At 43.4% G+C, this 144,179-nt stretch overlaps 1 pseudogene; it reads left to right on the top strand.

The window, feature by feature from the left end:
* The first annotated feature begins 40,303 nt into the window (after positions 1–40,303).
* On the top strand, positions 40,304–40,663 carry LOC123810477 (annotated as a pseudogene).
* Positions 40,664–144,179: the final 103,516 nt, after the last annotated feature.

Here is a 144,179-nt window from a genome sequence, read left to right as displayed (position 1 = left end):
GAAGAGAGGGAGAGAAACATCAATTGCTTTCCTCTCACACGAGGCCCCGCAACCAGACATAAACCCCAACCAGGGATCGAACCAGCAACCGTTCGCTTTGCAAGATGACATTCAACCAACTGAGCTATGCTGGCCAGAGCTGAGGGGTTTCCCCCCTTATTTTGTATATTTAGAAATATAATTTTAGATTTCAAAATGTTAATACATATGTAACTCTGAGTTTACATAAAGAAATAAAAGAGATATGGTTTTGTTTGTTAAAAAACAATAGAAAGACATTAAGTATCAAACCTTTCCCTGTGTAATTAAAAGTTTAATGTACTCATAATTTATATACATATAATATTTAGCCCCATACTTATCCAGTAACTTAAGATACATCTTTACTAGATAAAATTTTATACAATGACAATCAATTACCATAAGATAAGTGAAGCTTCTTGTAAATTGGGCATTTAAACCCCTGATTTTCTTACTTGCCAGGAACATACATTTTCCAAATTTACCTTTCTACTATGGAAGAATAAAAACATAGGAGATTGAACTGTTCTAAGTTTCAGCGAGAAGAAATGGCTTTGACTCTATTGCCCTACCAAGCCAATGGGTGTAGAGAAACAATTACCTACTTATAAAAATGATACAGATGTTAAAAATATTTATTTACATTTTTCCAAAGCAGACCATCAGTGTGGTGTAAATTACTATCACAAATAGGTGAGACAGTTGAAGGCCCACAACTGCAACAGCAGCAGCGACAGTAACAACCAGCTCGTGCCAGGACAACAGCCTGCTGTTCCACGGGCGGACGGCTTCGTGCCCCTCTCTCTCCCTCAGGGCTTCTCCTCTCAGGACAACGGCTAGGTGCACAACGTCACTTACTTTTGGCGTTACAAGGTGAGAAAGTTTGGGATTATATAATTTTATTAGAGCACTTTGTCAGGAGACGTTATGAAGCTAAGGGGATAACCCGTGATCTGGAAACAATTTCCTGTCCACTTTCACCAGCTCCACTCAACCTGAACACCAACAAGTTAAAAGTCTACATACAGTCTCCACAAAAACTAGGATTTCATGAAGTTTGCTGTACTCCCTGGGCCTTAAACAGTGCTTGGTTCTTAAAAGACTCCTTAATATTGTTGAATGAATGAACCATCATCGTAACATCTACGATTTCTATATACCCAAGACGTATTTGGTGTTGTGATTTACCATACCGATTCTAGTAATTAGTATTACCTGTATTGTCTCACTGAGGAAACAGGCTCAGAAATGTTAAGTAAGGTGTCAGTTTCACACAGTGATGGGACTAGGATTCAAAGCCACATATGTCTGAGGCCAATGCTTCAGTATTTTTCTCCTATAGAAAGAAAAGAGTTATACGACTTTAAAAAGTGCTTCATATGTGAAAAAGGAAAACTCCAACAGTACAGATTCAGATTCTCATTTTAGAGAAAATATCTTTATTTTTATTACAGTTTACATTCAATATTATTTTGTATTAGTTTCAGGTGTACAGCACAGTGATCAGACAACCATACACTTCACAGAGTGTTTCTTGTACCCACCTGGCACCACACCAGTAGTCTCTGCCTTCTTTCTTGTTCCCGGCTGCCTCTATCCAGCTCAGCTTTGCGGCTTCTGGGTGGGGTGAAACTGCAGTGGGTCCCTTGTTCAGTGCCCTGGAAGACTGGGGAAGATGGTGGGTCACCCCTCTCTCCCTTTCCCAGCAAGAAGTACTCTTTCACCTGCAGCGTTTCCTCTTGACACTGAGCAGCATCGGCCTGGGGGACAAGCAGGGAAGATGAAGCTGTCCTTCCTTCCCCTTCTGAAGGGTCTCCAGAACTTCCCAGAGCCTTTTTTGTTCCTGGACAGCTGTCTAACTATTGATCTTTGTGAAGGGACAGAGGCTAGGGTCTCCTAGTCTGCCACCTCGGTGACATCACCTACTTAACACAGGCTTTTTTTAGGAAGGGATCATGTATTACCCAAGCCACTATTACCTGACCACTGTTAATAGATGGTCAGTAAATTAACAAACCAGAAATGAGGAAGTCAATCAATGAACACAGAAGTTCCTACAACAGTTTTTTAAGGTGCAAAAAAAAGCAAAGAAATCACAAAGAAAAACTTGTCTCACCAATCTTGCCTCTACTATTGATCGAAATCCTTCATTTTTCAGCTGGTTGCTCTGGCAAAACTGACAGTTTGCACCCTCCTCATTGCTTCAACAATGTTCCCTGGGACTTAGTGGCTTGCAAACCTCTTTACTAACAAATTAGTTCCCTGGTGCCTATAGAGAAGCCCCAGTGGTCTGATTGGCAAGTGGATGGTTTTTCCAATTTGACAGTCGGATCAAGCTCACACACCACTGCTTGGACCAGGCATCTGTTGCATCAAAGGCCCAGGAGAAGCTTCAGCCCTTCTCCTCTTGCCTGATCACCTATGTTCAGCACCTTGACTATATATCAAAAGCCAGACTGAATCTTCTGTTGCACAGAGTTCTAGATTTGGCGGATTTATGCTCAACATGTCGAGATCCAGAAACTCATTATGACCCAGAAGGTTGTTTGTTCAGTAAAACCACAAAAGCATAAGTGAAAAGAGAAACCAAATGAGCCACAGGGCAACAAAGTACATAAAGCAGCAGGAGCCATACACACTCCAGTCCCATTAGGAAAATAGAAGGTGATTAAAGGGAAAAAACAAATGGCTTTAATGCTCTCACATTGTAACAGCTGCAGTCTTAACCCTGAGTCTGCGTTCACCAAAATAAATTTACTTCTCTCCTGCAAACTATGCTAAAAATACATGTATAAAAGTCCCGCACTCTTGCTCAGTTGTTTAGGCTACTGTGTTGACTAAGCACAGGTCCCCAGTTCAGTCCTCGTGTAGCCTGGGCAGTCTCACCAGGGATGACTCAAGGCACAGCCCCAGATCGCTCTGCTGCCCAAGGTGAGCCCTCCCTCCAGGCCAGCACTGGCCACAGGTGTCATTGGTGGACAAGCAACCACTCCTCAGTTTGGAAGAGCAACACAAACCCTTTATTTTGAAAATATGCTGGGGTATCACACTCATCAGCACCACTTTTATATATATTCCATGGTATGTACTGTCTCAAAATTCATGTTAAAGCCCTAATACCTAGTACCCTGCAATGTAACTTCATTTGGAGACATGGTCTTCAAAGAGCTAAGTTAAAAATGGGGTCTCCGGTGGGGGGGATTTTTACAATATGATTGGTGTCCCTTTGAAAAAAGGAAATTTGGACACAGACAGAGGGAAGACCCTGTGAGGACACAGGGAAAAGGTGGCCATTTACAAGCCAAGGAAAGAGGCCTCAGAAGGAACCAACCCTGACCATCATGTCAGACTTCTCGCACACAGGACTGAGCAGCCATACAGTTTTGTTGTCTGAGCCACTCAGGAGCGTGTTTGCGCAGCCCTAGCAAACTAACACATGTCACATTCCCTTTAACTAACTTGACAACCCCAGTGGAATGGGAGCTCCAGGAGAGCAGGGACTTTTGTAGGTTTGGATCACCGCTGTATTCTCAGTGTTAAGATAATGCCTGGTACAAAATTGGCACTCAGTAAACATTTACAGAAGAAAAAAATTAAGACTTCCATGATACCAGTCTAAAATATCATTTCTGAACTCTTTTCCCTTTCCCCTCATACTCCACTCAAGTCAAATCCTGGTTATACGGAGGTTGGCAAAAGTAGGTTCATAGTCGTTCTTCTGGAAAACAATGTAATAATTAATAATAATATAAGAATAAACTCTGTTTCACATACTCACAACTACAAACCTACTTTTGCCCACCCTGCATTATTTTAAAAAAATGATTCAGAGAATCTAAACCACCAGTACCTACAACACACCATATCCACTTTTGCCAGTAAATGATGCAGTCCGATCAGATGCATGTGCATTCATGAGCCTGCATTCTCCTGCATACACAACTGCTGGCGATGGGTTCTGACCTGCCGGACACAGGGGAAGCCATTCTCCTTATTCAGTTTCACTGCAGCAAATCCGTAGGATAAAGAGCCACCTCCAACCTCACAGATGAGTGACTGCCCAGGGGCTGATGAGTCCTGTCTGAAACTCACCCAACATGCCAGCCTGTCCATCAGTCAAGGGAGCTTTCATCATGGGTTTCCTCCATCATGTCCTCAAACCTAGAGTATCCACCAATTTAACTTAACAAGTATTTACTGAGCACCAACTCAGTGTTTAGCATTATAGAAAGCAAAAGGAAGTGGAAGAAAGGGATGTAGAAAGCAACGGCCCAGCCCTCAAGCTTTATGGCAGGAAGCCAAGGCTGAGATGCAAAAAGAAATCAAGGAAGCACGTGGCCTGGGGACAGACGACAGCCTGGGCTGGAGGCTGGAGGCTGGCTGACTGTGGGCACATTCACTCCCCTCCGCCACCCCAGGTCTCTCATGCAAAAGTGGAAGGGCAAGCAAGGCTCTGCCAAGACTATCAGGCTCTAGTGACTGTTGCCTTGTTTAGTTACAAGGACGAGAGACACAAGCAAGTTACTTCCAGGAAGGGGGGTGGGTGAAGAAAGTTACTGCCAGATACACAGGGGCTGGACACGAACCTGGAAACCCCAGGAAAAAGCAGTTCTGGGGTCAGGCCTCTCTGTCCTTCCCCCTCCCCTCCAGGGACGTCTGATGGTCTCTGTGATCTGCAGTTCTTTTCTCTCTGCCAACATATGCACATTTGCTCCTCCCTCATGATCTCATTGGACATGTGGCTTCAGCCGTGACTCTGTCCTGACTCTCAGCCTCAGTGGATCATGGGTAAATCACTCCTGATGTTTAGCAATTCATATTTCTCAGAAAGAACATCTAATTTCTCTTGCTCATCTTTTTATACCAGATTATAATGATAATCCACTGAGGCCTGGTGATGCCTGTGTCCGGCCCCACCCCCAGACTACCTACCAGTAAGATGGGGCTGAGGCACAGGGCACCCCTGGCACCCCTTCAGCGAAAGCAGCAGAGGTGATGGCTAGGCAGCTTCCCCTAGAAGGGGGCATGGGTGGGTTAAGGATGTGGAGGTCAAAGGTCATAGTAGATGGAACAATAAACAAGGGCCTACCTAACAAAACTATGTGATCCAGATGCAAGTCGGCTTGTCCCTTAAATGATGGCACTTTATCTCCTATGCCCTCCCTCCCTTCATCCATAATTAGACTGTACCAGCAGGTGTGTGGGTCTTTACTCTCTGACTTAAACCTTCCAGAGAAGGGAACAGAAACAGTCAGTCCCATAGTCATAAATAACCCTGGGGCTATCCTACTGATGGGTCATGCTTCTCCTCACAGAGGACTGGGACTAAGCAAAAGACCCCTAGATCCCAAATGACAGTCCTGGGTCATTTGTGTGACCTTGAGAAAAATTACTTAGCCTGCTGGACCTTGATTTCTCACTTGTAAAGTGAGAATATCCTTTATAGAATTATAATGAGAAACAAAGGGGAAAACATTAAAATTGCTCTTAAAAGCACAAAGTCCTAAGTACTTTAAAAATTAATAATAGCTTTAATGAAATCAGAAAATACAGTCCACAGTTAGGCATAGAAAATAAAAAGACTAGAAGGAAATACATCAAAAGATTGATTATCACTGGTAGATAATAGCAATTATCACTAGATGGCAAAATACGTGATTTTCATTTCTTCATTCTTTAATCCTATTGTTTTTCAAATTTTCCGTAATACAAGTGTGATAAGCAGAAAATATTATCTTTTATAATATTTTTATTGATTGATTTGAGAGAGAGAGAAACATTGAAATGTTGCTCCACTTACTTAAGCACTTATTGGCTGATTCTCGGATGTGCCCTGACTCAAGACTGAACGGCAACCTGGACCTATCAGAACAACACTCTGAACAACTGAGCTACTCAGCCAGGGAAGCAGAAAAATAGTCTTAGAAAAACATGTGCATCAGTTACAGATACTGTTTTCTTCTGTGGTTGTGTTAGTTGGGGACATTTTATTGTTCTGTTTCTAAGTGTTTCACTTAGAGGCTGTGTGGAGGAAATGAAAGAAGGTCAGCTTCCAGCCAGTCGATTTCTGCTGCCTGTTAGCGCTCCTTTGAACCAGTTCAATGGGAAGAGAAGGCTGAAGCCTCGTAGCTGAGACGGGGCTTGGACAGCATGTTTGCATTTCAATTATTTGGGCTGCCCTTGCTCCCTGCTACTAAGATTTAACACTGCCATGCTCTTTCATCTCATTGGGAAATCCAAATGATGTTCTAGTGAAAACTACTTAAAAGGAAAAAAATGTCCTCAGATCCTCAAATAAAGAGGTATAATGTAAAAGGTTAGTGCACAGGCCATTTATAAAGGGGTATGCACACCTGGACCCAACATATCATCGATGGCCCCCTGACTGTGCTGGTAACAAAAAACACACGCTTCCTCACTGAACGAAATGCATCTGGGCTGAAGAGACTAAAATGGTGACAAAGACAAACCCAGTCCCCCAGCACCTAACACATCGCCTGGACATACAGGAGACCCCGGCCCACAGTTATTGAATGAATATATGTGCATCTTCTGCCCCAAGGGCTGTCCTCTCACCCGCAAATGTGGGCAGGGCTGTCCCTGAAGAGACTCAGGACGCAGGGTCACACTGAGGAAAGGGAGTAGGTGACCAGCGGTGAGCCAACAGTGTGCTCCTTTGCCAACTCCACTACCTCAACAATGGGGGGGGGGCATTATTTATCCCTTTAAAATTAAATTAAAACCAAAGGTAAAGAAGAGAAAGAAATGTCTCAAAAAGCTAAAATGAGCATCGAAGATAGGACATTAGATGATACTAAGGGATCACTATTAAATTGGTTTTGGTATAATAACGTTTTGGGCTTATTTTTTAAAGTTCTTGACATACATTGAAGTCTTTAAGTAACATAAATCTGGTATTCACTTTAAAATAATTGGCAGGAGGGGGCAATGGAAAATTAGGGAACTAGGACACAAGAGCTATAGGATCAGCAAGATTGGCCACCTGTTGATTATCATAGAAGGCAGATGACAGGTGGTTCCCAGACTTGTCTATCCATGGGAACAAGCCAGGGAGCTTCAAAAATACTGATGCTTGGGTCCTAGTCCCAGAGACTGAGTTTAAATGGTCTGGAAGGATACTGCAGCAGTGGGATTTTTAAAAAATCCCCAAGTGATTCTAATATGCAGGAACCACTGAGTTATGCTATTCTCTATACTTCTGAGTATGTTTGATAATTTTCAGAACAAAAAAAAATGCCTTTTTTTAGAGAGAAGAGAAGAGAGGAGGAGAGAAACATCAATGTGGGAAACACTGACTGGTTGGTTGCTTCCACACACCAAGACAGGGTGGGGTAGGGGGTGGCGACAAAAGGCAGGGAAGCGCGTGAGGAGTAGCAGGGGCAGCCCTGCTCCCCCTCGTCTGAGGATAAAGGACTCACTGGTCCCCTAGGTTCCCTTCAATCCTTTAGTTTCAGGCCCCTCTGCCAGCAGCTGTCTCCTTGTCTCTAAGTTCCTGAAGCAGGATGGGAGCCATGTGAGATGGTGTGACCACATCAACCCACTGCCACCTACAAACAGCTCCACCCTCACGCCCCTAAAAGAAACTTGAGTGTGGCCGTTGGACTTTGGAAGTCTGGATCTCACAATGCAGCCTCCTCGTGCCTCCCTCTTCCACTCTGCCACCCCCATACCATTCTTCCTTACTCCTTCTTTTGTGACATGAATTATCCACTTTTGCCTCCTGCCAGGACAGGGAGGCCAGGGCTCCCTAACAGCTCCATGATTGAGATTAATCATCCTCAGATGGACAGAGGTTTTTGCCTACTCATTTCCAGCAGGACCTGAAAAACCCTCTCTCCTGGTTTCGCAAAGATGCCCCCCGCCCCCTACCCACCCAGAAAGGCCCATCTTATAGAATGATGCTTTATTTCAGCAAGAATGTCTCAACAGTTGGCTTCATGTTTTCAGCTGTGCTCACAGTGGGGATGTGATTTTCCTTCATGAAAATGCAATTATTGTGGAACCCCAGGCTCACAGTCCTCCCAATAATAGCTCTCTATTATTTGTGGGGAAATGGTACTTTGGAGAGGCATTTGCATGTGGTTCTTTAAAATGAGCCAAGTGTGACTGACAATCAAAGGCCTGCATACAAACCATAACTTCAGCCAGCCTGCCAGACACTCACCAGGCTGCTGGCTATGACCAGACCTACAGTGTGATTGTGGGAAGGCATGCCCCCACCGCCATCACAAATGAAATAGAAAACCCAGTGGACTGAATCTTGACCTTATATCTATGGCTCCATCTAATGGGTGTTCTTTTTCCTTTGTTCTTCTTTAGTTAAGCCCTTCTTAGATGCTTGCCATCTCAGTCCTCAAGAAGGAAAAGAAATAGCTGGTATTAGTGCCCACTGTGTGTCATGGTTCTAGATACTTTATAGCAGAGGTTGCACACTCCAATATACATAGGGTCAGGAACAGAAAGGGGACAAGGGAGCCAAGTTGAGTTAGGCATGTAATAGGGTGTGGTGGGGACTGTGGCACACACTCTGTCTGTAAAAGGTAGCTACTGCTTAGTTTCAGATCCTTGTTTCCTGTACAAACACTGGCTTAGGGTAGCCAAACCTATATTTTTCTAGGGCCTGGAAACCTGGAATCCCAAGTAAAATCGCTCAATTATTTAAATTATGGCAAAGAATTCAATTTTTACAGAATAAAAACAATGGCAAACACTGCACATTCAAAACTACAAGTGTGTTTGGTCTTGACCCTCACACCCACCCGTTGGATTCAAATCTGCTACCCGTTTGATGTATCAACCTCTCTCTCTTCCTTACTCAAACATCCGTGAACTAGTCCCCTGGAAACGTATGTTAGCATGTTTGTCCTACTTCACTGAAAACATTAGTGGACACAACAGTCTCCCCACCTGTGAGGAACCATGCCTTACTGTCTTGGCACCCTCAGAATCCAGATTGTCACTGGCATCTTGAATGTATATTTGCTGAGTGAGTGAATGACTTACTCCACATTTCATTTACTCCACACCACAACCCATGATGCTGGTGTTCTTATTATACCCATTACACAGATGAGAAAACTGAGCCTTAGACAGGATAAGGGAGTTGTCCAAACCCCCAATTCCCATCCACATCTGTCTAACCCCAACCCTGTGCTCTCTGAGCTACACCACGCTACCTCTTTGCACAACACTGTACCTACTGAAAGCCTTGGTTCCTCGATTGAAATATAAACAAACAGCACATTAAAATTATGTCAAAAGTCCTACTTTTCATAATATTGGCTTGGTGGTGATGAGCTCCCTTACTTTTTCCTGTCTAGAAAGCTCTTTATCTATCCTTTGATTCTAAGCAACAGTTTTGCTGGTAGAGTAATCCTGGCTGTAGGTTCCTGCTTTTCACTACTTTGAATACTTTTTGCCAGTCCCTTCTAGCCTGCAAATTTCTGTTGAGAAATCAGCTGACAGTCTTATGGGAGCTCCCTTGTAAATAACTGTTTTTCTCTTGCTGCTTTTAAGATTTTCTCTTTGTTTTTAACCTTTGGCATTTTAACTATGATGTGTCTTGGTGTGAGCCTCTTTGGATTATCTTGTTTTGGACTCTATGTGCTTCCTGGATTTGTATGTCTATATTTTTCAACAAGTTAGGAAAGTTTTCTGTCATTTTTTCCAACAGGTTTTCAATTTCTTGCTCTCTCTCTTCTCCTTCTAGAACTCCCATGATGTGAATGTTGGCACACTTGAAGTTGTCCCAGAGGTTCCTTACACTATCTTCATTTTTTTATTCTTTTTTCTTTTTGCTGTTCCAATTGAGCATTTTTTGCTTCCTTATATTCCATATTGCTGATCTGATTCACAGCTTCACCTACTCCACTGTTGATTCCCTGTAAATCATTCCCTGTTGATTCCCTGTTGATCAATGTAAATCATTTCAGTTAGTGTATCCTTTATTTCTGACTGGTTATTTGTTACAGCTTCTATGTCTTTTTTTATTCTGTTAAGGTTCTTACTAAGTTCACTCTTCACAACCAGTGTTTTGAATTCTGCATCTGAGAGATGATGTGTCTCCATTTTGTTTAGTTCTTTTTCTGGAGTTTTGTTCTCTTCTTTCATTTTAGACGTTCGTTTCTTTGTCTCCTCCTTTTGGCAGTCTTCCTGTGTTCATTGCTACATATTAGGTAGAGCTGCTAGATCTCCTAGGCTTGTTAGAGTGACCTTATATAGTAGGTGTCCTGTAGGGCCCAGTGGCACAACGTCCCTATTCACCCACACTGGGTGCTCCAGGTGTGCCCTCCCACCACGTGGGTTATGTGTACCCTCCGGTTATGTGATATGTTAAAGGGTCTCTTTTAAGAAAAAGAAGAAAGAGGAGGAGGAGGAAGAAAGAGAAGGAGAAGGAGAAGAAGAAGAAATTAAAATTATGAACAATAAAATGGCAATAAATACATATCTATCAACAACTGAATCTAAAAAACAAAATAAACTAGCAGAACAGAAACAGACTCATAGATACAGAGGACACTTTGATGGTTACGAGACGGGAGGAGGGCTTGGGGGCATGGGTCAACAAAGTGAAGGGATTAAGAAACACAAATTGGTTGTTACAGAATAGTCATGGGGATGTTAAATACAGCAGAGGGGATATAGTCAATAATAGTCTAATAACTATGCATGGTGTCAGGTATGAGATTTATTGATATTATCACTTAGTAAGTTATGTAATGTCTAATTGCTTGGGTGTACACCTGAAGCTAATATAATATGTATGTAAACTGCAATTAAAAAATTAAAAAATGAGTTAAATTTTTTAAAAGTCTTCCACATTTCATCTAACACGTCATCAAACCACTCACCCACTCACTGAGCTATTTATTGTTGGGGAGTGTGTGACAATTTGCTGGGTCAAGGCCTGAGGAGGGTCAGCAAACCAGTATTTTTAAGATAGACATTAAATCTCCAACAGCTGGTGCATTTAACTGGAGCCATCATCCTCCTCCACCACCTAGGAGTTTTCAACAACATAGAACATCTCCTATTCTGCTTCAGACCTTTTAATTATTTGAAAAAAATATCACCAACACATTACCTTTCCCTCCAAATAAAACAGAACGTCTTGTGAAGGTTATTCCTCAACTCTTGTGCACACACTCTAAGTTAGGTCTTCCTTGGAGAGACGGTCTTGAGCCCCAGGGGAAGGTGGCTACATCCACGCCACTCATTATGGCAGAGAGGGTTAGGTTGCTCACCTTTCCCTGAGAACAAATGCACGCCCGCTCTTGGGAAACTTCAGTTCTAGCCTGGGCATCCACGGGAACCACATCCTCCAGGCACCCCCAAGCTACGGAAAGGCGACAGGTCCCTCACACCCCATTAGCGAAAGGCTTGGGAACTCCAGCCGGCGCCAGCGACAGCGCGAGACCTCTGCTGTCCAAATTCAAGTGCCTGGCCTGCCACCTTGTGGGCACTACGAGGAAAGCACCCTGTGTACTGGTTCCAAATGCCCTCTGCCCACGGATTATCAATTCACTCTGAGAGAGATGGCTGAGAGAGATGTGAATACAAATGAGAAGCGGATTAATTCCAAAACATTAAAGAGAATCCATGAGGAGGATTTGGGGATCATTTTTTCTCCATACAATTAAGGCTTTATATCAGGGATGACGCAAGTTTCAAATGCCCTAAATTCAAACCACAGATGCATCCTTAAGGAAGGTGTGGCCCAGTGATTCTAAATTCGGGAGTGACAGAATCTCTCCTGGGGATATTTTTAAATGTAAATTCCACACCATTTTTACTCAGAATTTAGGCCCAGCATCTTCATTTATTCTTTTTATTGTGATAAAAAAGACACAAATTTTACCACCTTAACCATTTTTAAGTATACAGTTCAGTAGTGTTAAATATATTCACCCTGCTATGAAACAGATCTCCAGAACTGTTTGTCTTGTAAAACTGAAACTACCCTCTAAACATAATCCCAGTCCCCTCCTACCCCCAGCCCCTGCAACTACTATTCTACTTTCTGTCTCCAGGAACTTGATTACTATAGATACCTCATAAAAGTAGAATCATGCAGTATTTATCCTTTGTGACTGGCTTATTTCACTTAGCATATGTCTTAAGTTTCATTTATACTGAGCATACGGCAGGATTTCCCTCCTTTTTAAGGCTGAATCCTAGTTCATTGTATGTATATACCACATTTTGTCTATCTATTCATCTGTCAATAGACATTAGATAGCTTCTACCTTTTGGCTATTGAAAATAATGCAGCTTGAACATGCAAAATATCTCTTTTGAGACCTGGTTTCAATTACTTTAGACATATACCCAACAGTGTATCTATCCAGACCATACAGCAATTGTATTTGGCCCCCTTAGCTTTCCGAGCCCCCTGGGTGATTTGCATATACAAGAGAACCACTAATGTGGCCCCACCCCTTCCACCACACAGGGTGGAAAACTGGGGGCAGGGGGCCGCAGAGGAGGGAACTCGAGGATTCCACTAGTGAGGTTTTGCTCTATCCTCTCCCATCTAAGGAATAAACGTTTGAGTGCTGTGTAGTTCCAATTACTCAGCCTGCTTATCAACTGGGAGAAATTGACAATAAATAAATAAACAAAGTAATTTCCAACAGAGATCAGTGTTATAAAGAAGACAAACCAGGTTTCACGACAGAGTGAAACCTGGTTTCACTCTGTCAGAGTGGGGGTTCCTATAACACCAGCACTAACACTTATGTGGCACTGACTCTGCCCCAGATACTGTCCCAAGTGCTTCACTTATGTTAACTTGTATAAACAGCACAACAACCTTATGGTGTAAGGATATCATGAGCCTCATTATGGCTCGGTAAAATGAGACACAGAGCAGTTTAGTGCTTGCTGCATATTACACAGCCAGCATACCGTAGAGCCAAGAATGGAAGCCAGGCAGTGGGGCTCTGGAGTCCCTACTCAGGGAAAGTAACATCTGAGCTGATAACTGAATGGCAAGGAGGAGTCAGCCAAACACTATTCTGGAAAAGAACATTCCCAGGCAGCAAATGCAAAGAGGCAAAAACCAGCTTCTGGTACTAAAAGAAGACCAAAGTGGCTGAAGCAGCAGGTAGAGTCAGAGGAGAAAAAGAAAAGCACATAAGAAGGTAGGGTGAGATTATAAAAGATCTTAATAGCCATAAAGAGGAGGTTGGATTTTATTCTACTGACTGGAATTCACTGGGGAGTTTTGAGTTGGGTAGAGACTTTAACGTTTGCTTTCCTCCCAGTGATGTATATTAAATATGGTTGCAACAAGAAACCAAAGCCTGGTAGGTACCCTGAGGGTCCAAGGCTTCAAGTTTCTGTATTCTTGAATGTGTTTCACTAATACTCAACCCATGGTTAGAATCTCTGAGATTAGAGCATCACATCCATTCCTCTACTCACAAGCATCTTCACACTGAGGCCAGCTCTCTCATCAGCCATTACTTAACTGCAGACTCTATAATTTGCTTCTACCTCACCACACTCCCATCCTGTCTCATGGCCTTGGAAACAGTATTTGATCTTTTTAGGGGTTCTGATTTCCCACCACAGGGGGACAAAATTATTTGCCCCCAATTAGAGAGATCTGCAAAGAACTGTGATTGCTGCAGATGGATTAATGAGCGTGAATTAGAAACTGTGGCCCAGTTAAGGAAAGATGAAGCAACCAAAGAAATAGATGGTTTCTACAAGAAATATCACTTACATCTATATAAAGTGGGAAACATTAAAAGAGCTTTTTTACCTGAAGCATTTGCCCTCCTCAGAGGCATTGCCATTATCATAAGCCTTTGTTCCCAAGGAGGGCAGACCTCTCAGGAAATATTCATCTCTGAAGCCTTCCTGGCAAAACAGTCTTTGCCTTATATCTTCAGTAGTTGACCTCCTCACACCAGGAATGTCTAGTCCTCTGTTACACTGATTATTTTTTTATTGGTTGGGCGATTGACGCAGTGCCCGTTCCTAAGAGCACTCTCGTTTCCTTCTAGGGACTTGCCCATGCTCACCACTGTATGCAGTCCCCGTTGGGCTATAAATCCAGGTGCCTGCTCATCCACAGCCATCTGGAGGGCTTCCAGAAGGCTCTTTCTGCTCTGTCCTTCCTCTTACCAACTTGGTAAAGGGTGGTCATGTGACCTTAGGGTAGAGCAGTCATGTGACCTTGGCCCAGCCAACTGAATACTTGCTTCCCTGAAGTGATGAGCTTTCCTGAGTGGCTCAAGGTCTGGCAAATTAGAGTGCACTGATGAGATCAACAAGCACAAGCTCTTTCCAAGACCTTCTGGGGCAATCTGGTGCCCATGTGTTCTAGGCCTTGTTCCACACTTCACTCTTGTGGGCAATCCCATAACCTTCTTAAAGGGCAATGAGTCCCTTTATGCTAAAATTAGACAAGGTGTCTGTTACTTAAATATAAAAACCCAACCAGATACAATGAACATTCAAAAATCACCATTAGGTATCAATAAGCAATTAATATCTGTAAGGAGTTACATGAATCTGCTATTCAAATCTACAATGGCAAAAAAAAAAAGAAGAAAAGTTCTTTTTCTCTTATATTGAAGAAGTCCAGAAGTAGGTACTCCAGGGCTAGTACGATGGCTTCATGACATTTAAAGCAATGCAGGCTCCTGGTATGTTTCTTCTATCTACAAGGTCTGCTATAATCACAGACTGTCACTATTGCGTAGTCATTCAACCATGTTCCAGGCAGGAAGGAGAGACTGGGAAAAGGTAAGGGTCTCCTGCCAACCCAGTGAGTCCCCATGACAGAAGTATGCTAGAAGTGTCTTCTATCCATAACCCATTCATTACCTCAACCTCAAGGAAAACTAGCCAGTGAAGTTTGTTGTTTTCTTTTTTCAGTTGGGCAAACTGTCAAATTCCAATAGGCAGGAGCCCTGTCATTAAAAAGGACAGAATGGATATCGGATAGGCAACAAACTGTCTCTTTCACACACTGCTTTCTTGACAAATACTGAACCTCCAAAAAGATATTGTGAGGAGCCTCACCCACCGTTCCTCAACTTTTCTTGGTCAAGCCTGTCTGAAAAGACCCCCTACTCTCTGGTTAGAAGGAAAACTACAGGAAACTTTCCCTTTCCAAAGACCTGACTTGAAATCACGGTTCCACCACATCTTTACTAAATGACTTTGAATGAAATGCTTCCTTCTTTAGAAATTTATTTGTCTCACATTAAAACCCAGCTCAGTCAAGGAGAACTGGCATGGACCAATAACAACCCATTGTCCCGTCCAATTCAAAGATGATGTGAAATTCACATTTCCAATACTTGGAGTGTCCAACAGTCCTGCAAAGAGCACCAAGGCAAAAGAGATAAAGCCAATAAGACTTCACAAATTCTTCTCAGACATTGGCACCAAGAAGACTTTAAATGTACCTTGAGCTAAGGCAGGAATTTGTCTGGATTTCCTTAGAAATTAGAGATGGAAATCTATTAGGATCTAAAGCTAGGGTGAACTCAAATGAGGCAGCTGGAAAGAAAGGGACGAATTTGCAACCATAGGGCAAAAATATGGCTTTGTCCCTGTTGGAAAACAAGTCTCCATGCATCTCTTCAGATTCTGCACGGATTGCAAGCAAAGGCACTGACTGTTTCTGTTCCAGGATATCTGTAAACAGAACAGTCATGGACAACAGAGAATATCTCTTTCCAGAGCAAAAGACAAGTTTAGTTACTGCCCATAAAATAAAGATATCCCCTTTAGAGATAAGGGCAGGCACACTTACTACCCATTATAAAAGATTCAGGTTCCCTAAGCTCAGGGTAACTCTCCTGTAACACAATGCTGTGCATGTGTAGGTGTCACCTGGCCTTCCTCATATCACCCTGTGGGAAAGGGGCTCAAGGGACTGGCAGAAATGCTGATGCTCTGGCTACTGCTATTGTGGGAAGTAATAAAGTTCTTTGTCTCTGAGTCAGGAGTCTACTGGCATCCAGGAAACTGTGGCTAACTGACTGGTTGACTTGCTAGTGGCAAGTACATTAAAATCCCAGACTCTTAACAGTCTTAACATCTCTTTCCTCTTCATCACTTCCTCCAACTGGTTCCCCAAGCTACCTCCCACATATAACACTGTGTCCTTAGCTCCCAATCATCTCCCAGAAAATAGAAATGTAACATTTTCTACTAAATTTTTTTAAATCTCAGAATAATTCTTTGCATAGTACTAAGAACTCTCTAGTTGCAGAATTAATTCCTCCAAGCACTTAGCCCCGTGGTGTGGCCACACCTTTGGCATGACATGCTTAAATAATATCTGCTTAAGGTGATGGATGCATCTTGTGGGAGTCAACCACATAAGCATAAAAAAGAGATTGCGTGTCAAACCCAAATGTCCCCAAACAGGACCCAAGAGCCATAGAGGATGTGTAGTTACCCCCAACATTATCAGGTTAAGCTGCTGATGCCTAGTTTTTTTTTAAAAAGAATTGGAAAGTTATGGGAATGGTATTGTAAAAACAGGTTAAGCTGATTGTGAGTGAAGCATGCTGTTTGACTTTTCAATATTAAAATCTTTGGTTGCCTTCAAATACACAGGATGAATGGTCAGATAAGAAACAACCCACTCTTGCTCATGCCCAACAATCTGTTGTCATCTGCTGGGACTACAGTAGAAGTCAAACACTGAACAGTAATGAAAAAGATAGCAATCAACTCTGCCAGTTCCATTTACTTTCAACCTGTCTCTACCCCAGGTACGTGGGAAATTCACCCCTCAGAGAGCAAGAGTGTGCATTTGCAGCTGTCAAACCCCAGCTTAAAATGCACAGAAAAATCATAAAAGACTATTTCCATAAGCACATCCACATTAGTGAACACCCTCCTGCTTTTCCTGTCAGAAGGGCTTTGCTATAGAATCATCACCCGTTAGAGCTAAATGGAGCCTTGGAAATCTCCTTGCTGGACCCCTCAGTTTCTTATGAAGAAATGAGGCTCAGAGGGGGCTAGATCACCCAGAGCATATAGCAGTGTCTGTGCCCCAGCCATTGCTCTTTCTAGAACACTCCACTGCCTCAGGGCCTTTGCACTTGCTGTTCCCTCTGCCTGGAATGTTCTTCTCAAGCCATATTTGCATAGTTTATTTTTTCACATCCTTCAAGTCTCGATTTAAATGTTTTACTGAACCTTTCCCTGCCTCTCCTATTTTTAAATTGCACCCACTCACTTGTTTTCCCCTTCTTTGTTGTATTTTCCTCATAGAACCATCACCCTCCAACATATTCTATAATGCATTTATGGCCATGCACCTCATAACAAGGTTTTGGTCAATGATAGACCATGTATACAACGGTGACCCCATAACACTGTAATGGAGCTAAAAAATCCCTATCACCTGATGACATAGAGCAAGGCATTATTTACATGTTTGTGGTGATGCTGGTATAAACAAACTTACTGTGCTGCCAGTTGTATAAAAGAACAGCACACAATTGTAGCAGTAGGTTAAACCATCTAGGATTCTGTAAGCACACTCTGTGATGTTTGCCCAATGACAAAATCACCTAACGACACCTCTCAGCACATGGGTCTGTTATCAAGTGGCACATGGCTGTATTTTTTACTGTTTGTCTCCTCCCACTAGAATGTAAACTCCTTGTGAGTTTGGCTAGCCATCACTGGTATTCCGTGTTTATTGAAAAAAGTAATAAAATGCTTCAATAAATCTTTATCTAGAGGTCACAAATTCAAAGTGCTACAGAGATCAGGTAGGAAATGTCAGTGGCGGGGTAGGGACTATAGCCAACCAGAGACCCCAGGCCACTATCCAGAGGGGGCAGCATTAGTTAGCACCAGCTGATCATTGCCATGTGACACTGTTGTTTTACTCTCTATTTTTAAAAGAAACTTGACATTAAAATTTGAAGGTAAGATGAAATCTACTGGGTATTATATATGAGGAAAAAATTTTAATTGGATAATGAGCATACTGTTCAAACTGTGCAAACTGCTCAGTTGGCAATGGCCTGTGACCTCTCCTTGACCAAGACTGGAAAATAGCTACAAAGGAGGGGATGAAGAGAAGGGGCACCAGAAGGGCTCCCTCTTCTTCTTCTGTGCGTCCCTGCAGAGCTCAGACAGACAAACAGGTTGCTTGGGTTTTACATAGCCTAAAAAGCCAAGAGCTTAATTGAAGAGCTGGTTCAGAGCAGGTCAGGATAGATTATTGCACATCAGAAGTTCCCCAAATATAATAGAAAGTCTCGCTCTCAAAAGGAAGAAACTCAAGAGGTTCCTCAATAGGCATTTTGTGAAAACCACTCAGTCCCCAAGCAGCTTTGGATGAGTCTTGATTAAATGTTAATGGTTTGCTTTGACAATTTCCTGAGAAAATCCAGAAGTTGAAAGCTCTGCCTACATGGACAAAGGGTGTTCTCAGTCTCCAAGGGAGAATCAAATGAATCACCCTGGAGCTCTCCCATGCTCCTCCAGGCCACATGGAAGCTTCTCAAATGGAGGATGGACCCAAGGGTCTCCCTGGGTCAGTCAGATCTATGTCAGGAAGCCACAGTCAGGGCCACCCAAGGCCAACAGAGACTTTGCTGGTACCTCATCCATTCCCTAATTCCCCATGTCATCCTCCACCCAGACTCCAGCAAAATGAATTTGCTAGCCCAGGAGGTTTCATGCAGGTAAGTGCACCTTGGGGGGCTTAGAAACTTCCATACAAGCTCTGCAGCAGTGCACACTTTAAGGAAATCAAGTTCCAGATTTCCCACTCCCCACCCCTCTTTCTAACCCTGACCTCTATGTGGCCACTTTCATAGTACAGGCTTCTTGCTAGTTGATCAGTCCCCCTCTGCCACCTCCCTGTTCATGGTCACCCATGGCTCACTAGGAATGCCAGCTCCCCCACCCAGCCTGACTCTTCCCACGGGACGGAGCCCAGGTGCTCATCGCCAGGCCCTAAGCAACAGGGGAGAGTGGATGTCGATGTCAGACAGGGCTCCTGACAGGGCTGGTGTCTTTCCTGGTGTTGCATTTGTTCTGTGAAAGGCCACCTGGGCATTAAAGAAAAGTTATGTGGGCCATGCTAGGAGAACATCTGACCATCTGCTTAATGTCCTCTCTTCTTTTCCTGACTTGAATCGAAGAAAGCAATGCTCCTGAAGCCGGGAGCAAAGCAAAGGATGCGGAACGGGCCTCATTCACCAGGCAGCAAGCTCCTCGTCCCATTCACCTCTTCCTGAGACTTAGAACCAGAGTGGGAGAGTTGTCACAGAGATGTCTGCTTGAGTTAGAGAATGAAGTCACATATTTTCTGGCAGGAAACAAGTAGATTTGGCTGATGAGCTTGATCATGGTGAACATTTTTCATAATTTAAAATCTGAAAATATACAGTTTTATATAAAGACATGTAAAGCATTTGCATTTGATAAAAAAATATTTCATTGGCAAGGTGTATTGAATTAATCAACATTTTTATTTTTTCATTTACAAGAAAAGATGATATCTTTAAGTGAAAAAATACATATAATTAATAATAACTTGGTAATGATTAATAATTACTTTTCAATATAACTCTAGAAATCAAGAGCGTGAATAAGTCTAACAGCTGGATAGCAAATCTTTTATAATTGAAGCCGTTTCTTATTCTTTACTTTAATAATATTGAAAGAGGGACCAACTGTGTTGTCAAATGATGTATTATTATTAAAATTATTAAAATAAATTTTGTGATATTTTGCTATGTGATTATTGTCATATAGTCATAAAGAACTCAAATTAATATTTTAAATTGCCTTCCATAATTATTTATTTATATTTCTGAATTTTTTATTTTCCTCTATAAAAAATTGAAATAGAGGGAGAGGGGCCAAGATGGAGGCATAGGCAGATATGCTTCGCTTCCTCACACAGCCAAAAGAGGGAAAACAACTAATTTAAAAACAAAGAACAACAAGAACTGCCAGAAAAAACATGTGCATAGAAGTCCAACCACCAAAGTAATGAAGAAACATTCAGCCAGAAGTAGGAGGGCCGAGACAGGCAGCAGGGCAGAGAGGATGCCCGCAGCAGGGCAGCGGCTGGCGGACAGCACAGGCAATCCCACATTGGTGCGCAGACAAGCCTGGGGGAAAGTGGGGTGCAAGACTGACCATGAAACCCAGGATTTCAGTATGGGAAACTGACTATTCAAAACCACAGTTTGAGGAAAAAATCTGTGGGGATTGTGGCGGTGGGAGTAACTCCCAGCCTCACAGGAGAGTAAATTGGAGAGATTAACAGGGCCTAGAATATACACAAACCCACCCACCTGCAAATCAGCACCTAAAGGGCCCAAGCACTTGTGGGAAGAGAGGGAAGTGACAGAAAGTGGGATGAGAACAGAGCAAGTGGCATTGTTCCTTCTCTGACCCCTCCCTCACAGTGCCACAATGCAGCAAAGAGGGTTGCCCAGCCCTGGCGAATACCTAAGATTCCACCCCTTATACATAGCAGGTGCCTGGAGACAAAGAAATACAGCCCAAATGGAAGAACAAAAGCTCCAGAAAAAGAACTAAGTAACAAGGAGATAGACAACCTATCTGATGCAGAGTTCAAAACACTGGTAATCAGGATGCTCACAGAATTGGTTGAGCTCAGTTGCAAAATGAAGAAAGAAATGAAGGCTATACAAAGTGAAATAAAGGAAAATATACAGGGAACCAACAGTGAAGGGAAGAAAACTGGAACTCAGAACAACCATTTGGAACAAAAGGAAAAAATAAGGAACCAACTGGATGAAGAAACAAGAATGCAAAAAAGTGAGGAGACTCTTATGAATCTCTGGGACAACTTTAAACATTCCAACATCCAAATCATGGGAGTGCCAGAAGAAGAAGAAAAAGAGCAAGATATTGAAAACTTATTTAAACAAATAATAAAGTAAAACTTCCCCAACCCAACAAAGGAAATAGACTTCTAGGAAGCCCAGGAAGCCCAGAGAGTCCAAAAGAATTTGGACCCAAAAAGGAGCATACCAAGGCACATCATAATTACATTACTCAAGATTAAAGATAAGGAGAGAATTTTAAAAGCAGCAAGAGGAAAGGAGACAATTATCTACAAAGGAGTACCCATATGGCTATCAGCTGATTTTTCAAAAGAGACCTTACAGGCAAGAAGGGGCTGGAAAGTGTTCCAAGTCATGAAAGGCAAGGACCTACATCTAAGATTACTCTATCTAGCAAAGCTTTCATTTAGAATGGAAGGGTAGATAAAGTGCTTCCCAGATAAAGTCAAATTAAAGGAGTTCATCATCACCAAGCCCTTCTATGAAATGTTAAAGGGACTTATCTAAGAAATTGAAGAAGATCAAAAACTATGAACAGTAAAATGACAACAAACTCATAACTATCAACAACTGAACCTAAAAAAAAAAACTAAGCAAACAACTAGAGCAGGAACAGAATCACAGAAATGGAGATCGCATGGAGGGTTATTAGCAGGGAGGAGGAGGGGGAAGAATGGGAGGAAAAGCTACAAGGAATAAGAAGCAGAATAGGTAGGCACAAAATAGTCAGGGGGAGGTTAAGAATAGTGTAGGAAATGGAGAAGCCAGAGAACTTATATATATGACTCATGGACATGAACTGTGGGGGAGGAGGAGTGCTGGAGGGGGAGGGGAGCAGTACAGAGAGGAGGGGGATAGAGGACAAAAAAATTGTCACAACTGTAATAGCATAAAGTATAATAAAATATACTTTAAAAATTGAAATAGAATTGATGCTGCACTCTGCCTCTTTGTAGTAATAAGTAATATTCACCCATGAATACACAAACTATTTGTTAAAGCCTCAATCATGTCATTTACAAAATAGATTTTCAAAATATTTTTCATTTTATGACTGTTACTAGAATTGTGATGTTATTATGATGCTATGGTCAGTAGCATACTAACAGTGTATTTGTGTGCAGATAATAATTATAACACCTCAATCAAGAAGAATTTTTTAATACATAGAGTTTTATGATTACAGGTTATAAAGGAAGAGTTCAATTTTAATCAGTGCATTTTTTGTTTTAGAAAGACATGCTAGGATGATCAATTAAAAACATTCAAGCATAAACAATTATATGTTAGAATAAAATTTTGTGGAGTAAACAGAATAAATCCAAGGAAGAAAAGGAAAGATGCAAAACATTCAAATGCTAAAGAAGAGCTTGATTATGTATTAAAAAATAGATGACCATGACTATCAAGTCTTATGATATTTAGATTCCACTGGATATATTTAAAAGAGTAACATAAGAGATTTACTTTTAAATGTGAATATTTAGAATATATCAGAAGTTACATACCTTGCATTATGTTAATTTTCCTAAGTGTAATAATTATATTTATTGTCTTATAATAGGAGAATGTCCTTATTCTCAGGAGATGTGCCAGCTATCATAATTTTCCTGCACGTTCATATATCAACTGGGCTATCATTAAAGTTTTTATTTAATTGACTCCTTTTCTTTTACTTAGCTGTTTTTTTTTAAAAATGTATCATTAGCACAAATAGAAAATGCACATCACTTGTCATAAACAGAAGATAAATATCAATCAATAAAATAAACAAGATGGAAGCCCTGGCTGGCATAGCTCAGTGGATTGAGCGCGGGCTGTGAACCAAAGCATCACAGATTCGATTCCCAGTCAGGGCACATGCCTGGGTTGCAGCCCACATCCCCAGTGGGGGCCACGTGAGAGGCAACCACACATGGATGTTTCTCTCTCTCTCTTTCTCCCTCCCTTCCCCGCTCTAAAAATAAATAAATAAAATATTTTTAAAATAAATAAATAAATAGATAAATAAATAAATAAACAAGATGGTGTTTTAAATTTCCAGCTCGATTCTGTCATTTACACAATGAATCTAAGCCTGAAACCTACTCTCTCTGATTTGAAAAAGGGTGGGGTAGTGCTGGAGAAAGCAGTCTAGGGAGTGGTAGAATCATTAAATGAACTCTAGACCCAAACTGACTTTTTTCTCTTTGGTGCAGATGAAAACAAAAGACAGTTAAAATGGACTGTTTTACATGCTAAATGGATGAGGTACAGGGCGTTAGGAGAACACAGAGAAGAAGTGAAGATTTCAAAAAGGCAGATGGAGGGGAACATCAAAACAAAGGTTGAAAATGAAAGAAAACAAAACATGTTTGAGTAAGGCTCAATAAGATGAGGGTTGACTATACCTCCTGGGTTTCTTGGGAGATACCTAGTTTTATTGTCACAGAGAAATTATTGACAGCACCCTCTTTCATTCTCAAGTATATTCTGGTGTGGACAATCAAATATAGGTACCCCTAAGTATGACCAAAACATGTAGAGTAAGAGGAGAAGAGGCAAGAAATGAGCTGAAGAGGGGACAGGGACAGCTGGGTCCCAAGGGCAGCAGGGAACCGAAAGCACTCCAGCAGGGAAGCTCCACAACGAGACTGCATTTGCGGAGGCCCAGTGTGGCAGAGGCTGAGAGAGTGGAAATCAAACGGAAGTGAGAATTACAACATCAATGAGAAGAAGAGAAATGATCTGATGCAAATGGCTTTTAGGAGGTAGATTCACAAGGGCTTGGTAATTGATTGTGGGTGTCAGGTTGAGGATAATGGAACAGGAGGAGTCAAGGGTGATAACCAGATTTTGGCTTCAGCAGCTGTTTGAATGATGGTGCCACTCGCTGAAACTGAAGATGAAAAAAGGAGCAAGTTTACAGGAAAGCTGAGTGTCACTTGGGTCAGATTGAGTGTGGGGTACCTAATGGGCATCCAGGAAACTATGTGTAGTAGCACCCGCATGTACAAGTGCTAGATTGGGATCTGTCAGCACTAAATACGAGCTCCTCAGCACACGCACACACCCACACACAACTGAGGAGCCACCACCCATAGAAGGCCCACTGTGACAGTGAATGTCAGTGACAGATGGTACATTCAGAGCCGCTGTAATTGCACATGTAGTCTGAAAAAGCCTCTCTCCTGGCAGGCAATTTCAACAGCCCTCCCTCTGTCTGAGGATCAGTGATGCCAAATGGGGTGGGGGCCAAGCCCACAGATAGAATTGTTCAGGAAAAACAGGGGCCTAGAGCAGAACTGGGAGAAGTTCCAGCGTGTAAAAGCAGAGCCGAAGCACGTCAGCCAGCAAAGGAGAGTGAGAAGAAGCATGCGAAGAGAAGAGGAAAGCCAAGAGAGTGTGGTGCTCCTCAGTTAAGAAAGAGAGCCAGCTTCAGGAACAAAGGGGTCAAATGGTCTCAACAATGACAGTGGCGCTGAGAAGTCACCGTAACAGTCAAGAGGTGTCCATCAGTCCTGACAACAGGAAGTCATTAAGGCCCTTGGCTGGGCATTGTCCAGAACGCTGAGGGGTAAAAGCCAGGTTTGGTGGATTGAGGAGTGGGTAGAGGTGAGAAGGAGGCCACTCTTCATCAAGACATTTGCCTCTGACCAAGACCAAAGAAAAAATGTGACTCCCAATCAGCCATGTGGATTTTTCTTAATTTTTTCAATTAGTACATTTTTTCAATTACAACTCACATTCATATTATTTTGTATATTTTCAGGTGTACAACATAGTGGTTAGACAATCATATACTTTACAAAGTATTCCCTCTGATATTCCCAGTACCCACTTGTCACCATACGTATTTATTACAATACTATGGACTCTGTTTCCTATGCTGTACTTTATATCCCCACGACTATTCTGTAAATGTCAATTTGTGCTTCTCAGTCCCTTTACCTTTTCATCCATCCCCACAACCCCCCTCTCATCTGGCAACTATCAGTCTGTTCTCTGTATGTAGGAGTCTGTTTCTGTTTTGCTTGTTTGTTTATATTGCTCTTTAGATTCCACATATAAGTGAAATTATATGGTATTTGTCTTTCAAGAGACTTATTTCACTTAGCATAATACCAAAAATGTGACCTGAGATCATGGAAAGGCCATGAGAATTGCAGGTCTCAACCCAGCAAATATCGGCCCACAGAAGCCATCACTGGGCTCCCTGGGCTGGTTGCCATGTGCAGCGCCACACCACCTCTGTGCCACATGCCCAGCCAGGCAAACGGTGTTCACACCTGAACATGGATCTTATCCCTCAGTACCCAGGAACACCTCCATACATGAGACAGAATTATAGAATTATATCTCCTGTACCTTCATAATCTCAACAGGGATCAACTATTACAACTAGACTGTAAGAAAGAGGTAGTGTACACTTTGACAACATTTTGTAACTTATTCTTTAAAACAACCCTATGCCATAAGCACAATTATTCACATCTCATTGAGGATCAAAGAGGTTAAAGCACTTACTTGCGCCAGGTCACACAACCACTGGGCAGCAGAGCCAGAATTCCAACCCGCACTTGCTTGACCCTGCTGCAATACCTCTGCTCCCAAGGTTTGCTGAACAAGAGCATCTTACTCAAAATCGCCCACAGCCTCATGATGCTAAAATAGGGCAAAGTGTGTATCTCACTACATCTTTGAGGGAGAGTTGTACAAAGTCTTGACCCCAGCCTGTGGTCAGAAGACCCCAGTTCAAGTTTTGACCATGGTAACCTGTTCACATAACCACCCTGGACCTTTGGCCTCATGCATAAAAGAGGGGTGGGTCTGGCTAGATCAGGGGTCTCCAACCTTAATCGTGTAACCCCTTAATTTAAAAATGTGAGCACATGTTGCCAATATATATGCATTTATGTATTCTTTCATTTATGTATAAGGTATAAATATGTGCTTTAGTGAAGAAATGGTACATATATTATTAAAAGGCATAAAAGCAAAATATTTAAAGGGATGATATAAAAATGAAATAAAGAATATTAAATATCCTATTGATTGTGATGGTTTGATCATCAGCTATTTCTTCAAGGCACAATATGTTTGGGGTAAGATTAACTTATTACAATAATAGTAGACAACATTTATAGATCAAACATCTTGATAATTTGCTATCAAGACACTTTTGGCTGACTTTTTACCAGGTTTGAGGGCAGTCTTCATGTTTCCCTCATGGTGGTGATTGATGGGGAAGGGGAGCACTGCCACGTCCAAGGGGTCCACTGGGCTTGCACAATCTTCAACTGGTGGTGTCTTTGAAGAATGTCCATTAAGTGAGGAATAGTTTCATTTAAACAGTGAGAGAGAACTCACAAACCTATCTAAGGAGGCACATGTGTTGTATTAGTTTCTTCTGGCTGCCATAACAAAATACCACAGACTAGATGGCTTAAAACAACAGAAATTTCTTCTCTCACAGTTCTTGAAGCTGGGAGTCTGAGATCGACGTGTCAGAGGGCCACGTTCCCTCCGATACCTGTAGGGGAGAACCCTGCCTTACCTCTTCCAGCTGCTAATGTTCACTGGCAGTCTGTGGCATTCCTTGGCTTGTTAATACATCCTTCCGATGTGTACCTCATCACCATACAGTTGTCTTCTCTCTGTGTGTCTGTCTCTGTGTCTCTTCTCTTTTTTTTTAAGGATATCAGGGATATTAGGTGACTCACCCTAATTTGGTATGACCTCATATCACTTAACCAATTCATCTGCAACAATCCTATTTCCAAATAAGTCATATTCTGAGGTACTGAGAGTTAGGACTTTAACATATGTTTTTGTGGAACATAATTTAACCCATAAGAGCGTGCATAAATATGTTGAAAAATAAAACAGGGACGGCAGCTTTGGCCATGCTATAGAAGCTTCACCCTTGTCTTAAGCATGGGACCTACTGATGTGGACCTCAGCTCATGGGGTCCAGGACATTGTGAATAGGGGAGAGACATTCACACAGACTACCATGTCCTGTGGAGGAAAAGGGACAGCATGGCTTCTCTCTCAAAGGGAGCAAAAGCCGTGGTCTCCATCATGACAGGCCTTTATTTCTTTTTCTGATCATATTACATGATGGTCCTCATTTGCTAGACACAGGTTGGCTTTAGGTGGTTACCTTTCATAGAAAACAAATGCTTCTAATCACATCACAGAAGAAGGATATTTGCAAATGAAAAGGGAAAAGAAGTTGAACCAATTACACTTGTCCTTGGAAGGTTTAGCACAGACTTTAGGAAGTTACAGTAAATACTTGCTGTCTCAATTTAGGGTGAGGGAGTTTTAGCAAAAGCAAGTCTCAAAACGGCCTAGGCACATTGCAGGCCTGATTCCCCACAGGAGAACTTATCCATGGGCATGGGTCCTGTGCATCTCCAAGTGATACTCCTTAGTTCAAATCCCACCTCAGCCACTTACAGATATATAACTTTGAATTATATAATCTTTTGTGCCTCAGATTCCTCATCTGTAAAATCTGTTATAATTGTATACCTCACAGGGTTATTTTGCAAATAAATATATGTCAGGTGTTTAAAGCCATGCCTGGCCCATAATAAAAGCCATGCAAGGAAGGGTTAGTTGCTGTTGCAGTGATAATGATGATGGCAATTTACTGAACTTCTCTAATGAACTAGACACTCCATGAAGCATTTTACTCACTTCCTCTTTTCCTCAATGTAAAACAGCACAGTAACTAAGAGAATGAATTGATAAATCAGCCTGTCCCCAAATTCAAGCCTTGTCACTTGCTAGCAAGTCACCATGGACAAGTCAACTTAAAATTTCCAAGCTTTCATTTTCTTGTAGGCCTATCCAATTATCCATGCAGTCCATCTAGATAGCACCTGGGGCAGTCAATGTTCAATTAATGCAGCATGACTTATGATTCATGACTTAAGGCAGGAAGTACAATAATATCCACACTGGTCCCAGCTCTCACAGGAAATATGGACTTGAACCTGGCCTAAAAGTCAGTTATATGGACACCTTGGGCCCATTGTAGACACAGCTCAGATCCATTTGTCACCCAGTCACTCATACCTCATGATGCTGTGCCAACCATTGATGGACAGGGGCTCCTCAGAGCAGCAGAATGTGTACGTGTGAGCACCCAGCCTTTCTCCAGGACAGCTAGTCACACCGTCTTTCTTAAAACTAAAGTGCTGGCCTGCCTTAGTGGTGGGAAAACAAAAATTTAAATTTTCACTGAGTAGAGGGAACTTTGAATTTAGACTCAGTCTTGAAACCAACTAAGTTATGGTCTTAGTAGAAGGGTCCCCTATGGCCCCTTTGAGTTCAGAAATTCTACAGCTTTATGAATTTGCAATCCAGGTGGGGATATAAGACCAAGATACATACGGTAACTAGCAAATAGTTTGGGTTATTCATGACTCAAAAATAAAGGCTGTACGGAGGTTAATTAGGGGGGCTTTTAATCAATGATGTAGACAGCAATTTCTAAAATGCCCCATCATGAGAATCCTTGGGCTCCTTTTTAATAGTACAGCATCCTGGGCTCCATCCCAAACCAACTGAAGCACAGTCTCCAGAGAATCTGTATTCTTAACAAGCACATCTGATTCTTAATCAATGGGTTCAACTTCCGGGCATTTCAGTTTAATTCAGGTGTTCGCTTAGGGGATGGCAACTTTTTAAAGCTCTACAGGTTGTTCTAATGTAACCAGAAAATCACTAAGTTAGGTCATTGAATTCTTGGGAAAATTTTTAAAGAAAGGGATCAGGTATGTGTACACCCATGTTCATAGCAGCATTTTTCGCAACAGCCAAAATATGGAAGTCACTCAAATGTCCATTGACAGGTGACCAAATGTGGTAATTCACACAATGGAACATTATTAAGCCTTAAGAAGGAAGGAAATTCTGACACATGCTACATGGATGAATGCTGAAGACAATATGCTAAGTGAAATACACCAGACACAAAAAGACAATGCTGTATAATTCTACCTACCTCAAGTAGTCAAGCTCATAGAAACAGAAAGTAGAATGCTGGTTACCAGAGACCAGGAGGTAAAGGATAGGGAGTTGCTATTTCATGGGTATAGAGTTTTAGTTTTGCAAGATGAAAAAGTTCTAAACGTGGATTGAAGAGCAGTGTGGATGTATTTAATATTACTGAACTGCACATTTAAACATGGTTTAGATGGCAAATTTTATGTTATGTGTATTTTACCACAGTTTTCTGATTGTTTTCAAGGATGGGATGATAGATACTTAACTTACGTGGCACTGCCCTCACCCACACCCTGGCAGACATTGCTAATTGAGTACCGCATGCTCCCACATGGCCCCTGATACAGGTGAGAACAGTATGAGAAGAGATGCGGAGAAAGTGAAATGATTAAGGTTATGCCCCTGTGTTTTTGCAGTACAAATGGGAGATAAATGAAGGAGATTATTCACCAAGAATGGAAGAAAGTACTAGGAAGAAAAAAAAAGACACAATAGATAAAATCCCCTAATACACACAATGCAGTTTCCTTTAAAATACTGCCGACTGAGCAGAAGACCACATACTCCTCTTCCGCTGCCATAGTGCTATGTAGCCTTACTAGGGGCTGACTGGCCATAGAGATCTCTTGGCAAGCACCTTAGTGATGAGGGCCAGGGACTTTCTGCCTGCACTGCTTCGAGGAGCACCCCTCGGCCCTCGAATTCCTCTCCAGGCCACAACTTTACAAGACTCTGTGGCTCTGATGGCACCTTGTCCCTGAGGGGTCTGATGCACCAGCAGGGCTGAGAGCTGTCGGAGGCAGACTCACTTCAGAAACAGAAGGGTGTTAGTAGAGGCTTTTTTGCCACATTCCACGTGACATTTGTCTAGACTAGGTTGCCACCTTTGAGAGGTTGACTTTTTTTAAAACAAGACCAGCCAACACCTTTAAATGAGTCACATCCTACGGAGGTGTTCTCTCCCCTTTCCTGCTCACAATCCCTTTTGTTCCTCAAAACCGGAGGAGACAAATGTGGTGTTAGTCCCTTCAATATTTGGGTTCCCATCTTGGCCTAGCAAAGCCAAAAATCTATGAGGAAAGAAGCATGCAGTCCAAACTCAGGGTTTGGGGAGTTTATCTGCCTGGAGGAGGGCAGGTTGTTCCCATGATAACCGGCACCACTAAGGCAAATCAATGCTTGAACATTTGCTCCCTGCTTTTGCACTAATTAGTGCACAGAAGGGAGGAGGAGCGGATGAAATGAAGTGGCAGTCACCAGCTGTGAAGATTTGTTATTTAATTAACAACAGGATGCGACAGGAAAACAATGGTCAGGTCTGATCCGTCTCAGGGTGTACAGGCAGGTCCCCAACTGCCCAGGGAGTGGAGAGGATGCTGGAGGGGCCACAGGCTGCCTCCCTTGGGGCCGCTGCTCCAGCCCAACCCCAAAGTGTCAGCCCTGGAGCCCTAGCAGCAGGAAGCAGAGGATCTCCCGTCTCCATCCCAGAAACCTACCTGAGGTACCTTGGATCAAATATAGTCTGGGAGGATTTCTCTGTCATAGCCACAATCACTTTGCTACCTTGAGCCACTGCCAGAAAGCTTCCCGTGGCATCCTGGCTGTATTTTATGTCAGCCTTAAGTGTAGGTTTATGAGAGTGGATAAAGGGGTTAGTGAGCATGAGAACACAGGGGAAATATGGGGCAAAGTTTAGAGTCTAGTGATAAAGAATAATGGAGCTCAATCATTAGTGAAGCAACTCTGCTTTTAAAAAGGGGTTTGCAAGTCTGGGCAGCTGTTAAATCCACACAGAAATAACTTGATGTGCTTGCTTTAAATCTCCTCATTTTTCCAGCACCCAGAGAAGCCGTCTTGCCCATATACCTGCTTCTGGAGGTGGCGAAGGCACTTGATCTACTTGCTGTCGTCACAGTGTCTAGGGATGGCACAGCCATCTGGGCAAAAGCTCTGATGCCAAGTCCCCTGATGCCAAGTCCCCAAGCAGAGCCAGAGTCTAGATAGTGGCCCTATTGTGGCCTCCCTTGCTCCCTGGAAATGGTACCTTCAAATGCAGGGAGCTCCCCTAGACACTGGGGGAAAGATGCACCTTGGGAATAGTGGGCTTCTGTAGCTAGAAGGCAACTGAGATAGCATATGACTCAGCAGCCTTGCTTTGGAGGCAATGGGACAGCTGAAAGTTGCAAGGGCAGCACAGAGAGACAAATGGTCAAAAGCAGAGCCAGGCAAGAACCCCAGACTGTGACATCTAGCCTACACTAACTCTGTTGTTCCATGCACTCAGACAGTCTGTTTCTGTTTTAGTCACTGTTGATCACTGGAGACTGTCCCCATGTGCCAGCAACCATGGAGGGGAGGATAAAGAGCTAGCAATGATTTATTATTGAGTCCCTGCTGTGTGCCAGAGATGGGACTAAGTTCTGGCAGCACAGCAGAAGCGTAATGCAAAAAGACACCTGTACTTGTTCTGCCATGAGATGTGGACACCGGAGCCCACGACAAGGAGCAGCAGCTGCTGTGCCGAACTGGAAAGGCCTCTCCACACAGGTGATGTATGAGCAGAGCCACAAGCCCCTCCCCAAAGCAACATCCATTCCCTTGATCTTCCCTGTCCCGCTTGGAATTCCTGGTCCTAGGAATTTAGCATCTTTGTACTTGCCTGTATGTTTGCTCAGCACCCAAAGGCCTTCCCTCCTCAGGAATGCCTTCTGGTCCCTTCTCAACATCCTTCTAAACTAGCTTCCCATCTTATTGAGATGAAGAATGTGTTCTAAAAATGGATGGTAATGGTTGTACAATTAAATAAATTTACTAAAAATCATTGAATTGTACCTTTAAAATGGGTGAACTGTATAGTATATAAATTGCATCTCAGTAATTTTTTTAATTCCCAACATTCTTCATGTTATAGCATACAGGAAAAAAAATGATAGCATTTGTGTCCTACTCTGAAGTAAACTGAAGGAAATTTAGAGTATAAAGGGGAAAAACTTACTACACTTTATCTGCAGGGAATACATTGTAAGCCCCCCAGTGGATGCCTGAATCCGAAGATAGCTCCTGGTGAGTGGGTTGCATGTACAGACCTGTAAGAGATGCTGGGTGGATGGGTAATTCACGTCCCTGGCAGGACAGAGCAGGATGGTGAAAGATTTCATCATGCTACTCAGAACAGCACACAATTTAAAACTTATGTATTGTTTATTTCTGGAACTTTCCACTTAATATTTTCAGACCATGGTTGACTGTGATTAACTGAAACCACAGAAAGCAAAACCACAGATAAGAGGAAACTACCATATAAAAAAAATAAAATATAAAACTTTGAGAAAGGTATTCAATCATGAATTTATATACAATTTCCAAATAAAAGGACTCTAAATATTTAAGTGAGACACTCAAAGTTTTGCCTGTGAATGTAGTTTTGTAACCACTTGATGCGGATCCTGGCCGGCAGTATCCATGTATGTTGTGGCTGCTATGAACAAATGCACACGGACTACAGAAATCCTGTGGGGAAAAAAGGGACCAAATGGCCACTCTCTAAGTGAGAGAGAGGGCCCAGCCCCTGTCTGGGCAGGCTTTTATTGCTTTTATTGCTTTTCTGGGTACATTACGTTGAGGATGGTCCTCATTTACTATGTACAGGTTCACTGCAGGTGATTACCTTTTACAGATAACAAAGGAAAGAATGTTGCTAATTACTTCAAAGAGAAGGATGTTGCAGACCAAGGGAAAAAGTGGTTGAACGGGTTTACACTCTATACTTGGGAGGTTTAGCATGGATTTTAGGAAGTTCCAGTAAGTACTTGCTGCCTCAATTCATGGTGAGGGAGTTTTAGCAAAAGCAAGTCTCACAGCAGTTTAGGTACAATGCAGGCCTGATTCCCCACAGGAAAACCTATCCGTGGGCATGGGTCCTGTGTGCCACTCGCTCCCCACTGGCCTTTCTCAGTGGGAGCTGAGCTACATTTCCATGCCATGCAAAATGGTTCCCTATGACTTCTCCCATTCTCTTAGGGGAACACATGTTGGAAACAGCTGCACATAACCCTGGAACAGCAGACCCTGGAACAGCAGGCCCTGGAAAAACAGACCCTGGAACAGCAGGCCCTGGAACAGCAGACCCTGGAACAGCAGACCCTGGAACAGCACTTTTTAGTGACAGTCTCTTCAAACTCCTGACAATCCCCATCAACAAGAGACTCTCTTCTCAAAAGGCTGTAATATAAATTTTAAAATCAATTTTTACAACCATTCAAATATTACATTGGAATAATCAAATAACTATTTCCTTCATTGACAAATAAATAATATTGACATTTTTTGTGGTAATATAAACAGATTTCAAATTCAATCAGATTTTTTATGCCAAGTATTTCAAAATAGTGATGATATGTTTATTTGAAAAATGCACAAGAATTCTTAGAACCATCAGCTTACAGATGGCTTGCATGCCACTGTAAGTGTATAGAAGCTGCAAACATAATTGCCCAGCATATGGGAAGTTACTTGGAGTTGGGCTCACCAGGATACCCTGACTGGCCAACACCTTGGATGATATACCTTAGTCCCTGGGCATCTGGGACATTAACTTCTCCTAGTGCAAACTGGGCACCTGGACACCTGGAACACCAGCTGCTCCAGCTGCTTCCTTGGCCCTTGTCCACAATGGGTCTCTGCAACTGGCTGCCCAAGTGCATGTCCGGGGAATGAGGCAAGTGGAGGCAACTGGGCTCATTGCAGGATATGGCCCACGCCACCAGACTTCCCCCAGTTCATTCGGACACCCTTTAAGCAACATCTAAGGCTCAGCCACCACCCTAAGGGACGAGGGATCCTGAGCTAAGTTCACAAGCTGTGGGTATTTTCTAAGAGGCTTTGACAATTTTGAGGCCTGGGGGGTTAGTCCCTGGAGAGGCAGTGTGCTCAGAGTAAGAGAAGCAGAAGGTTAAAAATGCAAACTTGGGGTTGGGAGAATCTATATTTAAGAAGTAGGTAGACAAACTTAAGGAGGGGGGAAAACCAAATGCTGAGAAATCACAGAAGGTAAAGGAATGGAGTAATCAATCAAGACAGAGTAAAGTCTGAAGTGCTACTAAGAGGAAGAGAGGTGAGGCCTGTGGGAAGTGGTGGAGACACAGCATTGGCACCTGAGAAGACAGGCTCACAAGGTTGGAGGCTGTGGGTTGTCACTGAAGAAAAATAATTCATGGCCTTTGTAAAAGGTGGAAAGGAAGACTATTTAAGAGGGACCATGGTAATAGGGGCATTGCACTAGGGGAGAAATGGTGGGCTTAATACTCAATACAATAAAGGCAAGGGGGAATTTACAGTCAAGGAGCAAGGTAGGGTCAGCAGATGGAAGATTACTAAAAGGAAAACACCAGGGGTGAGAGGGATCCTGGCTAAATTGATCTAACAGGTTTCTTGTGGGAGGCAGCCCAGAGTGATAAGAGTGGGGCGATAAGGATTTTGATCAGATTCCAAGGGTGGGGAGATTTTTGCTAAACTGACTCAGCATGATTCTTGCTACAAAACTGGATTAATCAGGATGAAGACAGAGCCCAAGGTGGCAGCTTGTCCAGAGGAGGGCACAGAGGAGCCTGACTCAGGGTTGGTCAAGGAGGTCTGTGTCACAGCAGGCTGGTGGCTTCAGGAAGTCAGCCACATGGCCAGTGAAGACATTGCTTTTTTATTTACTGGCACATGGGAAGGAGGCTGTGAGGGGCACTGCTGGGGGTTCTGAGGAGAGGGGGGCTCTTTGAGAAATCCAGGATCTAGGAGGCATGAGGTCAGGAATCCAGAAAGAAAGGTCTTCCTGGGAAGGAAGGAGTTCCTGTACTTCTGATTTAGGAGCAAAGGTTTTCTTGTTGGAATGACAAGGAGGAGATTCAAGGAGCCAAAAGCCAACTAGTCAGTTGGTGCAACAGATGGGGACAGCTGGCCCATGGCAATGTTCCTTCATTATTCATGAGCCAGCATTTTCTGGACAGCTGCTGTGTGTGAGGTCTCGGACAACTGAGACACGGGCATTTCCCACTAGGAACTCAGCGTCCAGGGGGACACATGAGTTGTCAGACCATCACAGAGCCAGCAGGAATGACCAGGACATGGCAGGCCACAGTGGGGTGCCATTGAAGGAGCCCCCACCCCACCTTAGAGGGCCAAGGGAGGCTGCCCTAAAAAGAGTGCATCCCAGCTAAGACTCAAGAAGGGATGAGTTATACTAGAAGTGGCAAAACCATTCCAGAAAATGGCCCAGCCCCCTTCTATTCTAACTCTTCCTCTTCTCAGTTTGATTAGAAACACAACATAGAAAGGTGGAAGGTGATGGCCAGAGTAATAAGGCAGATGCCAGATCATGAAGGACACTGTACTCTGAGTTAAGGGTTCTGCAGCCTGCCTAACATTTTCCCCAGACTTTGGAATAAAAGACTGATCTAAAAGAGAAAGCCGTTCCCTGTTCTCCTAGACTCTTAGGGCACAGGGACTCCCTGGTCCACAGAGAAAAATAAGGGGTACTGGGCCATTCAGATAAGTTTAGATCACATGGACAAAGTAAAGTGCCCTGAAGGTCAAAGCCTATACAAAGAATGTTCATTGGGTTTAGTTGTCCTGTTTCTTTCCTTTCTTTGCAGAGATTATAAAGAATGCATATAAGCCATGACTAACTTTTCTTAAACATCATTTTGGTGTTTTATTTCTCTACTCAGAAATCTGAGGCTCCTCACTCCTGTCCCATCAGGACTGAGTTTCCCTGTCTGGGTTTTAAGATCCCCCATTAACCAATTCACCATTTATTTTCCTTCTCACTAACAGGGATCTCCCCATCAGCTGTATCAACACTGACCCTCAGTTGCCCTAGAAGACAGAGACCCTGCAGTGAGAGTTCACATGTTGTTTGAGAGAATTTCATAGCCTAAGAAATCAACACATGAGGAAAAGGGGGCTGCCTCAGGAGTTCTGGTCAGGGAGAGAGCTGTAAGGAGCCCGTCCCTCCTTTGCACCTTTGGAAACAGCTGTCAGGCTGGTGGCTGCTAAAGGAAATGATAACAAAGGAACAAGGAAGAATTCTTGATTGTAAATGTGAAAATGGAGCAACACATAGCAGCCCAGTAGCCGTTAGCAATTTAGGTAGCCCCTCTGAGCCTCAGGTTCCCATGTGCACAAACTGATGACCACATGAACATTGTAGGGCAATTATAAGTCAAATGTAAGTCACTTGAGACACTATGTGCAAAGTACTCAAGGTACTCAATACATTCCTAGCAATTAGCTCTCAATCAGCAATAGTTATTAGTGCTCATTAGAATAATATTCTGAAAAACAACATGGATAGTGTGGCAGTGAGGTATCTGTTTCAGGACTTCTGTTGCTTCTCCACCTACCAGCTATGTGGCCGTGAGTGAGTTACTTTGACCTCTCTGTTCCTTATTTTCTTTACCCATAAAATGGGAATAATAGTATCTACTGCAGATGTCACGCTGAAGAATGTTCTTACTAGTGTCAGCATTGGATCTGAAAGGAGGAGGCGAACTGGAGTCTGGGGCAGGGTGAGGAAGGAGAGAGCTGCTGCCTACCCTCGACGCTCAGTGATATGGGTGCACAGAACAACAGTGGAACAGAACACAAAGTCCAGAAATGTGATAGCCTCTCAGATCAGTGGAGAAAAGTAGACCGTTCAATACATGAAGCTGAGCCCACTGAGCAGCCATCTGGAGAAGCTGGCTCAACCCTTCATCCTCTTTAGTGAGCAGTGAAGAATTGGACAGATGGGGAACAGGGAGGGGTCAGAGACTCCTACACTCCAAGCTTCTGTAATTTTTGAAGTTAGAACTACTCAAATATTACCTGCTTTGAAAAAGTTAAAGGGAAAAAGACAGACAAATTAATAGTTCCCCAGAATTGATGAAAGATGGATTCTCCAGGAGCAGAGCTGAAACCCCACAGACTGCACAGCACAGAACACTCAGGACCAGCTTGGGAAAGGGCCCTAGTCACAGCTTATGTGCACACTGTGTAATCTATGCAACGAAAGGAAAGAAACAGGACAACTAGACCCAATTAACTTGCCTGTCTTTGAACATTAGGCTAGGACTTCAGTGAAACTCAAACTTTCTCTGGGAAGGCGCTACAGTATATGTGCCCATTTTCCCAGAACCACTGTTAAGATTGCCAGATTGGAAGAGATCAGAGCTATGGAAGGCCTAGGACTTTGGACATGTAAGTTTGACAGGAGGTACAAACACAGGGACTGGGGGTGTGACTGCAGCTGTCAGACCCAAAGGAAGCCAGAAGAGTAACAGGCTGTAGGGAGCACAGTAGCATCTGAAAAATAGAAAGAAGTCCTGAGATTCCCACTGAGAGAGAGCAGGGAAAGGAGTAGACATGGGAGGCATTTCCCCAAGTTCACCCTCCTCTGGGCCTGGTCTTTGAGGAGTTGGGCCTTCCAAAGAATCTGGAGGCTATACATAGTGACCTCGGGAAACTTCTCAGGCTCCATCATCTTCAATGGTGATTTCAGTTCAATTGTCCAATTGGTAAAAGTTTACATCACCCAGATTTGAAAGACACACAAGACCCTTTACCCCCAATGAACTAATCCAGGGGAACTGTGGGTTCCAAAGCCTTCCTCCACCTGTGAGTGCACACTCCCCACTCTCAGTTCCACAGGGTGAACATCAGATCCAGACCCAAGCCAGTCAGTGCATCAGATTCCCACTCTAGCTCAGGGATTGGACTATGGGTGAACATATGACCCAATCAGATTTGGTGAGCCTCACTGAAACTTTAGGATAAGAGATTTTCATGCTTTCCCATAGGAGATGAAGCTGAGAAGATATAAGATCTGGGACAGTTGTAACCACCTCTTGCTACCACAAGGAATAACCTAAAAAGAAATCACAAAAGAGAAACCCCAAGCAATGGTGAATGAGAAAGTCCCTGTGAGTCTCTCAGCAAAGCCCTGTTCAAACCAGAACCCAGCTGAGCTTTTCAGCCACATGAGAACTCTCTTCAGTCTGTGTTTTCAGTTGTGAGACTCAGAAGAGCCTTAACCAGCACAGGGTATCTAGTAGATGTTGATAATACTGGAAGGAAGGGGTACTGGTGCAGGAGGCGAGACACTTGGATCAGAGGCAGGGTGAGTTCCTGAGACTGGACCCAGAGGATAGGGGCTTGGCAGGCACACCTGGAGGGACCTTATGGCCTAGGTCCTTCCCATCACAGACAAGAGAGGCAAGCTGAGCAAGAGAGTTGAGATCCATCATCATGGGAAGTAAACCAGCCAGGGAGCCTGGATTTCAAGACCTGGAATCTGGACAGAAAGGCAGGAGCTAGGTCCCAGAGCAACATAGTGGGCAAATGCTGAATGTATGATACAGGTTAGGTCTTGGGCAGGGAGATCTGAACAAGAGCCTTGAGCTTCTTCACCCTTGGAACAGGGCCAGAATTGTATTAGTGATATAATTTGATGCAGAGGTTATTGCTGTTGAGGTTCTATATTCCATATGTGATTCTCTCTGTAGTCTGAGATTTTAAGAGAGGACTGGCCCTCCTATGGTAGCAATTAAATACCCCCATCCATGAGGTGCAGGCATGCTGGGCAGGTGGATAGATAAACAAATGCAAAAACATTGTCACTGGACTTAGGGGTGTCCCCTAAGGCTAGACTGAGAGCTTCTTGAAGACAAGAACTGCCTTATTCAACATCTTAGACATTAGGGCAATGCAAATCAAACTACAATGAGATACTAACACCAACTAGGATGACTCAGATAAAAAGACAGATAATAACAAGGCATGGTAAGGATGTGGAAGAATTGGAACCCTCATGCATTGCTGATGAGAATGTAAAATATTGCAGCCACTTTAGAAAATAGTCTGGCAGTTTGTCAAATGGTTAAATGGAGTTACTATATGACCCAGCAATTTCACTCCTAGGTATACACTCAAGAGAAATGAAAACATAAGTCTGCACAAAAACTTGTACATGAGTGTTTATAGCAAGTTTATTCACAATAGCAAACAGTGAAAAGAACCCAAATGTCTATCTCCTGATGAATGAAAAAATAAAATCTAATATATCTATACAATGGACTATTATAGAAAGAAATGAAGTACTCATGCATACTACAGCATGGATGAGCCTTGAAAACATGTGCTAAGAGAAAGAGGCCAGTTACAAAAAACCTCATACTATATGATTTCATTTATATGAAATGTTTAGAATAGGTAAATCTACAGAGATGGGAAGTAGATTAGTGATTGCCTGAGGCTGGGGGGAGAAAGAGAGTGATGGGGAGTGATTGAAAGTGAATATGGGTGAAAATGTTCTAAACTTAGATTGTGGTGGTTAGTTGCATAACTCTACGCATATATTAAATACAACAGAATTGTACACTTTAAATAGATAACTTGTATGATATGTGAATTTTATCTCAATCAAGACATTAAAAATAAACTGTTCTATGCCTTTTGGAAGAAGTACTATTAGTGTTGCTTGGCAAAAAGTAAGATCCTTCTACGTTTTCTCATTTCACTCCCCTTTTAAGCCCTAAGAAATATGACCCAGGGCAATTCTGATTGAGCTGTATACATATACAGTTCAGGAGCCTGAACTGAGACCTCTTCTTCTGCTTCTGGCTCCTCCCTTTTAGCCATGATTATTCTCAAACCTTCCATACTTTCTCTGTCATATAGAGACACTAAAAAAGTATATTGCATATTGATCTTCAGAAAGACACTGTCAAAATTGACAGACTAGACTGCAATCACCCTACCTCCCTGTAGGCTTTGTTTCCAGGAATGTGTGTTCTGTGCAGGCCTGAGCCACTATCCCTGGCAAAGTCCCCACCCCTGGCCACACGCACAAGAATACCTAGGCTGAGCTAGTGTGCAGCGATTCTGTATCATAGTGGCATATCCCTCCTCCCTAACCTTACCCTCAACAGCATTCTCTCTAGTGGCACATCTGAGAAACCTCTAGACTGTTGCTTCTCAACCTATATATGCCTACAAATCTCCAGTGATCTTGTTTAAAAATAGGTCTGGGGTGGGGCCTGAGATTCTGCATTGCTAACCAACCTCTAGCTGATGCTGATGCAGCTGGTCTGGGAACCACATTTTAAGCAGCAGGGTCCTAGGTGGTTCCAATGAAGATGGTTTGTGAACCACATTGTGAAACACATTGTGAAACACCATTCTAAGGTCAGTCTCACTGCTGTTGAGCTTTCTGTTGTATTCAGTACATCCAGGGCTTTTGTCTTGGCTTATTAATATTCCAAGGAAGAGGATGGTTGAGCCACTGTTATACTCATAAAGATGGTACTCAGCAGCTTCAGGACATGGGGCCAGGCTCAGGCAAAGAGGTCATCAGTCAGTGGCCTCAGATCTGTCGGAAGCATCGATAGTGCAGTAGTCCCATCAGCACCATGTCATTCTGCAGCTTCTCTGGAGGTGAGGTTTTCCAGGACCACTTTGATCCAGGCGTCCCCATGTACGTACGCCAAGGATGGCTTTGACCTCTTCTCCAGCCACCCAAAATATACACACTCATCCCCATGATCAGCCTTCATGGAGACTGCCCGTGCTGACAGCGTGGCCAAGTGTCCAGAGTACAATCAGCCTGAAGCCTTAAAGTTTTCCTGTGGCAGATATGGCAATGGGCTGGGCCATGAGTTCTGTAGGTGAACAATAACCTGAAGTGGGGGCAGTCATGCTTCTGAATATTCAGCAGCTTGCTGAAGTTTGTCCCCAAAGGCAAAGAAACTTCTGCTTCTCAGGGGAAGTAGGTGGGCAGCCCTCAGCCAACGCAGATGGGTGCTGCATGGTTGTCACACTCTAGCCACCTAACTTGGAATTGGAACCCCAGACATTCAGACAGGGAAGAGGGGCATAGCTGAAACATCAGAAAGGCTCCCTAGGCCTTGGTTCTGTACTGGTCCTCCTTGGGAAAAGTACAGGCTTTCCACCAATGGCCCATATCCCACTGTCAGGATGGGCCAGGAGGGCTCAGCTCTCAGCTCATCCTGATCCCGGGGAGGTAGGCTCTAGGCCTGGCTCATCAGTGAATGATGGTGCACCCCACCTTTACTTCTCCTCAGCCACTGTCCCCTCCCTGGCTGTCAGGATTCACTCCTGCAGGGCCTGGTTCCGAGACAGATTCTGGCCCTCACCAAAGCTGGTGCCCATCTCCCTCAAGCTGTGCTGGGAGACAGAATGCAAATGGAGGCAGCCCAGCCTGCTGCTCCAGCATCTGTGACTGCTTGATTCACTCTGGTTAAACCCTTCCAAGCAGCCATGGTGCTGACAACCTGCAACCTGTGGTGGGAGTGGGCTGAAGGGGTAGATCTCTGGTCTCTTGGTTATGAGAGGAAAAATCCCAAGCCCTGATTCACAATCTGCGTGGCTGCTGCTTGCCTTACTCAGGCTTAGGAAGGCATCAATTTCTCCATTACCTTGACTGCACAAGGTTGGGGGCCCTGGAGCTCACAGCCCACAGTCCACACCTTCCCAGAGTACAGTGACAACGTTTTATTGCACATGCACTGAAGCTCTTGCCATCTGGGAGGGTGGGTGATGCTGAAGCCTTCTTTCCCATCTTTAATCCTCTCTGAAGTAATAAGGGGGAGGTGAATAAACAAATAAAACCCAGGGGAAAAAAGATCTTACTCCCTTCAAGCCACTCTCTTTAGTACAATGGAATGAACCAGCATCACCCAGAAATTTGTTAGAAGAGCAAATTCTTGGGCTCCACACAGACCTACTGAATCAGGAACAACGAAATTGCATTTGAACAAGCCCTATGGGTGAGTCTGGCACTTGCCAGAATTTAAGACCCTGAAACAGGGTAACAGATGGAGTCTGAACTCAGCACCCCAGGTCTGCACCATTCAGCTGCTGCCTACACCTCCCCTGGCCTTCTTTCTGCTCCTGCACTGTGTCTTGAAGCTTTCCTAACTGCTTTTCCTTTTTGCCTGGTAAGGCAAACAAAATTTGTTTCTGTTAGAAAAACTGCCTCCACTTTCTGAGCAGCACAACACAAAACCACAAGTTATGTGCTAGAATGAGAGGGACCCTCTTCATTCCATTGCCCTGAAAGGAACTTTTGCAGAACTGGCTGCAACTTCCTCTCTGTGGCCCTAAAACCTAACACCATCCCTGGCTGGAGAGCAGGGTCAAGGTACCTCAGGGACGAGAAGGGTAATCTCTGCCCTCTTCCTCTTCTTCTTCAGCAGTGCTTTTAGAAGTTTTATACTCTCCATTGGGTTGAGGTCAGTCAGCAGGAAAGAGAACCAGGTGAAGGGAAACTGATGCCCCATGGAGTGGAGCAGGAGCCTGAACTGGTGACCCAGGCTTGACATGCACACAGGCCTAAATGTTTATAAGAAAAGATGGCTATGAGCAAGCCAGTCACATGGGCACAGAGGCTGTGCTTTGGGACTGAGGACAAGCACACCCAAATGTCGCATTGACACCTTGGCCAGTAAGTCTCCTTCATGGCTACGTTCCCAGAACATAGTATAGTGCCGGCACAAGGTAGGAACGTAATAACTATGCTTGTGGACTGGCTGCAGCAAAGTTGCCTGAATCACTGAGCCAGTCTCTTCATTCAACTGACAAGGAAACTGACTCTCAGAAAAGTTGAGTGACTTCCCTTTGTCACACAGCCAACCAGGAGCAGAGCCATCCTAGGACCTGGACCCCCAGGCACCCAGGGCCTTCACCCCCATACCTCACAACTAACCTCCCTAGTGCCGGCGTTCCTTCTTCTTCTATCAGCCTCAAGATATACCTGCAAACATAGTTCAGGGCTGGACAATTTTTAATTAATATCAAATTTTTGTGTGGAGGAAGAAGGCTTCTGAAACAAGTTAGTCATGCCAATCCAAGGTTATTTTTAATCACCTTGTTTTTTTTAGAATTTCCAGCTCCTGGCACTATAAACATTGCTAATAGAAATTGCACTGGCATTGGGCTGAAGATAGCAGACCTAGTCTATAATCCAATTTTCTGAACTACATTCAAATGTGAAGAGCTAGCAAAAATGGGACTTGGGATCAGCCCATGTTGCCTGTAAGCCCTTGCTTCCTAATTATTGAGAAGGGGCAAGGCTTCACCACTGGGCTTGGGGGTTTCTACCAGGGGAAAGACTTGTTATTTGATACAAGGTCAAACATTCATACAAAGAAAAGTAGAAAATGTCTCTTAATGAAAAAAAGGAAACCCCTTGAACAAGTATAAATATTGATTAGACTCTCTACAAGTGCCTGGAAATAAAATGCTTTTCTAAAATCACCTGAATGCATTATTTATGGTACATGTCACTAAGCTAGGAGAATAGGATATTAGAAAAACCAGAGGGTTATGGGACATTTTAAAGAGAAAGAATAAGACTTTCAAACAGCTCAATTGCAATATTGGTGAGCAAAGTCTTCAGGATCCTCTTTAAGGATTACGGGGACAGCCCCTTGTCTACACACAATACCACTTCCAGTTGCAGTGATAACATGCAGAAGGACCCAGAGGTCGTGCTGCTCAGGAATCTACTCTAAAAAAGGAAGAGCATACCTTCCAGGAATAATAAAAATTATCATGGCAGTAATGTCAATTGCAACTTTGTTCTACTATAAATAACCTTGCCAATCATTTTTTAACTTTAAGAAATTTTATATTCATCATCAGTTTGCCCTCACAACAAACCTCTAAGGTACACAGACCAGATGACGTGCCAATTTAATTTGTTTATTTATTGATCACCTACCATGTGCCAAGCAACAGGTACCAAGGAGAACAAAGCAGAAGTGTTCCCTGCCCAAATGGAGCAGCAGTGTCATGGGAGGCAGAGAAATCCCACATGAAGAAAAAACTCTTGTTCTTTCTCTCCATCATCCGAAAACCCTCTGTTAAAAGGCTGCTTCTTGCTAGGCACACTGACACACCGCTCAAGACACAGCCCCTGCCTGTGGGAACTTCCTGTCTCATCACAAAGGGACTTCAAACAAAAAATAGTCTGTTGGAAGACAGATGGCTTTATTTGAGACGAAAGTGAAAAAAAAGAAAGGGTTTTATTTTTTTGAGAAAAGGAGCCTTCTGGGCAGAAGAGAAAAAGAGTATACTGTACTCAGGTGTAAGAGAGATTGGGGGTGGAGTGGGTGTGCAGTGGTGTGAGGGGGAAAAGGGGGCACCACAGGAGGAGGGGTTGCCGGGGCCATGGGGGCCAGTTCATGCCGGAATTAGCATCCTATATAGCAAAGCTGAAACATCATCTGGGCAAGAGAATGCATTTAAGGGTCTCAGCAAAGCATCCATATGATCAACTTTTCATTTAGAAAAATGAACTCTATTTCCAAAGTACAGTATGGATATCAGGAATAGGACACAAGGATGAGGTCAGTCAGTCGTTACAATCTACAATAGGATGCCATTTCTACTATCTATTTAATCCTCACAACAGGTGTACTAGGTATTCCCATTTTATAACCTGAGGCCCAGAGAATTTAGGTAATTTCCCCAAGGTCACACATCTAATACAATGATGCAGTCTGGACTCAAAGCCACCCACCCATCACCACGCATTGCCCCCCAGTGGATGGTCAGTACCAGTTTGTGCTGGTTAAGTGGGCCCATGTTGGTCAGCCAATAGGGAGTGACTGCAGTGAATGTGGGGAGATTCTGAGGAGAGAGCCGTTGGAGTGGCTCTCCCTGACCTGGTGGGGGTCTTCACCCTGCAGTCTCTGGAAGTGTCACGCTGGAAGTGTCAGGCAGCCTCCCTGTCCCCTGATGAAGAAACAGTGGGAAACAAACAAACGGCAGTCTCTGGGAGGATCCACCAGAAACGCACTTACTGAACAAAGGATGATAAAATGGCAGGAAACAGGCCACAGGGAATGGGACTGTGGGCTTCTCCTTCCACCCACTCTGCCTGCTCAGCAGGCCCATACATCACTTTTCCCTCAGACTGTTAATTAGAGAGACACCAGTCACCCCAACATAAAACGTTAATTATGAAAACAGAGCACCATGCGCAACATAACATGGAAATGAAGTGACATGCATCCAATTAATTAAACTTTTACAGCTCCAATCGGTTTTAATTAGAGAAGCTATTCTTTTCACTCTGCTCTTGATCAATAAATGAACTTTGCAATACATACATAGTTTTAATCAATTTGCAAACAAGAAAAAAGTATGAGTCTATTTCCAAGAGGCACCATGAACTCTTCCATAAGCCAGCCACACCTATGTGCACTGTTCATTTTAAATCTTGTTTGAATTTACAAGCAACAAGGTGGAGCCCCTCCAATTTATTTCCAAGTTAAATAAAAAACGAGAAAGCTGAGAAATGGCATTCCCACTGTTCCCACACATCTTCTTATACTTCTTGTTTATATACCTAGGAAATGCATTAAGGACCAGAAATTAAGAGAGACTCATAGAAAAGTGCTGGCAGAGGAGCTCAAAAGCTGTTTCTTTGGGTCATCCGTATAGGACTTGTGCACCCTTGACCACAAGACAGCTCTTTCTCTCAAAAGGTGTCCTCTTTTACCAAGCTTCTAGAACACTGTTCACAGGTCAGTGAGGGTCAGGCAAAGGCACAGTAGTCTAGCCCTTCAAATCAGCCAATACCCTCTTGAATGGGGTGGCACACACATCAGCCAAATCAGCCTCACCTGTGAGCTTGTCAGGACCACCCAGCTGGTGCTTCCAGTAGGCTGCAGTGTGCTATATTTCTGCCTATGTCCCAGGTAGATTTTTAAACCCCCACACTGGGGAAGAGAGAATGTCATAAGAATGGAATAAACAAAAGAAGGGCACGGGCTGGTAAATGTTCATGCATCCATCTGACGGACATAGCTAATCTATCAGAGATCCCTTTCACGCCAATTCCAGAAATGACTTCAGAAAACATATCAGTCACTTTGACTTCAGAAACCTTGACGCAGATTGGCTTTCACTATATGAAAACATATTCTCTCACATGACAGAAGTCTAGAGGGCCAGAATAGGAGTAGACTTGACGGATGCCAATTCAGTGGCTCAGTGAATTCATCAAGGACCCAGTTTCTCTCCAGCTGTCTCTCCAGCCATCCTCAAAGCTGTCTTCATATTCCTCCTGGTTGCAAATGGCTGCAGCAGAAATCACATCCAAGGTGACAGGTCCAGAGGATACAGAAAAATCTTCTTTCCCTACTTGTAGGACAAGTTACCTTTCCAAGAAATCCCTAGCAGCCTTCTTTTCATGTCTCCATGTTCAGAGGTGGGTCACTTGCCCTTTGCTAAACCACATACTGGCTTGTCTGTCTGGGCTGCAATGGATGTTGAGGAATCAACCATCACATCTCTCAAGGAAATCCAGTTCTTTACAGCATCAAGGCACCCAACACTGATCAAATAGGCACCAGAGATAAAAATCTCTTGGCTTTCCTAGAAATGAGAGAAAAGTCAACAGTCAGAGGACAATAGAGCATGGCTTTGTAAGGGTGGGTGAGTGGAAGTGGCAGGAAGGAAATTATTTGGAAGAGTTTGAGAGTTTGAGTTCTTGGAGCTCCCCATCTCCAAAGACCAGGCGCAACCTACCTAAACTTACAATGAAAAGGTTATCAGTAGATATTACACACATTAGGGGAAGCTGTGGTTCCACATTATAGGCAAGAAATTAGGTCAATGTGTACACCCTCAGGCAAGGAGTCTAAGTCATAAATCAGTTTTCACAACAGAGGTGAAGTGAAAGCTATAGATCTATAATCTAGACCTCAGTGAGTGACCACAAGCAACATTCACAAAAAAGGACATTCAGAGAAATTTTGCACCCAAGGAAAAAAACATTTGTAAGTCTCTCTTTCTGGCAGAGACTCCCACTTTTTCTAAGTTGTGATCTTTTTAGTTTGTGGGGGGAAAGGATCATATAATAAAATCTTGACAATAATAATTATCAAATCTTGAGGGGATATGGGGAAGAAGAGAGGTGAAAGTAAGTGGGCATGGTATAAGTAAAGGAGCTAAATCCTCATTTTCCATAGTGAGAGCTAAAAATATTATCTAATTTTCATAAATCAGGAAACAGAGGTGTAACATAGTGCAAGGAGGTAACCACCAGAAGAACTGAATCATAAATACAATAGATTCAAGCAGTGACTGGGGAGGGTGAGTGACTGAGTAAAAGACTGCTGCTTGCCATCACAAGCTCCTCCATGACATTACGTTGGCAAACATCTAAAACAAAACATCTAAGAAGATAAATCTAAATTATTGTTTTTAAGTATATTCTATTGATTATGCTATTACAGTTGTCCCAATTTTTTTCTCCCCTTTATCCCCTCTCTGCGCGCCCCCCAACCCTCCAGCATCCTCCTGACCTTAGTTCATGTTCATGGATTATACATGTCAGTTTTTGGCTTCTCTGTTTCCCATGCTATTCTTAACCTTCCCCTGTGTATTTTGTGCCTATCTATTATGCTTCTTATTCCCTGCACCTTTCCCCTCCACATTCTTCCCCTTCTCCTCCTCATTGATAACACTCCATGTGATCTCTATTTCTCTAATTCTGTTCCATTTGTAGTTGTTTGCTTAGTTTTTGTTTTTGTTGATAGTTATGAGTTTGTTGTCATTTTACTGTTCATACTTTTGTATCTTCTTCTATTTCTTAGATAAGTCCCTTTAACATTTCATAAAAAAAAGGCTTGGTGATGATGAACTCCTTTAACTTGACCTTATCTGGGAAGCACTTTATGTGCCCTCCTATTCTAAATGATAGCTTTCCTGCATATAGTAATCTTGGATGTAGGTCCTTACCTTTCATGACTTTGAATACTTCTTTCCAGCCCCTTCTTGCCTGCAAGATTTCTTTTGAGAAATCAGCTGATAGTCTTATGGGAATTCCTTTGTAGATAACTGTCTCCTTTTCTTTTGCTGCTTTTAAGATTTTCTCCTTATCTTTAATCTTGGGTAATGTAATTATGATGTGCCTTGGTGTGTGCTTCCTTGGGTCCCACTATTTGGGGACTCTCTGAGCTTCCTAGACTTCTTGGAAGTCTATTTCCTTTGCCAGATTAGGAAAGTTCTCCTTCATTATGTTTTCAAATAAGTTTTCAATTTCTTGCTCTTCCTGTTCTCCTTCTGGCACCCCTATAATTTGGATATTGGAACATTTAAAGTTGTCCTGGAGGTTCCTAAGCTTCTCCTCATTTTTTTTTTTGAATTCTTGTTTCTTCATTCTGTTCTGGTTGAATGTTTATTTCTTCCTTCTGGTCCAAATTGTTGATTTGAGACCTAGTTTCCTTCTCTTCCCTGTTGGCTCCCTGTATATTTTTTTATTTCACTTTGTGTAGCCTTCATAACTTCCTTCATTTTGAGACCAAGCTCAATCGATTCTGTGAGCATTGTGATTACCAGTGTTTTGAACTCTGTATCAGATAGGATGTCTATCTCCTCATCATTTAGCTCTTTTTCTGGAGTTTTGATCTGTTCTTTCATTTGGACCATATTTCTTTTTCTCAGTGCACCTGTTATGTTGTAAGGGGTGGAGACTTAGGTATTTGCCAGTGTGGGGCAGCCCAGTTTGCCCCACCCTGGCGCTGTCTGCAGAGGAGTGGCCAGAGAGGGAATAATGCCACTTGCTTGGCTCTCACCCCCTTAAATAAATTTAAATTATTGTTTATTCTCATATCCCCACTGCCTGATATGTAGTAAGTGTTCAATAATATTTGTTGGGTTAATCAATGAAATGTCCCAAATAAGAGGTAGGAGGGAAATTATTTGGAAGAGTTTGCGTTCTTGGAGCTCTCCATCCCCAAAGACCAGGCACAACCTACCTAAACTTACAATGAAAAGGTTATCATGATGTAGACATGATATACATCAGAGGAAGCTGTGGTTCCACATTATAGGCAAGAAATTAAGTCAATGTGTACACCCTCAGGCAAGGAGTCTAAGTCATAAATCAGTTTTCACAACAGAGGTAAAGTGAAAGCTATAGATCTAGAATCTAGATCTCAGTATTTGGTGAGCACCAGCTACACATGTACAAATCTGTGCTTTACCCTCAGAGCTGACACCCTGGGCTTTCTTAAATGAGATGGTGCAGGAGTGCCAGTATGTCCATCCCTGGACTCTCAGTCTGGGCCTCACCTCTGACAAACCTGAAGAGCAATCTGGAATACTCTGACAACTTGAAATTTTGACAGCCAAAGAGCATCTCTTCTTGCTGATCAAGTCACACAGTTTCAAAGTATTCTATAGAGTAAGTCCCATGACTTGCTGGGTGTAAACCAGGTGCCCAGCTGAATGGTGGCATCCAGAGCTGTTCACATGAGTAATCCACCCACTGGGAGATCTTTATGGGAGAGTTAAAGGAAACAGCTGTGATCTGGATCTGTCTAGCAACTTTTCCTGGTGGCCTAATGCCTAGAGATAATCAGATGTCTACAACAGACCAGACCAGCTCACTCAACACACCCTGCCCAGTAGTCCCACACATCCATGGATATTCACCACAAAACTTTCTAGTAAGGGATCTTCCTGAGGATCTCCAGGGAAGGAACTTTTCATGGTGACACAATGTTCTTCAGAAGCACAGTGGGAAAACCCCACTGAGGATCTACACTCCTGCTAGATCGCTTTCTCATATGCCCCTTCAGTGATTTTGGGAGGCCTTGAAGTTATAAACAAGTGTTCTGACATAGTGACTTGCAGAATACAATGGAGTGGAGTTGTTTGAATACTAAAATATTAAAAATGAAAAATTTAAGGGGTTATAAAAATGGTTTTACAATGATGTGATAACTATCGACATTGGTTTTGCATTTTGGTTAAAAGTGTGCTGTGTGAAAATGACTTAAATGATTAAAGGATTTGGATTGGATTAGCTTAAAAAAAGAAAAGTAAAAAATGCTGGCTTGGTTGATTCCCCCTGAGGTATCCTTACAACTGGAGGCCACCACCTGTCCATGAGCTCCACCCCTGCTTCTCTGCCCCATAAGAGTCACAGGCCCTGAGCAAAATGGGCTAGAAGTGGATCCTTCCAGGCTGCCTATGAAGAGACATACACTGGATGCTCTGCTTCAAGTGAGGTGGAGCCAGACCCAGAGTTCTCTGGGGCCCAGGTGTTACATAGCACAACAAGGGGGGCCTGGGATGATATACTATTATTGAAAGAAGCCCTCAGGTCCGTTATGTCCGCCGCCAGAGGAAAGACGTCTCTCAATGCCAGAGATTTGTGAAAAGGAAAGGAAATGTTTATTTAATGCTATACAAACTTAAAGTAGTGACCTAATGTCTTTATCAAAAATCCTAAAGTCCCTTAAAACACCCACAAACAGACACAGTCCTTCCTTCCTTCCCCCTTTGCCCAGTCCAGAGTACCATATCTCAGGAAAGGAAATAGAAGTCCATGGCTCAGGCAGTCCTCTGGTTATTCCCAGTTAGTACTCCATCTCTACTGGTAGACCTCCCTGGGTTCCTGGCACCCTCAGCTGAGTCGCCAGGATCTCTGCTAAAGCCGGGTGGTGGTTCCCCCTTCTAAAGCTGCGGGGATCCCCACTCTGGCAAAGGCACGTGGTCCTCTCTCCCAGGGCCACAGGAGTCCCCACTCAGCCAAAACTGCGTGCTTCTCCCCCTGCATAATGGCTGCAAGGGGGTGGAGGGGTCGCCACTCTGCCAAAGCCACATGGTTCTCTCTTCAATGGCTGCCGTGTCTGGGTTTAAATCCCCGTGCCAATCTTCCTCTGCAGCCCCGTTTCCGACTCCTCCTACACTCGGGCACACTTGCCCTCAATCTGCTGTCTTCTCCAGCTTTTCTGGTTGCCATCATGGGTCTGGGCAGGTGTGTCCCCATGTCATGGAGCCAACCATCTCCAAGCTCCCACGCAGGCGCTGTAGCTGTAACTCGGGACTTGCCCCTTAGTTACATCTTGGTGGGGTAGTTACTTCCATTCCCCTGGCTCAGAGCATGGCCACAGCTATTTAACATATCTAAGCGACCAGCCAAAGGCTATAGATATGTTAAATGACCACACGAGAAGTTAGCTTCAAGCTGTTGCTATGTGAAACAGCTTTCAAAGCCCGACCCCCATCTGTCCCCTCCCCCAACCCACACCTGGGGAGTGGGAGTGAGGACATCCAAAAATCTCCTGGACACCTTGAGTTCTGGACCCCATTTTAAATGCCTATTTGGGGTCCCCCCTCTTGGCTGCACCCTGTAACACAGGGACTGCCCGGCTGTGTCTCTGCTGCAGGAGACGCCACCATCGGGAGTCGTTCTATCCCCTCTCTCCCTTCCGTCCTCCTCTCCAACTCACCCAGCGCTGCTCAGAGGATCTAGGAGTGGAGGCAACAAAGCTTGTGTGAGAGTAAATCCACTATTGGCCACTGTGCATTCTGTCTGTCCATCACCAAAGAATGATTTTGAGAGGCTCACTAGGCAAAAAAGAATCTAATGCCTAAAGCAAAGGCAGGCAAAACCTGAAACCACAGATCCAAGCTGCAGTCCACCCACTACTGTCACCTCAAACTTCTGGTGCAGTAATGGCATGTCTGCCCAGGTATTTGCCAAGTGGGAGTTGCCAGACACGATGCTTTGTGACCTGGCTTTGCTGTTGTGTCACAACACACAAATGTAAGCCTAAGGATCATGTGACTAGCCAGTAATGTCCAGGCACAAACTTGGAAAGTCCTGGTAAATTGCCAAGATGGTCATCTCCAGCAGGCCAGGTGTGTCTCCGTCAGCCTTAGGCAAAGATTAAAACAGGCTGCACTGAGGTGCTATTCGCCCTCCCGCCCTCATTTCTAAGGTGCTGCTGGTGAGGTGGCGCCAGCTGAAGCCAACTCCAGTCACGATCCCAGAAATCACAGGCCCTTTGTTCCTCAAAGGACTTGTGCCAACAGCGATAAGACATCTGTTTATTGATCAGAATCACAGGAGCCTCTCCTGGGGTGAGAGGACAACAGGTCATTGGAATTATCTCCTTTCTAACCTTCCTGTTTCCATCTGTGCTTCCCCAAGGCTCACAAAGCTGTAAAGAGGAGAGCCATAATGGGCTTTTGTGGGGGGGTGGGGAGTGGGGATGGGGGGGGTGGGGAGTGGGGACGGGCGGGGGTACCACAGTTACTGCTGTTTCCACAGTGCTATAGTACAGATTCAACTTCAAAGAAAGAATACCCCTTGCTGGCTAATGTCAGCAAAGTGGAGGAAGCAAAGAAGGAAGGAGATAACGTTGTAGAAGCGAGAGGGCCCCTAGTTCTGGTGCCGGCAGCTATTTATCACAGTGATTTATAGTGGGGCTGTTCCTGCATCATCTTTACCCCAATAATGAGCCATTTATGGAAGACTTCACAGTGCTTGCCTGTTTTATTGCAACACAGCTCAGCAAGAAGATCCTTAGAACATTCTCTCAACAGACAGATGCCCCTGTACATGCGGGACTCTAAAAACCTGAGATGTCCAGTTTTCCTTCCTGCAGGGACAAGGACTCAGGCCACGAACTGTAGTGGGTCTGCCTCACCACCAGAGGGTGCCCTGTGGTCACTTTTCCTTCTCAGTTCTTGGTTGGATGTCCCTCCTGAGTTTGGACACACCCAAGTGTCAAAAGCGTCACACAAATTAACACTATGGGTTTTTTGTTTGCCTGTTTAAGAATGCCTTTTGGGATAATGTAAGACTTTCACTACACACAGTTATTTTGTTTGGGGCAATGTCCCTTGATCCACGCTATTGTGAATCCTAACAGAGGAGTAAGTCTCTGAATATTATGCTTTCATTAAGACAGCTGCTCATGTGTGCAAACTACTTATTTCAAAACAACACATGATTCAAATCTCCATGATTCTATGATTAAAGGGACTAGAGAAGAGAAGGAATCTCTCACCAGCCCCACAGGGTTCATAGCTGGGAAAAGACAGCCATTGCTGTGGGTCCCCCTCCCTCATGTCCTGTCTGCTCTTCTGTCCCAGGTCTTCCCAGCCATCTTCTTCCAATGGGACCCTAAGTCGCAGGTAGCTTTCAGCTGCCTTAAGAGAATAACAAGTTTGATCATTCCTGTGACAAAAAGTTCAATTTATAAGCTGGGTGGCTATAGCTCTGATAGTTCTATAGCAGTGGAACTGAATTTTCTCTGTGTAAAATTTACTGGTTCATCCAAAAGGATGAGTGTTCCCCTTCTCTGCCCACTCTTCATTTTCTCCTTCAACCTGTCTCCAGAGCTTCTTCCCAAATTGCAACACCATCCACTTGGATGGCGTGTCCTCACACAGTCCTCTCTATTTTCCACCACATTTTCACTGCATTATCTCATTCAACACAAAGTTGGAGTGAGTAGAGACAGTGTTAATGAACTTCTCCAATTCTCCCAAGAAAAATCAGTCAGTCTGTTCTGTGTTTCCATGTGTTGTACAGCCCTTTATTACAGACATTTTTTGCTATTTTGTAACTGCTCTTTGCCAGCTTTTACTGCTTCATGCCGCCCTAAGTAAGGGACCAGATCTGTCTTACCAGCTTTCTACCCCCAAAGCATTGCAGAGGTTTTGACATACAATAAGTATTTAATAAATGTTTGCTCATTTAAATTACTATACCCATCTGACAAAAAGATAACTGAGTCACTCAGAAGGGCTGCGTGATTCCACCTGCTACATCCAATGCTGGAAGTGCGTGGAGGGGGGATGTGAAACAGTGCACACATGGTACAACTAAAGGAATAAACAATCAGTGAGGAAATAAGTGTTGAATTCTGACTCTGGAACAAGCATCCTGATAAATGCAAAAGATAAAGTAACAAGACATGATCAAAGTCCTCAATGCCCATCCAGGGACTAGTGGGGTCCCTTAAGTCCTCTTGGTTTCAATCTCAGCACACTCAGGATGTGCGGTTTGGAGGATAAGATCTACAAGGGTGAGTGAAAGAAAGTTCATGGTTGTGAGTATGTAAAACACAGATTACTCTTGTATTATTATTTACTAATTATTACATTATTTGTTATCATCATTACTTTTGTTAACCTACTTTTGCCCACCCCTGTACGATGGCTCATTTAGCTCTAACATTCCCCAGCCTCATCAGTACTCTCACTGGGAGATGCCACCTATGCCTCCACAGAGACATACCACACACCAGCCAACACACAGTGTGACGCAGGAGAAACTAAACGATATGCCACACCACCAAGTGGAATCAAGGTGGAAAGAGCAGACCAGACAGACACACCTGGAGAGCAGAAGAGTTCCAAAGCCTTTGTACAGGTGGGGACCTAAAGTTCAAATGCCTACAGTCAGCAGTAACTGAAGAAGGGAGATAACGAATCACATGGGGGACACACAAAGTACGTGCATTCAGAGGACAATAACATCAGGAAGCAGGGGAACTGTTTTTTCCCATGGCCAAAGCCTGCTTGTGAAAGGAAGGCTTTTGTTTAAAAATATAAATAAAGGCCAGCCTCCACTCCAGTCAATACCTTTTCCTCTCTCATCTGCACTCACTTACATTTCACTTATTCCTGTTTAGACCCCCAGTCTAGATTGGGTTTTAGCCTATTGTTCAGTCTCATGGCATTCTGAACTTTCAGTTCACAGCAAAAAATCTTCATTATGCATGTATGTAGTCTACTATTTGTCTAGTGCCTCTATCCCCTACAAGACTGAAAGTTCTGAGAGCAAGACTTTTATGTGTTTTGTTCATTGCTGAATTCCCTGCACCTAGAATACACTGACAAATGTACAATGATTTAATAAATGAAAATTGGCAAAATTTGGAAAGTGGGTCCATATAATGGCAGGGCTGCTTTCCAAGACTCAGTTGCCATGGCTGCCTCAGCAGCTTAACTAACCCAAAGTCAAGTGAGGACCTAAGTGACAGGTGCAAAGGCAGCCCAGGCTGCAAGTCTGGGCCTGTGCTGGCGGTTTGAGAAATACAACCACGAAGTTTCATCAGCCGGCCCTGCCTTAGGATGCTACGCCACATCCCCTCCCCATTTCCTCTCAGTCAAAACGGAAGACACGTTTCTTTCCGAATAAACTTCTGATGAGCTTCAGACCCCTTCCAGCCTTCCCACATGCACCAACTCAAGTGTCCGGCCACCGACTCAGTCTCCTACTGAATGGCTCTGTCTAAACACATCCATTATGTACAGCATTCCCTCTGACCCATGGCCCCACTGGCAGGTCCCCAGGGGCTATTTTGGTTTTTAAAGAGCTGAAGCAACTACATCTCAAAAGGAATAGGTGACCTCTTCAAAGTCACACAGCTAAAAACCCATACAAGGAGCTCCGAAGAGAAAAACTCCTTATTATAACACCAGCTAATATTTAGTGCTTGCCATAAACCAGGCGTTCAGATAAATGCTTCTTTGCATTACTACTGTTAAGCCTCACCACAAGCCTGTGAGACAGATATATTATTAATCGCACCTTACAGTAAGACCTGAGTCACAGATCAATTACACAACTAGCCCAAAGCCACTCAACTTGAAGTCACAGATATGGACTTGAACACAGGATCCAATCTGACCCCCATGGCCTAAACTCTTTCCCCTACACATCCATCACACAACCACTGGGTGACTTTTTCATCTAGATTCTCACATTCGATTATAAACTCTCTAGGCAATGGGGCCACATAGTAAGAGAACTGACCCATGATTCATGAAAACCATTTCACAGTAGGACTCACCCAGAGGGATCTTTCTTCAGAAAAATTACACATTCAGTCTCCAAGGTCCCACATCCACCCTCCCCACTTTTCCAGGCACCCCTTCCTCCTTGCTCTCCCATCCATAGACCCTCCATGCTGCCATAGCAGCATCCCCACCCGGCCCACCCACCCCAGGACTATTCTCCTTCAGCTCAAACTCTTTTTCCTCCCAATTGCTCTGCCACCAAACAAACTCAGCCACTTTTCCAGGAGGAATGCATCTGACAAACCCAGTGACTGTAGTAAACATAGATCTACCACATGTATGGGGCATCTCTTTCAAAATTTAAGCACATCTTATTACAGCCAAGTCTGCAGAGGCCACTGCTGTCAATTCCGCAGTAATCTTGTGTTCGGTTCTCCAGTGTGATCGTCTGATGCTCCTGCTCTAGGCCAGCATTTCTGCTGCCCTGGGTGTAGCAGAACTTTCACAGCCCTGAGGGTGCCTCCACTGGAGGCCCATCTACTCGCATTTTAACACAGAGCAGCCCTGAGTGGGAAGAGAGGCCGCAGTGCAAGGCTGTAAGTGGAGATATTTACCTCCTTGACTCTGCTGGCCCAGCCCTCTGCAACTGGGAGCTTAGATATTACTATATATTGAACACCTACTATATGCCTGCCTACCTTTTTCCATTTGATCCTTAAAACCACACCATGCAGCAGGTTGCACTGTCCCAAATTTACAGGTGAAGAAAATGAGCTCCAGAGAAATCAAATAAATTCCCACAAGGTATAAAGGATTTGGGAGTCATCTTTGCCTGACCCCAGAACTTTGAGTATTTGCCACCATACTAAGCTGCCTCACCCATTGTCTCTACAAGACTTAAAGACTTTGCAAAGCAAAACCCAGCTCTTCCCTTCCCAAGCAATGTGACTAGGAGAGCGATCAGAGCAGCCATTCATGGTCAGCAGGTATAGTATGTGTGACACACAAACAGACATTTGTATTCTAATCTGCAATTAGAGTTCTGCTTCTAGGACCAAGATTTCTCACTGTATAATTGTGCCCACAAATCCAGTTTGATTTGCTGTTCTGCTTCTTTATTCTCTGCACCAGAATTGCTTAGATTCGTTGCACCAACCAAACTTATAAATGGTAAATTAAACAAGAGGCAGATGAACTGCATGCAAGTGATATTGATCAGGTTTCCACAGTGCGGAGCAGGAAGCAGGTGTTTTGATCTATGGCCAAAATTTCCATGACTATTGACAATTTTCTCTGAAGCCTTTTAATAATTGTTTGTCTACTTTGGCTTTTGAATCACCTAACCTTTGGATGGTGAAATCACAGAATGTTATTTTAATCTCTTTATAAATGGACTGGAGTTCAATTCAAATAAACATGTCTCCTGAGTGCCTATAGTAGGAGGCAGGAAGGGTCCTGAATCAGGTCTCACTGCCACACGGATCCCAAAAACCTGAGCTGCACTCTCCACTGGAAACCACAAAGGCTTCTGAGCCTGTTGCTCTTGTCTCTAAACTGTGGTTCCCCAAACACAGTGCCCAGACCAGCAGCAGCCCAGACATTCTCAGAAATGCAAATTCTCTAGCCCTTGCTCAGACCAACCCTATATCCACATGACCTGAGCCACTGGCTTGCCAGTAGTAGTCACTCACTAAACACTTGCTGTTTGTTGAGTAAATAACACAGGGAGGGGGAATTGAAGAGTAACGAGTTCAATGGTGAACCAAATGGATGCTGAATGCCATCTACTTCCCATTTGTCCAGGGATGGCTTCTATTCCCCAGCACAGTGGTCTTTTAACTTGAGCCTGACTCAGAATCATCTGAAAACACAGATTTCTGGGCTCCACCCCAGAGTCTCTGATTCAGCAGATCTGGGCTGGGACCCAAGAATGTGAACGTTAACAAGACCTGGAAACTGCTGGTGCAGGGGCCACACTTTGAGCACCTCTGCCCCCAAGGTAAGACTCATCTGTTTCCTCTTTCTGACTCTTTTCCTGGCCTTGGGTAGCATACTTAAAGGCCTTCCCTCCAAACTTCTCAAAACTTGGCTCAAAATATTGTGTAAGGGCTGATCCAAAACCAACTAAAACCAAAACAAGATGAATTCCTTTCTCTTTTAAGAAATTGATGGGCTCTACCTTAATAATCAAGCAGTTACTTTATTCAGACAGTAGAAAAGCAATTCCTACTTTCACAGCTGTTAGGAATTCATAGTCAACTTTTTCTGCTGAGCAGGTAGGGTACAAGCATTCTAAAAATGTGGTGCCTTAGTTTATTTTGTTCATTGGATTCTACATATAAGTGGGATCTTGTCTTTCTCTGACTGGCTTGTTTCACTTAGCATAACACTCTACAAGTCTATCCAGGCTGTTGCAAAAGGTAAGAGTTCCTTATTTTTCACAGCTGAGTAGTTAGTATTCCATTGTGTAAATGTACCACAGCTTTTTTATCTACTCATCCCCTGATGGGTACTTGGGCTGATTCCATATCTTAGCCATTGTAAATAACACTGCAATGAACTGTATGCAATGGGTGCGTATAGTCTTCTGAATTAGTGCTCCAGGTTTCTTAGGATATATTCCCAGAAATGGGTCTTGGGGTCATAAGGCAAATCCATTTTTAATTTTTTGCAGTATCCACATACTGCTTTCCACAGTGGCTACACCAATCTGCATTCCCACCAACAGTGCACAAGTGTTCCTTTTTCTCCACATCCTCTCCAGCACGTGTTGCTTGTTGATTTACTGATGACAGCCATTCTTACAGGTGTGAGGTGATAACTCATTGTGGTTTGAATGTGCATCCCTCCGATGACTAGTGATTTTGAGCATCCTTTTATACTGTAGAATTGTACACATGAAACCTGTATCATTTTATTAACCAATGTCACCCAGTAAATTCAATTTTTAAAAAAATCTGCTTCCTTTTCCAAAGGCTGCTGAGTCTTTGGTAGTCTTTAAAGCTGCAGGGGTGTTCGACCCGCAGGCCGCATGCAAACCAGGATGGCTATGAATGCAGCTGAACACAAAATGTAAATTTACTTAAAACTTTTTTTTTCTCACCAGTTTTCATTAGTGTTTGTATATTTAATGTGTGGCCCAAGACAACTCTTCTTCCAGTGTGGCCCAGAGACACCGAAAGGTTGGACACCCCTGCTAGTGTACCCAGCCACAAGATGGCAGCATGGAGTTGATGTTCACAGGAAATGCAAAGCTGGCCCCACAGACCACCGCCCCCACCCACGCTTCCTCTCAGGGGGACCACCCAGAGCAAGACAGAAGCAATGAACTAATACTTTTGATAGAACCAAAATAAGCTGCTGCTTTTCCTCCCAAGAACCTAAGACTAAAGAAATGCTTTATCTAACAAACGCACCTCTTGAGACAGAGACCCAAAACACAGTTGCATGCATTTCACTCAATTCCTGAAGATAAAGCCACAATTTGCCACACTTAAATTAGAAGACGCAGGGCTACTGACTGGTCATTGGTGCCAAAGAGACAGTGGGGCAGAATAAAAAATCTGTGGATCCCCCAAAACATCTGTGATACGGAGCCACCTGAGATATAAGGCAACAGATGGCATCTAAAGTACAGATATACTGAAAGATGCATTAAAACTTTTAGATCTCAAGCAAATGCTAAACTGTCTCAAAATCTATCCTCTCATGGTTAGCCAGAGCGTGGTGCACTGTAAGTAACAGACATCATTTTTCTGTGTCGAAAATGGAAATTCATGGTTTGTGATCCGTAAGTGGCAATAACCATATATGAAAGGAAAAGACTCCCAGCACATCCAGAATGTATGGTGGCCACAATGTGAGTAAAACTGTTCAGAAAATGCAATTCTTCCCTCTCCATTCAACCTCCCCTGCTGGCATTTTTCTCAGAGGCTTGGTCTGAATTGAAACAAGTGAGAGAGTTTTGCTTCACCAGTATGCTTTCCACCCAAATGTCTCTAAACAGTTATTTGTGATTTATGTAATTGTAATGAAAATGTGTTTTTGTGCAGGAATTGTATGGATAATTGTTTCCATTTTCCTTGGACTTTGAGTCAGAGCCCCTAAACTTTGTAAGGCCCTTTCCTTCACTAGGCCAGTTGTGTCCAAGTTTGGCTTATCATTAAAATAAACTACAGAGTTGTTTGTTCTATGTTTTGTTTTGTTTTTTTAATACAGATTCCATGTTACAGTTCAGCCTACTGAGCAAAAATCTTGAGGAGGAGGTGGTGGAGCTGGAAAGCTACATTGGTCTCTAACATGTATGTAGGAATAGTGACCCAACCGAGTGAGTTTCGATGATCAGCCAGATTTAGAAATGGCTGCACCAAGTAGTACACATTTTCAGGCCTCGGGGAGTGTTATCTCCATCATATTCACAATGTCTGGCGAGACCAGCAGGAAGGAAATATTGTAAGCATACAGGGCCTTCTTTACAGAGGAAGGGAAGAAAAGGACTTGCCCAGAGCCGGGGGGACTTATGCGGGATGAGTCGAGCTCGGGGCCTCTGGTGGCACAGGTGCAGTGCATCCTCTTCTCTCCTTAGACTCTTCTCCCTTTCTTCGGGCTCCGTAGACTCAAGTGTACCAGGTACAGTGTTGCATGGCATTCAAAAGCCGTGAAATGACTCTGCTCCCTCAGTCGGCTGGATCTTCATGGAAGCCTGGTAATCCATCCCAGAATTCTGGCAAAGAACCATGAAAAAGAAATGAGTGCAAACAAAGACATATGATGAGAACAGGGTCAAGTTGCTGAAACTCTTTGAACAGAAGAATCAAAGACTCAGGGAGGAGTTCATTATGTCCCCAAGCACTGGGGGCTGTCTGAGCAGGGCCCTGGGGCAGCTGGTGGGGCGAGGCCTCGCCAGCACTCACGCCCACTCGGAACATCTGTTCACACCCGTGGAAGTGCAGGGAGCATTGTTTTTATTAATTGTGGAGGAGGAAGGCATTTGCTTGGGGTAAGGGCTGGGAGAAGAGAGGAAAATGGAAGATTTGTGTGGGCACCTCTCCCCCAGTCAGCCCTGCAATGTGAGTCTTTGTAAAGGTAATGGTCAGGCACAGGAAAGTTTACCTTCACAAGAGGCCTTTTTTACAAAGCTTTTGGCAAAGCAGAGCTGCCCAGGTAGCATAGAGGTGGGTGGGAGACCTCTTTTAGTCAGGTTCAATCAGAAAAGCAGAACCACTGAGAGTGATATGGAAGCATTTATTATAGGGGTTGGACCTCACACTGCTGTGGGTGGTGGTGGAACATTCTATACAGTATGTTGCCTCTGTATCTGGTGTTAAATTTGAAGTTTCTATAGATTAGCTAGAGTGTCAGTCCAGAAGGAAAACTGGATGTGGACAAGAGCAAGCACAAACTGGTACCCACAAGGATGAAATGGGTACCCAAGACTTGTGTCTGTTTCCCACCATCTCCTAGCTCACTGCCTTGCGAGATCTGCAGGAGATGGTGGGCCCCTTCACCACAAAGTGGCACCTGCATCTGGTCAAAGACTCCCAGAGCAGACTGTTTTGTGAGCATATATATGAAAGCCCATTTGGAGAACCCCCCAAATAACTGAGAGATACTTTGTGTAGGTGGGGGGTTTACTGTTGTAATTTGCACATAAATAGAGATGTGACCCCATTTAGTATTCAAGGATGGAGACGCTTGAACAAACTGGTTACACAAGTGGCATATTATAATGAGAATTTCATAACCTCGAGCTGGAAAGAAATATGAGTTGTTACCCACCTCTGCTCTCTTCCACTGTCCTCTCCTCTTCATAAGCACCCCATGTTTCAGTCATGCCAAGCTCTCGTAGGTCTCTAAACACACCACACGGTTATATGCTTTGGAAGCTTTGCCTTTGATAAAGCCTCAACGTGGAGAGCTCTCCCCCCTGCCTGCCCTTCTTCACCCCCTTTCCCTAGAATAACAGATTCAAATTCCAAATCTCAGGTCAGGCATTCCCTTTTCCCTGACCTCCAGATAATGTCAGCTAGGGACTCTCCCACGTACTATCTCCTGATAGCATCCTGAACGTTCCTCTTCCAAGGCACCTACTTTTAAGGAAACTCAATGAAGTATCATAGACCTACAGTAAACTGCACATGTTAAAGTGAAAAATCTGATAAATTTTGACATAGGTATATACCACAATCAAGATAATAAACAAATTCTTAAGCCCTAAAAATTTCTATATGATCCTTTGTCATTCTTTTCCCTCACCTACCCAACTCCATCCCTAAACTCTAATGTGTTTTCTACCACTGTTACTGAACAGAGGCCCAGGAACTGAGCGGGTCTGCCTGGGGCCAGCCGGTATTGTGTGGGTTCTTGACTTCATGTAGAAAAGACTTCATGGGTCCAGGTGACTATGAGGGTACATTTATTAAAGCTGGGGACAGTGAAACAAGGAAGGGCTTAGCACAGAAGCAGCAATAGGAGAGCATAGACTGGGCTGCCTTAGCTCACTGGGGAGTCAGAGAAAAGGGGGCCTTGAGGACAGGTTCTGGGGATTCACCTGGGACAAGCTGCCACTGACATTGCTCCCCTGGTTGCAAGTTTTGTGGGGACTCTTAGAGTTTAGGAGATTCGTGCCTGTAGTGGAAGAAGTGAAAGAAGGAGGGGGAAAGGGAATGGCTCAGGTGTCTCCCCAGAGGGGGAGGTTGCTTACTGGGTCCTTTGTCTTGAGCTTTTATCTCTCTCTTGCAGGCGGCAATCTCAGGGGAGGGTTTCAGCAGAATATTCATCAGTTTTCCAGGTGTGCTCTTCCAGGGTCCTGGTCTCTACTGATTGGTCAGTGCCAGGGCAGGGGGTCATTAGTCATTGCAGCTGGTCCTGGCATCAGCCACCTGGTTTTACTGCTTTTCTGGGCTTGGAGTTGAAACACAACTGATGCTTAGATGTAATCTCTACAGAGGTGACCTCCTGTGCCTGGCTGTTAATTGCTTGGCCATTTGGTCTGCTCTCTGTCTCAGTTTCCCCACACCACTTACCAAGGAGTTTTCCTAGCTTCTTACTATCCTGTCTCATCATTATACATTAGTTTGCATTTTCTAGAGTTTTATTTAATGGACTCATATAACATGTATTCTTTTTTGCCTGTCTTCTTTCATCTTCAACATAATAATTTAGAGATTCATTCATCTTGTGTGTGTGTCAATAAATAGTTCAACCCTTTTTATTGCTGAATAGTATTTGATTCATCCATTCACCTGTTGATGGATATTTAGGTTGTTTCCAGTTTGGGGCTATTAAAAATAAAGCATCTATGAACATTCATATTAAAATCTTTATATCAAAGTATATTCTATTTTCTCTTGGGTGAATAACTAGAAGTGAAATGACAGATACATGTTAGGAATACATATACTTATTTCACAACCTGCCAAAATGTTTTCCAAAGCAGCCGTACCATTTTACATCCTTCCAGCAGTGTATGAGAGTTTCAGTTTCTTCATGGCCTGGCCAGTCTGTGGTGTGTCTTTTCCTTCTCATGAGCATCTTGTGAAGAGCAAAAGTTTTTAATTTTCATGAAGAATAATTCATCAACTTTTTAAAAACATTGACTGTATCATTCTTTAGTTCCCTAGAGATTGTCTGCTCATCTCTACTAGGCTGTGAACTCCTCAAGAGCAAAGACTACCTTCTTCTATCTCTGGATTCCTAGCACCAAGAAAGACAATGCTTAATGCTTAGACACACTGAAATTGTAATTCTTATGGCTACATTATTTCTTCTGTCTATAATGAGAAAGCTTCTAAGCCTCCTGGCATCTGCTGCCTAACTGCTTTTTTTTATAGGAATGGAGGTTTTTAATCAATATAATTATTTTTCTTAAGCAAGGAGTGCCTACTAGGGTATCCATACCTTTCCCCACAAGGCATCTGTGTAATTGAACAGAGAGAGGATGAAGACAGGCACACCCTCTCTTGAAGGCCCTGCTTGCTTTCTCCCTTCATCAAAAAAAAAAGTGATAAACAATAGACTAGAACAAAATCTACCAATGCAAATAAACAAGATATCTTGTCTGTCTCTGAATTCTAGATGAGCAAAAACATCTCCTTTGGGAATTGGAAATCTCAGACTGACTGGGGCTCAAATTTACCCATGTTTTCTAAAAACTCCTCAATGAAGAAATTAGCATAAAAATTGGTCCTGAACCAATGGTAATTCTGAGGCTCCTGGAAAAAGCCAAACCATTAATGCCACAAACAACCATGGAAGCGAAAAGTTAACCTGAAATAAACTCCCAATTAAAATTTTCAAAATCCACAAGGAGAAATCTACCATAAACAAAAGACAAAACACACCACAAATATAAGAACTTGAGATAACAGAATTACAATCTGCAAAGGAATTTTTTAATGTAGTATACAAAATAATTGAATATCTAATTTAAAAAACCTTTAGAAAAGTATAGTAACAGGCAGCCTGTAGTTTTAAAAAGCACAGTTAACAAGCTTGACCTCACAGGCACATAAGATTCCTATACCCAAGGATTAGACAATACACAGCACCAGGACTCACCGTCCCCTTAACAATCATCAGACAACAAATATCACAAAACCAGGCTCTCTCAGCATAATACAATAAAAATTTAAAAATCTGTGACAAAAACAGTAACCCTTTGAACTCCCATATGTTTGGTAATAATTTATGGGTCAATAAAAGAATTTGACTATTAGAAAATATTTGGCATTGAAAGTAAATGAAAATACCATGTGTCAAGATATGGGAATGCAGCTTATGCAGTGCTTAAAGGAAATTTTATATAGAGATGTACTAGAGCTTAAGAAAGAATTAATGAGCTGAGCATCCAACTTAAAAAGCTGAAAAAAGTACAACAGAGTAAATGCCCTTTCATCAAAAACTTGATATAAAACTAATTCTAAAAATCAATGAAGGAATTAATAAAATAAAAAAGAGAAACCATACAAAAATCAATAAAACCAAAAGTTATTGAAAAATGACTGAGTAAAATAAAGAAACATCTGACAAGATTGGTTAAGAAAACAGCGATTGCTTTACAAATTACTTACATAAACATAAACCACCAATAAAGAAATTTAGAAAGGAAACCACTCAGAAATGCAGAGGAAATTTTTCAGAAATCATAAGAAAATACTATGAACAACAATCCAATGGACAGCATTTAAATATTTAGTTAAACATACCATACATTAGAAAAATATAACTTATGAAAATTGTTCAAAAGGATGTTTAAATTTGAATAGTCCTATAATCAGTAAAGAAATGGATCAATAATTTAATTGAAATTATTCACACACAGCACATGTGCACACAGGCACACATGCACACAAATAAATATACCCACAAAAAAACCCAACCTCAAATGATCCCACGGGTGTTACCAACCACCAAAGGAACAGATATTTTTAATCTGATTTAAATTGTTTCAGAGAACAGATACTAAACACAGACAGGACAGTGTGGAATCAAAAACCATAGGCCTATCTGTAATAGAGTCAATATAATAATAATAGTAATAATAATAATAAAAACATAGGCCTATCTCACAACACAGGAACACAGAAAAATTTTATAAACTATTAACAAAATTAGTTTAGCAATATTCCAAAAAATCTTGACTGTATATTTTATCCTAGGAAGATTTAATGTTACAAATCTTTTGATGTAATTCACACAATAATAAATAAGAAAAAGAAAAGCTATAGAAGCAAAAATGCATGTGATAACATTAAATTCTCATTTTTCAGGAAAAATTCATAGTATAGACAAAAGAATGCTCCTTTTAAAAATATTTTATTTCTTTTTAGAAAGAGGGGAAGGGAGGGAGAGAGAGAGAGAAACATCAATGTGTGGTTGCCTCTCACATGGCCCCCACTGGGGACCTGGCCCACAACCCAGGCATGTGCCCTGACTGGGAATTGAACTGACAGCCCTTTGGTTCACAGCCCATGCTCAATCCACTGAGCTATATCAGTCAGGAAAAGAATACTCTTTTAACTAGATAAAAATATCTTTCAAAAATAAATAACAAACATATTAATAGTGAAAAATCATAATTTATCCTTTAAAATGTGGAAAAAATATAAGGATGTCAGCTATTATTGCTTTCACACAAATTTATACCACCAATGTTCATCAGTGCAATAAGACAAGAAAAAGAAATATTAAAATGTAAGAATTAAGTAGAAAAAAGTTATAATTTTGAGATAATGTCAAATAACATAGAAAAGTCAAAAATGTCTATAGACAAACTGGTAGAACTAGTAAGAACATTCTGTAAAGTTGCTGGTACACAAAATCAATAATGTTCTTAGCCATTAGCAACAAACATACACAAAATGTGATTTTGAAAAAGATATGTGTAACAATAGCAACAAAAACTATAAAGAACATAGAAATACATCTAATGAGCAATACAAAATCTATATGAACAAAATTATGTTTAAAATATTTAAGGATATATTTAAAGAAACTAAGTAAATGGAGAGATATACCATTTTATTATTTGGGGTATGTATTTGACTAAGCATAATAGAGTCTGAAAATAATGATAATTTCATCTCTCTCTCTCTTTCTCTGTCTCAGTCTCTCCTTGTGATAATTTGGACACAGACGTTTCAGAACTGGTCTAGAAACTTGGGGCAACTAGTGATATCTACAAATGAGTATTTGCAGAAATCAATTTTTCTAAGTTAATCTATAAATTCAAATTCCATTATGAATCCCAATGTATATTTGGGTAGGACAAGCTCATCATGAAATTCTTATGAAAGACTGAAGAGCCAGGAACAGAAAGACAATTTTAAAGAAGTGAAAGGAAGGGATCATCTATTAGATATTGAAACACATAGTGAGACAAAGAATTTGAATAGACATTCCTCCAAAGAAGACATGTGAATGGCCAATAAGCACATGAAAAGATATTCAGCATCATTAGTAATGGGAGGACACCAATCAAAACCATGATGAGATATAACGTCATACCAAATAGGACAACTATCATCAAAACACAGACAACAACGTATTGGAAAGGTTGTAAAGAAACTGGAACCTTCATATATTGATGGTGAGAATGGAAAATGGTGGAACCACTTTGGAAAATAGTTTGGTGGTCCCTTAAAATGCTGAACATAGGATTGCCATTTGACCCAGCAATACCACTCTGAGAGAAATCAAAATGTTCATAGGGATATTACTCAGAGCACCCAAAAAGTATAAACACTCAAATGTTCATCAACTGATGAATTGCTAAACAAAATATGATACAGTCAGTCCTCTGCAAACCACTATTTGCAGGTTCTACATCCACGGATTCAACCAACAACAGATCAAAAATAGTTGAAAAAAAGTTACATTGTTGTTGGTGTGTCCTATATAGTTGGCCTATGATGGTTGTGTCTGTATTGAACATATACAGACTTCTTTTCTTGTCATTATTTCCTAAACAACATAATATAACCACTATTTACATAGCATTTATGTTGCATTAGGTATTATAAGTGATCTAGGGATGATTTAAGGTATACAGGAGGATATGCATAGGCGATATGCAAACACTATGGTCACTATATACACAGGACTTGCACACCCACGAATTTCGGTATCCATGGGGGTGCTGGAACAATCGCTGCGAATACTTGGGAACAACCGTGTGTCCACACAACGGCATATGACTCAGCCATACAAAGGGCAGCACACTGATACATGCTGCCACATGGATGCAACTCGGAAAACACTAAGTAAAAAAAGCCAAGCTCAAAAGGCCACATATTATATGATTCCATTTATATGAAATGTCCAGAATAGGCAAATCTACAGAGATGGAAGGTAGATCAGTGGTTGCCAGAGGCTAGGGAGAAGCAGTGGGGGAAGGAAGCAGGGAGTGACTGCTGATGGGTATAGGGTTTCTTTTGAGGGTGATAAAAGTGTTCCAGAATTAAATAGTGATGATGGTTATACAACTTTATGGATATGCTAAATTTTGCACTTTGATAGGGTGAATTTCATGGTACATATATTTATTATACCTTAGTAAAAAAATAATAATTAAAAATGTATGAGGTTATAGTAATTACAACAATGTAGTATTATATAGGAATAGACACTTTTATCAATGGAACTGAATACAGAGCATAATAGGATCCACGTATACAAAAGCCAGTCATATGATACAGGTGATGTTAAAAATCAGTGAGGAAAGGAGGAATTACTGAAGGAATGATCAAAGAAATAAAATTAGGTTCTTCCCTTACACCTTCACAAAAACTAATTTTAAATGGATAAAAGACATAAATGTGAAAAGCAAAACTGTAAAACCTTTAAAATAAACATAGGAAACTTATTTTTTATGAATCTAGGACAGGGAAGGATTTCTCAAGTCAAAAAGAGAAAACAAAGAAAAGAGGAATATATAGTTAATATAAAAACACAAAACAATCACAGTGTGATCATTTATAGTTGCATATGTTATAGTTAAGATGTAAAGCCATTCAAGAGACTAACATACATCAAGTTCAAGTGAATGGTTACTGTTGGAGAAGGAGGGAGGGGGGAAAAAAGATTCAGTGGGGCAGTAGTTTGCAGGTATTAACTTATTGTTCTCTTTTTTAGAATGCTAAAGGATGTGTAGCAAAAAAAATAACCATTGTTTAAACTTTGTGATGGATATATAAGGGTCTGTTATATTAATTCCTGTAATCTTCTGTACCTTTTGAAGTGTTTCATAAATACGAAAACAGTTTCCACATATTAACATACCATCTGGTCTAGAAAGTTGAAGCCTCCCCCATTGCATCCTGCCACCCTCCCCGGGTCGGCACTTGTGTGCTGAAGGCATGGAGTGCTGATGCTGCCCATCATCCTGAAGTCAGACCGCACGCCGGGGCAGAAATGGGGCCAGCACTCAGCTACACTCCAACACTGTTGCCTGCTCCTTCTGGAAACAGCACATGTTTGCCATTCTGGGTGAGCATTTGAGTCATTTCCACTCTAAAGTATTATGTGGATTTACTAAACCAACACGAAGTCAGGTGAGAAACCTAAATCGCTCTCTTTACAAATTACTATTTTCTGCTAGTACTCAGCACTTACTCCACCATAAAAAATCAATGAAAGAAAGGGGAGTGAAGGAGTGAAAATAAATAATTGTTTTCCTCTGAAGTGCAGACATTACTCCTGCACCTGATGGGCCCACTTCTCCTCATCCCATCTCACCTGGTCAAACACAGATGGCCAGGGAAAGGCATCTACCTGCATCGGCTAAGTCATGACAGGGTGCAAAGACACCTAGAGAAGCTCCCCCTAATCTGGTGACAGGAGCAAAAAGCCTGCCAGCTGGCAAAAAGAGGTCCAGGCAGCCCCAAGGAAATTAGAGAAAGCCCACCTTATCAACTCTTCTTCCTCTACCACAGAACATGCAGAGGCCAGTTCTGGGCAGAGGTTAAGGCCACAGAGAACACAAAGAACATACACAACTTTCTCCAGGGATAGATAGATAGATAGATAGATAGATAGATAGATAGATAGATTAGATATATATATATATATATATATATATATATATATATATTATATATATAATCTCCAAGCCCCGCTCCCAAAGATTCTGATGCAATAGGTTTGAAGCATGCCATTGCCATTATTTAAAAGTAATTCTAATGTGCAGCCTCTCCCCTAAGGACTCACAGAAATGCTATGAGGGGAATTTTAAGAGAAAAGGTTTCCTCAGAGCTGACCATAAATGAAGTGAAATCAGATAAGCCCTGGCTCTGAACCCAACTGTGCCATTTATTATGTGACTTGGGGCAAGTTATTTAATTTAACTCAACCCCAGTTTCCCCACTTGAACCTGAGGTTGATAATACCTACCCTTCAGTGATGGTGGTTAACTGTGATGATATATGCAAAAGAGTGGTTGCCACATGTTTATCATTATGAACAGTCATTTCACCCCAGGAATGGCTCATCTGTACTGAGGTTGTGATTCAGAACCAGAGAGAAGCCAGAGCCTTGCATGCCTCAGTCACCCCCACATTTGTGGAGAAGGGATCAACACAGCATCTCCCTGGATTTTTCTGGACCAAACACTGGTGTTTGGCTTGAATGTCAAGTCCTTAAGCAGTCAACTGTCAGTACTTCAAAGGGATGAAATGGGGCTATGTGTAGTACTGTGGTCTGAATGTTGTGTCCTCCAACATTCCTATGTGGAAACCCAATGTGATGGTTTTAGGAGGAAGGGCCATTGGAAGGTGATTAGGTCTTAAAGATAGAGGCCTCATGAATGGGATTGGTGCTCTTATAAAAGAGGCCCCACAGAGCTCCCTAGCCCCTTCCACCATGTGAGACACCGCAAGAAGACGGCCACCTATGAACAAGGAAACAGGCCCACAACTAGACACCACACCCACCAGGGCTTTGATCTTGGTCCAGCCTCCAGAACTGTGAGAAATAAATTTCTGTTATCAACCTAGTCTGGGGTATTTTGTTATAGCAGTCCAGACTAAACTACGTAAGTAACCAAAAGATTCCCTATTTGAGATCTGAAATCTGTTACAGGCTGTGGTAGGCAGAATAATGTGCTCCCCACCCTCACCCTGCAAAGGTGTTCACATCTCACTCCTCAGAACCTGGGAATACATTAGGTTACAGAGTGAAAAGGAATTAAGGTTCTAGATGGAATTGAAGTTGCTAATCAGCTGACTTTGACAGGGGGAAATTATCCTGTATTTGGGGTGGGCCCAATGTAATCACAGGCTCTTCATGAGTAGAAGAGGAATTCAGAAGAGAGAAAGCCAGGAAAATGGTATTATGAAAAGGACTGGACCCACCATTGCTGGAAGAAGTGACAGGAAGAAGAAGAAGCCGTGAGTAAGCTCTGGGGGTGGCCACAGGAGGCTGGAAAGGGCGAGGAAACAGTCTCCCCTGGAGCTTCCCAAAGGAACACAGCCTGGACACACCAGGATTTTAGACCCTATACACCTGTACTGGACTTCTGATCTCCCAAACTGCCAGAGAATAAACTTGTGTTGCTTTAAACTACTGAGTTTGTGATGACTAATTTTTTTTGTTCTTATTTTTCTTTTGCCTACAATGTAATTTTAATTTTTTTGTCTTTTAATGCCATTCCTTAAATATACAGTTTATCACCTTGGCTCAGTGCATGTTACCAAACACTCTGCAGAGTTTTTATAGTCTCTGACAGCCAGTTACGGCTTGGGTACCCATCTTAAATTAAGTTCATGGTAACAGCAGTGACCGAAAATAATAGACCAAACACTTGTATAACCAAAATGTTTTCAGGCCCTCTCCATGGGTATCTGTGGCTAAAGTGGGTGGCTGGGGGTGATTTAGGGAGCCTGCAGGCCCGGGAGACAATGACCTTAACAACAGCTGCTTAAGAAACAAAATCCACAATCTGAGGTTCATTCATTCATTCATTCATTCAAGAGCAATAGCTGAGCATCTTTGTGCTGGACAGCAGGAACACCAGATGAGGAAGGTGTGGCCTCAGGCTTCGAGACCCTCACCATCTACTCATAGGAGGCGGGGACATAAACACAGAATTATGAGTATTGTGATCTATGTCTAGTGTTGGGAAATTTTCACAGCAAAGTGAGGTTCCTGTTGAATTTGGAAAAAGCAGCAGGTATTTGTGGAGCAAAGTAAATTCCAGGAAAAGAGAGAATATGAGCAAATGCAGGGCTCTTGTGAACACAGGCACCCATAAACCATCCCACTCTGCCCGAAATCAACAGGTGAGATCAGACTCTGCACACCCTCTGCCCAGACCAGATGCTGGGCCTCCAGACATGCCAAGCCTGATGTACTGCAGGCTCTGAACGTACAGAATCCTTAGCTTAAGCATTTCTTACTACACAGTCTAGCGTGTACTAGGTGCTTATTTTAAAAGTGTTGAGGGAAGGAATGGATGCTGAGAGGGAGAGAGGAAGGGTTAAACACCAAACTCCAGATCTCCCCACCCTCACTTCTATCTCACTACACATGCTTGTTCTAGTGCTCACCCCAGGACCGTTCTTCTCCCCAGCCCCCACTTCAGGCCCCCACGACACAGCCCTGCACATTCTCCTCCCTAATGGACTTCATTCCTGGAGCCTCCTCTCAGCCTCCCCTCCAGTGTTCCACCTGCTGGTGTGCATGACCCAGCACTGGTGAGAAAGGGAAATGAAGATGCTAGTGCCCCCTTTAGAGCCCTCCCACAACTGTTCCTTCTCTGGAAGAAAAAAGAGAGAGACTAGGTTCATACAGTATGTCTATTTCCTAATACACTGGAGATCAGACCTTACTCCAAACCAGAAGAAAGTCACATTCATTCTCCAAAGGAAAGAGAGTGATTCTTCTTCCACAACAGTGATGCTGTGGATGGTGTAGAGGCCATGGCACCCACTCAGCAATCTCAATTTCTAAAATCAGTAATTTGCTGTGATATGGGCAATTGCCATTTCATCAATTTTATTTTAAATGTAACTAAAAATGTCTTAAGAAAAATATCATTTCTTCATTGATCAGTATTATACAATCTAAGCAATTTTTTTAAAAGTTTCACACAGCCCTGGCCAGGTGGCTAAGTTGATTGGGGCATCATCCTATGCACCAAAAGGTTGCAGGTACGATTCCCGGTCAGGGCATATACCTAGATTGCAGGTTCAGTCCTGGGTCAGGGCGCATATAGGAGGCAACCAATCAATGTTTCTTTCTCACAGCAATGTTTCTTTCTCTAAAAAATCAGTAACCATATCTTCAGGACAGGATTTTTAAAAAAACTTCACACAGGTCTCCACTCTCCCATCCTCTTAACAATCAAATTGTCAAATTGCTGTTCCTTCATGTTCCTAGGTACATAGTCTTGAGTCTGACAGATTCTTACCATAGAAATGACTAATTCTGATTACCAACTGAAACTGGTTTCCAACTACATTCATATTTATGTGCCACTACCACTGGTCAGCACAGGACTGGGCTATTCATTGAAATAAAAAATAAAAGAGAGAGACCCTCAAAACTAACATTGCAGATATTTCTACCAGCCCAAAGCCCTGGGAACAAACTTTGAAGAGTAAAGGATTTCTGAACCAAAGTTTAAAATCAAGAATGTATTTGACTTTAGAGTAAACAGCACCAGCACCTGAGGCACACTGTCTGATCCAGGCCATCAGCAGGGAGGTTTACGGTAGCGTTCCATGGGCCCGAGAAGGAAACCTCACGTGTTTCATAGTTTTGCTGAGCAGAAACCACATAGCCAAAGGCAAATTAAAGAAAAGAGGTACTTTATACAAACCAAGATAGGAAAGATGAATCTACGCATATTTTCTTTACTTGTATGGTTGTTTAGGGACCTACTCTTTCCTTCACAAGTGAAAACAATAGTCACACTCTGTTGGGGGAGGTGTGACCAGCAAAGCCAGCCTGATTCCCCAGTACTTCCCACACTGCACACACTGCAAGGCAGAACCTGCTGAGTGGCTACAAATTGTGTGATTAGCTAGCTGATGGTTGCCTTTCTCACTCTTCCTCTGACCACTTGTGCAAAAATCCTCAGCTAGGATTATATGTGCCTTTGTTTGCCACAAAGCTGATTGGCCTACCCCCAAGATAGGTTTCTCAGCCGTGCATAGCTCTGTCAAAACACTCCAAGGGACCTCAGCTCTGAGCTGTTGAATGTTCTCCTACTTGACTCTCTGCTCTCACCCACCCAGACAAGTTCTTACGCACATTACCTACTTCTGTGCACAGAGCAAGCTTGGCAAACTTCCCATCGTCACTCTGAATCCTTCAAGATTCAGCTCTTGTTCCCATTTTCCAGTCTGAGTTGGTGTCCCTTATCCTTATTCCCTTTATGCCCTGAATCTACCTCTATGGTTAAGACTCAGCAAAATAATACAAGGATAATATATAAATATGTGGGGCTCAAGCGGTATTCATTTATCTCTGTGCCTCCACTGTGTAAAACTATGACCACTATCTAATAGGTTCTCAATAAATGTGTAGGTGAAGCAGACAAGTCATTGCTAAAGCTCTCTCCCATCAAAGAAAGTTCAGAAAGTGAAGTTAGCCCTACAAGGGCCTGGGCAAATCCCAGTCAGACTGCTGACTGGGTATGAAGAGCACCCACCCTCCACCTGAAGCCCACTGCTGCTGCTCTCTGCTCTTGGTGACCTGCATTCTAGCATCACTATACTAGTCTGACTTTGCTTTTCTGTTAAAGCTGAAGAAAAAGCGTAGCCATGCAGACTAGAATTTGGCCATGTGGCGCCCTTATATATGACCCAACAAATCGTGTTGAAGGAAACATGTTTTTATTAACAAGGTTTCAACGTTGAGGGTCCTAGAGCACACCGGCTCTGAGCCCTTCTCTCCCACGAGACCCAGAACTTCTCTTGCTCCCCAAAAGACTACAAGCCAAAACCACCCCCAGAAGTTGCCCACTTCCTCATCTGTCCATCAGCCGGTTACACAAACAAGTCTCCATCCTCTTCAGAATGTGCACTCGTAGGTTTCAGAGATGCTGTCTTCTTGCAGCACCTCTCTCTGTCAGAGTTCGGGGTGCGCTCCCCTCAGTCTCCGGGCAGCGGTGCAGGAGCCGTGAGCAGGGCTGCACTGGGTCATGGGGTCCCAGAAGCTGCAGCCCAGGGAGCCCACGGCCCAGCGTGGGACACTGCCTCCAGGAGCGGGCTTCCGTCCATTTGGGATCTAAGCCCCTGGCGGGCTGGCATCTGCCTAGTCCCACGAGCATTCCCGTTTATGTGAGAAGGGCCAGAGGCCCAGAACGTCCAAATGCCAAAAACCCAGAGAGAGACCTTGCACCAAGCTCCAAAGCCAGTGCCCCATATCACGGGCGCGACTTCTCCTATAGTACGTCCCCACGAAGAGAGTGATCCTTTCCACAGCTTTGCTGTAAAACGGCCCTCCTGAAATCCCACAAGTTCAGGAAGCCGGTGAGAGTAACCAGCTTTTCCCAAGGTGCATCATTTTCCACCATTTTTATTCGTTCCCCTGAGCCTTTGACTCTCTTTCTGCAGCCATGTTTAATAAGGGCAAGAGTTTCCTAGCCACGCACACACGCACGTGCACCGGTGGTACGGAGTGGGGCGTCTGTCCCCACAGCCCCTGCAGGCACTGGGCGAGCTTCCCCACCACTGCCTCGTTTACAGTTTGCCTGGGCAGCAGCCTCCTTCCGCAGCCCCTCCCTCCGGGAACGCACAAACTGCCTTAATCTGCCTTTGTTACGAGCTATACACTGCCTAAGCACTGAGCCTTCAGCTCTGCAGCACCCTTCCAGCCCCCCTACCTTTTTGCAGGATTTGGGGGTGTTCCCCTGGACTTGCTTTCCAGGGACCTCTGGTGAGACCTACCCCATTACAAAAGGCCATTTGGTCTGTTGGGAACAAGCATTGTATTGGGAGTTAAAGAGATTTGCTGTCCAGAGCCTAACTCTGCAACACGTGAGGCTGTACAGGTTACACCAATTCTTTGGTCTTCAGCTCTTTCATCCTTCAAATGAGATGCATGCCATTTCACACCAGCTTTGATGGCCGCAATAAAAAGGCGATAACACGTGTTGGCAAGGATGTGGGGAAATTAGAACTCGTACACCGCTAAGGGAATGTAAAATTGTGCCACTGCTTTGGAAAATAGTGGCATTTCCTGAAAAAGTACACCTTAAAGTCACATACAATTCAGCAATTCAATGCTTATGTATATACCCAAGAGAAAGGAACACAACTTTTTAGACAAAAACGTGTACACAACTGTTGCAGCATCATTTATAACGACCCAAAGGCAAAAACAACCCAAAGTCCATCAACCAATGAATAGATAAATAAAATGTGGCCTATCCATGCAATGGAATATTAGCTATAAACAGGAATGAAGTGCTGATAGAAGCCACAATGTGGATGAACCTTGATGACACTGTGCTAACTGACAGAAGGAATTGGGGCTGACTGTTTCATAGGTGCAAGGTTTCCTTAGAGAGTGATGAAAATGCATTGGAGCCAGAGAAAGATGATGGTTGTACAACTTTGTGGATGTACTCAGTGCCATTAAAGCAGGGGTGTCAAACTCATTTTCACCAGGGGCCACATCAGCCTCGAAGTTGCCTTCAAAGGGCCAAAATAATTTTAGGACTGTATAAATGTAACTACTCCTTAACTGTTAAGGAGTTGAAATTACATTTGGCCCTTTGAAGGCAACCTCAAGGCGGATGTGGCCCCTGGTGAAAATGAGTTTGACACCTCTGCACTAAAGTATACATTTTCAAATGGCTAATTTTATGTGAATTCACCTCAAAAAAAATAAAGAACTTTCAGAGTTGAAGAAATGTTTTAATTTTTAATTCAATCAGGATATATTCATAGTTTATTAACAGTGTCATAAAACATAATTTCTAATGTACATTTTTAAGTGGAAAAGGAGGCCAGTAAAAGCCTTCTGCTGCTGTGCTGGGGTGTGAACTGACTATCCCACTGGGAGGTGGTCCCTTGAGGCAGGTCCACCAGCATCACGGGCTCGCTAGAGCAGCACATCAAATGACAGAGGGGCAATGGTGGCTGACCAGCCTTTTGGGGGAAAACACAAGTCATCTCCTGGGTGCTTCCAGCAACCACTCCAGAGGGCTCTGCTAGGATGTGGGCCCTGAAACAGCAGGTGCAAGTGAGAGGCATAGAAATGAGAGTTACTGAATTCAAAGTGTCCTTATTTTAACACCAGGCTAGGGCGGCCTTTAGAAATGAAATGAGTGATAATTGCCAATTTCTTAAATTCAGCCTCCTTTCTTTGTTCATCTGGACACTGTTAGATATGCTGCTTACAAAGGAGGCCTCCCCATTTCTCCGATGTAGGAACCAGGGCTGCTTAGAGAAGGGAAGTGGTTTACTGAAGTCACACAGCATGGGAGAGTAAGCCCCAAGGAACCACACCTAACTTTGCATGTCTGGCTTCTCCCATCACATCATGTGGCCTCCTGTAAGAGGAGTATTTGGTTCTTAAACAAAAGCATCTCTCTTGCAAACTCTCAATGTTGTGCCTTCATCCTGATCATAGTCACTCTGGGCTTGGTGGCCATGTAACAGCCCCTGCTGAGAGGCTCTGCAGACAATCTGTAGAGACATTAAGCTCTAAAAAAAAATCACATGATAAAAAACAGCACAAATAGGATCGGAAAAAATCTATGGACTGTCGCTGGGGACATTTTCTTTGCTTAGCTCAAAACCATTACTGATCAGTCTCACTTGTGGACTGGCAGCGAATCACTTTCTGATCTCATTAAGTGTTCTCTCAGTGCCTAAGTGTATTAGTGAGCCAGGGAGGGGTGGGAAAGTGGGTTTAGCTTCAAATCAGCAAAGACGTGGAGGAAATGACCGCACACATTTGGCTGTTTCTAGAAAGGTTCATGAGGATCTGTGAGTTCAAGATTTGTTTGTGTAAAGGTCAGTAGGGGGGTTTGTAAACCTGACCTAGAGGGTGGTCCTTTGGGAAGCTAGTGAAGAAGGGAGGAGTGCTTTTAGCACTGATTATTAAACCAGTGGGCCTCCCTTACAGACCAGCACCTGGGGCAACTTGGCTACAGAAAGATGACCTTTCAGAATCTACGCCCAATTACAATTGTGGGTTAAACAAACAGAGCCCCAGGCATCTTTCTGGGTACCACATTTTATCATCTTTTGCCCAAGTACAGTGCATTTCCAAGAAAGCTGTCCTGTTGAAAAATTGCTGGGCAGTGAGAGAAATCAGCAAAAAGTGCATCTTTGTAAACACAACCTTAATATTATTTTTCCCAGGAGGGGTAAGAGCAGCTCCATTGACACTGGATAAAATTGGCTTTGGCTGCTGTGGCTGTCATTTCAGTGACAAATGTCCTTCTCTTTGCTGCCCAGAGTGGAGTCTCCTGACATACTCTTTGAAAAGCAAGGGGGTATGTTAATTGCTAAGCCCCACTGGAAAAAAAAGAAAAGAGTGCTAAGACACACATATTTTTACAATGCACGTATTTTAATGGTAGGATTTGTGCCAGGAGGTGTTTGTCTAAATCCTTTGCAACAAGAACAGTTATCTATCTTGTTGAGAAAATTGGGGGCCGGGGGGTGGGTTGTGACTGGTAACCTGCACAGAGCTGGTTAAGAGTTGTCCACGAGGATTGTTACTTACTGGGGGACAGCGGGTTCTCATGTAAGTTGGCTATCAAAGAATGAAGAGGTGTAGCCCTGGCCAGTGGGGGTCAGTGGATTGAGTGCTGGCCTGTGAACCAAAGGGTCACTGGTTCGATTTCCTGTCAGGGCACTTGCCTGGGTTGCTTGTCAGGTGCCCAGTAGGGGCACCTGAGAGGCAACCACACACTGAGGTTTCTTTCCCTCTCTTTCTCCCTCCGTTCTCTCTCTAAAGATAAATAAAATCTTTTTAAAAAGGAACAAAAATGTGTAGTGAAGTAATGCAGGTGCCTGGGAGATGTGGATGGAGCAGGATCAACATTACATGTAAAAAATCTGCCTTATTCGTCTGCCTTCTCTTCTAAACCAGATCTTTTTGGCCCACATTTCCCTCCCATTTCCATATGTGTCTCAACTCCGGGAGTGTAAAAGCCGGGAAGGATGACAGAAATCATGCAAGCAGGATCAGCAAATACCGGCCACCTGCGCCTCCTCCTTTGCCTCCTGTGCCCAGAGCAGACATCACTAATTGATCACGCTGTTCTTTTTGAGTCTAAAATTCAGCCTCAAAATTCTCCTTAGCTCAGCATGCCAAAAAGCCAACAATAGACCTTATAGACCAGACAAAACCTGTTTTCCAATCTTAGTTTTATCTAACCTCATCTCATTTTTTTCTGTTTAAACACATTTCTTGTTCATTTGGCTAAAGATTATGTGTTGTACTATTGTTCTTTTTTATTAATTTGAGAGAGAGAGGGAAACATTGATTTGTTGTTCCACTTATTTATACATTCTTTGGTCAAGTCTTTTGTGGGCCTTGACCACGGATCCAACCAGCAACCTTGGTGTGCTGGAACAATTCTGTAACCGAATAAGCTACCCAGCCAGATTTATACTATTGTTCTTGATTTTCTTTTTCTTTTTTTTCCACTGTCCCCAATGCCTTTACCCTTAAATAAATAAATAAATACTTTATTGAGATATAATCCATGTGCCATAAAACAGATCCTTTTAAACTGTATAATTGAGTGGTTTCTAGTATATTCACAAGGTTGTGCAACCATCACCGCTATCTAATTCCAAAAACATTTTTAATTACCCCAAAAGAAACTCTGAACCCATTAGCAGTCGCTCCCCAGACCCCAGCAACCACAAATTTACTTTCTGTCTCTTTGGATTTGCCTGTTCTGGACATTTCCTATAAATGGAATCATATAACATGCAAGCTTTTGTGTCATAAAATTTTGGTATTTTCTTCTGATTTTAAAATAAAGTAAAATGTTACTGTGGCCCCCTTACAAATGTGCTGGGCCCCAGGCACTAAGCCTACTGAAGTTGGTCTAGGCCACCACATGCTACCAACTTCTGACAACTTCTCAGCTACAGGAGCCCCCTGGGTGCCCAAGGGGCCAGGTCCTGAGAGTGGACAAGGGGCATGCTGTGTTCCCGCCGCGTCATGCCAAGCCTGCCCTGCTCCCCACTGCTCTGTTCATGGCGCTGACCCAGAAGTTAGATGCAGCCTGTCCTCCACTCAGCCCACCCTCTGAGGCCCGTAGCTTTGATCCTGGGCCAGGCTTGTCTGCCTGGCTTCTTTCTCACTTAGAACAGTTCCCTTCAGAGGGTTTCCTTATGCAAAGAGGCTTTTTGCCATCAGGGCTGAATCCCAGGGTGGGCCTGCTTATGTGTAAATGCTGCACTGTTAGCAAATCTCTTTTGCTTCCACTGTAACCAACAGACCAGTGGGGAGGCAGCTAAGAGGCCTGCTTGGACAGCAAGTACAGGGCACAGAAAGCCCCAGCTTAGGCCATTGTCACTCTCCTAGCTCCTCCTCCCCAGTCTGTTCCCAGAAAACTCCTTCTGCTCCGTGAGCCTGTCCAGCTGGAGGGATGGGAAAGGAAGACCCGTCTGTCAGACCTTTCAAAGGGACTTCCAGAAATTGGGGTAGGGAAACAGACTTTGAGAAGAAGACCACACAACGGGGCCTCGGGGAATTCACATCTTCTGTATGTGATTAAGTGGCCAACAGACTGAAAAGAGGGCTGAATGCCAGGGTCTGGGCTGGTAGGCTGCAAAGCACAGGATTGTTCTGAGGCATGCGAGCCAGCAGGAGGAAATGCAGTGGGTGGGTGACCACCACTCCCTAGGTCCTGCTCATTTGCTGACTTCTCTCCATCTCTGGGGTCCCTCAACCCCTCCTTGAATTTCCATGAAGAGTCAATCTACCCACAAACAGTTGTTGGAACCCTCAGTGGAGCCCAGGACACCAGGCAAAAGTTAAAGTAGCAGGTTGTTCATTCATTCATTCATTTTTTCCCCAGGCTGGGGTTATGCTCAGCAGTGGGCTAGATGATAGAAGCATGGAAATGAGCCAGGCCTGGCCTTCATGAAACTTGACTCTAGCAGGGATGATAAACAGGAAACCAGTTCAATAAAAGAGGACCTGGTGAGAACACCAAGGAAAGAATGTTAGTTCTTCCTGGGAGGTAGAACTGGTGTCAGGAAAGTCTTTACAGAGTATGTTAGTTTGCTAAGGCTGCCATAACAAATACCACAGACAGGATGACTTAAACAACTGTACTTTATTTCCTCACAATTCTGGAGGCTGGGGTCAAGATCAAGGTGTCAGCAGGGTTTGCTTGTTCTGAGGCCTCTGTCCTTGGCTTGCAGATGGCTGTCTTCTTGCTGTGTCCTCATATGGCCTTTGCTCTGTTTGGGTGCATCCGTGGCATCTCTATGTAGAATATATTCAACTTCTTATAAGCACACCAGTTAGATTGGATTAGGGCCCATACTAACAGCTTTATTTTAACTTAGTCACCTCTTCAAAGATCTTATCTCCAAAACAGTCCCGTTCTTAGGTACTTACTGGGGGGTTAGGGCTTCAACGTATGAACTTCGGGGAGATGCAACTCAGCCCATAACAGAAAGGTTGCCTATGGACTGTGCTTTGATAGCAGAGCCAAAAATAACTAGATGGGCAGAACAACTATTCTTGATGTCAAGCCCAGCAGAGGAAAAACCCAGAGATATGAAACACCTGTCTCCTTCAGGGACTGGATTGACATCAAGAGTTTGCATAGGTGCAAACACAGGAAAGAGGCCAAAAGAAAGTGCCCCAAGCTGTGAAGGCTGTGCTATCCTGGTGGTTGTGTATGGCAAGGTGGCTGGTGGGTAACAGTTCATGTACCCAAAGTCCTCCTAGGTAGGGCTGACTGCTGTGCAGATTACACAAAACAAAGTTTATTAGGCACATAGTGTTTATAATAAATACTTGTCACTATTACAAGTGTGTTTTTTTCTGTACCTCTTTTCTGTATTTCTGTCCTTTGGTGACTATAGATTAGTTTTATTATTTTTAAAAAAGCTTAGAAAAAGTAGTCAAGGAGCCCTGGCTAGTGTGGCTGGGTTGGTTGAAGCATCGTCCTGCACACCAAAAGGTTGCAGGTTCCATTTCCATTCCTGATCAAGGCACACACCTTGGTTGCTTGTTTGATCTCCAGTGGGGGCATGTACAAGAGGCAACCAATCAATGTCTCTCTCTCTCTCCCCTCTCTCTCTCTCTCTCCCCGTCTCTCAAAGCAATGAAAAAATGTCCTCAGGTTAGGATTTTTAAAAAGTAGTCAAGGGGCAGCAGATGCTGGGAAAGTCAGAGAGTGAGAAAATTCATTCTGTGTCCCTGACTAACCATCAGCTATTTCCTGGTTGTCTTCTGCTCAGTGCTGTATGGGGGCTGGCAGTGGGGGGCAAGCACATGAATTGAAGGCAGGCTCCTATTGTAGCAAGTTGACAGCTCATTTGGGCAGGTTCCTTCGAAGATGAGCGTTCTCCGCTGGATGTTGGCAGGGAAGTTGCAGTTGAGATCACAGCCCTCACTCTTCTAACCCCCAGAAGGCACAGCATTCGGAACTAGTAGCTACCATATTTTTAGGACTATGAGATGCACCAGACCATAAGACACACCTAGGTTTTAGAGGAGGAAAATAGGAAAAAAATTTTTGAAGCAAAAAATGTGGTAAAATATTTAATAACCTGTGACCCTGCTCCACTGCCACCCTCCCCCACAGCAAGCCAGGTAAGCTACATTCAGACTATAAGATACACCCTACTTCCCTCCCAAATTTGGGGGGAAAGTGCATCTTATAGTCCAAAAAATATGTAAAACAAAGTATGAAGGACAGAAAATGACCTAAAAGATCTCCCAGAAAGTGCGGAAGGCCCCAAAAGCTGTTTTTTACAGAGCTCTCTTGTGAAGGGCTTAGAGCTCACCTATAGGTTTCCTTGCAACGGTAACTGAAAGAGACTTTGGAAAAACTATTGCAGCCTCCAAGAGGGGCATAGATGAGCTGTGAGCCTGGAGATGGAAGAACATGCGTGAGTTCTGGCTCTGCCTTTTCTGAGCTGTGTAACTTTCGTGGAATCACTAGTCAATGAATCTGAGAGGTCAGTTTCTTTCCTTCACTTCCAAAATCATGAGCAAATTACTACCTACCCCTACCTGAGGACTAGGTTACCATGAGGATAAAATTGAGTAATCAAACAAAAAATGCTCTGAAACCCCAAAGCCCTACACATCCTTAGCTGTATTCCAGAGGAAGTACAGGAGTCTCTGTGGCTCCTGGACCAAGTATGCACTGACAGCCTCGGTTGCTGCTGGGAACTCGTCATGCCTGAGCTCTGTGGGGTGGCCCCGGCTCTTGGTGTGCTGTCAGTGTGCAGCCAGGATCAAAACTGCAGCTAACAGACCAATCTGACTGATCAGGTGTTTTATTCCTTCACAGAACACACGTCTTCCACAGCTGTGGTGGAAGAGAAAAATCTCTCCTTTCAAAATGATTCTTGAACAGAGTCAAACCCTTCTACCTTATCACCATGGGCTCTGGGTCTCAAAACCTGGTGCCCAAAAGAATCACCTGGGTTGCTTGTTAAACAGAAAGAGGTCAGGGAACCCTTCCCCACAGAGAGAGATTCTGGCCCTGTCAGTCTAAGAAAGGGCTCAGGAAATCTGCATTTTAGTCACGTGTGGTATGAAGAGAATGCACTGGACTCAAAAGAAAATAACAATTCTTATTCTCTCATACTAAAACAATGGATAGTCTTGGCCTTCTGACAGCAACAATAACCACAGGAGCTGTTGTTTATTGAGGGCACACCATGTGCCATGCATAGTATCTACAGGGCTCCTAAGAGCTGTCAGGAGGACAACTGTAATTGAACAACAATTAAAAAATGAAATAAAATAAAATAATTTAAAAAGAAGAGCTGCAAGGTGCTATTCTGGGTTTGTGTATGTGCACACAATTCCCCTCCCTCTGGTAATACTCCCCATTTGGTGTTGAGGAAGTGCTCTCCCTCATTTCACAGGAATCTAGTGGAACTGCCAATCAAATGACCAATACCACCCCCTGGGGAGAGGAAAAGATCAGAGAAGAAGATGTGACTCAATCCCAGACAACCAGGCTACTCTTCCTGGGAACCTGACTTGAGTGAAGACACGTTAGAGTTGAGAGCAGGTGCCCTGGGCTGAATCCCTGAGACAGCCTTTCACAAGACTTGTGGTTTAACTCTTCCGTACATTTCATGGGCCATCAAGTAGCCTTCCTATAAACCTTCTTCTGACTTAAGTTAATGAGTCAGTTTCATTTATTACAACAAAGAAACTAATGAATATTCAGTTTACAAATAAAGAAGCTGAGGCTCAGAAAAATTAAATGACTGACCCAAGGTCTCACAAGCAGAAGACAGCAAAGCAAGACTCAGAGGCAGTCCTGCCTGGCTTCAGAATCTACCAGCCTGTCATTAGCTCACAGCCCCTATATCCTCCTGAGAATTCAAGATGAGAAGAGGAGTAGACAGTATACTCGAAAATAGATAGGTAGGTAGGTATGTAGGTAGGTAGATCTCCATAGATACAGATACACAATTGGAAAAGTATTGAAGAGAAATATAAAAGTTACTATTAACTCCTACACTCATCCCTCTCTAGGTTTAAAACCCCACAGTGGGAAACTTGAACTAATTACTAATTTAATTCATCCATCTTTATTAAATGTCCCAACAGTCTAACCAGCAAATCCCTTACTGAACAACATACTACATCACCATACATGGAAGAGGAAAGGGGCGTGGAAAGTAAGCAGTGGTCCAATTTTGGAAGATACCAAAAAAAAAACCTTTCCAACAAAGTACTAATTCAGACCAGAATTTACCACCACTTCAGCAAAGTTTTTTTTAATATTTTATTGATTATGCTATTACAGCTGTCCCATTAACCCCCTCTCCATCCCCCTCCACCCTGCACACCCTCTCCCACCCACATTCCCTCCCTTTAGTTCATGTCCATGTGTCATAAGTTCTTTAACTTCTACATTTCCCATACTATTCTTACCCTCCCCCTGTCTATTTTCTACCTACCATCTATGCTACTCATTCTCTGTACCTTTTCCACCTCTCTCACCCTCCCACTCTCCTGTTGATAACCCTCCATGTGATCTCCATTTCTGTGGTTCTGTTCCTGTTCTAGTTGTTTGCTTAATTTCTTTCTGTTTTTGTTTTAGGTGTGGTTGTTAATAACTGTGAGTTTGCTGTCATTTTACTATACATGTTTTTTATCTTCTTTTCTTAGATAAGTCCCTTTAACATTTCATAAAATAAGGGCTTGGTGATGATGAACTCCTTTAACTTGACCTTATCTGAGAAGTACTTTATCTGCCCTTCCATTCTAAATGAAAGCTTTGCTGGATAGAGCAATTTGGGATGTAGGTCCTTGTCTTTCATGACTTGGAATACTTCTTCCCAGCCCCTTCTTGCCTATAAGGTCTCTTTTGAGAAATCAGCTGACAGTCAAATGGGAACTCCTTTGTAGGTTACTGTCCCCTTATCTCTTGCTGCTTCTAGGATTCTCTCCTTCATTTTTATCTTGGCTAATGTAATTATGATGTGCCTTGGTGTGTTCCTCCTTGGGTCCAACTTCTTTGAGACTCTCTGGGCTTCCTGGACTTCCTGGAAGTCTATTTCCTTTGCCAGATTGGGGAAGTTCTCCTTTATTATTTGTTCAAATAAGTTTTCCACTTGTTGCTTTCCTCTTCCCCTTCTGATACCCCTATAATTTTGATGTTGGAACGTTTAAATATGTCCTGGAGGTTCCTAAGCCTCCCCTCATTTTTTTGAATTCTTATTTCTTCATTCTTTTCTGTGTGATTGTTTCTTTCTTCCTTCTGGCCCATTCCATTGATGTGAGACCCAGCTTTCTTTCCATCACTATTGGTTCCCTGTGTATTTTTCTTCATTTCACTTATTGTAGACTTCATTTTTTCATCTAATTTGCAACCAAAATCAACCAATTCTGTGAGCATCCTGATCACCAGTGTTTTCAACTGTGCATCTGATAGGTTGGCTATCTCTTGGTCGCTTAAAAGGATGGGTTCTGGGGTTTTCATTTGCTCTTCTGTTTGAGCCATCTCTTTTTTTTTTTTTTTTTGGTCTGGTCACACCAGTGAGGGGCAGAGCCTTAGGTGTTCACCAGAGCAGGTCAAGCCAGTCACTGGGTTGTGACTCTGTACATGGGGACAGGGTCCAAGAAGGAACAATGGCAAGTGCCTCCGGTCACCCTGAACTTCAGCCCCTTCCACTGCTTCCCCCGAGCAAACTGGACCTTTCTGGTACTGATTCCTGTATGGATGGGCTTGTATACCTCGTCGGTCTTCCAATGAACTCTCCCCTGAGGCTGGGAGTCTCTCCCTGTGCCTCAACCCCCACAGGTGTTTTCAATCAGTGCCCCAAGGCTCTATTTCCCAGCACTGGGATCCTAGGTTGCCACGCAGTGCCTTGCTTCACAATTGCCACCTCACTGGGTCTGCCGGTTGCCACCCCTCGCCCAGGATCTGCCCACTGCGGTCTTATGCGCCCGGTCTCAAGGCTCTTTGTATCTCAAAACCCCTCTGCACCCTGCTTCCCGATTATGTTTCTCCTACCGGTCTGGATAAACATGTCTATTTTAACTCCTTGGTTGTCTGACGTCCATACAATTCAATTTTCTGTCAGTTCTGGTTGTTATTCTGTTTCTAAATTATTGTTGTCCCTATCTTGGTTGTGCAAGGAGGCACAGTGTGTCTACCTATACCTCCATCTTGGCCAGAAGCTTCAGCAGAGTTTTTATTTTTCTAATTAAGTTAATGACTTCTTAAATTCATGGATCCTAAAGTTGCAAAACACAGGCTAAACTTGTGACCACAAATGTGATCAACTCACCCTTCTGAGTATTAAGTCTTCTAGCTCTTGCTCCTCAGACAGACAGCTTCCCCTGCTTTTTCCTTCTGACCACACATATAAGACTATCAGGAAAATCTATACTTGACATTGTAATGTGACTTTTGTTCTGCTGGCCCCCACAATCCAAAGCCAAGATCATGGGTATTTGTCACTAAATAGAAGTTAATTTAGCAGAATTACTTTAAAAACATAGCCTTTATTTATTGAATTTTTGCTATCTCAAACTGACTCCAACTATCTCAGTCCTCAAATTGGAGAATTCCAGGCAGCCTTGTTGTGCCCAGCACCACCAATGTATAATCCATAACAAATACCCATGTAAGTGCCACACACACACTGCTTCACTGCATTTCTTTGATAATCCCAGCAGTTTATTGGCAAACTGTTTATTGGCAGACCATTGACTCTACTTTAGGAAATTTGGTCTAAAATTATGATCACTGATGTACCCAAATATTTAGCCCTCAGGCTATACATCACAGCATTGCTTACAATAGCAAATAATGGAAACAATGTAAATGTCTAAAATACAAGATTAAATACATATGGTATAACCATTGTAAAAATCCCATTAAAGACTATTTAAATGTTCATAAGAAAAAATATTTTGAGAATATATTCATGAGATATTGTTAAATAAAAATTCATAGAACACTATACTATGTCCAGTGTGATTTCATTTTTGTAAACACATAGATATGAAATATTTCTTTCCAAAATGATTAGAAGGATATTCACCAAAATAGATGGGACAGTTACCACTGAGAACTAAAGTTATAAATTATTTTTATTTTATAATCTTACTGGTCTATAGCCTTTAAATTTTAAGAGAAAATTTTTTTAAAGCAAACTGTTGAGATGGCCACAGATTGGTTAAGCTGGTTACTTTTGCTGTTCCAAATCATATCTTACTTTACTAATAATATCCCACAGGACTAGACCTTCAGATCCTTACTGCATGTTGTCTGGGGAGGCCATTAGGGTGAATCCTGGTATTGTCACACACAGAGTTGTCCACAAAGAGTCCAAAAAGAGAAGCAAGTTCAAGGGACGAAAAAGTAAGAAGGAGAAAAAGGCAAACAAATCACTGTAGGTATAAATGTAACTGGTCAACTTTCACAGATGATTTGTAAAGCTTTACCAACTTATTTTTAAAATAACATGGAAAATTGCCCCATGCAAGTAAGAAAACTTGGTTTGAAAAGGTCAAGTCTCAAAGCAGTCTGGAAAAACCACTGCCAACCAGCTAGCCTAAGCAGACTTAACAAAAATGAGGAATGCAACAATTCTGTCTCCCTTAGGCTCCAAACCCATCTCAATTCCATTACCAGGCAGCCCACAGCAGAAGGGTATTTTAGAGATGTGGAAAATTACCTTCCTTTCTAATTAGTTCAAGGTATAGAGATCACTTTGGCTACCATCATGGTTTTGGCCCAACCTCCCAAAGCATTCTACATAGAAGGATCCTATGGCAGTTCTACTTTGAAAATGGACCAGGTAGAGCTTGGGTACCAAGTCAAAATTACACTCTCTATGGTCATCTGAACCAGAATTACTTACTCAGGGTCTGATAAACAATTTTTCTACAATCCTGTTGTTCAGAGGCTGGAAAATGGTGGCCCATGAGTTGGAAATGACCCAAGTTTTGTTTGACTTGTATGCACATTGGTGGCACAAATGATACATTCTAAACAGTGGGGGAGAGGAGTTAGATGTCCACTGTTGTAAATCAGGAAGTTTCACCTTAATACCAGAGTTGGGGATTTTCTGAAAAATGGTAAATATCTAAGAACACACAGGAGAATTGACAGGACATAGTCAGCCCTTGCTCCATTTTTCAGTCTGCAATAATTTTTATGCATGGCTGTCTTCACTTATTGCCTTATGTCTCTCAATTCTTATAAGCATTTGAGTTTGCACTATTAGTTTAATTTAATACCAGCTACCATTTTTATAAATGAAGATCCTGAGGCCTACAATCTTGGGTGTTATGGCCAGCGTTGAGTCCTTATGTTGTACCAGGTACCACACATTATGTTATTTAATTTGGTTTTCACATCCACTCTGGGAGAAAGGCTTCACTTGCTCCATTTTATAGATGATGAAACTGAGTCTCAGAGAGGCTGAGTGACTTACCCATAAGCACATACAGCAGGTAAAGATGGAGCCGATGCTCAAACCCAGGTCTTTGTGAATCTAAAACCAGACTGTTTGTCCCCCTGAATAGCAATTCTCTCCCACCATAGTGACTCCCCTTTCTTGCCTCTCATGCCTTCTCCCCTCCCTTTCCCCCAACACCCTTTTTGCCTCTGTATTAGCACATACCAACATTCCCTGCCTTCTCTCTCTCACTTCGTTGTTGTCTGACCCTGTCCAGCAACTTATTAGTCCCAAGGTCCCCATTTTCATATTGTATACCATATCACAGTCATAAAATAACTCATTCTGCAGCAGGAAGGGGCCCAATTATAACCTATATAATGGGCAAAAGACAGTCATTCATCACAAAGGTCCTGAAATTGGAGGTCATCAGAGTAATTTCATTTGTTGGACATTTTCCATTCGTTCCAGCCATCCTTTTATCACAGTCCTATGCAGATCCAGTGGACTCCCTGGGACATTTCACATGTTATCCAACATATGCATTAAGGATTGTTAATAGAACCAAGGAGTGGGAATCATTATGTGAGAATAAAATGCATTGTAGAAAATGAAGTTTTAGAGTTACAGAGTGGAAAAGGAGTGTTTTTTTTCCTTCCAAGTGATCCAAGAAACCCAGCACTAGGGCCCAGTGGAGTTACTATCTTGCATGGGAGAAATCTTCCACAACCTATAAACCTGAAAAATAACTTGATGGGAGTCCGTTGCCTTGCTCTTTGAAACAATCTTTTTCCTTGTGTGTTGATTTTCTCTATATTCTTGAAAAGGCAGCCAGTGATGTTCCAGAGAGCAAACTTTCCTCTGTCAGGTTAGGGAGACAATTATTATGGCTTAGTCTATACCACTTAAGTCAAATAATTTGGTGTGAATTTGATTAGTCTATATCAAATTCCCACTACAGTGGGAAAGATGGAAATAATGCAATGGAATATAGAATTTTAGGATAGCATAAGGTAGGGTAGGATAGGGTAGGATAAGGTCAGGTAGGGAAGGGTAGGGTGGAATGGGATAGAATAGAATAGGGTAGGATAAGGTAGGATATAGTACAGTAGGATATAGTACAGTGGTAGGGTAGGATAAGATAGAATAGGGTAGGGTAAGGTAGGTTAGGGTAAGATAGGGTAGTGTAGGATAAACTAGGATAAAATTTGGAGAATATCTAGTCTACAGATCCCATCCTGGTGCCAACCTCTCAGACCTGATTCACAGATGTTTGTCTAAACTGTTTTGTCTAAAGGTTTCTGGAAAAATATGACTTGGTTCCCAACAATTCAAAATCAGCTGATTTTACCTTTTTAAAATTTCATTTTCTGGCGTTTCTTTAAAAAAAGAAAAAACAACTTTAGACTTCCAGCCAAAGTGGAGGCATAGGTAAATATGCATTGCTTTCTTGCACAACCAAAAGAAGGACAACAAGAAATTTAAATGCCAAAAACAACCAGAACTGCCAGAAAATTTAACTGTATGGAAGTCTGACAACCAAGAAGTTGAAGAAGAAACATTCATCCAGACCAGTAGGAGGGGAGGAGACAGGCAGCCAGGTTGGGGAAGACATGTGGCAAGGCAGCAGGCAGGGTGGGCAGTCCCATATTCACATGCGGATAAGCCTGGAGGAACAACTGGGGAGTGAGACAGACCATGCAACCCAGGGTTCCAGTGAGGGAAACTAAAGCCTCAAAACCTCTGGCTGTAAAAACCTGTGAGGGTTTCAGTGACAGAAGAAACTCCTAGCCTTACAGGAGAGATCGTTGGAGAGATGCACGAGGTCCTAAAATATAGACAAACCCACCCACCACAAAATCAGCACCAGAAGGGCCCAATTTGCTTGTGAGTAGCAGGGAAAATTAGTGAAAGCTGGCTAATAGTCAAGCAAGCAGCATTATTCCCTCTCTGACTCCTGCCCCACATACAGTTCCACAATGTAGCAACATGGGTTGCCCCACCCTGGTGAACTCCCAAGGCTCCACCTGTTACAACAAAATAGGCACACTGAGACAAAGAAATATGGCTGAAATGAAAGAACAGATCAATACTCCAGGAAAAGAACTAAGCAACAAGGAAACAGCCAACCTACCAGACACAGAGTTCAAAACACTGGTAATCAGGATGCTCACAGAAATGGTTGAGCTTGGTCTCAAAATGAAGGAAGTAATGAAGGCTATGTAAAGTGAAATAAAGAAAAATATCCAGGGAACCAACAGTGAAGGGAAGGAAACTGGTACTCAAATCAATAATTTGGAACAGAAGGAAGAAATAAACATTCAACACAACAGAATGAAGAAACAAGAATCCAAAAAAATGAGGAGAGGCTTAAGAACCTCCAGGACAACTTTAAACATTCTAACATCTAAATCACAGGGGTGACAGAAGGAGAAGAAGAAGAGCAACAAATTGAAACCTTATTTGAAAACATAATAAGGGAGAACTCCCCCAATCTGGCAAAGGGAATAGACTTCCAGGAAGTCTAGGAAGCCCCCAAAAAGTTGGACTCAAGGAATCACACAGCAAGGCACATCATAATTAAGTTACCTAAGATTAAAGACAAGAAGAGAATCTTAAAAGCAATAAGAGAAAAGGAAAGACTTAACTACAATGGAGTTCCCATAAGACTATCAGCTGGTTTCTCAAAAGAAATCTTGCAGGCAAGAAGGGACTGGAAAGAAGTATTCAAAGTCATGAAAGGCAAGGACCTACATCCCAGATTGCTCTATCCAGCAAAGCTATCATTTAGAATGGAAGGGCAGGTAAAGTGCTTCCCAGATAAGGTCAACTTAAAAGAGTTCATCATCACCAAGCCCTTATTATATGAAATATTAAAAGGACTTATCTAAAAAAAAGATCAAAACTATGAACAGTACAATGACAACAAACTGACAACTATCAACCATGGAACCTAAAAAACAAAAACAAGGTAAGCAAACAACTAGAACAGGAACAGAATCACAGAAATAGAGATCACATGGAGGGTTATCGGCAGGGAAGGGGAGAATGGAGAAAAAGGTACAGGAAATAAGTAGCATAAATGGTAGGTAGAAAATCGACAGGAGGAGGTTAAGAATAGTATGGGAAATGGAGAAGCCAAAGAATTTATATGTACAACCCATGGACATGAACTAAGCAGGGGGCCGGGGTGGAGGAGGGTGGGGGAGCTGGTAGGAGGGGGGTACAGGGCAGAGGAGGATAAAGGGGAGGAAAAAAATGGGACAACTGTCATAGCATAATCAATAAAATATTCTTAAAAATAAAAAAAATAAAAAATAACATTACACTCTGGCAATACTGAATGAGCTTCCTTGTGACAAAAGCAGCAGAGCAGCTGCCCCTTACACAGAGGAGAGCTGCTCTGAGAGACGGCCCCGCCCCACCAGTCGCCACTGTTTCCCACGCTCAGGCTGAGGGGCAGCTGCCACTTCACTCATTTGGTTTTCAACAAGCAAAAACATTAAGTAAAATGCCCAAAGTGTTCATTCACTCATTCAACAAATATTTATGGAGGCCCAGACTGCCAGACACTATGCCAGGCACCAGGAAAGAAGCAGTGAACAAAATGACCCACCTTCCTGGCCCCATAGGGTCGACACTGCAGTGAGAGACACAGCCAGGAAACAAATTGGGACAATATACAATATGACAAAAGGTAGTAAGTACTGCAGAGAAAAATCAAGCAGTTAAAGGGAAGAGGGGGTGGTGAAGAATCACACTTTTAAAGGGGATGATGAGGAAGACCTCTCTAAGAAGGTGTGTGGCATTTAAGCACACGCTGGAAGAAAGGGAGGGAGAGAGCCATATGCACTTCTAAGAGGAGAGCATTTCAGGCTAGAGGAGCGGGACCTGCAAAAAAGGTAATGTGTTAGCACCAGGACTAGGACTTAAAACGGGGCAGCTGTCCTCCAGGGTAAAGATGATAACGCTGACTTTTAGCCCTCCACAGACATTCCAGGATATGTTATTTTTGAAGCACCTGTCATCTGGTTTTTCATGGGAACCCCAAACACCCTAAGTGAAAAATCCAGATTGATGCCAAAGATAAAATGGAGCAGGGTTGGGGGTGGGGGGTTATTCACTTTACCCAGGGCTTCATAGTAGGAATCTTTTACCCAGGAAACTTTCCTGGCATGTGTAAAATGGCTTTTTGATTTAGAAGTGTGATGCTCACTATTTTTCAGACAACTATTTACCCCACAAAATAAAAAACTCCCATAGTATAGATGAATTTATGCTGACCGAGCCATGTTCCCTCACCAGTCCTTAGGTCCCCTCACACCTTGACAGGACGTTTTCGCAAGCTGCCCAGCTAAGTTTTGGAGCGCTGACCCTGAGTGGAAGCCAGTGCCAAGTGACAGACAGGGCTGGACTCTGCAGTCACTGGCTGCTGCTGCTAACAGCACTGGGACTGACCCCTGACCACTGGCAGAGCTGCTCTTCTAGCTGCTCTGCCCCCTCCCACCTCACCTGACCCTGCAGGGCTTCACTCGGAGCTGTGGAGGGTTGTTTCATTGATTTCCTCAGCATTTATTGTTTTTCAGATTCAAGAAAATACCAAGTTGTAGTGTTTAGAAAACACCTAGGAGAACAATAATTGTTTTTTAAAAACATCCATAATCCCATATCCAGACAAACCACTGGTGTCCAGCCTGGCAGGCAGCTTATCGTGGAAGTCGCAGGGATTTAGATGGACAGTTCTCTTTTCTGTCTCCACAAAGCTTCTCTGCCAAGATGATATTCCCCTCAACAATGCTTGAAGCCAAGGCTTAGATGTGGGCAGCTAGAGAGGTAAAAAGAATGGAGGTCAGCTTAAATTGGCTGGTTCAAGTCAAGCTGTACACAGTCATGTCTATAACAAACTGGTCAGATGCCAGATCTACAGACAGAGTGAAGGGGCTTTCTACATCTGCAGGTGCCCCTTCAGAAACCTGGCTTCAGGCAGAGGATGGGACCCCCCTCGAGAGATGGCAGGAGGGGGGTGATTACAGCACAATGCCAAGGTGGAAAGGGACCCATCTCCTTCCCCTCCAGGGTCTGGATGTGCTATGAAGGGCTCGGCTCTGCACAGTGCCCCTCAGCAAACCAGCTCCGTGGTGAGAAATGCCTTAGTGTCTGGGGCTCTAACTCCTACCAGTGCTGCTGGCATCCCAAAACAGTAATGCAGCAGTAATGGTGGAGGCAGTGGTGGCAAGTGGTAAATATGACAATTATTGAAACAGAATGTATCTGTCAGCCTTTGCCACAATAAGGACAAGCCATCACAAAATAAAGTAGCTTAAAATAATAATCAGTTATTCTTACTTATATAATATCTGTGGGTTAGCTAGGGATCAGCTGACCTGGGCTGGGATCAGCTTGGCTGGGTTTCTAACTGCTGCAAGATTGGGTCCATGGCATCTCAATGTCTCTCTAATCTACCTCAATGCACCAATGATGGGATTATGCTCTCATGGTCATGGGCTAATGTGCAAGAGCATCGATGCAATTGTGTAAGCACATTTCAAGCCTTTGCACACATCACATCTGATAACAACATTCCATTGGCCAAAGAAACTCACACAGCCAAACCCAACATCAATGAGATGAACAGATGTTGTGATTGTAGGGAGAGAAACTGAAAACACATGTAGCAATGGGAATAGGAAAAGGGAAAAGCTGAGGCCACACCCTGGGTGGTGTGGCTCAGTGGATTGAGTACAAGCCTGAGAACCAAAGGGTCATTGGTTCAATTCCCAGTCAGGGCACATGCCTGGGTTACATGCCAGGTTCCCCACAGAGGGCATGTGAGAGGCAACCACACACTAATGTTCCTCTCTCTCTCTTTCTTCTTCCCTTCATGTATCTAAAAATAAATAAATCTTAAAAATAAAATGAGACCAATGATGGGATCTACCACATAGATGATAGGTCAACCAGCATAGGCATCAAACATTTACAACAAGTCAAATAGGACCATGAGGTGGTAGAAAGCCAGGGAAGAATTACAGGACCAATGGGGCAAATCACTTCAGCTTTAGGGGCAGCCAGGACACACCCAGTGGGGGACTGCTCTGCACCCCCTATACTGCCTGTCCTTACTCTGCCCTCAAGACCTATAGCAACTGCCATCCTGCTTATTTGCAGAAGCTCTGGAGAAACTCTTGGCCCGGTGTTATGTGCTATATATTTATGTCCCCCCAAAATCCATATGTTGGAACTCTACCCCTAAATGTGATAGTATTAAGAAGTGAAGCCTTCAGAAGGTAATTGGGATTAGATAAAGTAATGGGGTGGCACCCTCAGGAATGGGATTAGTGTCCTTATAAATCATGAGAGAGTTGGCTTCCTTCCTCCACTCTCCACATGTCAGGATGCAATGAGCAGTCTGCAACATGGAGGAGGGGTCTTGCACTGGAACCCTGAGCTCAGACTTCCAGCCCCCATGACTGTGAGAATTAAATTTCTATCATATATAAGCCACTTTCCAAGTCTATAGGACTTTGTTCTAGCAGCTCGAACTGACTAAAACATCACATCACTTCCTCAACTATCTTCTTTAAAAAAAACAGTTGAAGGATTTCTTCTGAACCCCCACCTCCCTCCTGCTCCCTTTCCTATCTTTACACTCCTCTTCCTCTGTCTTCCTCTTCATTATCTTTACCTTTCCCATGGGAACTTAGCCAAAGCAGGTGGAATTGCAAGTATCACTGAAACTTGGTCAGAGCAGATATTTCTAGATGGGTTGGACCTTCTGAGAGAAGGCAGTCTAGCTATGTAGTGATGGGTTCTGACTTAGAGTCAGTCAGAGACATGGTCAAATCTTAACCATACTCAGTGTGATAATTTTCATATCTCTTAACCTCAGTGCCCTTAACTATAAAATGTGTATAATCCTTTTTACCTTGGTGTTACTGTGAGAATTAACCATAATAAAGTATATATATGTCAGGAATTTTCCAGCACAATCTTGAATTCAAGAAATATTTCCTTTGAACCCCCATCTTAACGGTTAGTGATAAATGCAATCATAAGTATTGATAGGGTTATCTCCTACTTGGTGCCATAATTTACTTTAAAATACTCCTACTTTAGATGGTGTGGTATAAACATGTGTTCACAGTTTAAGCTGTGTCCTAGGGGCCACCACTTGATATATCATGAAATCACTGTAGGGGTGGTCAGGATGTATCAGAAAGGCCACACTCCAGAGGTAGCTACTTCTCATTCATCTGTTACCTACATTGTGATAAGCAGTAAATTTGCTGTAGAGCGTCGTAAATATGAAAAAGGGGCTTCACTGATGCAGTAGGTTGAATAGTGACCCCCAAAATATGTCCATGTTTGAATTCCCAGAACCTGTGAAAATAACTTTATTTGGAAAAATAGTCTTTGCAGATATAATTAAAGATCTTGAGATAAAGAGATTATACAGATAGACCCTAAATCCAATGGCAACTGTCCTTATAAGAGAGAGGCAGTGGGAGATTATACAGACAGAAGCAAGGGAGTCAATGTCAAGACAGAGGCAGAAATTGGAATAACATGGCCACAAGCCAAGGAATGCCAGCAGCCACCAGAAGCTGGAAGAGTCAGTGCACAGATTGTCCCTCAGAGCCTCTGGAGGGAGGGCAGTTCTGTCAGCACCTTAATTTCACACTTCTGGCTTCCAGAATTATAAAAGAATAAATTTCTGTTGTTTTAGGCCATCGCATGTATGGTAATTTCTTACAGTATCCACTGGAAACTAGTACAACTGATAATATACTAGTTTGCATAAAGATGCTAGGAAGAGGCTCTCATTAGTCAGCCATGAAGACTGACTAATACACTTGAGAAACATTCTCCATCTTTGCACGAACTGAGTAGGAGAACCTAGCAAAGCCTTTACCCTGGACACATAGGGTTGGTGCATAACTTGATCTATAAACAACCCCATATTGAACTATTGGTGTAGAAAATTCTGGATGCCTGAGGTCATCTATAAGGGACTAGAATCCTGCCTCTGGTGTATTATTAAATCTGTACCAAGTGATTCATGCATACAAGGTAGTGGTCAAAGCAACAAAGAACACAGAACTGGGGCTTCACCAAGTGTCTAAGAGCAGGTGGTAGAAAGAGTGTGTAGTCCACTTGCTAATAAACACTAGCTCAATGATTGCTGTGTGTTGTTGACAATTGATCTGAATTTGATTTTTTCTAATCTGGTGGTGATTTATGCTGGCTATAGTTATGTTGCAAAGGGAATTTAAGACTGGTATGTGACCACAGCAGCTTAAATCAGTTCTACAAAGGGCCCAAAGATGTCATGATTCATGAAATATTGGGCCCCCACAGTCATCACTCTACACTGGCCAGCAAGCAGATGCCCACTGTCAACATCTTCATGGCCCCTTGAGTTGGGCGCCTTGGTCACTCTCTTGCACAGGGGGTATGATAACCTTTGCTGTTTCTGGGAGCACAGGCAGCTGGGGTCCTCTCCTTGCTGTGTCACCAGCTTTTCCCCTTCAACTCCCTTCAGAGAGAAGGACACAGACCCTCACCACTCTCCGTAAGCCACTTTTGTCCCCTTTTCAGTTCTGCAGAAGCTATTGGCTTTCTTAGTTCTCACCTCTCTCTTCTCCAGTCATGCTTCTTCCTCCTCTCCTCTTCTGGAACGCCAGCCACAACATCCTGCAAGCGTTTATGCCAAGAGGCCTCCACAAAAGGTGAGAAGGTGTCCTCCGGCAATACGAACCTCACCCACAGGCAATAGCAACCAGTGTAGGCTAGCCCCTTGGAATGGGGAGAAGGAAAAACTCTGAGAGAATATACATACATAGAAAGAATTCAATTTTCCTGGCACACACACAAAGTGCTTACACAATGTTAGCGACACACTCAACGAGTTGCATTAACAACTGTCAACACCCATCAGCTTACACCACCTAGCAATGGGGTGTATGTAGGGCAGCCCCACATCTGTTTTGCTCACAGACATATCCTCAAAGCCTAGCAGAGTTCCCGGCACATGGCAGACATTCAATGAACATTGTTCAATGAATAATTGGTTATTCCATGAGTGAACATTGCAGAATTTTCTAGAAAATGGTGCAAAGTTGGAGATATGACTAAATACAAGACCTATTGTGTGTGTAAAAGCCAAACAATTACTCAAGAAAAATACGACCATCTTAGTTGCTAACACCAGAGTGAAGTTTTCCACATTTTTCTTCATAGACAAATTTTCCTTCTTCCTACTTTTCTATATTTTTCCAAGATGTTTATAATGAGCCATAGCAATTGCATTTTTGGTAAAAATAAACTAGCCTTCCCAAAACTTAACTTCTTCATGATCTCCCTTCAAACCTGCCTATTTTTCCTATTAATTTTGGAGAGAGAAAGATGCCTATGTTCCCCCACACTATATGCTCCTGATTGTTCCTACTGGTTGGCGAGAACCCCATTTGTGGAAAATGAAAAAAAGTGGATCTAGGAAGCCGCTAATAGTGATTAATTACTCTGTCTATCCTGTCCCAGATTTCATGGATGGCATGTAAGGGAATCTTCAGTAGTTTGGTTTCTTTATTTGTTTATCCTGAGCTTGTGGGTAGCAGTAATTTTTCTGCCATGTGTTCACGCATCTCCCATAACACATGAGAAGCAATGAATTGACACAAAAGTATGACATTTGGGGCAGCATCTCACAGACCTACACAGTGGGGTTGTCTCCACTACACACATTCCTGTGATGCAAAGTCTCTACAAGGATTTCTCCCCTATGTGGGGAATCCAGGAGTTTTCACCATTTAAATAGCATGAGGCAGGTAAGGATATGGCCAGACAGGATCTTGCTGGCTCTGTTTCACCCCCAGTGGAAGTCCTCAGAGGGCATCCTAGGGGCTGCACCTGGGTGGGAACTGTACCATTCCAGGAAAAAGAATGCAGAGTTAGCAAGCAGCAGAGGGGCCTGCCCACTTTAGCACTAACACACCTGTTCATTCTCCATGTTCTTGTGGAAAAACAAGAGGAAGTAACTTACTCATCAACTGGGAAAAATATTTGGGTCACACAAGAAAAATCTTAACTCTGGGAGCAGCTTAGATACTGGAAGAGGCTCAGAGGATGGATGGTACTCAAAACCACACTCTGAAGAGCAAGAAGAGTTGATGAGGGTTTCCAGTTTGTTCTTGCTAAGACAATTGAGCAAGAGATGGGTTATATGAGGCCAGAGTCTTGACCTTGAAGACAATTGGAGATGGTGAGTTTAGAGGAAAAGGCAAAGAGGCAAAGAGCGGATTAGAGACTGTACAGCAGCACTGAATGTCAAATGTCAAAGAAAAGAGCAGGATGTTTCCAGCTCTGCAGGGATGGAAGCCAGGCACCAGCATCTAAGTCTGAGAACAGAGTAAGTGCACAAGGCCACAGCCAGAGGCATAAGAGCAAACGGAAAGAATTTGAATGAATGGGTACATCAGCAAATGAATGAACGGAGTGTTGGTTTCATGAGAACTGGCTCTGAAGCATGCCCTGGCAGGTAGCTTTTGTGTTCTTGCCAAAGGATGATAACAGGGCTTTGTCCAATTTAAAGGCAGAACCAGCATGGAAATGGCTCAGTGTTGCCTGGAACCAGGGCAAAGGCCTGGATCATTATTTCAAAAACTCCGTTTCTCTGAATGCTTGTCCCAAAAGATGGTCCTTGAATAAATAATCCCCCAGTAAAATAATCTAAGGAGCCCCATAAAGTATTTCAGTTTATTGAAAGTTCTGAAAGGGGATGCACTTAAAGAAAGTTGAACCAAATACTTCCCAAATGGATTAGACCACAAGATATCTCTCCTCCTTTAAAATAAAAATCCACCATAAAACACCAATTAACACCATATAGGACACGAGCTCTCTTCTGAATACATTTTGGGGAAATCTGGCCTGGGTGCATGACCCCTTTAATTATTTTTTGCCAAAGATCAAAAGCAGCACCTGAAAGAAGTATTATATTCTCTCCTTCCCTGTCCTTATTCTCACCTCTCCCTCTCCCTCCCTACTTCCTTCCTTCCTCCCCTCTTTCCTCTTTACCCACCTTCCCCTTTCTTAATCTGGGGTTTTCCCTTTACTCCCTCTTCTTCCCATCCCTGTTGCTCACCTTCCCAGACAGTGCACAGCCATTTGGAGGGCCTGAGAGTTGATGTCCCACCATAATTACAGCTGAACCAGTTTCCCCTCATCCCTGGAACCACCCAGAGATCCCTATCTCAGCAATTTGCAAAGGGCACCAAGGTTGTGCACTGCCCTAACAATGGTCCAATTAGCTGCCAGTTGCATCTCACCAGCCCGCAGGTTAGTAATTAGCTCATACAACAGAGATGGAGAGCAAACTCAGCCTATTAAATGGATCCGCTCTGGGTAACAGCCCACTGTGCTTTCCATCCATTTTCACAAACCTTCCCAAGCGACAGTGAAAGGACCAGGCTTAACGATGAGGAATGGCTGCTCATTAGCCTCCCTGGTCCAGAAGCCTGCACAGTGTCCCTGTCCTCTGCCTCCCTTCAGAAGCACACATAGTCATCACACCACTCCTATGACCTTAGATAGCTCCACCAACCAAATACATTTTTGGTTTCTGGTCTCCTGTTGAAATACCCGCACTTTGTTTCTGAAAAGCTTTAGCTGAGGGGTTTGTTTGTTTGTTTGTTTGTTTTAAGCCAATAGAGTCCCCCCAAGACTTCTCAAATAATTGCCAGACCACCAATTCCAACACGCTGCTTCATCATATTCAAACATTGACTGCCCCAGTGAAAATCTATATTCCCTCTCATACTTGAAAGCCTATGTCTCCTGAGTAATGTCTGCCCTGCTATGTTATTCTAGGTAATATTGATTTTTCTGTTCTCCTCCAAAGTGCCTTACAGAGTGCTGATAATTACGTAATAAAAACTTTTTATAATGGACTCCCACAGCTTAATTTTGTTTAAATAAGTTTGAACACACATATACAGAGGTGAAAAAAAAGCAACAGTTGACAAACTTTTATTTGCACCAGAAGTCAGGCCACCTGTGGAGTGGTTAACAGGGAGTTGGGAGTGAGTGGGTGGCACTGCTGTAAACAAAGCTTCAACCAGCTGCCTGGGAGCTCTGAGTCACCCAGAGCAAGCAGGATGTCCCACCAAGCTACAGATTGTTTGATTACACCCAGAGCCTAATGGTAACAAATCTAGCAGTGACTGATGCATTAGGACATAAGCCAGCCAGACACCTCTTAGCTGGCTGTCCCAAGGTGCTGAGGGCCCCCTGGGAGAAAACCCAAGATGCATAAGGAGCAGCTATAGGCTGACATGTCCTACATGTTTGACATGAGAAGGAGTGTATTTTTTCCCCAAGATCAGCCACTATGCAAAGAGATTAAATCAGACCCGTACAGAGGAACTGGTTTTCCCACGCTGACCTGTGTTTGTGAAAGGCTGTCAAAAGTTCTTCCAAATGAAGCTAATCAGAGTGAAAGTGATGACAGAACAGATTGTACCCACAGTCCCAGTACCCTGCCCACAGAAGGAGCCCCACCATGAAAACCCTCTAAACTGGTCAGCAACGAAACCCAGGGCAGGTGCCTCACAGAGGCCTCCTCAGCTGCTGCAAACCTAGTCCTTCCCAGCAATGAGGCCTTGGTGGCCACAGCTACAGGTTTATTTCATATTCTATAGTGACATAAATTAGGCAGAGGTGACTATGAACTGAGCAGAATCATCTTCAAATTTTCTTTTACCCTGCCATAACTAGCTCTATGAGTAAGCAGAAAATAGAGATAGCTAAATTCATGTTCCTCCCCAAACACCTATCCTGTTAGACTGTTATCATGCCAGAAATTCCCTCAACTAGAGAAGGTTCAAGGTTGAGATGTTTAAAGCCATTAACACTGTAGGTTAGATTTACTTACCTGAGTGGGTGGATAGAAGGGAAGAAGGAAGGGAAAGATGAAGGAAGGAAGGGAAAGAAGGGGGGAGGGAAGGAAGGAAGATTGGCTGACAGGGTACATGGTGGGAGAGATGACTTGATAACAGCATAGATGGAAGGATGGAGAAATAGAGGAATGGAGGAATAGAGAGAAGACAGGCTTAGGCTTTCTTAGAATAAGAAAGTACAACACATATCTTCACAATACGGGTAAGAAAGTGAGAAGTGAGAAACAGAGAACATGAAATACTGCCCAATAAAACACCTTTTGGAGAGGAGAGGGTGTAGACCACTGTGAGAACACCGGTGGAGAATGGCAGAGATGGAATTCCTAGGAGAGGTGGGAAGAAAATGAGTATCTTCTTCTTCCCAATTTTGACAAAGTTTTTTATAGTTAGAATTGCAGCTTCATCTAGTCTTTCCCCATCAATGATATTATTCCATTATTTCCTTTCAGCCATTTAACCCAACTACTACACTAGTCTCCTTTTCTTCTCTAACTCATGGAACATGAAGGAAAAAGACCCAGAGAGAATAATTTCTGGTTAAAAATATTTGGTAACTGGGCCATGAATAGATCTTTAGCAACCTCACTGTCCCCAGGGGTTGCCATGTGGCATGCTGGAAGCACACGACCTCAGCAACTGGAAGATGGGTAGCCCCTGAACAAACAATAGCCTTCAACTCCTCTGGCACTTGGGAGTTCTCTTTTCCTGCCTCCCTGTAATTCCTTCACTCCATACAATACTTCACTACTGATCCAGAAAAGAAAAGCACATTTCAAAACCCTACCATTTTGCTACATGTTGGTGGTGGAAAGATTTAGTAAAAAGTTAAAGAATTATCTAGAACGGCATTGAGAGTTGAGTGACAACTTCCTCCAGTGACTCCTGGCCCCACGGGCAGAAACAATCAAGAGCTGAGGAGCAGCAGCATCCTGGAAACACCGCCTGAAGTCACCCCCTCCAGCTTTCACCAGTCCTTTCCAAGACATGCAGGGTCAGAGCCACGCAATTCAGGACTTCAGTTAATCCCTATCTTAGCTGTTTTCCGTGTTCACAACGGTCTCCAGCATCTTCTACATCAATATCCCCATGGTGTCTGGAGGTTTTACAGAATAAAAGTCCTTTGTAAACATTTTTTTAAACTGGCACAACCATGCAGCTTTGGTGGAACTGAACTTTAGCACAAATCATTTGGGAAAATAATTTAGCATGAGTCTCACAGCAGAGAATATGGTTGCCCACAATGATCATTCTCCAGCCTATAAAAGAAGCCCCTGAATTTTAATTAGGCACAGAGCCAAGCTAGAGACTCCATGTTACAGCCTTCTTGCGGCTTACCACGTGTCCACGTAATTAAGTCCTGCCAATGAGAAGTGAGCAGAAAACCATGCCACTTTTGGGCCATGCCCAACTAAGGAGGGCACCTGTGCCCTCTTGACATGTTCTTCCCTTCTAGGGTAGGGCATGAGGAGAGAGAGCCAGAGCAGCCACCAGGACCCAAGGTGGCAGCTGGGGTAGATGTGTCGGAGTCCCTCCTCTGGCCCTGGGCCACTTACCTCTGATGTGTTGTATGAAAGAGAAGTAAACTTCCTTCTTTAGTAAGCCGCTGTGTTTCTGGAGTCTCACTGTAGTCTGGGCTTAACTTTGAGAAATTTAACCAGTGTCCTAATCATTACAAGTTTTAAAATATTCTTTGGCCTAGTAATTTCACTTCAGGGCACACCAGTGGGAAAATAACACTAAATACCAAATAACAACAATAATAATAAATTAGCCTTTTGTTCAGTTACACTGTTGTTTTTAATGTAAAAATCGAGGACATCCTAAATGTATCATACTAGGGAATTGTGCACCACCAGGGCAACACCCATGCCTTCAGGCCTTGTTACCACTTCAGAGTCTTAACTTCCCTGCTATTCTTTGCCCAAGGACTTCCTCTGCCCTGGTGCCAGAGGCAGGCTAAAAACACTGGGCTTCAAAGCCTCCTTCGAATGATTTACAGGAGTTGCAACCAGTGAATAGCAAGAATTGGTTCACACAGAACACTGGGAAACATCCTGCATCCCCTTCATTTTAGAGATCCCAGTACTGAGGTGGTCAACGACCTCCCATGGCAAGAACTAAATTAAAACTTAAGCCTCCTGCCTCTTGGCTTCTCTTTCTCCGTTCTTCCACTCAGGGCTGGTGGGCTTGGAGCTTGTCATCTACCCCCGAAAAGGGCTAAGTCCCCACCAGGAGCTCAAAGGTAAGAGTGGCATCAACAGTAAATTAAACCCTGAGCAATATTTAAAATGGAGAGGGTGACTGCCAACTCAGCTGTAACACTTGCAGCCGCATAAAGCTGCAGTTCCCAATAACCACATTTAATTAACAGAGAAAGACTCCAGCTTTGCTGTATACGCTTCACTCAGGTAAATGGGCTCTGGGGAAAATTCTTCTAGAAAGATCTGCTACTAACATTCAGCCTTGATGTCCAGAAGTCCATCCTCTGGGGTTAAAGTCAAAGAGGCACCTGGCTGATCCCTAACCCAACACACACACACACACACACACACACACACACACTCACTCACTCACATTCACACACACACAGAAGGAAGATTCTCTCTCCTCTCAGCCAGGTGTAGCAGTGTATCAGTTTGCCTTCTCGAGCGGGTTTCTTGTCGCTGTGCAGCAAACCCACTGTGCACATCCATCCCCCGCTTGGTCCTGTCTGTTGAGGTTCCCCTTCTTTATCTCAGCTCTTCTGTTGCAATTTGCAGCTGAGTAAAGAAACATACCACAGAAAGACCAGCTCTCTGATCTCCATTGGTCTTCGGCTTTGCTGACACAAAGCGTGGGCTACAGATAAGGTGGACATGCCCACCCCTAGCATGGGGAACAGCCAGAGCCAACCACCAACCCCCAGGCAGGTGTGTGTCTCCTCCCATTGTCTGAGCCCTGCTGTATTTATATTTAGAGGTTTGGGGAACTGCCTTCACTGACATCTTTTTATCCTGTGAAAAAGTCCACTTGAAGAGCATTAGGAAATCATCTAATCTGGTAAAGTAGTCCCACTTAAGGAATTCAAGCTGAGTATTTGCTCTTGAACAAGAAATAAACACAGTAAAGATCTCTCCCACATTTCCTTAACAATAAAGTCAGGAGCAGGCATTCCTGACGAGCTAAATGTGTGCTTCCCCCAGAGGCATCAACTTTGGAGAGTGGCCCCTTGTGTCTCTTCATTTCCTTTACCAGTTTCTCCTTTTGAAGAGCACAGAAGGGCCCCTGTCACTCAGTTTCAGACTCCTCGACCTCCAGGATCTTAGAGAGGTGTCAAAAAAATAAAATAAAAGTGATAGATGAATGGGTAAATAAAATGTGGCATAAACATATGATGGACTCAGCTATAAAAAAAGAACAAAGTTCTGATAGATGCTACAACATGGGTGAACCTCAAAAACATGCTAAATGAAAGAAACTAGACACATAAGCTCATGTGTTGTGTGATCACATTTACTGGCATGTGACAGTTCTGGAATCGATGAATCCACAGGGACAGAAAGCAGAGTGATGGTTGCTAGGGCCTGTAGTAGGAAGAGGGAGGAGGGGCTGCTTGATGGGAAAGGGATTTCCCTTTGTGGTGACAAAAATGTTTTGGACCTGGACAGAAGTGGTGGTTGCGTGACACTGTGAATGTACAAAATGTCACTGAATTGTATATTTTTAAATGGTTTATTTTGTGTGGTATGAATTTGCCACAGTTAAAAAAAAATAAGTGAGAAGTCAGACAGCCATTCTCTCCCCACAGACAAACTGGACCTGTCTGGATGCTTTCAAAATAATTCATGAAAATTTCCAAATTGACAGAACACTCCACCACAGGAAGGTAAGGCCTAGACAAGCTTCCACAAACGCTTGACCAGAAACCTCAGACAGGTTCCAAGAGGCCTGACTTTGAGAGAGCAGCGCATCATTTGTCTGAGCTGTTTCAACTCTTGGCCTAGAACTGAAACCAACCTGAGAACTGATATTCAGTGTGTGAGCAGTGGCCTCTTTGAATCACTCTCCCTACCTCCACCCCCGGGTGTTTCTTTCTGAAGTGCTCATAGGGCATTGGTGGGCCAGCCCAACCTGGAAGACCTAGTTAGTACATCTTAAAAGAGAAAAGTTCTATTGATATCTGGTGACCTTTATTCTGGGAGAAGAATCTGACCTGAAAGAAGGCCAGCAGGTGGGAGGGAATAGAGGTTTGGGGGTGAACTTGGGTTGAACCAGGCAACACAGATCTTGCTTTCTACTCATTCTAGTCACCTCTCATTCTAGGGAACTATTGTTCTGATGAGAACATCAACAAGTTCCCTATTTCTGAATGCAGCTGCATGAGCTTTAGCAATCTGATTTGGCCCATACCCTGGATCTCCCTCTTCCCTCTCCCAGGCTCGCTTTGGCTCAGGCAGAGGCATTGCTGCTCTGGGTTTCTCCCCACATGCTCCTACATGAGATGGAAGTATATATTCAGACCACGAGGGAAGGGTCACCAGCCTCCTGGCTAGTCTGTGTCTTCACTTCTGATGGAACCCATCTCCCTGGCTCATCAACAGCTGAAATTAGGATTTCAGGCTTTATAATGGGGTTGGACTTTTGATCAGCCTGTTTCTGACCTGCCCACTGGATTTCTCTGCCTCCTGCTGAGGATGGGACATGAGTCTCTCCCACTGAGAGACAACATGAGTACAACATGATGTCTCTCCCACTGCGCTTGGTACATAACAGACCCTGAAAGGTCATTTGCTAAATGAGTCAGTGAGTGAGATTCAGAAATTGGGTTCATGTGAGGTGATAGAAAAGGCATCAATGATAAAAACAAAGAGGCCCCAATCCATTAAGAAGGCCAAACAGCCGCTGTGTAATGTGACAGATGATGGAATGGAGCTCACTCAGATGAGACAGGAGGTGACCTTGTGGGGGGAGTTGACACTTGCAAACCAGGGGAAGGTAGAAGAAGTTGGAGAAACCACAGAAGAGAAAAAAACCTTAACTTGGAACCTGAAGGATGAGGAACAGTTTTCACAGAACACTGGGGTAGGGTATTTTTGAGGCAGATTAGCCATTCAAGGTTAGATTTTACTTCTAAATTCATTAGGCAATTGGCCTTTCCCGAGTTTCTTTTTCTTCATTCTTTTTAAACTATTTTTCCCTTTGGATTACACAACTAATTTTCTCCTACGGGCATTTTATTATCTCTGCAGTTTAAATGGTTTTTTTTAATTTTATTTATTTATTTTAGAGAGGGGAAGGGAGGGAGAAAGAGAGGGAGAGAAACATCAATGTGCAGTTGCCTCTCATGGACCCCTTGTTGGGGACCTGGCCTGCAACCCAGGCATGTGCCCTAACTGGGAATTGAACCAGTGACCCTTTGGTTTGAAGGCTAGCGTTCAATCCACTGAGCCACACCAGCCAGGGCTAAATGTTTTTTTTAAAGAAAGTAAAATAGGATCTTCTCTCCATACATACTTTAAAAAAACAGAGAGTGGCACACTCTGCATAAGATATATGTTATTGATGGGTTGGGGGTTTTTTTATATTCTTTCTGGCCTTAGTTTAACAGGTGAGCTCTTGAATGGGTCCTCATGGGACATCATGTGTCCTCCAGCCTCACCTTTCACTGGAGCCAATGCTGAGGCAATAGCCATGCACAGAAATAACCTGTCAACTCCTTGCCTCAGCTACCCCAGGGCTTCTCTGCACTGCCACATAGCACACCAGGCATTTCTTTTTTAAAAAATATTTTATTGATTATGCTATTACAGTTGTCCCATTTCCACCCCCTCTTCACTCCCCTCCACCCTGCACACCCTCTCCCACCCACATTCCCTCCCTTTAGTTCATGTCCATGTGTCATAAGTTCTTTAACTTCTACATTTCCCATACTATTCTTATCCTTCCCCTGTCTATTTTCTACCTACCATCTATGCTACTTATTCTCTGTACCTTTCCCCCCTCTCCTCCTCCCACTCCCCTGTTCATAACCCTCCATGTGGTCTCCATTTCTGTGGTTCTGTTCCTATTCTAGTTGATTGCTTAGTTTGTTTTTGTTTTAGTTTTAGGTGTGGTTGTTAATAATTGTGAGTTTGCTGTCATTTTACTGTACATGTTTTTTATCTTCTTTTTCTTAGATAAGTCCCTTTAACATTTCATAAAATAAGGGCTTGGTGATGATGAACTCCTTTAACTTGACCTTATCTGAGAAGCACTTTATCCACTCTTCCATGCTAAATGAAAGCTTTGCTGGATAGAGCAATCTGGGATGCAGGTCCTTGTCTTTCATGACTTGGAATACTTCTTCTTGCCTGTAAGGTCTCTTTTGAGAAATCAACTGACAGTCTGATGGGAACTCCTTTGTAGGTGACTGTCCCCTTATCTCTTGCTGCTTCTAGGATTCTCTCCTTCATTTTTACCTTGGCTAATGTAATTATGATGTGCCTTGGTGTGTTCCTCTTTGGGTCCAACTTCTTTGGGACTCTCTGGGCTTCCTGGACTTCCTGGAAGTCCATTTCCTTTGCCAGATTGGGGAAGTTCTCCTTTATTATTTGTTCAAATAAGTTTTCAATTTCTGACTCTTCCTCTTCTCTTTCTGGTACCCCTATAATTTTGATGTTGGAACGTTTAAAGATGTCCTGGAAGTTCCTAAGCCTCTCCTCATTTTTTGAATTATTATTTCTCCATGCTTTTCTGTTTGGTTGTTTCTTTCTTCCTTCTGATCCACTCCATTGCTTTGAGTACTAGTTTCCTTCCCATCACTATTGGTTCCCTGTGCATTTGCCTTCATTTCACATATCATAGCCTTCATTTTTTCATCTAATTTGTGACCAAATTCGACCAGTTCTGTGAGCATCTTGATCACCAGTGCTTTGAACTATGCATCTGATAGGTTGACTATCTCTTGGTCGCTTAAAAGTATTGTCTCTAGAGCTTTGATTTGTTCTTCTGTTTGAGCCATTTGCTGGGGGTGGGTGGATCTGTTCTCACCTGTTATGTGGTGAGGGGAGGAGCCTTAGGTGTTCAGCAGGATGGGGCCACCCAGTCTCTGGGTTGTGACGTTGTATGTGGGGGTGGGGTCTGTGAGGGAACAACGGCTCCCATTCCACTCTCAGTCAAATTTCATCCCCTTCTGCTGCTTCCCCCAAGCAAACTGGGTCTTTCTGGTGCTAATTCCCATGTGGGTGGGCTTGTGCATGTTCTAGGACCCTTTGGATCTCTCCAACGCACTCTCCTGTGAGATTGGGAGTCTCTCCCTGCACCTCAATTCCCACAGGTGTTTTCAATCAGTGCCCTGAGGCTCTATTTCCTGGTGCTGGGACCCAAGCTGGGACCCTGGGTTGCACAGTCTGTCTCACTGCCCAATTTCGCCTGGTTTATCTGCACACGAATGTGGGAATTCCCAGACAGACAGCCACCTTGCTCACAGCACCTCACTTCACAATCGCCTCCTGGCTGGGTGTGCTAGCCACCTGTGTGCCCAGGGTCCACCTGCTGTGGTCTTGCAAGCCTGGGATGCCTTATGCTCCCGGTGCTACCGCTTTTTGTGCCACGACCCCTCTCCGCCCAGCTGCCCGACTCCATCCTTCCTACCAGTCTGGATGAATGTGTGTATTTTAACTTCTTGGTTGTCCGTCTTCCATACAGTTCAATTTTCTGTCAGATCTGGTTGTTATCTTGTTTCTAAATTGTTGCTGACCTTATTTTAGTTGTGCAAGGAGGCACAATGTGTCTACCTACACCTCCATCTTGACCGGAAGTCCACACCATGCATTTCTAACAGGTGCACAAGCCTGGAAGTGTGAGGAGTTAAGGCCCCATAAGACAAACCTTGACTAATGGAGAAAGGAAGATGGTATATAAATACATTGGATAAATACCTGTGTCTCTTAAATAGAAATTCCTGAGGCATGCACTGTGCATTTCCTTAGAGGGACCCCCTTGGAATCAAGCCCAAGCGTTCCAAAGAAATGACCAACTTATTAACTTAACAATGCCCTCTTGAACTAACTTCTCCTCCTTACCTGTTACTCCCTCCCCAACACCTTGAAGTCCCTTCCTAAAAAAATCTTGTAACAGATTAGTTTTCTCTCAGGTCCACACTTCTGGAGAAAACACAGGTTAAAACAGCAGATACCAAAAATAGCCCTAGAAAGCAGACCCTTGGGATGGATTTTTGGAATTAGATCATTGATGAAAGACTCCATTGCTGGTAATAAGGGAGGTGGTGATAAGCCCTGGCATGCAGTAGCATCACAGTTACTAAGACTCACTGGTGGTAACTCAGATGAAGCACAGGTGGAAGGTGAGCATGAGCTTATGTGGCAGTGGTAGTAGCCCTTGAATCATAGGGGCAATGGTCATTGTAAGAATTATGGGGCCCTGGCTGATGTAGTTCAGTGGATTGAACATGGGTCTATGAACCAAAGGGTTGCCAGTTCAATTCCCAGTGAGGGCACATGCCTGGGTTGTGGGCCAGGTCCCCACTTGGGGATACATGAGGGGCAACCACACATTAATGTTTTTCTCCCTCTCTTTCTCCTTCCCTTCCCTTCCCCTCTTCCTAAATAAATAAATAAAACATTTTAAAAAAGAATTATGGGGCTATACAGATTTTGTCACTGGTTTTAGATACTTTGGAAAGAATAAAGGGAAGTTCTAGTTGGTCAACTATCAATCTCAAGATATCCTGTGCAAGTGAAAATGCTGTGTTTGCTGTGTTGAAGCTGAGAAATAGGACTTACCATTTGCAGCTATGCTGAAAATTACGGTTAGGATTTGATAACAATGGTAGCAGAATGACAAAGAAGATAATGCACAGCCTCAACAAGTCTCTTTGACAGAATCAGATTCTTGATAGAGAAATTAAAGGTGGTCAAATATATGGTGATGGAAGATTTGACTTTGGGTGGTAAACACACAATGCTGTATACACATGATGATGCATCATAGAATTGTATACTTGAAGCCTATATAATTTTATTGATTGATGTCACCCCAGTAAATTTAATTTTAAAAAAGCACACATTCACAAAAAGAAAGAGTATGATTCAGAAACCCAGAATAGGGACATTTGTGTAGATAAGCCTAAGAATTTGAAATACTACAAGCTTTCTTAAATCTTAATTCTAGCAAGATGTCCTTACTAGAAGAAACAAGCCTGAAAATAGTGTTAGGACCTCACCTAGGCATGCCTTATAAGCTTATGTTTGTCTCCCTCAAAAACACCTTACCTCCCCTCATTGCCTCCAGACAGAAAATTGGAGACAGGTTATGTTACAACCCAAGTGAAGAATTACAGCCCTTGCTAGGGAAGGAAATAATATATACAACCAAAGTATTGTCCAAACAATCAGACCCCTCAGTTGCTTTACTCTTCTTGGTCTATGGTTGTGGTACTTACTCATTTACAGTTATCTGGGCTTTGGGAGCTCTTAGAGACACCCCAGTGAATCACTTTCATTTAAGACATACTCCTCCCTGCCCACATTGTGTAGCAGCAACCCTAGTTCTTCATGATAATCGGGGACAATTACTCGTGCAAACACAGTCCATCAACATCAGGAGTCTAAAGTAGGTGGTAGCCATAGCTTCGGACTCAGTAGAACTTTTACTAGTTCCCCTGCTGGTAGGTCTCTAGTCTCCTCCCCAAAACCAGGACTTCTAATCCAGCAGAAGTTAAGTTTTCGAGAATGAGAAGTATGAATTGCACAAGTAGATCACTAGGATTGTTGGCTAGAGGAGCAATACAACTTTTACCTCCTGGTTCCTGGACCCATGTAAACTAGCTATTGAAGACAAGAGACAGAAAGCAGCAATGACACACAGTGATACATGCTCAATTTCCTATAAATTTTTAAAAATATTTTAAACTTTAAAGGATTTTATAACCAGGAATGTTATAAATATCAGAACTATGAACACAAGGCTTCTCAAGAATCTATAAAAATGTTAGAGACTGTGGGAAAATATATTGATTTCAAAATACAAAAAATAAAATCACAAAATCTAAATAAATATTTAATTCAATACCTACAAATATAACAAACATAACAATATCACTACTTGTTAAATTTAATATTTATGAAAATGTGATTATATTTGAAAAGAATTTGTAAGTAAGGTTTTTCTCACTTCAAAAGAATGTCTAACAGCATAGAAAATATAGTCAGTAATGTCATAATAACTATGTATGGGGCCAGGTGGGTCCTTGAAATATCTGGGGGCAGCGGAGCCACTCTGTAGTGATTGTCTAACCACTACGCTGACATCCGAAACTGAGGCAGAATAACAATGAATGTAAACTGTAACAGAAACATTTTAAACTTTTTAAAAAATTTTTAATTAAAAATGTAAAAAAGAATTTCTAATTATGTACAAATCATGGCCATATAATTATAGTCAATTACAAATGAGTTATAAGTAACCATATAATTTTAAAATCCACTTTATAAAAATTCATGAAATTGTGTGTGTGTACATGTGTGTCATGGGAATTGTGGGTGCCTTGTAATATGTACGATTTGATGTAGAGTGAGAAATCTCCAGGAGTAGTAGTTCGGTCCATAAAATTCTTAAATAAGCCTTGTGTATAAATTTCACCTTGATGTTATTATTCCTGGATGATTCCATTAGTTCTGATTCATAGGTGTGTTGACTGAATATGGAAACATCTTTGACTCTTCAACCTAAAATGAAAACATACCTGCTAATGTGTATTATTATAATTTAAACTTTTCATAACCTTGTGTGAAATAGTTAACTAATATATTTAAATTAATTCTTCTTAGGACATAAACTCTATTATCTTTTAAATGAAAGTTCTACTGATGGCAAAACTGGCTCAGAAAGTTGTGACACTGGATATTACTGATTAGAAATTTAAGTCCCTAGACTTTAGTTCAACTCTGAACTGTTTAATCCAAGGGGAACAATTGGTCCTGCTTTGTATTATCATAAATTATCATCTTTTTCAGGTCATTTCCTTGTTTTCTGCAGGGTAATAACCAGTTGGGAGCATATTTGCTTATAAGAGGATTATGAAAATTCAATAGTTTAAAATTAAACAAGTCAACTTGAAAGAACTGTCAGGTATGAATAAAACGTTATGGGCATAAAATTTTATAAAGCACACACTGAAGACGTTGTCCCAAAAATCTGTTTACTAATGTGCATGGAAAAGATGGTACTGTTTTCTTTTCGAGAACTTTGACACCACACCGGTAAGAGAAGAAAGCAATATTTCCCTTTGCTTAACTGTACAAACTGCTGTACAAACTGATTGGGCAGCCAAGCACCTTCTTTCTCCTCCTTCCTAACTGAGAATAGACCCCAGGTTGCACAGCGAAATTCCCCTTTTCTTTCATTCTGTGGAATTTCACAACCAAGGCTCTCTAAGGTCTTGCCGTCATCTTGCAAACAAATCATCAAAAAAACGCCTGCCGATGACAAAGCATATCTTGGTATGAAGACTGTGGAAACGCTGGCATTGTTTCAGTGCCTTCTCAATTGCGTTCACACCAGTGTATTTCCTGTGTCTGAGTCTCCTATGCAAAATCTGACCTTAACTTGGGCTAACCAGTACCAGTTCAAAGTTTTGTGGTTTTTCTTGAGTAATATACATCAATTTTTAAAGTTGGGAAGAAACACAAGAGGATTGATCTATCTGAGGTTTATGGGAACTTTAGACGTGTGTCTCTTGAGGTCCTCTGCAGAGGCAGTCTGCTACCAGTGGCCCCGTTACTTAGCCTTTCTTTAACACTAAGTCAGATGTTTTGCTTCCTTGTTTCCCATTCCTGTCTTCAAGAGATATCCCAGCTTTGCGCTTACACCCCCATCTTTATTGTCTGTCCTCACCTCTGCCCCCACCACCCAGGGAATCTGTTTGTGAAGCCATCTGGCTAGTCTCTGAGAGCCGCAGAGCAGGTGGCCCTGACCCCAGCTACCAGCAGCTCATTCAGTGCACAGAAGAAAAACAGCTTTTTATTACTTTTTTCTGTTTAAGTTAATGAAACCAGCCATGTCCAGTAACTTCGGAAAGCTGAGGCTTGATAATAAATGAAAACTGAAGACAAGTAAAGATTTTTTTCAAACTTCTCTATCCAGTTTGTAAAACTACAATCTGTCTGCCTTTTATACTGATTGCAGAAATCATTAGGAAAAGTGACTGAGCCCAGTGGCAATGCCCAGAGAGCACAGAGTCTCTTACGAGTATTTTAAGAACCTATAGAGCCCACAGCGGATTCCCACCCCCCTTACACATAATTCTGCAGAATTTGAGAACCTGGGGTTGTACATAAATTTAGAGGAAATAGCTCATATCTCAAAACATCTCATCCTGGCAAAGACTGCAAATAAAAAAGCATGTGTAATACATCAGCTCTGTGTTTGCCTCTCAGAAAGGGGGAATGTAAAGCAAGGGCAAGACCTGAGGATCTGCTCCGTCCAAAAGCGGCCCTTCTGGGGTTGCTGCTTTCAGCGCCCTCTTGATGAAACCCAGCCACCCACACAGAGTAGGAACAGATTTGACAAGGTACCAAGTGTCTTGGGGAACTTCTGTGGCTTGCTGACAGCTGTGAGAAAACGTGTGCCTGAGGTTTTTCATTACATGCCAGGAGCACTACCGTCAGAACTTCTTGGGGAATGCACAGTGGTCCCCGGGGCTGCGGAGCGTGGGGATTTCCAGGGCCGAGTGGCAAATAAGTAAGTGATGCTCCTAACAGTCTCCGGATGTAATCGGTGTCGCTGAGGGTTCTTCTTTCTGTCACATAAACAGGTCCCCACAGCAGCATCTAAGCAGATGCCCCTCCTTGGTTCCATCACTAATTTCAATCTCCCTGCAGTAAGTCAAACCAGGAGGGGGAGAGGAATAGAGAAAGCAGCTCTCAGCTGGAAGTTTCAGCACTGAGCTGGTTCTGACTCTGAACCTCAACTGCCTCATCTTTAAAATGGGGACAGTAATTCCTTTATATAGCTGGTTTTGAGAAATAAAAGTTGTAAAAGGACTTTAAAATGTAAAAAGCACAAAGTAAATGAAAGATATCACTATGCTCATCTCTGATACCAACTAGGGTGACCTTCGTAATTATGAATATAATCACTAAAGTCCCTTCTGCAAATGCTATTATGAGCCTGTGAAAAAAATCAAATAAAGATTTCAAATAGCCAAACACTTCTTAATATGGTTCTTGACTCAGATGTGTTCTCTGTACCTAATCCCTTGCAGCTCGTTGTGGCAGTTCTAGTTTAAGTGGCCTACCAACCTCTCCCCTCCCATGTTCCCACTCTGGTAGTCTCGGGTCTGCTTCAGACCTTTTTTTGTCAAAGTGTCATGGCACTGTAGAGAAAATCAAACTCTTTGGCAGAGGGTCAGGAAGCTCCATTCCTCTCTCTTGAGCTCAATTCTTCGAATGAGTATTGAGTGGCTTAACAAACACTACACATGTGAGTGGGGGCAGCCAGAATCTGCTTCCTAATTGGCAGAGAGGGGCACACCCAACCTCTCTTTGTGGGCATTTCAGTTAGAGTTCACTGTCCCAATTAAATCTGTGACCCAGATATAGTCACCTCTACTTTAGAGAGCTGATAGAACCAACTCTGTGGGAAACAGTTTCCAGTTCGAGTGTTAAGTACATTAAAGTGAGCTAGACTCAGATTTGTATCAAGTCAGCCTCAAAAGCAGTGAAGGGAGTGGTGGTGCTCAAGTAGGGAAAGCAATCGGAACAAAGGCTTGAAGCTTCCGAGCTGCCAGGTTTTTAACCATCCTGACCCAAACCTCTCCTGCCTAGCCAGACTAATAAGGTATCCCTGACTAAGGTATCCCGGACCACACGGCAGCCTCACCCACCTCCATGTCTTTGCTCTTGCTGTGAGTTCTCTTCTAGAATTGCCTTCTGCCTCTTTTCAATTCTTCAGTTGGTCATGCAACAAATATTTCCTGAACATGTTTTGTGGTTCAGCACTGTGCTAAGTATTGTGGATCTAGAAAGATAAACCTGATATGATCAATGCATTCAAGGAGCTTATTCCCTGAGACAAGAAGATAAGTCATACACATGTCCAAGTAATTCTAGTAGCAAATACCTAGTGACAGTGGGATGAATACATGATAGAGTTGCTAGGGGAGTATGAAGAAAGGAAAGATCCCTTATGGCTGGAGGAACTAAGGAAGACTGCATGGAGGAGGTAGCATCTGGTGGCAGTCTTGATGGAGAGTTCCCAGAGACTAAGACTAGCAAAAGGTGATGTGGAGACAGGGGTTGGCTTGACTGGGCCTGTAGCCAAGAGGTTCAGTAGAAGATCTCAAGGGACAGTGTAAGGAAGGGAACCAATGTTTACTGAGCACCTACTATGTGCATTTGTTTTTATATACATCACTTTCAGTCGATTTTATTATTCCTGTTTTGTATGTGAAAAAGCAGTTCCAAAGAGATGAAATGACTTGCATTAGGTTCCAACAGCTAGTTAGGGACAGATCCAGGACTTCTGGCCAAGTGCAGCTAACTTGAAGCCTGCCTACTTTCTGGACACTAAGCTGCCTTCTTGGATCTGAAGCTCAAGCAGACAGATTATGGCTATACCTTAGAAAGCTAAAGCACTTGGATTTTTCCCCCTTCTTGACCTAGTTAAAGCCTCCTAGGCCTGGCTCAAACTTTACCCTTTGCACTAGACCTTCCCTGAATGTTCCAGGCCCTCTGATAGTCCCAGTCACTGTTCACAAGTCCTCACTGCCCTGAAACATTCTTTATTGAGTCCCATGACTCCATCATGAATAAAGATGTAAGTTCTTAAGGGAAAGAAACTGACCTTGCCCTTCTTCCTTACTCCTGAACTAGTAATTGTGGAATTAACTCTTTTCTCTTTTTTTGGAGAGGACATAGATGAGCAGTGGCTGCCCTCTCCCCAGCAGGGTCTGCCTGTACTGATGACAGAGGAGGCAGGCACTTCCCGTTTCCTCAAGGCCCATCCACAGACATTTGCATTCCCTGAAGTTTCCCACTAAAAGGAAGTCACAAGGAAACATGCCCAGCTCTGCTGCGAGCAACCAACTCAGTGGGCCACAGGTCCACCAACGGCCGCACTTAGTCATGCACTATTCTGAAGGTGGGCTATGGAATGTTTACCGGGTGGATCTGGAGCGCAGCACCTCCCTCCCTTAGTGTTGAAGGAGCAGCTCTCAGCCTGGAAGGAGACACTGCCACAGGCGGCTGCAGCTCACACACGGAGAGCTCTGCAGATGGGGCCAGTCTACACCCTGGAAATTCACTGGGAGATGTTTGGGTGCATGTGATGAAGGCAAAAGGCAGCCTTACCTGAAGATTGGTGTGGGTTTGATGGCTCTAATCATTTCCACACCATTTTACACTCCACTCTCACAATGGTTGGCTTTCCAGGTCACAGATTCCATGGGCATACTTGCTACTTCCAGGATAACTGATGATCAGTTCATTGCAAGGTAAGTACCATGGAGAGGATGGGAAAATCACACAATGAACAATTATTATCTAAGTGCCTGGTAACTTTTGAATCTAGCTACCAGTCATTCATTTTCAAAGTTAAATTTAGTCCTAGAAAAACTTCCCATTGGTGTCCATAGGAATAATCAAAGTGTCTCCCTCTTAATTCATAATTAAATCAATAGTATATTAAGTACATTCTTTTTTTACTTTCCCTGAACTCTAACATGGCCATTTTCTTTCCCTGGTGTGTTCCCCAGTGTAACAGAGTAGAAGGCCAGAAATGGGGAATCCAAGCTCGGTCAAGAATCCCAGTCCCATGATTTACCAGTGATGCTTCTTGGGCAAGAAGCTTATACTCTCTAAGCCTTGGTTGTTCATTGGTCAGATGGTACAAAAATACTTACTTTGGGGGAATATTGTTAGCAGTAAGTAAGATAATCTGTATAATGTGCCTGGTGTATATAGCAATAATTCTAAGTACCAATTTGGTGCTTACTCCATGATAACCTCTGTTTTAAGCACTCTGTATATGTATTAACTTGATCTTCACAATAACCTCCATGAAGAAGCAATTATTATCATCCCTATTATATGGTTGAGAAATTGAGAGACAGAGTAACTTGCCCAAGGTCAACACCTTCCAAGTGGTAGAGCTGGGATTCAAACCCAGAAAGACAGGCTGCAGGGTCCATGATCTGAACTCTACATTCAACTGGCCCATAGACAGTGAACACAAGCTACTACACTTGGAAGACACTGTGGACTCACTGGCAGAGTGAGAGGTCGGGAGTGAGGCTTAGCAGTTTTAGTAGACAGCTTTCAGGATGGCTCCTCGTATTCACACCCACGTGTAATCCCCTCCCCCTTGAATGGGAGCTGGATCCATAGACTGGAGTCTGAAAATTAGAATATGGCAAGAGAGATGGAATGTCAAGACTTGCAAAAAGATTGTGGTTTCCATCTACAGTGGTCCTTCTCACTCTCCCTGGCTCACTCCGAGGGAGGCCAGTGCCAGGTGTGAGCTGCCCTACAGAGAGGTCCAGGAGGTGGGGAACTAATGTCTCCAGTGAACAGCCTGACGTTTGCCAACAGACCCACTGGTGAGCTTGGAAGTAGAACTCTGCAAGCTGGACCTGAAGAGGATGACCGCCAGCATGGCCAGCATCACCAACTCTAGCCCACAGTTTCTAAGATAAATAAGCTAAGCAAATAAATTATTCTTTCCACACTTTCAGTTCCTTCACCAACACACTTACTGGAGATAAATTTAACAGCCAAAGAAAAAGAGAAGAAAATAGGTTTGCCTGTTTGTAGCTTACATTTTCTTAATATGAACCATCCGTGTCCCTGGCAGTATGAGGCAGTGGGAGCTCTCCCTGCTCCAGATGGAATGAGACCTGGGTCTCCAACCCACCTCAGTGTCATTCCTCTCCCTAACTCTGCACTCAACAGCTGTGGAACTCTGGGGAAGTCTGTAACCAGGGGTGTCCAACCTGTGGCCCTCGGGCTGCATGCAGCCCAGGATGGCAACACAAAATCATAAATTTCCTTAAGACATTAAGAGATTTTTTGTGACTATGTGTCACAATGCATTTAATATGTGGCCCAATACAATTCTTCTTTCAGTGTGGCCCAGAGACGCCACAAGGTTAGACACCCCTGCAACTCTGTGGGCCTCAGTTGTCCCATCTATAAAAAGAGGTAATACGTAGCAAGAGGACTGGACCAGATCATCCTTCAAGGGCCGTTCCACATGATCTTTGTAGCTTTATTCAGAGCTTTGACAGCTCTACTACTGTGGTTCTCAAACTATGGTCTCAGCACCTCTTTACTATTTAAAAAATTTTGAGGATCCAAATGCTTTTGTTTATAGTGGGATATATACATAATCAATCTTTATGATTATAAATTGAAACAGAATTTTTTAAATTTGTTTACTTAAAAATAATAAGCCTATTACATGTTAACATAAAAAGGTAACTTTATGAACACTAGCTACATTTTTCAAAAGAAATTAAGTGAGGAGTGGGGCACTGTTTTACATTTTTGCAAATCTCTCTAATGCTAGGCCTAACAGGGGGTGGCTAGTTTCTCATGTCAGCTTTTTCATTCATTCTGTCACACTATCACATGTCACATGGCTTCTGGAAACTCCCCAGTTATGCTGATGACAAGAAAGGGCAAATAATGTCTTAGAATGAAAATAGGTTTTACTTTACAGAACTTCTGAAAGGGTTCCTGGAACCTCCAGGGATCCCTGGGACCACACTTCGAAAGCTGCTGTTCTACCAGTTCTCATTGGAAATGCTAAGATTTTTAGGTCAAACCTTTTGCCTACTCACCATCCCCCAAAATGACACACGCACACACAGGCAATTGCCACACTCTTTTCCTAAAACCTCTCTCTGGAAAACTGCAAATCAAAATATTAACCTCCTGTCAGCTATTCCTCCAAATGGTGGCTTCCTGCTTATCTACTGAACCTAATGAAAGCAACAAATGGCTTCTTGAATGTCTTCACTGAGCTTCTCCAAGAGGATGAATAGCTGAGGAATTTCAAATGGTACTTGCCTTTGAAGCTTTGGCTTCAAAAACAAATGCCTGGGGGAAATCGGCAAAGAACAGGCCTATTTCAAAAGCTAGCAAACCCCTGATCCAACAAAACAACAGGGACCCTCTAAAGCCCCTGTAGTCAGCCAACCAGGAGGCAACCCAATATGTGGGTGGGGGCAACATTGGGTCAGTTGGGGGCTTTCTGAGAAGACCTTTAATATAGCACTGAATGGGAAAGCCTAACAGTGTCATTCTTCTCCCTAACTCTGCACTCAACAGCTGTGGAACTCTGGGGAAGTCTGTAACCAGGGGTGTACAGACTTCCCTGGTCATACTAAGTATGTGGGATATGGAGTTGGAAAAGCTCCCAGACAAGGAGTTTCAGTTCTGGCTCTACCTCAGCGTAGTGTCACCAAAAGCAAATGACTTTCTGAAACTGACAAAGGGGACAAGAAGAGCACTAACATTCCTTCCAGCTTCCTCATGCTATTTTTCTCATCAATAAGGCACATAGGTCTTACAGATATGTTTCCAAACCAAAGATGGGATACATCCCCTATCCTGTTTATGCCTGAAATACATAAACCTTTCATTTATTCAACAATTATCAAGACCCCTATTTGCTGTAGGCACTGTTCCAGCACTAAAATAACAGTGAACAAAACATTGAAAAACTCTTGCCACTTACTCTAGTGGGAGAGATAGACAAACAAAATATATCATCCATCACAGGTGATAAGCATCACAGAGAAACTTAAATCAGGGAAAGGTAATATAAACTACAGGGTTGAGGGTTGTTTACAGTTTTCAATAGGCTGGACAGTGTAGACAAACCCGTGAGCCTGGAAATTTAAAATATTACATAATTTTGCATGAATTTGCTCATCATAAAGTCAATCAACATCATTCATTCAGTGAGTCAGCAAATATTTACTTGGGACACTGAAGATTTTGCAACTTTCAGAGCTTGAGGAGGAGGTCCTCTGGGGTGGAGATCAGCTCTTGCTCAAGAACCAGCTTAGGGCAACCGTTGACTGTGGCGGTCTGAGACCAGACTGTCTAAACCTGCATCTTGTGTTCTATCTATGAGATCCCAGGCAGCTGGCTGAAACTTGCTGCTCCCGTTTCCTCTTCAAGGTGGGAAGAATGAAAAGTACTTACTCGAAGGTTTAAGATGTTAGTTTTATTCACACTAGACACTAGACATAAAACTACTCTCAAATAGTAGCCATCAGACCCGAAATCAGAAGAGAAGAGCAAGAGGGAATTGTTTGTGGACCCCTGACAAACACACTTGTGGAACATCCCCCCCCCCCAAAAAAAATGGGACTTATTTGGATTGAGACTTATTTGGATCTCATTTGGCTGTTGGGTCTTGGGAAAATCAGGTTGCACTACTCTTTTTCAGTAGATTCTGCTGGGGTCCCAAAGCAGGGAAGAAAATGGCTCCCACTGATGACTTTAATTAACCAATAGATCTGGCTACAAACAGGGCCATCTCAAACAGGACAGGCTGATTTTATTCAAGAAGGAGCTGGTTGTCTTTGAGATAAAGTACTAATATGCCTCTGTTTACTGGAGTCTAGTCTTTCCCATTCTTGCTGTCGGAGCGCTGGCCAGCCCAAGGCGGAATAACAGCATCCCTACTCCTGCCCCCTGAATTTTGCCACCAAATGACTATAGACTGTCCTCCCTCGTTTGCATAAGAATACCACTCCATCTGTTAGAAGGAGCAATATCTGTTCGTGCTAATCTGATTGCTCCTATAACTTGTATTAAAAAACGTGGAGGCAACCACAAGGTTTATTCTGACCTTTGATTTTCTCAATATCGCATCTGGGGTAAGCACTTCCTTTTAATCTCTATGGACAATAGGCAAAATTTCACCAAGGGGCTGCTGATGGAGATGAAGATCATAGAGCATGTGTCTATGACCCCAGGTTAGGTGATTATAACAATGATTTTTAGGCTCTTCTAATAAAGAATATGCTGAACAGGCTCCGACATGCATGTGCAAAAGTCTAATTGCGGTTAACATGTCACCCCCATCACGGAGAAGCAACAATGTACTGACGGCTTGTCAAATCCGGAATTGATTTTGAAATTGCTTTAATGAGGCAGTGAATAAGTTTACAGGGCCTGGCCATCTGAGAGGCCTCAGAGGCATCAGCCCAAATCACCTGCAGTGGCTTTGTTGGCCGTTCATAAATAAGGATGGGAGCACACACAGGGCTGCTGTTTGGTTGCTGAGGATTTGCAAGCTCTGAGCTTGGATTTCAGTCCCTTCTCCCACCTCTGAAGTCCCTTGCATTTTAGATTTGTTTTGAGGTACACATGTGCACAGTCACCTCCCGGCTGTGTTCCACCGAATAAATACCTCCAACTGAAAGGGCAGAGCTGGGCTGTTTTTTCTCAAAAGCACAAGGAAAGGATTACAGGTTCCTTCTTGTTCTTCAGCCAATAGGTGTGAGAGACACTCTGAGAGTAATGCACCTCCCACTTCTGGGCTGTGTTCTGCCAGTCAAATTGATTGGCATAGATGGAGGCCTAAAGTCAGAAGAAAACTTTTCTACCTGCATTGCTATCCATAGCAAAGGAGTTAGTCAACTCACTCTGCCTGCAAAATGACTGTGCCCATTTTTTTGTTTCCCATGAAAGAAGAGAAGGGTTAAGAAAAGTTTTCCAAACTGTCAAAGGCTGGACCCCACAGCTTTTCTCAGTATCCTGCCAACTGAAACCTGGCCATGTTTGTTTGGATTTCATGCTCTACTGACAACGATCACCAGGTATTTCAGCACTGCAAGGCAGGTGGGGAAAGCATGAAAGTAACCTTCCAAATCTGACCAAATCTAAAGCAATGTGTCGCGTATTTCCCTCTCAAGATGTGGTTTTGGATTCGTGATGAGGAAATGGTGTTTTCCCAGCCAAGAGATCTGAATAAGCTTTCCTGCTTCCTTGTCTCTCACTTGTAAACAACACCAGCACTTTGACAATGAAGAAAAATGCATGCCCAGCTTGCAGTAAAAATGAAGAAACTGCCAGTAACACTTCACAATTGTCGCTTTTATTACCTACCTTCCCCGCCCGGAACATTATTTCATTCAGAGCCAAGGTAGAGAGCCAAATTGCCTTATTTCCAAAGGATATGAGCATATTTTAGAAAAGCATCTGTGTGTATTATATTCCATAGGGCATCATCTCATGTCTATTGCCCCTGCATTTACTAGTGCATGACCAGCATCCTTATCAGCTACAGAGGGCTTCAAAAAATTGGATGCTACAAGGGTCCATATATCAATGTTATGATGATACATTTTTCATGAAATCTGTAAATAAGGACAACAGGATAGGGATATTCTGGATGACAGAATCTTTAACAGTTTTTGAAAAATGGCCCTTTTCCTCTTTAAAAGTCAATTTACTTTTTTTTTTTTTAGTCTTGCTCATTAAAAACTCTGGTCTGGCTACTTTGGCAGAGACAAAGCCCCACCCCCACTCCACCTCCCTGCCACAACATCTTGAGAGAAAGGGATAGTTACTATTCTATAAACCAGTGAGTAGAAATGCAAGTTGTTAGCATGAAAGGCATAAATAATTGGCACCTCTGGGGTTTCTGATATATTTCCTTTTCTTAACATGTGAAAAATTGTTTCAGGCCAAATGAACAGGTGACTTGGTCTTCAAAGGAAAGGGTGACAAAAGCAGAAAAAGAAAATGCTCAGGGTCATGACTGCTAGGATTTAAAGTTCAAAAATGTCATTTTTAAAACCTCAGTGAAATTGGAAAGTAATCTCAGCTTCTGCCAAGACCTATGCCTGTCCAAGACTTTGACTGCACACCGGGGTCTAGTATTGTAGGAAGTATTCGACGTGACTCAGGAACTGAGGAAATAAACATTTATGTGCTGCTGTCTGTTACCCCCTCAACTCCGGGCCACTCAGGTCTGAACAAAGGCACAACCCACAGTTCCCCCCACACCCCTGAAGGCGCAAAGCAAACCTGGGTCACCAGGAGGGAGGGACACCGGAGACAAAGGGGACAGAAATTAGCCACAGCTCTAAGTAAAAATGAAACTAGCAAGCAGGACTGGGAAGACTGAAGGATATTCACCAAATCTGTCTCCTGGACTCACGTGTCTTCTATCATTTTGGGGGCCTACCTCTCTAGAGTTACGTAACAGGAAAAATGGTACCTCCATAAAAGAAGGCAATTTTGAAGAAATGGATATATGTGGGTTGCAAAGGCCTTAGCCAAGGACCAGTTATATGGAAGCAGCAAATAATGAATTGGTACTATTGATATAGATCTTGATCTTCCCACTGTTGTACAAATGTACATATATTTACACAGATACAGAGAAAGAGAGAAATATAGGCTTTAAAGATGTAACAACTTTCAATCAACTGAAAGGAAAGGAAAATATCCTTCTGCATTAAATACATTGTTTTTTTTATTATCCTTATTATTAACAAAACAGTGTAGACAGTCTCTTCCAGATCAATGAGCATCCCCTCAGGCCTAAACACAAGAGCATAAATGAATCCTGAGTGACAGAGCCTAGAATTTCACTTGCTCCCGCCACCTGCTCTTGGAGGTCAACTGTACTATGGTGTGTAATTACCAACGTCCTCACTGCCTCTTTGCTTCCCCTCATCCACTGTCTAATTGATGGCTTGACACCAGTGCTGGGTCAGCCCTCTAAAAATGTCTTGAGTATGAACTACTCCTCCACCCAACAGATGCTGCTCACTTGGGAGCATACCAGAGCCAGGAGCTCAATGCTGGTTTGCGTCTGCTCAGACTTGGAAAAAAAAATGATACAGCAAAGAACAAGATTACAGATCTCCTCTAGGAAGAAGGAAAATAACCAGTCTTAGAATTGGTGTTGGCTGAAAAGTCCACTCCATGTCTTAATGTGTGTATTGGCCCTCTATTAGGAGGATGATACCTTTGGTCTCTTGCCTTTCTTTTAGGTCTCACTTGTTACCCTCTGAAATCATGTGCATACAGTGCAATTGTTGCCTCAGCAATGCTAACATATTCTAAGGAGTCCACATGGCAATAGATTGTTCACATCTGTCAATGGCTGCAAAGAGACTCCCAGAACTGCTACTGGATCTTCTTTGCCAACAAAATACAAGTCACCAGCCTAAGTGCTCTGCCCTGACCTCTCCCAAACTGGAACCAATGTTGCACCCAGGAGAATCTGGAGAAATTGGTCTCCTGTCTAGCTCACCTCTGGGCTGCTAGAAGCTAAAGTTCCTTGCTTATTCCTAGAAACACAACCATTTTTTCTTTCCAAGCACCAAACCCCAACTCCCCTGGGAGACGCTGATCCTTTGTGAAGTGCCTGGTTTCTATTTCAGACCATTCCTTTTTTCAGCCCATTATCGTGACCCAGTTCAGTCAGGCCAAGAGGTTTCACCTTGAGAATGAGAGGGCAGGGTGCCACTTAGAGCTTCTGGTCATTGAAAACCTCTGTAAACACCCTCACTCTAACCCCACACTCTGCCTATAAGCCTAAAGCTCAAGTAACAAAACTAGCCAGCAGTGCTGTATGCTAAGAAGCAGCTCAAAATGAGGGTTTCAGAGGCCGATGGGATGGGTCTGATATTTTTCACAGGCAAAGCTATTTGTTTCTATCACTTGCTCTAGATTAGGGATCAGCAATTACAGTTCACAGGCTGAATCTGGCCTGTTGCCTGTTTTTTGTAAGTAAGGTTTTATTGGAACACAGCAGTGCCCATTCATTTACATATTGTGTAGCTGCATTGGTACTATGAAGGCAGAGGTGAGTAGTTATGACAGAGACTATATAACTCACAAAGTGTAAAACATTTACTGTCTGGCCATTTACAGAAAATGTCTGCTGATCCCTACTGTGCTGGTTGTCCTCACAACACTCAATTATTGTTAGTAGTAACATTCATCAATTTGTCTGCTCTTCACAATTTTAACTTACAATAGAAAAACCCACATAACCCTACCAAATTTAGCTTATGATGGAAGAGCTCGTATAATCCTGTGGAAGGAGAGAAGGAAGGAAGGAAGGAAGGAAGGAAGGAAGGAAGGAAGGAAGGAAGGAAGGAAGGGAGGGAGGGAGGAGGGAGGGAAGAAGGGAGGGAGGGAGGGAGGGAAAGAAGGAAAGAAAGAAAGAAAAGAAAAGAAAGAAAGAAAGAAAGAAAGAAAGAAAGAAAGAAAGAAAGAAAGAAAGAAAGAAAGAAAGAAAGGCACTCGTGCACTAGATCCTGTTTAAAAGTGGTTAAGTACACAAAAGATACAGTTAACTAGTACACAAACTAGTCCAATAATTTTTTTAATAATGTCAAGGCAAGAGTTGCATAGTTAACTGAAGCCCACACTGTGCTTATTGAGCAAGTGGCTCAAGATTATGAAATGAATAAAGATAATAGAACCTGCCCCATAGAATATCAATGATAAAAATTTATTGAAGATTGTTTCACGTCAGACTCCACTATTCAAAGTCTATAGATAGGAAAATGAAGGAAATCTCTTTAGGGATTTGCTCAACAATGCCCAAATTTGTTCTGCTTGATTCAAATAGCAACTATTAAGTGATTTTTCACAAAGAAACCTCTTATAAGGAATATATTTTAAAATGAGAACAAAGAAATGAGTATTTGTTTTTCCATAGCATACATAAAATCTAGTGTACTTTGGGCTCTGCCCTACACTTATTAGTCATTTAAGAAATCATTTTCAAAACCTTCTTGCTGACTCTGATACAAAGTGAGATAAGGTACCTACAGGGCTCTGGTAGGTCTTCCAAATGGTACATAAGTAGACCTTACAGCAAATTTGCTGATCTAAATCTCTTTCGAATCTCAATCCTTTGGACAAAACTTAACCCAGGTCCGTTTTGCTTAAACAAAGAGTTGAAAACTGACATGGATCTGGAGTGGAGGTGGGAAAGCTCACTCCCAGGCAACTCAGATTTTCCCAAATGTTGGATCACATACCAAAGGGGTTAAGTGTCCACTATGAGGAGCCTCACTTGTTTGTCAGCACTGCAGCCCTGGATGGTTGCATAGATGCCGCAGGCTCGCCCCTTTGGACCGTGAGCAAAAGGCCTTCATCCTCCCTGTACTGACTTCAGGCTAGAATGGGGCCAACACAGTCAGACAGACAAAGCCACACCTCTCACACACATCCACACACAGAAAAAGCCTATTTCTTGTAATTAATATATGTCACATCCAGAATTCAAGGGCAGAACTTTTTTTTAGAAATGAAAATGGTGAGTGAAAAAAAATGACATCTCCTCTTTATTTGAAGCTCATGTCCCCATAGAACATAGTACCCATTCTCTGTACACTCTCCACACTACACTGTGTCTTATTCATCCATGAATTCCAAACATCTGATAGAGTATACAGCAAGTCAGTGCTCACTAAATGGTCTTTCTTGCATTCATTCATTCAGTAAATGTTTATTAAACACTTACTGTGCCATAAATGCCTTGCTAAGTATATAGTAAAATAAATGAATAAGACATACTCTGTGTCCTCAATATATTTCCAGTCTAGAGGAGGAAGAGCAAATAAACAGGTACAGTTAAACCTTGAACAATATGGGTTTGAACTGTGTGGGTCCACTCATGTGGATTTTTTTTCAATAAATACTATGAAAGTATTTTCCTTATAATATTTTTAATAATATTTTCTTTTCTCTTGCTTACTTATTTGTAAGAATACAGTATACAACACATATAATATACACAATGTGTGTTGATCAACTGTTCATGCTATTGGTAAGACTTCTGGTCAACAGTAGGCTATTTATAGTTAAGTTTTAGGGGAGTCACAAGCTATACACAGATTTTTCTACTGTGCAGTAGGCTGATCCCCAACCCCTGCACTGTTCAAGGGTCAGCTGGGATACAGATGTTTCAGCCAAGACTTATAGAGTTGAACACCTAACCCATCCCTGGGGTAAGTGGGTGTGGGAGCCATTAGGCCAGGGCTGAGAACACTTCCTCACTCTGAAAATGCAGGTAAATGTTGTCACATTGGGACTTGTGACCTCTATAGGGCAGTAAACAGAAGTGTTAACTTTTTAACTATGAAATCCATGGCACTTTTCAACAACCACTGTTTACTAAGATGTGAGGCTGGTCCTAGAAAGCAGAGAAATTTAACAAAATGCTGCTTTGAGTCTCCTGACAATGTGCAAAGACACAGCCAACATTCCTTGGGTCTTACCTTGCTCGAGGCATGGGACAGTTCAAAACAACAGTGAAAGGAAAATCAGTCAATAAGTCAGAATCAAGATCATAGAATGTTAGAGCCTATAAAAGATGCTTAAAATGTTACTAGAGTCTATCTGATTCCAGATGACTTGCGTAACGAGTTTCATTCTTCTGTTCATTTGATAGAGTGACTGACAGGTCATTTGGGTTTTGCCAGAAGGGGGAGTTGCTCGGGAAGACTTGGCATAGGGCAGTCATTTGATAAACATGTTCTGATTGAAGGCAAACACCTCAGGCCCTGTGGAGGGAAAGTAGTCCTCAAAATCCAGAAGCTCATATAACACAGCTACACTGACCTTCTCATCAGTCATCAATCAACATCCAGCAGTGTTCTAGGAACAGTGAAGAATGCAGAAAAATATATATAAATACCTGGTCTCTGATCTTAAAAAATACACAAGCAAGGATATGAACAGGTAGTTTGTGGAAGAGGGAAGTCACAAATATACGATGAGGTGCTCTAACTCATCAATTGTCAGGGAAAAATATAAAGCAAATATTTATGAGATATAGCTTTATATCGGACTAAAAACATTTTAACTGCATGATAATACTGAGAGTCAGCCCAAATGTAGAATATAGGTCTTTTATTTATAGCTGCTGTGAATAAAGACTATGCAGTCTTACTGTAAGTAATTTGGCACTTCTTAGTCAAATTAAGCATATGTGTAACCTACACGTCATCAATTTCTCTTTTGGAGATTTTGTGTGTGTGTGTGTGTGTGTGTGTGTGTGTGTGTTTGTGTCCCCAAAAGAAATGCTTACACAGCATAAGGGGCCATAAATTAGGATGCCCATACCACATTATTTGTGATAATGTCATGAAGTTGGAGAGAATTTGGATAGCCATCCCTAGGGGATTAGATAGAAAAAATATGGGGGTGGGAGAGGGAGTATTGACTAGATGTCTACATAACAACATGGATGGATCTTGAAGGCACAGTTGTTACAGAACAGAACAAGGGGGGCCTGGGACGATATACTATTATTTAAAAGGCCCCCAGGTCCGTCATGTCCGCCGCCCGAGGAAAGACGTCTCTCAATGCCAGAGATTCGTGAAAAGGAAAAGAAATGTTTATTTAATGCTATACAAACTTAAAGTAGTGACCTAATGTCTTTATCAAAAATCCCAAAGTCCCCCAAAACACCCACAAACAGACACAGTCCTTCCTTGCTTCCCCCTTTGCCCAGTCCAGAGTACCGTATCTCAGGAAAGGAAAACTAAGTCCATGGCTCAGACAGTCCTCTGGTTCTTAGTTAGTCCTCCTTCTCGACTGGGAGACCTCCCTGGGTTCCCGGCACCCTCGGCTGAGTCGCCGGGATCTCTGCTAAAACCAGGTGGTGGTTCCCCTTCTAAAGCTGTGGGGGTCCCCACTCTGTCCAGGCCGCGTGGTTCTCTCTCCTAAAGCAGCACGGTTCTTCCTCCTCTCAGTGGCCGTGATCCTTTCTGCACCTCCACAGCCACATGGTTCTCCTTCTCAAAGCAGCATGGTTCTCCTCCTCAGGGCTGCGGGAAGGGGAGAGTCCCCACTCTGCCAAAGCCGCATGGTTCTCTTTCCTAAAGCAGCCTCATTTCCGACTCCTCCCACACTCGGCTTCACGTGCCAGAATTCATATCCTTCCAGCTTTACTGGGCTGCCATCTTGAGTCTGGGCAGGCGTGGCCCCATGTCCTGGAGCCAATCTTCTCCAAGCTCCCACGCAGGCGCTGTAGCTTGGGGGAATCTGCCCCCAGTCTTGGTGGGGAAGTTACTTCCATTCCCCTGGCTCAGAGATGATCACAGCTATTTAACATATCCATGCAACCAGCCAAAGGCTATAGATATGTTAAATGACCACGCCAGAGGGTAGCTGCAAGGCTGTTGCTATGCAAAACAGCTCTCAATGGCCCTGCTCCATTTGTCCCTTCCCCCAACCCACACCCTGGGTGGGGGTGGGGGTGGGTGGAGACATCTTAAAATCTCCTGGACACCTTGAGTTCTGGACCCCATTTCAAATGCCTATTTGGGGTCCCCCCTCTTGGCTGCACCCTGTAACACTTCCATAAAAAAAGAAAAGGCGACTAAGAGGGTGACTAAATCCACAGCCCAGAGAGTAGCACCAAAAGCCATGCAGAGTTAGCCTCAGGCCTTGGGATCTAATCAAGGAGCTGCCAACATTTGCTTGGCTAGCTTTCAGAATTTCTGTGGACCAATGGACCTTTGTGCCTCTAACTTTCTACCTTGTTAAAGAGGAATGTTGGGTGGGTGGGGGCCAGACAACTTATTCCCTTAGTTCCGCAGGTCCAGATCAAGAGGATCTGTATTTAAGGTACTCTACATGAGGTACCTCATCCACACCTGAACTTGATTTAGATACAATTCTGGGCTTTGAACTGATGTGATGAGATGAAACTTTAGGGCCCTTGGTAGAGGAGGTGTGTATTCTACAAGTGAGACTGATGTGAAGCTTTGGGGGTCAGAGGGTAGACTGTGGCAGGCGACCTCTAAGACAGCTGAGCTGCCCCCTGGTGTTCAGGCCCTTGTATAATAGCCTCCCCTTCAATGGGTTGGACCTAGTGACTAGTTTCTAAAACATAGAATATGGGGAAAGTGTTGTGATACCATTTCTGAGATTAGGTTATACAAAGACTGTGACTTCCATCTTTGATTCTCTCTCTTGCTCTCTCATTTACTCAGGGAAGCCAACTGCCTTACTGTGAACAGCCCTATGCAGAAGCCCACGTGGCAAGAAACTGATGTCTCTAGCCAATAGCCAGTGAGGACCTGAGGCTTGCAAACAGCCACCAGAGCAAGTTTGCAGGTAGATCCTTTCCCAGTCGATCCTTGAAATGACTGTGGCTTCAGCAACTCCATAGTCACCACTGCTGAGACAGCTGAGCTCCACACACCAGAGTGCTGCTCCATGCCATGCTGATCTCCCTTGGCACTGGCCACCAGAGGTTCTGCCCTGATGGACTGAGGACTTTGTCTGCCCTGCTGCCCTCCTGGCTCCAGAGATCCTTCCTTGCAAAACACTGACAACCCCCTGCCCATCGTGCTGACTCCCGGACCTGCAGACTAAGACTCTGGGACTCAGGTTTGTAATTCCCCATTGATTGCTGTTTGTGTGTACGATATCACTCTTAGATTGTTAAGAGTGTGAGTAGTATATTAATGTCTGTTGATGTTCTACTTTGAGTAAACCTGCTTTCAATAAAAGCTGAGCGAACAGCATAGTGTGTGACTCTTGTCTATTCCTTGGTGCTGGGCTGCTCAGCGGGCAGCTAGCTGAGCAGTTGCCCTGCTGACTTATAGAAAAGACCATATTACAAACATACTCTTGTGACACTATTTGTCAAGAGCTGAGCTGCCAGGTGTCAAAAGCAGTCAATTAAGAAAACAAGACAAAATGAAAGTAATATTTAAGCCTTTATTCACTTACTACCACAGTATATGGAAGTGGCTAAAGTGCCAGCTCCCCCGTGTTCCTTTTTTCCCCATGGAGCAGCCTCTAAGGAGGGCCATACGCATCAGCATAGGTGGAGGGAATCATCTCACTGCTGAGGGAGCCACAAGTAACTGGCTACTGCCTTTCTATGGATCCGGGATGAGAGGGGTGGGAACGCCTAGGAGTAGAAAAGTCCTGAATACTGAATCTGAGTGGAGAAAAGCTTTTTTAAGGTTCCCCACTTGCCCCATAAGAAGGTTTCAGCTAAGCCCTCCACCCCCAAGTAAAAGGCCTCTGAGGGGGAGGCCTGGGCTATGAATGCATAAGAGAATGGCTGGCCATTGGGGCCCAATTTCCTTGACTGCAACTCCCTTCACAGCCAACAGGCACCAAGTCCCTGTGGGGAGGGCAGCCTTCCCCTGTGAGGTCTGCCAGGTAAAGTGCTATGTACTAAATGTTTGTGTCCCCCCTCAATTCATGTGTTGAAACTCCTACCCCCCAGTACGATGGGATATGAAGGTATGGCTTTTGGAAGGTAATTAGGGTTAGACTACGTCATGAGGGTGGAGGCCCCATGATGGGATTCGTGTCCCCGTGAGAGGGAGAGGCACCAAGATTCTCCTTCAGTGAGTGCACACACACAAGGGCCTGTGAGCACACAGGGGTGCGGTGGCTGTCTGCAAGCCAGGAAGTAGACCCTCACCAAGAGCAGATTCTGGTGGGCACCTTGATCTGGGACTTCCCGTCCTCCCAAACTGTGAGAAATAAATGTATATTATTTAAGCAGCCCTGTTGGTAGTATTCTGTTACAGCAACCTGAGCTGACATAAAGCCTTTGTAATAGCCCATGGTCAGGCCTCAAAGATCGCACATAGGTTTTTGGCCAGGAGCTGACCCCTTGCTCTCCTATTATGGTGGTAAGATGGCTATGGCAGCTCCAGGCTGACATTCTGTTCTTCTCAGAAATACCAGTGAAAAGAGAGCATTCTGTATTAGTAGTTCCAGCAGAAGCTCTGGGACTGGCTCTGATGAGATTGACTTGGGTCCTATACCCGTCCCTGAACCAATCAGTGACCTTGGCCAAGTGGTACACTGGGAACGACAGACAAAAAACTCAACCGCACGTAAAATATATAGCCTGTTAAATAGTGATAAGAGATAAGGAGGAAATATTAAGGCAAGAAAAGAGGATAGGAAGTACAGTAAGTCCTTACTTAATGTTGATAGGGTCTTGGAACTACAGCATAATGATGTTTAACAAAACCTATTTTATCACAGGCTAATTGATCTAAAAAAAAGTTAAGTTTCTAAAGAATCTCATCAATATTATAACAAAATGATGTTGAATGAAACGACATTATTCGAGGGCCCATTGGATGTGTACGAGGGAGGGGAACTCAGAAAGGTCTTGCTGAAGGAAGCTACAGAATGAGCATCACAGAGAGCTAGAGAAAGGGAATTCAACACAGAGGAAACAGCCAAGACAAAGGCTTTAAGAGGCAGGAGCATGCTTGTTGCATTCAAGGAACAACCAGAGTACAGTTCACCAGGTAAAATATGGGATGCCCAGTTCAATTTGAATTTCAGATAAACAGGAAACATACATATTTTTTGCATAAGTATATCCCAAATATTGAATGAGACATGCTTATACTAAAAAATTATTCCATGCAACATTCTGGACATATTTATACTAAAAACTTATTTGTTGTTTACCTGAAATTCAGATTTAACTGGGTGTTCTATATTTTTATTCACTAAATCTGGCTTCCGTAAGCTAGTGTGACTGAAACAAAGTAAGAAAATAGGGGGTGTTATGGGTTGAATTATGCCCCCCAAAAAAAGATACTTTGAAGTCCTAATCCCTAGTGCCTGAGAATGTGACCTTATTTGGAAATAGAGTCATCGCGGATGTCATTAGTTAATTAAGAAAAGGTCACACCCGAGTAGTGACCTGATCCAGTGTGACTGCTGTTCTCATGAGAGAGGACCACGTGAAGAAACAGACACACAGGGAAAGACACGTGAGGACGGAGGCGGAGCCTGCAGTGCTTGAGAGGCAAGGCGATGAGTTCCAAAGGTAGCACCAACCACCATGGCCCTGTCGATGCCTTGATTTGAGACTGGAACCAGGAGAGAATACTTTTCTGTTGTTTTAGGCTGCCACAGTTTGTGGTGCTTTGTTATAGCTGCTCTGGGAAACTAACACAGGGAGGTAGCAGACAAGGGCAGAGAGTTAAGGGGGTGATGGACAAATCGTGCAGGGCCTTGGCTTGCCTCTGAGTCATCTGAGAGTTTGAAGGCAAAGAGTGACAGCTGTAAAGAGATGTACGAGAAATCCAAGAGGATACCCAGGGAAGGAGACAGCACGTGATGCTCCAGGAATTACATGTAGTTCAATCCCATGGGAGTATGTATTGATAGCCATCGGAATGGAGACTGGAGAGGTGAGCCAAATCTTGGAGAGCCATTTGGTAACAAAAAATGGGGATATGCTTCCCCCTGTAGGCGATAGGAAGCCAAAGGAAATCTTTGACGAAGGAAATGGAATCAAATATATCTGCTGTTCATGGTTGTGGTTGTGGTTGTTGTTGTGGTTGTTGTTTGTCAGACTAGAGGTGAGTGAGAAGAGCTCAGGAAGAATGACTGAATGACCAGGCCATGGTGGAACTCCAAGGACTATGACTGGGGAGGGAAGGGAATGCCCTTTTCCTTAGATAAGTGACCTTAATCCAAGCCTCTCAAATCCCACTATTGAGACAATCACATTCTCACACACTCCTAAAGTCACTTGAAATATACCTAGGATTTCTCTGGAACATCAGTGATTCTACCCAAGACCAGCGAGATGAGGAGGGAGATGGATCCCCATCTGCAGGGCAGGGTTTGGAGGAGCAAGTAGGTGAAAAAATAGCAACAGATTTGCCCCTGCATGTTCTGAATCAAGAATACAGGCACCCAGCCCACTGACTCTCACACTTCAGTGTCCAAAAGAAAGCTAAGGAGCTTCTGAAAATGCGATTCCTGGGCCCCATCCTGGTTACCTTCAGTTAAGGTGGCCCCGGAACCACACTTTGAGAAACTCTGCCTTGTGAGAGACTTGAGGATGTTTGCGCCGATGGTGAGGAAGATAGGAAATGTGGTGAGGAAGATAGGAAATGTGGATGGGTGTGGAGGGGTGTAAGGGTGTGATTTTGGACATGGTAGTAGGTACTGCCACTAAGAAGGTGGCATTATCAGCTCAAATTTTGTGAATATGCAACACTTTGTGAGTATGTGCATTCCTGGGGAAATGAATATACAACTGCCAGGAGATTCTTAAAGAAATTCTCAACCAAATTAGTACGAAGAATCACTGCAGGTTAGTTAACAGACATGTTTTGCTTTCAGATGGAAAGCATTTTCATTAAAAAGAAGTTCAGAACTCAATTGTATTTTCAATGTTCATAATTCTTTGACCTTAAATGGTAGTTCTCAACAGTGACTGCATATTAGAATTACCTGAGGAGCTTCAAAAAAAAAACAATGTCTAGGTCTCATCCCAGAGAGCCTGATTTAATTGGTTTAGGGGTACAACCTGGGAATTGGGATTTTAAAACCTTCCCAGGAGATTCTAATCGCAGGAAAAGCTGAGAAAGACTGACCTAGGGTCTCAGGTGAACCTCACCTGATGGAAGGAAGGCTGGGGTGCTTATCCCAGTTTATGGACTAGGAAACTGAGGTTCCAGAGGTTGCATGACTAACCCCAGTTCCCATGACTGGTGAGTAATTCAAGACTCAAGATCAGGTTCTTGGACTCCCAGCTCAGTGCTCTGACCACTATCCCACCATGGGACAGAGGTCAGCAGGCTCTTGATCAGGAATGAAGGGCCAGAGCTTAGGCTCCTACACCTGGAAGGGCAGGCCTAGAGGGAATCCCCCATGGGAGGAGGATTCAACCATTGGGAAGCAGAGGGATGGAGGTGCTGCCCACTAGGGTGCGGAGGGTACAGGGCAGCATCACAAAGGACAGGAGGCTGATAACTGACACCAGCAGCTGCCATCTCGCAAGCCAGCAAAAGAAGCAAGCACTTTGCCTGTGTCTGCGAGGATTCCCATCCCTCCTACCTCAACCCAGTCGACGCTGGCCTCCCAGCTGGCCCAACGCTGAGCAAAACAGCAACGATAACAAAAGCCCTCAGCGATAAATGACATTAACAGCTTTGTGTGGCTTACAGTAATCCAATTCCTTCTTCGTTCTTTAATACTAGCCAGGACTGCTGATGTGGGAGGTGGGGATGGGTCACTACCCAAAAAGTAATGCCTCCATCTGCTCAGCAAAATCCCAATGCTTTCAGCTGGGAAAAACCTTTCCATTGTCTAAATGGTAATTAGTAAAAACTTCAAAAGCAAATGTCACTAGAAGGGAGATCTGAATTAAAAACTCACAATCTTGGTTTTCAAACTTCTTTTTAAACAAAATCTTTTTGACAAAAATATTTGAATATGTATATTTATATATGTATACTTATATATGCATATATATTAATGTATATACTGATATATGCCATGTTATACATGTGACGTGCTATGTAAATAATGTAAATAATATATATTTTATATCATATATATTACATCTGATATAGATAATACATAATTTAATGTAAGTGTGTGTCAATATGAAACAGGTGAAAGTAAACTTTCTGTGGACAAAGAAAGCTGAGTCTGGAAATTACCGGTGGTCCCTCGCTACAACCCCTGCCCTCCTGCTTATCCTCCCATCAAGCTGGGTTGCCCCTGAGCCACCTCAGTCAAATCCTAGGGCAGTCTGAAAGAGCTGCAGGAAAGAATTCATTAATTCATTGGACACATATTGAGATCGTCCTGTGTGCTTGGCATTGGGCTAGATGCTAGGACCAACATAAAGCAATAACAGCCCCTTCTTCAAGGTCCTCAGGATCTCTTGAGGGTTATGAACAGGAGAAAGCTAATTATGCAAATGTGATAGGAGCAGCATAGCGCAAGCCACAGAGCACTACAGAATGGGAAGGGCACTCACCTTGGGTGGGGTGGGTGAGGTAGCAGTAACAGGAAAGGCTCTTTGAAGGAGGATTTAAGGTCAGTTCTAGTCATCAGAGCAGTTTTGATGAGATGAATGAGGACAATGAGGACAGGGAGCAGGACTTTGGGAATTGGAAGATAAATGGGGTAGAGCCAGAGGGAGAAAAAGGCAGGCACCCTTGAAGTGCCAGAGACCTGGAACACCGGGACAAACCCTGCCACCTCCCAGGCTGATGCAGGTGGCGCCAGTGCCAGGATCCCAGGATCCCAGGCTCCACATGCAGCAAGTAAGGAAGAGACCACAGGCCCCATCCAGACCTGCAGCCCGAAGGGGCAGGTGTGGGCCACCAGACCGGGGCTCAGAGTGTAAAGGGCTCCTTTTGAAGTGAAAAGATCAAAATGGCTTTTGAGAAATCAGATCTCTCAGCTGGATTTCAGCCCCGAAAGCTGGCTTTGCCAAAGGCAGGCAGTAAAAAAGAGCAAACTCTCGGCAAAAGGTCTGAGAGCCAGAGGGGCAGCCACTCACAGAGGCCTTCCTCCAGCAGACCTCCCCTGGCAGGTAGTTAAGCTAAGCCCTGTGCAGAAGGGGAAGGAAGAAGGGACCCTGGGCTTGGGGGTCCTTAAGGTCACAGACTTTCCCTCTGAAAAACTCTCGCGGTAGGAATGACGGACCGATCATTCGCCCGAGGGAACAGAGACAAGAAGGAGAGGGTTGTGGGTGTCTCCTGCAAAACTGCCACCCATCCTTCACAGTGTTGCCCTTTCCTACAAAAGGAAAACAAAAAGCACAGGGAATTCTAGAGGATTTGCTTTTCTTCATGGTCTCTTGCCTACTCAAAATCTGCTTTTTCTCCTCTGCCCTTCCACTTTCATCCTTCTTCTCCAGAACTCTCCGCTCTCCCATGACACCAGGACAAAGAAAAATGCCTTCCTGGGTCTTGCTTTCAAGATTTAATCAATGCTCTACCTTTTATCTTGTTCTTAATAGCACCTGGCACCATAGAGCTCTGCAAGGCTTTATGAGCCAGCCTCACCACAGCAACCTTTCCAGATAGATGAGCTGTGCGCAGGGCTGCAGAGCACACTCCTCAACCCAGCTGCCCTGGAGGAGGGTCTGGGATGCCCTACATCTTCAGACGCCCATCTCCATTTCCTCCCCCAGGGGATTTTTCGATGAGACTCTAGACTTGATAAGGTGCCCCCAGTTCAGAGGAGAGGAAACCAAAACTAGGGGACTTCCCAGGGCCCCATCCCTAGCCTGTGACAAGAGACAAGAGCCTAGCAAGAGGATTCCCCTGTCCATTCTGTCACATGTCCTTCTGGGACTCTCAGCACAGTAGGTTGAACTTATATTCAGCATGGGGAAGCCAAGGATGGGCAGGTTCATGGAGAGAGGCGGAGAAGAGCTCATATTCTGTTTCATCGCCTCCCTCTGCAGACAAGCAAAGAAGGAAATTAAAGCTTCAAGGAGGGTTGGCTGACGAGCTTGCCATTCACACTAAAGAGTACATACCAACCACCTCAAAGTGCTAGGTGTGATCTGGAGCTGTCTCCAAGCTGCAAACTGTGATGCTGCGCCCAAACCTGCGGGAGGATGTGAGATGCTGCGAGACTGGGGTGGGCGGGCTGTGCAGGGGGAGCTGGGCCACTCTTCATCTTTGCTTGACAATAAAAGTACATTTAAGAGCAGTAGAAGTCGGCAATAACAGATAACTTTCACTGAGCTCTTCCATGTTTTTATAGCCTCTTTCACCCACAGCAGCCCGCCAGGCGGGCACAGAGAGTTGAGTAACCTGCCAGCAAGTGGAAAGGAGCAGAGCTGGGACTTGAATCAGGCAGTCTGGCATCAAGCCCATGCTCCTGGTCCCTTTACCAGTACATTTGTCAAAGTTTTAGGCATCAGGTAGAAAGCACATGACAAGTCCCTAATCTCCTCACCTCAAAGTTGCCTTCCAGGCTGCACCCAAGACATACATTCTCCATGGTGACCTTCCAAAAAGGAGCAGGCTGTGTGCTCCCCGAGCACAGGGACCAGATATGATTCTTCTTTGCATCTTGAGCACCTAGTCCAGTGCCTGGATCAAAGCAGATGCTCAAAAAGTCCTTGCTGACTCCTGACTCAGCCATATCCAGACTGTGTAGCCAGAAGCAAGCTACTGAACTTCTCGGGGCTCCTGTTCCCCAGTCTATGAAGTAGGAAAAATCATGCAGCCCAACCAGTGTAGCCGCATGATTACAAACCATAAAGTCCCTCCAATTCTACCTGGCACATAAGGGGTGCTCAATAAACAATGCCTGCCATAGCTATCTCCAAAGTCATGTTGCCAAGCGCTGGGGTGGGACTGGACAGGCCCACAGTTCTTCTGTAAAGCAGGATAGGGCAAGCTAAGATAACTCATGGTATTCCCATAGGTGTTTTTCAAGCAGCCTTCTCTAAAAGTTCTCTTTAAGAACTTCATGAGGCTCTGAATCCTTCTGCATCTCAAGGAGGAAAATTCTGGTGTTTATTATACTAGATACTTTGGGTGTTCCCACTTTTTTTCTCCCAACAGAACCCTAACGTTCTGCAGGTGGCTATACTCCTCAGCAGGGTCTTATGCTCCAGGAAGTCTGACCCCAGCCCCAAAGGATTAAACTTGATTTGTTTAAACCTATCATGGTGGTTCACAGCCTGTGTCAGCGATGACTTTAGACATGGGCAGAGGACATGGCTATGGCTAAAGAAATATGAGCAAAAGTCAGTAAGAAGCTTCTGAAAAGAATTTCCCTTGTAAACCAGAGGGATGTAGGCGTCTTTTTGCTCCTCTTGGATACCATCATAATGATGTGACACCTGGAGCTATGGCAGCCATCTTGCATTCATGAGGAAAACTGATGCAAAGACAAAACCAGCACACTGCAGATGGTCAGTAGCTAGAGCTAATAACTTCATTAAATCCACAGAACCCTGCCTCAGGACTTCTTGTTGTGTAAGATGCTATTCAAGCCAGTTGAGTCAGTGACTTCTATTGCTAGCACCCAAGAGTATTCTGTCAATCTTGCCATCTTAAAAAGATAATATCTGAGAGGAAATAATCCTTAAATTACCTTGGGAGGGAACCAAATATTCTGAGTTTAATGAGAACCCCTAGGCTAAGAGTCAAACACTTCTACAAGCACAGGCCGAAGCCAGTCACATTATACCAGAGTCCAAAAAGCTAACAGTGGCCTTGGGAATCAGTCAAGGCTTCTGATTCTGCTACAACCCCAGCTTCTTGCCCAACAGTCCAAGAAACCTGAGGATGGCAGATTTGCAGAGTCTGTCCAGCCCAGAACCGCAGCGTGGCTCAGGAGGGCTCCTGGCTCTCTCCCAACCAGGGAGCAGCCACACGCCACACTTTGTGAGCAGATCACAAAGGTTGCTACAGGGTTTAAGCAAACTAACACTCAGACCAAGACAGTAGCTTTAGGAAACACTCAAGTGGTCCCACGTAGCCAAAAACTCCACAAGGCACAAAACATCTTCAGTTTCTCCACCTGCCAGGATTCACCAGTGGGGTAAGAAAAAGAGATGGGCACCCAGAGGGGTTCATGAGGCACTGGCTCAGTCACCACATTATTGAGTGCTGTGCAGCAGACACTGCACTGGGTGCGGGCAGGAGATGAAGTGTTTGAAAGTCTACTTCTCCTGTCCTCGAGGGGTTCTTAGAGGAGGACGAGTCCGTGTGTGGGAAGGAGGCGAGGGAGAACCTTCCAAGCACAAGGGAACACATGAAATGATCCTTACCAGTGCCAGAGGGTAACTGCCAACTGCTGAGAAGGTTCTGCAGGAGCTGTGGGTCCTGCCAGGAACACGGAGTTACCATGGGCTACAGGACCTGTCCAAGCATCCGAGAAGGTCATGTGACTCTTCAGTGCTTGTCTACTTTTTCCAAGACGGCTGCCGGGCTCTGGGACTCATCACCAGGTGTCCACCATCAGATCTCAGTGGTTCCACATGGGGAACAAAAAAAAAACAAGAATTGTCACCAAATATATTAGGCAAAGCAGGGATGGCAGCCTTTGCCCTGGTGCCAAATTCAGCCTGAAACCTGTTTTTCACTGCTCATGTGCTAAGAATGATTTTAACATTTTTTAAGGTGTTGTTCAAGTCATGAAGAAGAAGGAGGAGGAGGAGAAGGAACAGCAGCAGCAGTGACAGAGAATCTGTGGCTTGCAAAGCCTAAAATATCCACCATCTGGTCGTGTGCAGAAACAGTTTGCCAACACTTGGACTAGACCACAGTGGTTGAAAGTGCAACCTTTGTATGTCAAGTTTTCCTTGAGGCCTTCTTGGGAAAATCTGAATGCCTTTGCCTACTAAGACCCTCTCCTGATCCATCCAGGTGCTCTGGCTTTGAGAGTGGCCAGTTCAAGGGCTGAGACACCTGGACCCCTCCTAATTCTCTGCCTTAAACCATGCTGGCCTGTCCAGCCTCCCTGGGGCCATGATTCACACAGGACAAGCAGACATTCCAGCGCACTCCTGGCACCTAGCACTCCAATGGTCAGGCCTCAGGAAAGCCATGGACAGTTCAGCACAGCACACAGCCCAACAAACAGACACAGGCTTCCTTCCCCAGGTGGGCGGAGCAGGTGAGGAGAAAAAAAGGACTGGATGTGTAGAGCACCGGAGCCAAGCTGCCCAAGCCAAGCAGAACCCCTGCAGGCCTCCCAGATGCACGTGCCCTGAAAGGAAGCCCTGCCAGAGCGACTGCCCCGTGTTGGGGCCGAGGATCTATTCTAGGGACCCTTATCACCCAGGAACAGAAGGAACAGAGGGAGCCAACTCCCTTATACATTCTGAATGCGATTCAAACTAAGTTTTTGAAGTCTTCCAGCTGGCTGGTATTTGGAGAGGCAACAGACAGAGGCAGTTATATCAGCTCAAAGAAGACACTTTTATAATCAGTGAAACTCATTATATTCAGATATTCAATTCCTGCCAATACAATTTTGACAATCATTTCAAAGCAATTTGTTATATAATTAAGGCTTTTATATATGTAATGTGTATAATTTGCTATCTAATTGCGTCTCATAATTATGACCCCTCTAAGAAGGAGTGGCAATCTTTATTTTGGAGGGATGGGGTGAGGATTGGACTTGGCTGGCAAAGGGACCATCAGTGGTCCTGGACACCTGGCCATAAGCCGTATCGGTAATAAGAAGGAGGTGGGGGTAGCCCTGTTTGAGGAGTTCCTGGCTACTCTGGTCTTTTAGTTTGAGGGGTGCACTATTAACCAAAGTGCACATTGAGAGATTTATTTTTGGAAAAATGTTAATAGTCTTTGAAGGGCATCTCTCTCAAATATTTAATAATGAACATGACTTTAATAGTGGGAAAATATATCTATACTTTTTAAAGAGAAATATATGCCCTTTCTTGGTGTGAGCAGCATCTGATGTGAAACACACCAGTGAGCCTGCCTCCTGCTGGGGGCAGCAAGTGGCAGAGGATGAGCAAGGCTCCAGGGACCCTGACCACCCAGCTACACCCCAGGGTCCATGACAAAGGCCCTTCTGGCCTTGAACCAAGAGGAATCCAATTCTTAAATGCCTGTGTAGGAGCTGCAAAAAGTGGTGGGGTGGGGAGGATTCCCACCCATTGAGTCATTTATTTTTGCCAAAGGAAAAACACAGATGTCCATAGGGGTAAGGCAGGTAACATAAATGATGAAAGTGGACAGGGGCTAGTCAGGAGGAAGCTCAGAGAACTGTGACAAGCTGGAGAGCTCCACTCTCTAAAGGGGGAAGCCATTGCTCAACCCCAAACCAACACTGGCAAGAGCAAAGGGCCAAAGTTGCCAGATCATCTACTTTCTAACATAAAAGTTATAAATTCAGATTTTACATATGACTTCCCAATTTTTTTATGTTGACTCATTTTTGTAAGCATTGCATGGGCTAATCAAAATATGTCAATGGGCTGTCGGTCTATATCTTCCCTTCTCTGCAAATCCTGACGGTGATCTCTGTCAAATGGGATTGAAAAGAGAGGGCACTGTCGCAGGCTGGGTCTGTGGCAGCAGATGCTGATACACAGAGAGTGTGAGGGGCAGGATGTTTACCTGAAACCCACACCTGTGGAAGGAAGGGGGCAAAGCAGGATTGGCCAGAGGGAGAAGACAAACAGTGACGCAAACCCAGCCAAGCCTCTGCGAACCTGGCAGAGAGTATCTGCATCTGACACTGCCGATCAGAGCTGTCCAGCATCAGTCCAAAGTTGCTGCTGGATCTGTATAACCTGCCTTGGTCAGTCGCCAGATACCTATTGTCCTGGGACGGGCTTGACCATGGGCGAGACAGCCCCCAGCGGCTGAGGCCGACCCTGAGGAAGCTGAGTGCTAAAGGCTGTTCGCTGACCGCACTGCTCACAGCTGGTGGAAGTGCCCCTCACACTGCAGGGAAGTCTACACATCTAGACAGTGCATTTCATGTCTACCTCAACTACAGAACGAGAACCCCAAACTCAGTATAACATGATTGGCCAGGCCTATAATAGAATCATGGGGTCCAAGGCCACCTTTTAGCAGTGATTGAGATGACCTGGTCTGTAGGAACAAAATCAGAACCGATGGCCAGAAGTCCTGGGGATTAATACCAGGACTGACCTTGCTTCCCTGGCTTCTTGTCTTGGAAATATAAACAGCAACTTTTTCTTTTCTCCAGCACTGAGGTGAAAATTGAATGCCGTGAAAATTCTTGAAAAAATTCAAAGCATTTTACAAGAGTCTTTGAAGAAGTTATCCTTAACCCACCCCCAGGCCAATGACTATCACACGTCCCTTAACTGTGCATCATAACCTGCAATTTAAGTCCCTCTAGTAAAAGTTCCCACAGCCTAGGATTCCAAGTTCTGAGCTGACCAAATTCAACTCCTAAGTTACCGCTCCATGTCCTTTATGGGTACGGATGGCAGGAACAACTTCAGCCTTTTGTTTGCTCTAAGGTATCGGTGAGACTGCCTGCCATTATCAAAAATAAGTGGTACACAGAGTGTGGTTCTAAAGATTGTCTCCTCTGACTTCTTGGGTCCCAACCTACAAAGGGGCATAATCGTGCCACCCCTGGCAACTCAAACTAAGTATCTCCAAAACACCCCAGCAAGAGAATGTAAGATGCCTAGCAAACCTAAGCCACAAACGACGCCACACAGATGACAGGCCCTGGCTCACACCCCCTTGGGAACTCCTGGCAGGACTCTCATGCCACTTCTCACATAACCCAGCCAGCAACAAAGATTTTCGGAGAACTTGTGCAGGGCTCTGAGCTCTCTGCAGGGGCACTAAGCAGACTAGAGCCCGGCCCCAGCTCACAAAGAGCAGCTCATCTCCTGGAGCAGCTCGTCTCATTTTAGTTTCACTAAAACTGGTGTCGGGGATCAAGAGAATCAGAGGGACCACCTGTGAAGTCTCTTCCTGCTCGAAACTTCTGGGGTCTAACAAGTCACTGTACAATTTTTTAAGCGTAATTTTTAAATTAACATTTAATGGTAGTAATATTTGCTTGTTTTCTCCTCCATATCAGTTATCTATTGCACATAACACACAATCCCAAAATTGTGTGGCTCAGAAAGACCTTACATTTTTTTTATTTGCCCATGATTCTTCGGGTTAGCAATCTGATCTGGGTTTAGTTGGGTGGTTCTTCCTCTGGTCTCACCTGTGGTCACTCACGTGACTGCAGTTGTCTGGAGCTTGACTGAGGCTGGACGGCCTCCAATGACCTGACAGAGCCTCCACCCACGTCTGCAGGTTGCTGCCGGCACTCAGCTGGGATGGCATAACCCTGCTCCGTGTGGCTTCTTCGTGTGGCTGACTCAGGGCAGCATTCTGAGAATGTTGACAAAAATTAAGTTCCAAAGCTACATAACGCCCACAGCACTCTATGGCGGGGTGGGGGTGGGGGCGGGGGGAGAAAAACAAGTCATAGAGTCACACAGATTCAAGAGATGAAATAATAAATTTCACTTCTTGATGCGAGGAATAACAAAGATCTCTGGAACCAAACTTAGGTTGTTTCCATCTTATCCTGACATGATTTGCCCACTTATCTCCATAGCCTGTTGGTCAGCAGCACCAAGTATTCACATCTATTCTATTGGGAGTCCAGCCACAGAGTGAAAATAAGATGTTCTAACTATAATCACAGAATGTGATTGAGCTTAGTGAAGACATTTTTGGAAAACTTCCTTTTGTTTTCCCACACAGGAAGCAAAATGTATACACATATATAGTCCACTTCCTCGCTTTATACCACATTGGATCTAATACCTCCACAATGTCTACCAAAGTATTTCAAACAAACAATCAGGCTCTTTCTTTGCAGTTCTGGAACCAAGTCCAACAACCTCTGACTACAATGTCCCAAATCACCCTTCTCAGTTGAAAAGGTAAATAAAGAATG

The sequence above is a fragment of the Phyllostomus hastatus genome, unplaced genomic scaffold, assembly GCF_019186645.2.
Source record: "Phyllostomus hastatus isolate PE091 unplaced genomic scaffold, TTU_PhHast_1.1 phas_scaffold_60, whole genome shotgun sequence".
NCBI lineage: Eukaryota > Metazoa > Chordata > Mammalia > Chiroptera > Phyllostomidae > Phyllostomus > Phyllostomus hastatus.
This window is presented reverse-complemented; position numbering and strand designations above follow the sequence as displayed.